The 134,953-nt window shown below is 38.8% G+C and overlaps 1 protein-coding gene across 1 annotated transcript; it reads right to left on the reverse strand.

The window, feature by feature from the left end:
- Positions 1–2,194: 2,194 nt before the first annotated feature.
- fat3a (FAT atypical cadherin 3a) lies at positions 2,195–121,577 on the reverse strand (the record flags this gene model as incomplete). Its single annotated transcript, XM_079823621.1, has 27 exons — positions 2,195–2,697; positions 14,908–15,018; positions 20,781–21,445; positions 27,197–27,350; positions 32,085–32,553; positions 35,457–35,614; positions 35,716–35,850; positions 39,183–39,759; positions 40,661–40,885; positions 41,378–41,575; positions 41,656–41,799; positions 43,395–43,532; positions 43,618–43,832; positions 46,409–46,798; positions 46,972–47,205; positions 47,286–47,439; positions 51,296–51,492; positions 57,551–61,660; positions 62,077–62,287; positions 63,982–64,257; positions 67,900–68,039; positions 77,823–78,036; positions 82,262–82,579; positions 83,541–83,602; positions 97,160–97,358; positions 98,651–98,769; positions 118,256–121,577. The coding sequence occupies 27 exons, from the start codon at positions 121,575–121,577 to the stop codon at positions 2,195–2,197; spliced, it is 13,638 nt and encodes a 4,545-aa protein (XP_079679747.1).
- Between the last annotated feature and the right edge of the window lie 13,376 nt (positions 121,578–134,953).

Here is a 134,953-nt window from a genome sequence, read left to right on the forward strand (position 1 = left end):
TTTCTGTTATTGCTTTCTCTCTCTCATTCCACTTCTTTCTCTGGTTTGGGTCGGTAAAGAACCGGAGGAGGTTTGGACTGCATGCTACTACAGGCATGTGTCATCCTTGCATTGTAAGTGCCTGTGAACACACAAACATTATTGGACACTGCGACGATATTCTGCTTATGGCTTTCTGATATGCAATCGTGATGTTTTCACAAGACAAAAAGGGGGAGACGTAACTTACAGAAGAGAGTTGCCCACGTGCCATTAAAACACTCACACGCATCGAAATGATCAGCTTGAAAAATAGTGCTATTCAGGATCCGATTAATGCTACCAGTCCAGGGACGCAAATGTGGCATCAGACAGGGCCGCTGTAAATCTGAACATACTGTATCATCCATCAGTTTAGTGCAAAAAAGTCAATGCATTTAAAAAAAAACAAAAAAAGTACATTTTGGGAAGATACAGAAACCGTGTGCTTTTTGTCCGTTTATAGAAAACGGATTCATATTCATGTTCCGTTCCAAAACCTAGTGAGCTGCCTTCCGAACTGAAATGGTCCCTCATAAGTGAGCGATTTGGAACGAAGAAAGCAATTCAACTGAATATTAATTTGCTGAAACAAAGTTGTATGTATCACACATAGATATTACCTAAGAGTCATTAAAAATTGAATGAAATATACGTTTATTTATAGTCAACACTTTGTATGCTCGACTTATCCGCCATCTTGGATTATTATAATATTTTTTGCAATCTATTCTGGGAAGTATATTCGTATAACGAATATAACGAGTTCACTGTTTTGTATTTTAATTTAGGTTGGGTATTACCATCAGTGTTGGGGGTAACGCATTACAAGTAACTTGAGTTGCCTAATCAGATTACTTTTTCAAGTAACTAGTAAAGTAACGCATTACTTTTCAAATTTACAACTAAAAATCCAAGTTACTTTTTCAAAAAAGTAACGCAAGTTACTTTTTCACATTTATTTGACAGCTCTCTTGACCCCATGTTGGGAAAAGTAATGTTGGGAGTAAGTGCAGAGGTGTTTTGTGTAAACATGATGGTTATTGTAGTTCAAGACTAAATGTGAGCATTTATTCATCTCACTAGCACAATAAAGATTCAAAATGAATAAAATCAGTCAAATGCAATATCAGAGTACAATGCAAACCTCAAATATATAAATGTTAAATAAAACAAATATTTGTTATGCATTTAATCTACCTTTATTGACCAATGTCTTTCTGCTGATCTTTGATTCAGTTAAACCACGAGCAAAAATTACTAGATTCTTTGTTTTTATTGGTAGATCTTTTCTTTCCTGCGTCCTATTCTTCCATTATCCAGAATGGCTGCACCGCACAGCAGAGCTGCGCTCTCTTTTGTTCATGCGTGAATGTGCATTTTTCCCTCAGCCTGAGGCTCATTATTAAAATTTTTGTATGAAGAGGTCTTTACATTTGCACATAATACAGCTTTTTTGTAATAAAAAAAACAAAAAAAAAACAAAAAGCAAGCCTAGCCCAGGTGAGAAAAAGTAAAGCAAAAGTAATGTAACGCATTACTTTTCTTAAAAAGTAACTAAGTAACTAAATTAGTTACTTTTTAAGGGAGTAACGCAATATTGTAATGCATTACTTTTCAAAGTAACTTTCCCCAACACTGATTACTATTATATTGTTGATTTTCATTATTTTATGTAATTGTAAGTTTTGTCTTAAAAAAGTGCAATTACAAAGGATTTCATTTTTGTGGAATTCCAAAAGAAGCGAGGTATCTTAAAAGGCAGCATAAAGCTGTCTACACTGCTCACTAGGTTTTGTAGAACAGATCCAGACTTTAAACTCACAAAGGGCAGCGCCAAACAAACAAGGAACTAGAAAGAACAATGAAATGCACCAGGCGATTTCTGACAACACGTCTACAGATCAATGGTCTCCGTTTGCTATTTAGTTTCTTGTTGGTCTCCGCGCATGACATCACTTTCGCCACTTCCTGTGCTTTTATAAGTGGGCTGCTCATGCAGAGGGCAGCGCTGAGTCAGTCTGTCTGTGGCGTCGGCAGTCCTCAGACCGTGTCTGCTGCATCCGTCTCGCTTTATTCTTACCAGCACTGACAGACGCAAGAGTTTAGTGTCTTTTGTGTCTGAAAACACGTCCTGCTAACGTCAGTAACTGCGTCTTTAGTTCCCGGTGGTGTGTCAGACCTCGGTCTGCTGTGTATGCATGTGCGTGTCCTCCAAACTATCCAAGCTACCTCCCGTCTCAGAGTCTTCGAACCCACAGGGCGCAGAGGAAACGTCTGAGGCAGAGGAGGCGTTGACGGACAGGCGCTCCTCCCTGCCTGTAAAAGTGCTAAACTCCTCCCCCGCGGAGCCGAGTGGCAGCTGATGCGGGGGCAGGTATTGGCTGGGGTGGAAGTGCGGGCGGGGCTTGCGGTCCCCGCTCAGCGTGCTCTCTCTGGAGGCGTGTTGATTGGCGGGCGAGGTGTCGTATTCCTCGGTGGGAAGGGGCGGGGGAAGCTGGTCCTGCAACATAAACTCCTCCTCCTGAGGAGGCGGGTAGTCGCTGTCGATATCGAATCCGCCGAGGTAATAGTCCGATTCTAAAGTCACGCCCACTTCACCCGTCTCATAGGTGGGAACTTCCTCAATGTCAGGTAGGCGTGTGTTCGGCAGCCAATCGGAAGTGTCCCAGTGGTATGCTGGAGAAACAGGAAACGGGAAGTTAGTAAACATCGAGTGAACAAACAACTGAAGGGGTCCCTCGGTAGGTACAGAATCGCGTAGGGCTGCATGCTCGACCATTCTGAAGGGAGGTTAACAGGTTAGATCTCGGTCCTGTCCCAAATGAAGCATTTGTCCCATTTGCAACCTACGCTCATTGGAAATACGTGCGTCAATCTACAATTTAGCCAAATTTTAAAAACTTACCTATACATAATATTCACTGCAGTTTCTAGCAGTAATGAACACTATTCCTGTTCACACAAATTATGATAACAGGGGCAGATTATCGATTAATAAAGACTCATTTTTGTGAGTTCCTTGGACAATACACTCTAAGAAAGAAAATGGTTCTATATGGCACCAAAAATGGTTCTTGGCTCGTAATCATAGGGGAACCTTTTTAAAGCAGCACTAGGTAGTTTTTGCTCTCGGGGTCCCCCTACAGTCGGGAAACAGTATTGTCCTCTACTACTGTCGTGAACTGTCATTCTACATCAGGGGATGCATCGCACGTGCATTTATTGACATGACATCTATGATAGCCCTGAACACTGCAGGAGGAGTTCACCTGTCTATGGAGTTCACATGCAGGTGTTCTGCTTGCGTCGCGTGTGAAACGTCTTCATCCCAGGTACAGTGGCATATGTTTCAGCATGTCATATGAATATCATTTCATGGGTTTTATTTTTTTCAAACGCCAAATGATCGCGATGCTCACGTTTATAAGCCAGCGTCATTATAGTGGCCTAGTCTATTGGGTCCCGTTTTACAGAATCTATGATACTTCAATTCAATGTTTGAGTGGTAGGAATCACCATACATTGTCAATATTATAATATCAAGCTACTATAGATGAATCTGCAAATGTGAAAAATCGATTTGCATTATAGCTTGAGGCAAGACAAATAAACCAATATCACAGACATGTTAGGTATCCTAAAATCTGATTTTGTACGTCTTATCATATGTATTTACTTGCAAGAATGTAGCCCCTCCTCCTTCAGCTCACGCCAACGAGCAAACGCTGCCCAATGTTGATCCTCGTCCTGCCTTTAATCCCATCACTTTCTCGTTTCCTCTTTTTGCTTTCCTCCGACAAAACCTTTGCTTTCTTATTTTTCTGTGCTGCTTCGGCCATGACTATAACATTCGGCAAACAAATAATAGTTTGGCTCGCACGTCCGAATTTAAGGAAGTGGGGGTGGTGGTGGAAGTGACGTATATGCTGTAAAGCAGTCGAATTTTGTAGTTCTTTTTTTTCTCGGGTTACTACCCGAAACCCGAAGTTTAAAAGTACGATTAAAAACGATACAGACTCTGTCAGGCTGAGGCAGACGTGTCATTCAACCTATTGTAAGTCGATGTATCATCACAAGAGGTTTGAAAATATATTATAAAGGTTGAAAAGTTACCTAGTGCTGCTTTAAGTGCTGTATAGCACCACTTTTGGTGCTTCAGTGATTCTTCAGTGGTTCTTCACCGGTTCTTTGACTAAGGTGATATAGCACCGCTAACTTACTACACTCTTAAAAAAAAAGATTCTATATGGCACCAAAAATGGTTCTTCGTCGTAATCATAGAGGAACCACTTTTGGTGCTATATAGCACCATATCTTAACATGTTCTGTATATGGTAGCGGTGCTATACACTCTAAAAAAAAGGGTTCTATATGGCACCAAAAATGGTTCTTGGCTCGTAATCATAGGGGAACCTTTTTTAGTGCTATATAGCACCAATTTTGGTGCTTCAGTGGTTCTTCAGAGGTTCTTCACCGGTTCTTTGACTAAGGTGCTATATAGCACCTCCGAAGAACCACTGAAGAACCACTGAAGCACCAAAATTGGTGCTATATAGCAATAACAAAATGTTCCCCTATGATTACGAGCCTTTTTTTTAGAGTGTATATAGCACCTCTGAAGAACCGCTGAAGAACCACTGAAGCACCCAAAATTGGTGCTATATAGCACTTAAAAAGTTTCCCCTATGATTACCAGCCTTTTTTTTAGAGTGTATAGCACCTTAGTTAGCGGTGCTATATAGCACCCTAGTAAAAGAACAGGTGAATAACCTCTGAAGAACCGCTGAAGAACCACTGAAGCAGCAAAATTGGTGCTATACAGCACTTAAAAAGGTTCCCCTATGATTACGAGCCAAGAACTATTTTTGGTGCCATATAGAACCTTTTTTTTTAGAGTGTATCACGTAACTTTTTTTTTAGAGTGTACCGCAAGGGGTATGTTTCTCAAGTAAATGCTACTTCATTCTTTCTAAAATGTCATGTTTAACTCAATGTCACTTGCCGTTTCTTCGTAATTATTTGTGAAATGTCCTAGCCGTTCCTCAAATCTGTGAAAAATTGCCTGGAAATGTCACCACAGGCACGTTTTTCCAGTGAGTCTGGATGCTCATTTGTAATGCGTTTTTGGGTGATTTGGGACAGGAACATTATACTGAACATCTCCACATGCAGGTCTTGCTGGAGTGAGTGGGCATGCCTGCAAGGTGATCGAAGACTCAGCCAGGACAAGAGGTCAAAGGTCAGAGGACGTGTTGTTGACAAGCAAAACGCATTCATCAAAAATACAAACCAAATTAAATGAGGGTGAGGATTGCATGCAGCGATGCATGAAACACAGAAGCGCAGGGACGCACACAAACACACGCGCACACACACACACACACACACACACACACACACACACACACTGTACACGACCTAATCCTCGCTATCAGAAAACATCAATATCAAACAAAAGAAAAACACAAAGTCAGCAATGGAAGCACTGCGGGGGAAGAGACAGACGAAAAAGAGAGGAAAGGGGTGACGGAGGACTGCAGGTACTCTGATGTGTGCGTGTATGTGTGTCGACAAAGAGCATCTCGCTGCTGGATGATGTGACACTTCCCAGAATGCAACAGCTCAGTTTGTCAGCAATACGGAAAGGGAGAGCGAGAGAGGGAGCAATAGACAGAGAACAAAGTCTGAAAAGGAAGGAGGGCAAGAACTCCGGGAGATTTAGCTGAACAAAGCAGGAGGAAAGAGAGAATGTGAATCACCTCTGTTGAAGTTTTGACCTTGATCCATAACGGACACTGGCAGGCAGAAAAGAAGCAGAAAGACAGAGAGAAAGACAAATTTGTGGGTCAGCAACAAACCCATCCTACACCCTGAACTGTGTTTATGTACAAACACCATATTCAAATACATTAACATTGCATTGTAGGTGTGTGTGGTTTGGAAATCATTCCTGACATTTTTGCTTGAGATATATGTGCATGTGTTTCTGTGTGTTTTGTGATATTCTGGTGCATGTGACACTTCATTTGAATTGTAGCGATTCAGATTATGCTTATCGATTCCAATTAGTTTTTTATTACACTGCACTGGTTTATTAATTAAATATAGATGAATCCTTATTAAAGTTACAGAAATTATTCAGACAGGATCAGTGAGTGATTTTCTTTTGATGTTTGATTAACATTAATGACACAGACAGCAGCAGATTTATTAGGCTTCTGTCACTTTAAGAGCTGCACAGATCCAATACACACATGTGTTTTCTTTCTCAACTGAACTCAAAAGAGAACTAAATTCAGACACTACATGAGAGGCTTTTTGACATGTTTACTACATGACATGCTTTTTGTGCGCAGCAAATAAAACTTCTATTTCGCGTTTTCCTGCACTTAAACGCTTTAAAATCACATTAAAATGCGCACACAGGAATAAATACGCTGAATCGAAATGCATGGTTCTTGGAAATTTGGAACCGGTTCTTGACATGGTTTCAGTTTCATTCTACTAAAACTGGGTTAACATCTTTGAAGTAAACAAAACTAGACTATTACCTTTTCTGAAGTAAATATGCATTGCCACAAATGATTCCAAGGTGTTGCTCTGCAGGGTTTTTTTTTTAGCCTGTTACTATGCAGTCACTAGGATGTTCTGGGTGGTTGCTTTTAGCTGAAAAGCTGATCGCTTAATATGAGATTTAAGTAGCACAAACAAGGACCAAAAAAAAAAAAAAAAAATTTTCTGAAGAAAATATGAAATGCCACAAATGATTCCAATGTGTTGCCAGGGTGTTGCTATGCAGTTGCTTTTTAGCCTGTTACTATGCGGTCACTAGGATGTTCTGGGTGGTTGCTTTTAGCTGAAAAGCTGATCGCTTAATATGAGATTTAAGTAGCACAAACAAGGACCAAAAAAAAAAAAAAAAAAATTTCTGAAGAAAATATGAAATGCCACAAATGATTCCAATGTGTTGCCAGGGTGTTGCTATGCAGTTGCTTTTTAGCGTGTTACTATGCGGTTTCTAGGGTGTTCTGGGTGGTTGCTTTTAGCTGAAAAGCTGATAGCTTAAAGGGTTAGTTCACCCAAAAATGAAATTTCTTCCATTAATGACTCACCCCAATGTTGTTCCACACCCGTAAGACCTCCGTTCATCCTCGGAACACAGTTTAAATATTTTAGATTTAGTCCGAGGGCTTTCAGTCCTTTGAATGTAAGTGTATGCACACTTTGCTGTCCACGTCCAGAAAGGTAATGAAAACATCATCAAAATAGTCCATATGTGACATCATTTGGTTAGTTAGACTCTTTTGAAGCGTCGACAATACATTTTGGTCCAAAAATAACAAAAACTAAGACTTTATTGAGCATTGTCTTCTCTTCCGGTTTAGTTTGAATCCGCGCTCACGCGCCACAGTGACGCTGCAGACGTAAGACGCTGTGATGGGTTATCTGGTGCGATAGCAGGGGTGCGATAGCAGATACCAGATAACACGTCACAGCGTCTTACGTCAGCAGCGTCACTGTGGCACTGTGTTTTCATTACCTTTCTGGACGTGGACAGCAAAGTGTGCTTAGACTTACATTCAAAGGACTGAAAGCCCTCGGACTAAATCTAAAATATCTTAAACTGTGTTCCGAGGATGAACGGAGGTCTTACGGGTGTGGAACAACATTGGGGTGAGTCATTAATGGAAGAAATTTCATTTTTGGGTGAACTAACCCTTTAATATAAGACTAAACTAACATAAACAAGGACCAAAAAAAAAATTAATTGCTATTTTTTTCTGAAGTAAATATGCAATGCCACAATTGTTTCTGAGGTGTTGCCAAGGTGTTGCTATGCAGTTGTTTTTTAGCGTGTTACTATGCGGTTACTAGGGTGTTCTGGGTGGTTGCTTTTAGCTGAAAAGCTGATCGCTTAATATAAGACTAAACTAGCATAAACAAGGACTAAAAAAAAAATGTATTAATATTTTTTTCTGAAGAAAATATGCAATGCCACAATTGATTCCGAGGGGTTGCCAAGGTGTTGCTATGCAGTTTTTTTTTTTTTTGCCTGTTACTATGCGGTTACTAGGGTGTTCTGGGTGGTTGCTTTTAGCTGAAAAGCTGATCGCTTAATATGATATTTAAGTAGCACAAACAAGGACCAAAAAAAATTTAATACAATTTTTTTTCTGAAGAAAATATGCAATGCCACAATTGATTCCGAGGTGTTGCCAGGGTGTTGCTATGCAGTTGTTTTTTAGCCTGTTACTATGCAGTTTTATTTTTGGACTGTATTTCATTTAATTATCTTATTTCCATTACATTTATTATCTTATTTCTATATGTGTATGTATGTTTTTTTTCTTCTCTGCGTATTTCTATTTCTTATTTTTCAAACGCCCATTTTTATATTTCTTATTGTTGTTGTGAAATAAACTGAATTATTTAATAGTAACATTAACTAGTAGGCTATATTAGAGAAATTATAATGGCCAAAGAAAACAGAAAGCAATAGAGACTAAAAACAGAGAGAGAATGGTGCAGTAAAAATGTGCGCATTCCTTCCCAGCTTATTAAAGTGCTTATGTTTGATCTTCATCGGTGTGTGTTTGATTGAACGTGATTAAGTTAGGGCTGAAATGTCATTTAAATGTGTAAGTCATTTAAAATTAAGTGCGGGTCTGTAGAAGAGCCGTGCAATATTGACAAAAATAATATCTCGATATTTTCTGGCATTTCGTCGATAATGATGACCAGACAATATTTTGCTGAGTGTGTTATTGTGCTGGTATCTTGGCAGGTTTAGGACTGCCATTGACAGCTGACCCCTAAAGTTTTTGTTATTCTTAAAATTTTATCTGGATTTTTACTAGGGCTGCCAAGCAATTAACATTTTTAATGTTTATCGCAAATTAATCGCACATCAAATTTGGCTGAGAAATTACTCCCAAAAGCTCATTTAAAGTCATTATTGTGTAAAAAAAAAAATCAAATAGTGATTACAAAAAGTAGCTTCAGAAAGATATATTTTTGGGTGAACTATACATTTAATGTGTGTTTTTATTAATATGGAAATATGAAATAATTTTTTATGAAATTATACTCTAAATAAGGAACTAAAACTGCCAGTAGGTGGCGGTAAATGTCTAATGGAGTAAGTCAATGAGTCATTCGTTCATTCGATTCGTTCTTTTAGGAGTGAAGTAAATGGCTCTCTTTATAAAAATGGTAAGCGTAAATGGTTCTCTTTATGCTCCATTGAATCATCGGTTCACCCGATTCGTCCAAAACGCAGATTCAGAAATGAAACGCCACTATGTATTGCTCGGAGTCTGAGACGAACAATTCTGCTTTGTCTTTATAGTCTACTTTAAATGCAAGGGCGTTTTCACACTGGCAGTTTAGTTCGAAACGGCGCACGGTTCGCATGAAAAATTGGTAATGTGAAAGCTGTCATGCGGACCCGGGTGAGCTGAGCTCAGGGGTACCGAATTCGAGACTACCTGAAGGAAGTGGTCTGAGATCGGTTGCGCAACTTGCGCTCGAAATGTGCCGTGATTCACGTGAATGTGAAAGCAACACGGACTCGGGTGCGCAAGAAAAGTAACCTGCGCATGCGTATTATCAGATGACAATGTATTTAGTTCAATAAAACACTGTAAGGGATGATAGTGTTGATGATTTACTTTGGATACGAGCGAGAGTGAGCCTGCATTTTATTCGCGCATAGCACCGACGGGAACAATCGCGCTCTGACCACAACAAATGTGCCCAGTGTAAGAAACTAAAACATTCATTTTAGGGACATTCTAACTGCAACCCATAGGCTCCATCACACAGTGAGTTGTTGCCCCGCATCATATTCTACTCTAATTTTTACAGACAGGGCTTAGATTAAGCCAGGCCTTAGTTAAATTAGGACGTTTAAGTAGCTTATTTAAAGTGCCTTTAAAAACATTACCGATGTGCATCTTGAGACAAAACAATGGCTCTGACATATTTTAAGATGTGCCAGTGCAAGTCGTTTTCAGTTCACAGCTCAAACATGCATTTTAGTCTAGGCTCAAGCCTCGTCTGCATTTTTAGGGCAATGTTTAGGGCATTCCCTAATTAAATGTAGCCTACGCATAATTTATTATGTCAAATTATAACATTATTTATCAGTAAATTAAATTAGAACAAGACACAACAGGGCTGTTACCAATCAAATGAAACCAGTATCGACAAAATCCGTCTTTGCCATGCAGAGGAGACACAGAAGCTGCATCTAAAGTGCATGGCATTTAGATGTATTTACACAGACTGTTTAATGCAGCTCAGAGGGGACATAAATGCAGCATAAATTTAACCTGCAGTTACAAATATGAAATGACTTTAAAAATGAAAAGATACTTTACATACGAAACTAAAACCACCAGTAGGTGGCGGGAAGTCAATGTTAATAAGCAAATCATGGAGTCTTTAATTCAACCGATTCGTTCACACAGGTCATTGAATCACACCAATTCGTTCGGATTCATTCGGTAACGAAACACTGTTGTTCGTAGCCCAGAGACGCAAAGCGGTTCTGCTGTGGCTTTGTTTGGAACTATTTTCGTTGACAATATCGTGTCTAAAATGTAAATCACTTAATTGTTTATTAAACCGTTGTATAAAACCAATATCGCATTTGTGTCTACTCTGCCTCAAGTTGCTCCAAACCTGTACGAGTTTCTTACTTATGCTAAACACAAAAGATGATGTTTTGAAAATGTTGGTAACCAAAGAGTTGATGGGCCTCATTGACTTCCATTATATATTTTTTTCCATACTATGGAAGTCAATGGTGCCCATCAACTGGTTACGCATATTCTTCTTTTGTGTTCAGCAGAAGAAATAAATTCATACAGGTTTGGAACAACTTGAGGGTGAGTAAATGATGACCAATTTTTACATTTTTGGGTGAACTATCCCTTAACTAATACAAAAGACATCACAGACCTCAGACATAAAAAATAAGATAGTTAGCTACTACTAATAAAATAAGTCAATCAGGCCTTGATGGATAATTTGTCATTGTGTGCTGGTTTTAAATGTGCAGTAAGTAGTTTTGTCCACTTTAAAGCAAAGTTGTAATTGTTAACTCAATTTCAAACTATAAAACAGTTTGAAATAAAATATAAATATTAGACAAATAACTGAAATACGTTTAAGTTGAATCACAAAAATGACTAAAACTAAATTATATATATATAATATTAAACATAATATATATATATATATATACATATATATATATATATATATATATATATATATATATATATATATATATATATTAAACATAAGTTAATAAAAAAGCACAAAATTATAAAAACTAGAATGAAAACTGAAAATATAAAGAAAGCCCAATTCAAAATATGAATAAATAGTAAAATAGTATATAAATGATACTAAAAGTACATTACATCTCGTTTGTATCGGCCAATGAAACAAAAGATTTAGACCATGAACCCTTTAAACATCCAGCTGAAGGATTACTCTGACAATATTAAGGAATGCCTTTAAAATATGTAAATATGAACTAGTTTTGAAATGTCCTGGTGTGAACTAGTTTCAAGATTCAGAAGTTTGTTAGATTTACAACCTCAAAATCAAAGGACAAGTGAAAAAACTCGAACAAGCTCATCAGCCTACATTACTTTAGCATGTCTAGCTTTGAAGATACACTTGAAAAGATTTTTTGTTTTTTACAACTTCAAACGTGTGTGTGTGTGTGTGTGTGTGTGTGTGTGTGTGTGAGAGTGTGTGTGTGTTTGCAAGACTTGCACTCTTCCGTTTTGGGTAATGTATGATCTGGGGATGTGTCTGTAGGTTTGTGTTCGTCAGAGATCATATTTGAGCAGGGCCGTGTGTGTGTGTGTGTGTGTATATATGTGTGTGTGTTTGCTGTATCATCTTGATGACTGGGATGACACTTCTCCTCATGAGTAATGCTGTCTCATTCACACACACACTACAATATTAATACAAGTGTAACAAGCTTAACCTGACAAAAACCCTTTGAGGATGTCCTCAACTGAAGAAAAAATGCTTAAATTATATTAAATTATAATGACTAAAAGTAAAAAAAATATATATATATATTTTAAGGGATAAGGTTTGGGTTAGTTTGTAGTCATTATATATTGAAATGAGGGCTGTCAATTAAAAACTAACTGTGGATGATTATAAAAACAATTGTGATAAATCCATTAATTATTTAATTGACTGACAGCCCTAATAAAAGTCTATGGTCCACATGTAGAGTGCTAAGTAAATGTGCATGTGTGTAAACAACAAAAAAAAAGAGAGAAAGAAAGAGTGTGTGTTTGTTTGGAGTGTGAGGACAAGTTTAAAGCTTTGTGCATGTGTCTCCAAGCGCTTTTAAGGAAGATGCTTCAGAATCCAGGGTTGGGAAAGAGTACCTTCATTCTCAATCGTGTCGACTGCATCATTGACCAGCCGAATTACCGTCACTATGGAAGCTTGGAAAGAGAAAGCAATGAAGACCAGTCAGAAACGTTCACACACCCACACGCACACACGCACAGGAGAACCAAACGGACCCACAGACTAATCAAACCGAAGGATCAACTCCACAGTATCTGTAACACTGTTGGTCCACTGCAGAAGCTTCTGTGCCCTGATTGGCTGATGATGAATTTAGCTGTGACCAATGAAAGGCAAGCATGGCATCATTCCAGCGAATCTGAGGAGAGATGGTGGTGAGGTGACCAACACACAAATTCACATCCACACCTGCTGCATTCAAATCAGATCAGAATAATCATATTTACAGGATTAGAGTAAATTAGAGGCACTACAATGTCGAATTTAACCGCGAGAGACTGTAGATTTCTTGATACAATAACTGTGCTGTCAATTAAAGACTCATGCTGGGAAAAGATTGGTAGAGACAGATAAAAAAACAGTCTGAACAATATTTTTGTGGTAAACATAACTTGATGATACTTGAATGTTTCGTTCTACTAGGGCCCTATGATTTCCGCAATGCTGGAAACACGGACGGAATCGCGGAATCCATTCATAAAAATGGAATTTACTGTATAATGCTGTATAATAATATTCACAGAATTTGTCAGATCTTGGATGAATAAATCAAGACTATGTCAGTACATTTAGATCAACTCGTGAAATAGACTATTGTCTGTGAATATTAAACTGCAAAAAGACCATTTTAATATGAATCCGGCATGTTCTGCTTGTCTCTGTGTGAATGATTGGTGCAGACGCGCGGCTTTGTTTCCCACACACACACTGAAGCGTGTGACGCTCGCTGTGTTTTCAGCCTCTGCCGCCACACTATACGAGGACATGAATAGATGAACTTCACCTCCAGAGCCACTTCATCAGCATTTTACCACATCGTCATATCATAAACACATAAACTCAAAGGTTTTCACGGCAACCTGTCAAAATAAAAGTTCAGTTTAACATGAAGAAATTATGACAGAAATATATTACTGTTGTACAGTAGAAATAAGCTATGTCAAAATGTAATAATAATACTAATACTACTACTACTACTACTACTACTACTACTACTACTACTACTACTACTACTACTACTACTACTAATAATAATTATTATTAAAACTTTATTTTTTAAGGAATAATCAAATTTTTTCTTTCATGTTAAAATTTTTTTTGTGCAGCACTTTGCTTGACAAAAGCATTTTTATTTTATATTATTAAAAGATAAATTAAATTAATGTTTTGTGACTTAATTTGATTGCCAGAAAATTTTAAATACACAACACAGGATTTCTGGCAAAATAATTTCATAGAATTGTTTGTTAAATCACTGATTATTCAAATTGTATTAAAACAGAAAACACAGAATTTGGTAAAAAAAAAAAAAAAAAAGGAATTTGAAAGAGAGAGAGAGAAAACATTTTAATAGGGCCAGTAACATGTAATAATAATAATAATAATAAAATATTTTTGATTACTAAAACTTGCATTCTTACTAAATAACTAGGTAAAGAACTAGAGTTTGGGCTGTGAGTGTGTGCAGTTTAAGTATCGTCAAGTTATGTTTACCACAGACCTTATTTTACTCATAACTTGAAAAACCCCAATTATAAAAACCCATAGGAAAGTCTCGAAAGGAAACCAGCAGCGAATTAGTCTTCCGGGTTTTGACATCAAGAAAAAAAATAAAAATAATATAAATATATTATATATATATACTACTTTAAACATACTACTTTTACTGATTTATGAGGCAGCAGGTCTTTGTGACAAAACTATATTTCCCATCATTCTCTGCTGCAGATTTGAGTGTGGGCGAATTACGCGGAGTAAATTCAATACTAAGGTATTAAATGGTAAATAATAGATGAGCAAACAAACAGATGAAGGATCAATTGCAAACCGTACGCATATATTTTGCTCTTCAAAAAACAAAACAAAAAAAAACTTGCAAAAAAAGAGAGTGAAAAATATGAAATTGACTGCCATAACCAAAACAAATTGAAATAGTATCAGGTTGTAATTACGATTTCTGACGTTTCCAGGCTGACTTGAGAGCAGCAACACACACACACACACAGACAGACACACACACACACACACACACACACACACACACACACACACACACACACACACACACACACACACACACACACACACACACACACACACACACACACACACACACACACACACACACACACACACACACACACACACACACACACACACACACACACACACCTCTAACAACCAATCTGACTTAAAATATTTACAGAATGACGGTGAAGATGACTGTACAGTATGAAGAGTCCTGAAGAAAGACGCATGTCTTATCCTTTCATGATGACTAGGAACGACACACACACACACATAACATACCGTTATCATCACAGGAATCCGACTGAAAGGAGCTCAGCGAATGGACCTCGGAGTTGCTGCCCTTGTTACTGCCAGAGAAACATGTGACCTCCTCCAGTAAATCCACTTTACCTAAACACAAAGATCAGGATGTCAACCAATCACAACTTCCGTAACTTTCAATAAACACACACACGCTTTGTCACAGCTGTGGGCGAATCTCCACGCCATTCCAAGTCCCTTCTCTGATGTTTGCCTTTTAATTTCTTTCTTTTCCCGGACATTTCCCCCTTTGATCTTTCCTTTAATGGTGTCATGGAAACGGCTGCTTATAACAGCTGCATATAATTGTCTCACTTTGCATTTCACAGGTGGAGATTTTGAAGACCTAAGAGGGTTTGAATGGAGGACACCACAAACCTCAAGGAAATGAAAAATGAAGTAATTATATGCGGTAAAAAGCCTCGGAGGATTCAGATGGGGGAAGAATTTAATGCCAGAGGGAGAATGGCTTTGCCATCAGCTTCTCCGCTAAATGGACCCCATATACATACATCCATAACTGCTTTCTTTTCAGTATTTATCGACGTGAAGATTTATATCAAGTCTTTTAAGGGAAATCTTTTTTTTTTTTTACTGAGACTTTTCTATGAGGCGTTGAGCCGTTCGCCTGATGAATAATGAACATAAAAACAGCAACAAATGGATAAAAACGCCAGTTACAATCTGATTATTGGTCCTACAGGAAATAAAGTTATGTTTTTTTTTAATGTAATTAATATTTTAATGCAGCAAGGATGCGTTAAATTGATCAAAATTGGAAGTAAAGACATTACAATGTTTCAAATGATTTCTATTTCTAATAAATGCTGTTCTTTGGAACTTTCTATGTATCAAACACACTCAAATCAGACACTGACGACTGGAGTAATGATGCTGAAAATTCAGCTTTGATCACAGGAATAAATTACATTCACAATATATTCAAATAGAAAACAGTTATTGAAATTGTAATTTTTCATAACATCACTGTATTTTTGCAGCCTTGCAAAATAAATGCAGCCTTGGTGAATATAAGAAACTAATTTCAAAAGCATCTTCGAAATAATTGTACAGAGCCCAAACTTTTGAACGGTAGTGTGTGTTTAAGAGTTTAGTTTGAGATGGTTTGGAGTATTATTAATAACGGTTTCAGCTTAGATAAAAGTTGAGTTCATTCCTAATGAAGAAATGGAACAGGAGAGATACACAGTCTCACTCTGGAGAGTAACAAGCTTGATCTCAGAGAAATATTCACCAAACACATCTGTTGTAAGTCACCTTGGATAAGAAAACATAAAAACAAAACAAAAAAGAATATATACACACACACACACATACAATGACCCGTGCTGGACACAGATCCGACGCGCGATCCCGATATACATACACAGAATTACAATATTTCAAAATATCTGTCTTGGCGAGTATTCATGCAAACATTACCTGTTATGTCTTAAATATGTCTTAAATTAACGTTGGGCTAACTGATGATGAAAAAAATATGTGTAACATATTAGATCCGTGCATTGCTGTCTGTCCAAACAATTATGGTATCATGGGAAAAAAGTTATATTTGTCCTGTAGATATTTGGTTTTGACTTGGTGTGTGTCAAATTTGGTGTTATTACCAGGGATTTTTAAGGTATGGTTGCTAGGTGATTCTGTTTTGGAACCTGCAGAAATTTCACAAATTAAAAAAACAAGCAAAACAAAATGCAAATTGAAATGAAAACACGAAAAAACCTACACCCAACAAAACACAAAAGCAAACAATGAGTTTAGGCAGGCCTAGACAAAAAAGAAAAAGGATTTTATAGAGTAGATTTAAATGGGTTATGACAAAATGGGTTAAACAGAGCTGAGAATACAACTTTTATTGGTAGCAGAAAGCATAGAATAATTAGGGTTGGGTCTTGAGAACCGGTTCCAAATTTCCAAGAACCATGGATTCAATAAGACGCTCGTTTGGATGCGTGCCCATTTTAATGTGATTTTAAAGCGTTCAAGCATAGAAAGACGTGAAGAAGAAAACTTCTCCTTCATGTCTTCTTGCACTTGAATGGGCAAATACACACACAATTAAAGCTGCAAGCAGCAATGAAAGAGCCCTCGCACACATGTCACCGGCCCCGGTGGATTAAGGAAAATAGAGCATGGTGGGCAATCTGCATTTAAGTATAAGGAGGACTACGTCAGTCATTTGCATTTGCCACACTTCCTGCTACCAGCTGGTGGCGCTATGACTATAACTACATTTTGGCATGTAGTTGTCTTCAGGCCAGGACTATTATAAAAACATGTGAAGTTTGAGGCAGATTGGACATTGTATGCTTGAGTTACAACAACTTCCTGTTTTGTGGCATTAATCGCAAACATTAGAACTTCGCCGAGTGTTGAATGTTTAAATGTGTTTCTAGCATGTTTGGGATTTCATGGCATATTTAAATGTGTTTCAGGGAGTGAATTACAGTGTAAAGCATGCCATTTCCTGTTGCCAACAGGTGGCGCTATGATTGTAACTGAATATCGGCATGTAGATGTCTTCAGGCCAGGGCACTTAACAAACATGGGAAGTTTGAGGCAGATCGGACATTGTATGCTTGAGTTACAACAATTTCCTGTTTCATGACGGCTACCACAGACACACGCTTCAGCAAAGCGTGAACTCAAGATCTTCACAATATAACATCGCAAAGGCCTTTAGGTTAGACTGACAAAATATGATATTTATCTGATCAAATCTCTAGGAGGAGTTTGTTAAAATACAATGTCTGGAAATGGCAAAAATGTTGCAGAAAAAATTCAAAATATCTCACTTCCTGTTGGGTTTTTCGATTTTGCTGCTAGTGACTTTTTTGTAGGTATTGGGCTGTTACATGTGTCTATCGAATTTTATACTTGTATGTTAAACATAGCGCAAACAACGCGTAATTGAAATTTTGTAGGTGCCGCCATCGAGCCATTTTGCCACACCTAATTCTGAAACCCATATCAGACAAAAATTTTCGCCACTTTTGACGCGTGAGCAAAGTTTCATGAGTTTTCAAGAATGTTTAGGCCCTCAAGAATGCAATTTGTTTCGGAGTAGAAGAATAATAGACCGAGCAATTCCAATAGGGTCCTCACACCATCGGTGCTCGGGCCCTAATTATATCAAAATATCCAAATTACACAGTCGGTTTTTTGTCTTAAGTGAACATAAACAGTCGAGGAAGAAAACGCATGTGTAACAGTATATTGGATCCGTGCAGCTCTTAAAGTGACAGAAGCCTAATACATCTACTGCTGTCTGTGTCATTAATCTTAAACAAACATTAAAAGAAAATCACTCACTGATCCTGAATAACTTCTGTAACTTTAATAAGGATTCATCTATATTTAATTAATAAAAAGAAAACTATGCAGTGTTATTTTACATTTGTTTTCAATTCCTGTACCTGAAATTTATTCAGTTGTATTTATTTGAGCTATTGCTAATTCATTTATTTGTTCTTATTTTATTACTGATGGTTTACTTGTATTTAATAATGTTTTCTTTATGCTGCGTTCACACCAAACGCGAATAGAGCGCCAGGAACGAGTGATTTCAATGTTAAGTCAATGGAAAGGCGCGTAGACGTGCGTCTGGAGGTCCTGCCAAATCGTTTTGACTGAGGGCAAAGAGAAGTTTCATAACTTAATTTTTTAAGGATATATAAATATACATGCAGTGAAGATAATGTAGGAGGACCACATTTGTGTGGCTATTAATGATTAATATATAGTTTTAATGAAAATGAAAAGAGGCAGAGTGGTGTTTTATGACATCTTTCAATTATAGCGCCTTGAACGTGCGTCTATTTAGCTTCAAACGCTCGATTTATACGCGCAACGCGATTTTGACGCTCTATTCACGTTTGGTGTGAACGCAGCATTAGGCTGCTGATTTTTGTTTATGGTATTCAGCTGCAACCGAATGTTGAAATTGCTAAAGATCAAACGATACCCACTCCTAAATATAATTAGCTAAACTGTTTAATAAATGGATAAACTACAGGGATGAGTACAACTTTAACAACAGACATTTGAATTCTGCAGAGTTCTGTTGATACCGCATGGGCCTAGTTATCGGATTACTGCTCTACTTCCATGTCATTTTCAAATCATGTGACTTTTGATTTGGTTTAGCAACATTAAATGGACCATAAATTGAAAGCTTTTACTCCTTAAAACTGTTTCCACCTGCAGCTAGGCTTTCCAATTTTTGCTGTAACCTTCATATGAAAGTGTATTTAGATTTTATTTACAGAAAACATCATTAACAAAGTAGAACTTAGCTAGTGGGAAGCTGCAGGTGGAAACAGTTTCGACAAATACAAGCTTTTTCTCCTGTACGCTTCTGCCTAAACTGTCACAGCAGGGAACGGAGCTGAGTTTAAGAAGATAAAAGTGCGGAGCTCCGCCATTACATATACAGATAACAGGAAATCTGGCAGCAGGTTGTTATCTACGCTGAAAACAGTCATAGGTCGCCTTCCCATTGATGCATAGGCATACAGTTTGAATGCTGTGGCTTTCTTAGTGTTGGCGTATAGGGTTCATTAAGAGTCTGAACACAAAAATGTGCATGCCAAAAAGCTCAGGGAGGTTACTGAGATACGAGCATGTGTGTGTGGAACGGCAGCGATCTCAGCCAATCTTCGAGTTGCGTGAGGTTAAATGCAGTTAAATGCGAAAATTAAATTAAACATGTTCTGGGAACGATGGATTTTTCATAGCTGGCAGGCATGAACTGATCAAAGCCGGCTGACAAATTCACACTGGCAAACACATAAACATGCATAAACATATGCGTAATATCACACCAGACTACTGTGCGTGAGAGATGGACGATTTTGCCTGGAGCGAGAAACTTATGCTTTTTTAATCAGAGGGTCAGCGCATCATCAATTATAATACAATTTAACATCCCATAGTGCAAGTGATGTCAGCAATAATCCTCACTCTCTTTGAAACAGAATATTAGCAAATAAATATTAATATTTTGTGTAAATAAAAGATGGAATTTGTGCAATATTATTGGAAAGAAAACAATCAAATATACAAAATGTGTAGTAAAAATTAATGATGAATGAGCAATTTGAAACAGCAATATGTTTGAATATTTTAAATTTGGGGTTCTTTAAAGTAAAAAAATATATGCAAAGAATGAATATTTATACATACTCCATTCCTATCATTCTATTAATATTGCAATCTTTTAATATAAATATATTCTCATAAAACAAGAGAATTTGGGAAATATACTATTGGAAAGATAACCATCAAAAATACAAATTGCTTAGTGAATATAAATAATAAAAGAATGGGTGAATTAAAATAATTTATTTTATTGATACATATATTAAATTTAATAAAAAATTTTTTGAATTTGGGTTAACTATTACTGGAAAGAAAACAATAAAAAAAATAAGAAGTTTTGTGAAAATTGATGATAATTAATGATGAATTATGACAAAGTACTGATTTAAAATGAACAAATAAAAAAAATAAAAATAAAGTTGGGGTTCTTTTTTTTAATTGATATGTTTTTTTTGCTACATTAAGTTTGAATATACATACAACATTAATACCAATATTCTTTTAATAATATGCCAATCATATAATATATTACATTAAAATTATATTTATGAACATATTTTTATTTAGTAAATATTAAAATTATACTTTCAAAGAGCAGGAAGCAGCTGCAAATGTAAATCCCAGAGTGGAGATGGAGCGGAGAGACGAATTATGGTAAATTATGGTAAATGATCAAATACTCTGATAAGCACACAAATACAACACGAATATTACGGATATCTCTCTCTCACCATCCTCTTCCCAGGGGCTCTTCCGTAGCGAATCACAGTCGGACCGGCACGGCGAGACAGGTGGCAAATTGGGCGCTACGCTGCACACGACCACGCCCCTCCGGTTGGTTCCGCCCAGTATCCGTGGCGACTCCGACGGATGGAAAGTGCTCATCTCGGTCAGCTCCAGGCCTCGGCCGTCCCCTGACCTCTTCTCCAGAGTTCCCCGAGGGTCTCCGGGGAAACACGGCGTGTATGCCATCGGCCTGACGGGGACCTGAGGCGGGCCGCCTTCTGTGTACAGGCTGATGGGCTCTCCGATGGCGCAGCGCAGCGGCGGGTAGTGCCCACCGTTGGCTTTGTGCAGCAGGGCGGCAGTAGCCGGATCCTGAACCATGGAGAGGTTATTCCGGGAATAGCTCTTCTGGAACACCTTCTTTCGGAAGGCGATGAAGAGAAGGATGAGGGTGAGGATGAGGAACAGCACGACGGCGATGCCAATAAGCTCCTCCTTCCCGACGTAGGCGTGGCCGGCCTGCATGTCCGGAACTAGCACCGGACGAACAGAACACGCGCTGCCCACGAAACCCGGCGTGCAGTTGCAGTAGAAGGAGCCGAAAGTGTTGACGCACACGCCGCCGTTCTCGCACAGCTCGCGTTCACACTCGTTCACGTCCTCTTCACACCTGCAGAGGAGACATAAACACTCATTCTGTCAGGACCACTATTGTCAAAGATGATAGATAATTAGCATATAGTTTAGATTGGCGGTATGGTTCGGTATGGCAAGAACTCCCTGTGCAGCCTAGCATGCATAAGAGCAGGGAGAGCAGTGATAAACCCCCCTTATGCTGCGTTCACACCAAATGCGAATAGGTCAGGAGCGAGTGATTCATGTTAAGTAAATGGAAAGGCACGTTAACGCGCGTCTGGAGGTCCTGCGGCCCGATAGACGTGTTTCGCGCGGCGCGATGGACGCGATTACGCCTCTTGATGACGCAAATTGAGCATCTTGCGCGATACGTGCGTTACAGCGAGTGGTGCTTTTGTGCATTCACGTGTTTGAAGCGAATTCATGTCTGACGCCCGAGTTGAAAATTTGTAACTTTGGCGTCAATTAGTGCCGCGTTAACCAATCAGAAGCCTGCTCGCTGCTGTCAGGTGGTAAAGTGACGTGATGACAAACCCTGCATAATTTAAAAACACTACTATTGTGTCACGAAATGAGGTTTTAAGACTTTTTCAGGTGAGAATGTAGTTCTTTAAATATCAAATCTGTGGTTTATTTATAAAGAGAGCGCCTATTTATTTTATCTTGCGTTTTTGGAGTTGAGAGATCCAGGCGATCACCGGGCGCTCAGCGCTCATTAACCCCGGCGAGAGCAGCCTTTCCTCGGCCAGTCCTTCTGCCGTCTGCCGCTGGCTCTGATGTCCTGTAGTGGTTCGTCTTGTGTGGATCTAACGGGCGATCTTTGCTCTCATGAATCTATAATTTGTTGTCTGCCTAATCATTTTGACTGAGGGCAACGAGAAGTTTCATAACTTTATTTTTTTAAGGATATTTAAATATACATGCAGTGAAGATAATGTAGGAGTTGCCTGGACCACATTTGTGTGGCTATTAATGCTTAATATATATTTTTAATGAAAATGAAAAGAGGAAATATGTTTTATGACATTTCTCCGATAGCGCATTGAACGCACGTCTATTTCGCTTCAAAGGCTCAATTTATACACGCGTCCAATTCACTGTAGACACGCAAATGGATTCAAAATGTTCAAGCATCCAACTAGACGCGGTAGACACGATTTTGACGCTCTATTCGCGCTTGGTGTGAACGCAGCATTAGGGTAAACAGAACAGAACCAACAATGTATTGCAGATAGCATTCATGTCAATATTAAAATGTACAACCTAATTTGGGAATTTAGTCTGATTCAGGGGGAATCAGAATGCCAACTGACGAGAGGGGGAGCTGGGGATGGAGGAGGGTAATTAGCGCCGGAGAAACGTGATTATAATACTGAAGGAGCTTATATATGCGTGCTGTGACAGGCATCGTATTCCTATAGGTAGACGTATATCAGCTGACAGTAAGCTGGTGCGAGCTTGACTAACGTGACCTGCCAGAAACTGACGCTACGCTTGATGTGGTTATAGTGGGCCTCTGGGTTTTTACTGCATCAGTTTAATGTCCTTGGCCTGCTTTAAAATGTATTGTGACTCTGCAGAAATGCATCAGTCTATAAAAAAACTGACAGTGTAAAAAACTGACAGTGTGTCCAAAAGCAGGCATGATGGGATTAGTTTACAGCCTAAAGTAATCCGTCTGTCTACACTGAAAGTGGAAATGCTGCACGACTCCACACAATAACAGCCAATCAGGACTTATTGTTGTTACACATTTGGAGCTGGATTTTGGACCAGTGAGATTTCATTGTGGGCGGTTAGAAAGTAAGCAAACTGTCACAGCTGGTTAGGACAAAAAAAAAACAACGAAAAAAAAAATACTTTTGTTCCCACGCATTTTCTGGCGCTAATCATCATGTTTCAAAGACTGATTAAAGACAATGTGAAATCAAATGTGACCTTATTTACTTCCCTAATAAATATGGCTGGTCTTTTCATCAAATATTCATCAAAATGCAACTTTCACTGCTTTATAAACAAGTTGAGGCAATCAAGGCCACTCAGATGAGAAAACAATTATAATAATCCAGCATAAGTAAAATAATGTATATAACATGATATATAGAGGCAATTATTACTGTATACTATACTAATGATACACTATAATACACTGCCCGTCCAAAAAAAAGTATATTATTAATTATATTACTATATATATATATATATATATATATACATACACACATTATACACTTGACTCGCCCAAAGACATGCTGCAGGTGCATGAAAGGCAGTGTTTAAAGTTTTCTAATGTCTGTTTGTACTGGCGTCAATAATGCTAAACGACCGAATAAAAGTGTCTGTGGTCAGTAATGATGTAATGAACTACATTAGCATAAGCCGAGAGAGACTGCAGCAGTATAATCTCCTCTATGCAGAGAGAGGCATGAAATGATCTTTTAAAAAAGACTAATGCTACTCAAACACTAATAGATTGATGGCACCATCTTGTGGCGACAAATTGCGCAACAGTCCCCCAACTCCTCAGTGAAAAAATTCAGAAGCGCATTACACCGACTGCATAAAAATGTGCACGGAGGAAATGAAAGTATGAATATGTATGCGAACATGGCAAGCGAGTCAGTGCTAAGCCTGAGCCAGTTTTTCACGGTGCGGTGCCAACAGAAACAGACGTGTGTATGTGTTTTAGAAAGCAACAGATGCTGGTTATTAAATTCTGTTGGTAGCTTTTGACTTTGGGAATTAAAAGTTCATCAATCTAATTCACTACGTTCGACACAGCGTCATCGTTTACGGCTACACGAAAAAAGAAAATCACACACAATATTTGGATGCTTGTTGACAAATCTATAAAAATACTGGTAAAGGTGCAATGGTCCCTAGTTTACCTCAGATTAGACAGATTTAAAAATGGTTTGTTAATATTGTTATATATTGAAAGACTGAAAACTTGCATAACTCCAGATTGTCTGGAGAAAGACAATTACTTACGGAGAGGACTCTTTTTGCAGACGAAGTCCCACTGAGTGAATCAACTGAAAATGGCCTTAATTTGCATGTATTTACCTTGCCCCGAATTTCCCCCATCTTATTCCAATCCCTGCTGAGATATCACTTAGAATTCACCCAAAATCTATTGGATTTAATGTCAATTCTATACAGTATTAAATGTGTTTGATATCGTTTGAAATGTCTCAGTGCGACTGATACAACAATCTTATAACCACAGAAATATACAAGAAGTTAAGAGTTTTTAGAGCTTAGAGATATTTTACTCATGACGGTGGGTGTGGCTTTTGGAGCCATTTGGTCTCTCTTTCAATCCAGGCAAATGGGACATCGATTCAATTTAAATTCCCCTTGTTATCAGATGTTGCCATTTGAAAGAGGTTTCGGTCTGGTCTGAGTTACTTAAAGCGATGGAGTTCGGGGCGCACAGAATGGTTAAAGGTGTGACTAATTATTAAATATAAATGACCAAACCAGTCAGATAAAGAATATTATAATCAAATCCAGTTTGCCCAGCTGAAACACTGAACGCGCAGCGACCTTCAACCGCAGTCGTTACCTTCCTTGGAACAAGATTTTAGCGGGCCTTACAATATATACTAATACAATAATAAAATAATAATATTAATAATACGTTTAAATGTAAATAGAATAATTTAAAAGATGCATAAACTAAAATTATTAATAAGTTGTTATATATACACTAATACACTAATAATATTAATAATAAGTTTAAATGTAAATAGAATAATAAAAAAAGGGCATAAACTAAAATTATTAATATTTTAAATGTGAAGATACGTGGGCCAATCCCTGCTGCAGTGTGTGCAAACCTGGTCAAGAACTACAGGAAAAGTATAATCTCTGTAATTGCAAACAAAGGTTTCTGTACCAAACATTAAGTTCTGCTTTTCTGATGTATCAAATACTTATGTCATGAAATAAAATGCAAATTAATTACTTAAAAATCATACAATGTGATTTTCTGGAGTTTTGTTTTAGATTCTGTCTCTCACAGTTGAAGAGTACCTATGATACAAATTACAGACTTCTACATGCTTTGTAAGTGGGCAAACCTGCAAAATCAGCAGTGTATCATATACTTGTTCTCCCCACTGTATATCAGTAACAATTATCAACATTAAAGGTGGGGTAGGTAAGAATGATCTAAAACACTTTTGTCCAAATTTGTTTAAACTTTCTTTATATGTCAATACATAATTAAAATTTAAGTACTCTGAAAAAGAGAGTATAAAAATCGAGTGACTCTAGACTTTTTAATCTGCAATAAACACCGCTCATTATTTTCGTTCGGGCCGAAACAAGTGATTGGCTTGGGCGCCTGTCACTCTCTCTCGCTACCATGGCTACCGCCGCTTTTGCTCCAGGATCTGCCCACATGCACCCCAGTGTTGCCAAGTCGGGCTACTTCAACACTGTTGCCGCGGGCTGTTTTTCATGTCCGCGGGTTGAAGCGACCCCAATTATGTGATATTTTGCCCCGGGATTTGCAAATTTTAGCAGGCAGCCCTACCAAAAAGACACATATTTTACCCCCCAAACGCGGGTTTTTACCGGAGAAACACGTTTGGGCTTGTTTTGGGCTAGTTTTGAGTAGCAATTGGGCGGATTTTGTTGTGAAAACCTGGCAACCCTGGCGCACCCGTTTGATTTGAGTTCAAGAGGCTGTATTTCTGCTGGACAGGTAATCTTTCATTTTGATTATACATTTTTTTGGTTTATGTTTTCATGAAGCATGTCTCACTAGCACACGTAGCTGCCTAATATAGCTAACATAACATTACTTAGCATAAAGTTACAATGTTATACACTTAGCGAACCATTAGTAGACTCAATATGCTTAGCTCAAGTTGATCGCTGTCGTGTTGAATTTCGCAAAATGTAACTTTAGATAACAAAATGCATGTGTAAAAGCTAGTACACCGCATCCAGGAACTTTTTTTAGAACTAAGTTAGCTTTAGCTACTACCCTCTGTCTAAACTCTTTTACCATGTTCACCGGGAACTTTACCTGCACGTTTATTTCGGCCCTTGGTTTGTTTTTATATACTCTACCAATGTTTATGTTGATGTTTTTATCTTGTATCTGTGTGTGTCGTATACACTGTGTTGTGTGTGTATTTTAAACTTTACCAGTATCGTTATTCTAGCTTGATAGTGAGTACTAAAAGACATCTTATTTGTTTATATTCATAATGATAAAGTTAGATTTTTTATTACATGTGATTCTGACATGATGTCACTACATGCACTTCTCCGGTCGCCTCAGGTAAATAATGCGTCAGCTGAGCTGATCGTGGTCGGCGTAGCGCGTTCATGTGTTTTGGGGGCGTGGCTTTGGAAAGAGCCCAGAAGGTGGAGTGAATGGAAATAATGAGCTGTCTTTAAAACAGTCGTGAGAGGTCTACAGACACTCAATTTTTATACTTTCTTTTTCTGAGTACTTACATTTTAATTATGTATTGATATATAAAGAAAGTTTAAACAAATTTGGAAAAAAAGTTTTTTAACCAAATCCTACCTACCCTACCTTTAATTATTAATATTATACACATTTATAGTATATATATATATATATATATATATATATATATATATATATATATATATATATATATATATATATATATATATATATATATATATATATATATATATATATATTCTGGTTTAGTTTAGAATTCAATACATTTTCAAACATCATGTAGGCTAATGTTTAACTAAAATTACATAGTTGAAATGTTGGTAAACTGACGTTACGCCGGTGTATCCTCTCTTGCAGCTGCAGATGAAGGCGTTTCCAATGGGTTTACAAACACCGCCATTCTGACATGGGTTTGGCGTGCACACGCTGATCTCTGTCTCACAGCGCCCTCCAGTGTACAGAGCACTGCAACTGCAGGAATAACCTGAGAGAGACACACAAGAGAGATTGTTGGTTCATGGAATTGCAAAACAATCGCACAGACACCCGCTCACACACCGGTGGGAAATCGTGTGGAAAATGTCAGTGAGTAAACAGTGCGCTGGTTTTATCAGGTCTACCCACAAAAACAAACAAACAAGCAGACACACGCACACACGTCTGGCAGACACTCCTGCACAAACGACCTTTTCAAAGAGGATGCATATGGCACAACACCGCAACTCCCACAACGCACTGCTGCATTCATCAGAGCCAGTGAACGAGTGAAAGAGAGAGAGAGAGAGAGAGAGAGAGAGAGAGAGAGGACTACAGTCAGGCAGGAGAGATGAGAAGGTAAACAAGATGAGAGAAATTGAGAAAAAAAAGTAAATAGAAAAGTGGTGAGAAAAGAGATGAGAAGCGAAGAGAAAAAATTTGACTAAAGGGAGAAAATCATAGACGAGAAGGGACAAAGAGAAGAGGAGAAAAAAAGATTAGATAAGATGAAAAGAATAGACGAGATGAGAAAAGAAGAGATGAGATGAGAAGAGATGAACAGAAACTAAATGAGAAGAGAAGTGAAGAGATGAGACAAGACAAGACAAGAGGAGAAGAAACGATAAGAGGAAAAATAAGAGACAACATGAGACAAAAAGAAAAGTGAGAAGAGAAGAAAGGACTAGAAAAACGAGACTTAAGTACAATTAATCTATGAGAAGAGACAAAGAGAGGAGAAAAGATGACATTAAATAGATATAGATGAGACAAGAAGAGAAGAGACTAGACAAAAACAGATGAGCAAAGAAGTACTATGTGAAAATAAAACGGGAAAGAGAAGGGAAGAGACTAATAGAGGAGCGGAGGGAGACAAGATGAGATGAGACGCGAAGAGAGTATACGAGAGAAGAAGAGACGAGAGGAGATGAGAGGTATTGAGACAAGATGAGAGGAGACGACACGAGACGAGAGAAGATGAGAGGAAAGGAAAGGAGAAGAGACGGAAAGATGAGATGAGAGAAAAGGAAAGGAGAAGAGAGGAGACAAGATGAGAGGAGAAGAGAGGAGATGAGCCGAGATGGGAGGATAAGAGACAAGACGAGAGGGTACAAGAGGAGCAGAGACAAAACGAGAGGAAAGGAGAAAAGAGCAGACGACACGAGAGAAGATGAGAGGAGAAGAGACGAGACAAGAGGATACGAGAGGAGACAACACGAGAGGAGATGAAGAGAGGATACAAGAGGAGTGGAAAGGAAAGGAGAAAAGACGAGAGGAGAGGAGAAGAGAGGAGAAGAGAGGAGATGAGCCAAGATGAGAGGAAAAGAGAAGAGAGGAGACGACACGAGAGGAGAAGAGAAAAGACGAGACAAGAGGATACGAGAGGAGAGGAGACAACACAAGAGGAGATGAAGAGAGGATACAAGAGGAGAGGATACGAGAAGAGAGGAGACGACACGAGAGGAGATGAGAGGAGACAACACAAAGGAGATGAAGAGACGAGACAAGAGGAGAGGAGACGAGAAGAGAGGAGACGACACGAGAGGAGATGAGAGGAGACAACACAAAGGAGATGAAGAGACGAGACAAGAGGAAAGGAGAAGAGGAGACGAGATGAGACTAGAGCATTCAAGAGGAGAGGAGGAGAGACTAAAGGAGCTAAGACAAGAAGAGACAAGAGGAGATGAGATGAGACTAGATGAGACAAGAGAAGAGAAGAGAGGAGAGGAGAGAAGATGAGTCAATACGAGATGTGAGGAGAGGAGACGAGATGAGAGGAGATGACACGAGAGGAGAGGAGAAGAGCCGAGATAAGAGGAAAAGAGAAGAGACGAGAGGAGATGAGACAAGAGAAGGGAAAAGATGAGAGGGGACGACATAAGACAAGATGCGAGAAGAGGAGACGGGATGAGACAACAAGAGAGAAAAGGAGCCGAAACGAGAGGAAAAGAGAAGAGAGGAGAAGAGACGAGACAAAACAAGAGAAGAGAAAATATGAGGAGATGACACAAGATGAGAGGAGAAAAGGTGAGACAAGATGAGACACAAGGAAAAGAGAGGAGACGAGAGAGGAAAGAAGAGAGGAGAGGATACCAGAGGAGACGACATGAGAGGAGACTACACAAGAGAAGATGAGAGGAAAGGAGAAGAGACAAGAGAAAACGAGATGAGAGGAGAAGAGAGGAGATGAGCCGAGAGCATACGAGAGGAGAGGAGATGACACGAGAGGAGATGAGAGGAGAAGAGACGAGACAGGAGGAAAAGAGAAGATAGGAAAAGAGACGAGACGAGATGAGAGGAGACTAGAGCATACAAGAGGAGAGGAGAAGAGACGAGAGGAGAAGAGAGGAGATGAGAGGAGACGACACGAGAGGAGAAAAGGGAAAGGAGACGAGATGAGAGGAGAGGAGCTGAGACAAGAGGAGATGAGATGAGACAAGAGAAGAGAAAAGATGAAAGGGGATGACATAGGACAAAAGGAGAAGAGGCGAGATGAGAGGAAAGAAAAGGAGAAGAGAGGAGATGATTCAAGACAAGACAAGACATGAGGAGAAGAGATGACAAGAGAGGAGATGAGAGGAGAGGAGCCGAGACAGGAGGAAAGGAGAAGAGAGGAAAGGAGACAAGACGAGATGAGAGGAGACTAGAGCACACAAGAGGAGAGGAGAAGAGACGAGAGGAGAAGAGAGGAGACGACACGAGAGGAGAAAAGGGAAAGGAGACAAGATGAGAGGAGAAGAGAGGAGATGAGAGGAGAAAAGAGGAGAGGAGACAAGATGAGAGGAGAGGAGCTGAGACAAGAAGAGACAAGAGGAGATGAGATGAGATGAGACAAGAGAAGAGAAAGGATGAAATGGGATGACATAAGACGAAAGGAGAAGAGGCGAGATGAGAGGAAAGGAAAGGAGAAGAGAGGAGATGATTCAAGACAAGACAAGACAAGACATGAGGAGAAGAGATGACAAGGGAGGAGATGAGAGGAGAGGAGCCGAGACAGGAGGAAAGGAGAAGAGAGGAAAGGAGACAAGACGAGATGAGAGGAGACTAGAGCACACAAGAGGAGAGGAGAAGAGACGAGAGGAGAAGAGAGGAGACGACACGAGAGGAGAAAAGGGAAAGGAGACAAGATGAGAGGAGAAGAGAGGAGATGAGAGGAGAAAAGAGGAGAGGAGACAAGATGAGAGGAGAGGAGCTGAGACAAGAAGAGACAAGAGGAGATGAGATGAGACAAGAGAAGAGAAAGGATGAAATGGGAGGACATAAGACGAAAGGAGAAGAGGCGAGATGAGAGGAAAGGAAAGGAGAAGAGAGAAGATGATTCAAGACAAGACGAGACATGAGGAGGAGCCGAGACAAGAGAGGAGATGAGAGGAGAGGAGCCAAGACAAGAGGAAAGGAGAAGAGAGAAGATGAGTCAAGACAAGACGAGACATGAGGAGAGGAGATGACAAGAGAGGAGATGAGAGGAGCCGAGACAAGAGGAAAGGAGAAGAGAGGAGATGATTCAAGACAAGACGAGACATGAGGAGAAGAGATGACAAGAGAGGAGATGAGAGGAGAGGAGCCGAGACAGGAGGAAAGGAGAAGAGAGAAGATGAGTCAAGACAAGACGAGATGCGAGGAGAGGAGCAGAGACAAGAGGAAAAGAGAAGAGACGAGAGGAGATGAGACAAAAAGAGACAAGAGGAGATGAGAGGAGCTGAGACAAGAGAAGAGAATAGATGAGAGGGGACAACATAAGACGAAAGGAGAAGAGGCGAGACGAGAGGAAAGGAAAGGAGAAGAGAGATGATTTAAGACGAGACGCGAGGAGAGGAGCCGAGACAAGAGGAAAAGAGAAGAGACAAGACAATACGAGAGAAGAGAAAATATGAGGAGATGACACAAGATGAGAGGAGAAAAGGTGAGACAAGATGAGACACAAGGAAAAGAAAGGAGACAAGAGAGGAAAGAAGAGAGGAGAGGATACCAGAGGAGACGACACGAGAGGAGAAGAGACGAGAAAAAAATGAGAGGAGAAGAGAGGAGATGAGCCGAGATTAGATGATAAGAGACGAGAGGAGATGAGATGACACGAGAAGAGAAGAAAAGATGAGAGGAGCTGAGACAAGAAGAGACAAGAGGAGATGAGACGAGAAAAGACTAGACGAGATGAGACGCAGGGAAAAGAGAGGAGACGAGAGAGGAGAGGAGAAGAGGCGAGATGAGAGGAAAGGAAAGGAAAGGAGAAGAGAAGAGAGGAGAGGAGATGAGCCGAGGCGAGACGAGACATGAGGAGAAGAGAGGAGATGAGAGGAAAGTAGAAGAGATGAGTCAAGAGGAGAAGAGATGAGAGGAGAATAAATGAGATGAGAGGAGACAATATTATAAGGGGAAAGATGAAAGGGGATGGAACAAGACTAGAAGAAATGCAAAGAGAAAAGACAAGGAGAGAACAGAAGATGAGAAGTGACGAGATTTACTATAGAGCATGTGGAAAGCAGGAGCTGATTGAATCATCATAATTGGTCATTTGGTCTCCATCAGACTCAGTAGATGTGAATTAAAGCTTCACTCAGCAGACAGAAGCTAAGCTGATTTGACTGAAGCCAAAACTGAGTAAAGCTTATTAACCAGACTAATTACATCATAGAAGCAGATTAACTGGAGAGTAATTGAAGCAACCAGGAGGATTAATTATAACATTATATGAATCACATCGCAATCCTAAAACCAGACATTTCACACACACACACACACTCACCTCCAGACGGTAGGCTGATGCAGGTGGCACCGTTGAGGCAGGGCTGGGCGGCACACGCATCCGGATAGAGAACGCATCCCAACTTGAGGTCCGTCAGTCCCACCACCTCCGCGTATGGGCTGCGTTTGTTCTGCAGCGGGAGTTCGTTGTCGTTCAGAACCACAGAATCTAGACAGCCCTGAAAGCCATTGGTAACCCGCGGACCTTTCCTTTCCGTCAAGCTGCGGGCGTCCGGAGGCGAAACCTGCGCTCCGAAATAAATAGACAAATCGGCTCCTAAAGGACGGTATTTGGCCGGGGCCAGCCGCCGTTCCACATACATGTCGTCTAGCGAGAGGCTGCTGTAGTTTCCACGCAACTCCAGGACCACGTGATGCCAGTTCCCGTCGTTAACCGGTCGGCCGGAGATCCCGATACTCCTGGGACTGTTGCTGCAGTCCAACTGGAACCACAACTTTCCCTCTTCGATCTGTCAATCAAATGCAGACACAGTCAGTCTATGTTGAATGTGATGCATTAACATCTCCAAAATGTTCATGGTGTGAAAAAACGTCAAGTAAAATAAAACTAAATGTGACAAGTGTAGCACGATTCCCTTAACCAGTGATTCTCAAAATCCTTTTTACCCAAAATATTTAATTGAAGTTAATAATTCAATAATTTAACACATTAGAATGTTCACGGTTAATGATATTGATGTTGGTGAATGGTCACATGACATGTAGGTAAACAATTAAATTGTCATCTTTGTAAGTGTTTTATTTTAAAATGACTGTAATTTTTATGATTTAAAGGTGCAGTGTGTAGTATTTATGAGGATCTATTGACAAATGCAATATAATATACATAATTATGTTTTCAGTGGTGTATAAGTACCTTACATAATTAACTGTTATGTTTTTATTACCTTAAAAAGTAACCCCCCCCCCCATTTTATAAATAATATGAAACAGGCTACCGCTCAAAAGTTTGGGATCAACACATTGTTTTTAATCAAATAAATGAATATATTTATTCAGCAATAATACATAAAATTGATCAAAATTTGACAGTAAAGACGCTCATAATGTTACAAAAGATGCTGTTATTTTGAACTTTCTATTCAACAAAGAATCTTGAAAAATATTAAGCAGCAAAAACTGTTTTCAACACTGATAATAATAAGAAATGATTCTTGAGCAGCAAATCATCATATTTAGAATGATTTGTGACACTGAAGACATATAAGGAATGATGCTGAATATTCAGGAACAGATTACATAAAAAAAAAAAAATTATTTTAAATTGCAATATTTCACAATATGACTGTATTTTTGATCAGCCTGTTGTTTGTTAACAAGCATTAACATAAAAAAAATCATACCACCCTCAACGGTTTGAACAGTAGTGTACATGCCTGTTAACCTCTCAAAAATGGGCTTTCATACTAGGGCTGGGCGATATGTATCGCGATAGACACGTAATCGATATCAATAAAAAATGCGTTCGATAAAACGTAAAAAAAAAAATTCTTTGTCGGAAGAGAGAAGTAAGTTTGGTTGCATGAACAAAGGCACTCACTCTCTGGTAACCTAACAACGTAGGGAGTGACACGCTAACAGCCAATCATGTAACAGTGTCTATTTGGTTGCGCCATATCGTTGTCTCGTGTTGGATTCTTCAGTAACAAAACCGGCGTGGAGTGACAAGTGGAAAATTGTTGATAAATGAGGAAAACAAGTCAGCTCGCCAGTATGGCAGTTTTCCCCACCAAGACTGGTAATACCACAAACTTGTTTTACCACCTTAAGCCTTTTTTATACTTTCGTCTTGCTCCGCAGCGCGAGCCTCGTCTGTTTGGGGACGTGTTTTTACTCGACGCGCTTGCCATTGTACTGGGCGACGGAGTAATTGTTCTATAAACCATCAGGAAACAGCAGTGAGAAGACGTAAGGTACACACGTGACAATGTTTACTTAAGTAAACAAAAGAATAGTGTAAAACCCAGTAAACCCAGCATTACTTGTGACATTAGAACAGAATATATGGATGGGAGAACATGTAGGCCTATACAACTAAATTAATGATCTCTTAAACATTTTCTCATTCCTCCTATTTTTATTAAACATGGATCTTTATTTTCATTAAAAGGGCTTATTTCTTCTATTGTTGGCTCATTTAGTAAATATAAGCAACTGATTTAGATGCGCAAACTGGGTGCTGGTGTGTTGAGACATCATGCTCGGCCAGATTCGCCTCGAACTGTGGAGTTGTGGAGCCGCGCGGAAAGTTCACCGCCAAGCAAAATGGGGGGTGTGTCTCAATCAGCTCCCTCGTTCAGTAGTCAGGGCACTGATCAGCCCATTGACTTATGTCATTATCAGTGCCCTGACTACTAAACTAGGGAGCTGATTGAGACGCAAGCGGGGTCTTGCACTCTCAATGCGCACGACCGACCGCCGCTCCGCGTTGACGTCCTTTTTGACGCGCGCACCCTCGCGCTTGTGCGGACGCCGAGTATAAACATGTTTACATTATTTGAGTGTTTTCCATGGTTGTGTTGACATTTCTGACTTTGTAACTGAGGGGATTTTAATCAGAGGAAGGTTAAGTTTAAAATAATAATGTTTAAATGTAACATATTTTTCTCCTGGTCCTTATTTTAAATAGTCATAAAAAATATCAATAATTATTGATATCGACCGATATATGAAAAACTTATATCGTGATACAGTTTTCAGCCATATTTCATACCTCTTTAACATCACCCTGATTTCCATGTTAAACAGTAATTAGAACAAAGGAAATAAATGATATGAGCATGTAAGTGTGCGTTTGCATCAAGCGGGAACCTCCCGCAGTTTCTCTTGAAGCCAATACGGAAGTGCCTTAAACTGCAATTCATCGACTGGCCGCTAGGGACAGGATCCAGAAGGGAGCAGAATCTCATTGAGCCCCATGTTAAAATGCCCAACTTTCCAGCAGAATAAAGCATATTTACAACCTGGTACAAATTGTGGTTTTGGTCTATACGGCTAATTTTGCCCTTCATGACAACTGTGAGGGGGGTGAATTTTTTTATAACTCATTCGTTTACATTATATAAAGCATTAAAGTTCTGCATAATTAAGGGCGTGGCCATTTCGAGTGACAGGTGGATAGTCATTTATCTGCTGTCTGTTAGTCATCGCGTCACTTAAGCTCCGCCCACGTCCCGCCTTTTTGCCCATTTTCTGTTATCCGGGAGTGACGCGCAATGACACGCTGCCAAAATGGCAACGGCCATGTCGTCCATACTTTGCCCTTCAGAATGGCTCATCAGAATCCTATGGGTGACGTCACGGACACTACGTCCATATTTTTTTACAGTGGTTTGCATGTTTTATCGAGCACCTTCAGCACGCTGCACGGATCTGCACGCGTGTACATGATGATTCCCTTGGTCTGCAGCGTTCTGATCCGGAGGGCCAACTTCATCTCTCCGCTTCTCTCCCCATCCGTCACTCTGTACTTGATATAACTGTTCCCGGAGAAGCTCAGAGAGGTGTGTCCTGAAGAACACACAGAGAGAGAAAGAAACCGCAAGTATTTCCAGAAGGTGCCGCATTACATATGACATATAAAGAGGCTCCACACAGGGGTCAAAGGTTACCCGCACACTCTCCCAGTTTCCCCGGCGGACACTGGCAGGCGTACGCCCCCCTGCTGCTGTCCGTTCCAACACACTGCATGTCACCGGGACATCTCATATCCGCACACACCTCTGACGCAGCAGAACAACTCCCATCTGAGAGAAAGAGAAGAGATGTAGTGGTGTACCTGAATTATATGAGATATTATTGACAACAAACATTTTGAATAACTAGCCTAATTTAAATGACCACACCTCTAAAAACGTGCTCCTGCGGTTTTTGAGTGCAAGGACATTGGCCCGTGTTCGAGAGTGTAAATTTGTGCATGTTTAATAGGTGAGTTAGTTCGGTTTTTCACACACTGCGCTTCACCCTGGATTAACGTCTTTTAAACTCAGGGTTAAGATCACTTTTAACCTTGTGTTAAGGGATATTTTACATGTGTAATTTTGACATAGGTTAGCACTGCTTTTATATAGAGTGTGAGGGTACGCTAGGTTAGCACTGCTTTTATATAGAGTGTGAGGGTACGCTAACATGACAATGTACTAAAAACATGTACAGTTTTCACGTACAGACTACTGCTCTACTGTCTGTCAAAACAATCCCCATTCACACGGAATGGAGGAAATTACTAAAACTGCTGTATTATTCATGCCAGGCCAGTAGGTGGCGATGTCACTTTGTAAAGAAACACGGTTGGTTGAAATGTTTTACAATTTTACCCCTCAGTTGGTTTACATTTTCTACATATTTAAACACATTTGGTTTATTTTATTTTATATTTTTAAAGGTTTACATTTTTAAAAATATTTTTAACCCAATGGCTTGTTTAATATTTTTTACTTTTTTAAACCCAATGGTTGGTTTACATTTGTTACATTTTTAAACACAACGGTTGGCTTAATTTTTTACATTTTTAAACGCAACGATTGGTCTTTTTTTTTTTTTTTACATTTTTAAAACCAACAGTTGGTTTACATTTGTTACATTTTTAAACACAACGGTTGGTTTAAATTTTTTTTTTTACATTTTTAAACCCATCAATTGGTTTACATTTTTTTTACATTTTTAAACCCAAAGGTTGGTTTAATTTGTTAAATTTTTAAACCCAACAGTTGGTTTATATTTTTTTACATTTTTAAACCCAAAGGTTGGTTTAATTTGTTTAATTTTTAAACCCAACAGTTGGTTTATATTTTTTTACATTTTTAAACCCAAAGGTTGGTTTAATTTTTTACATTTTTAAACCAAACGATTGGTTAGATTTTTTTTTTGTTGCATTTTTAAACCCATCAGTTGGTTTAATTTTTTTTTACATTTTTAAACCCAAAGGTTGGTTTCATTTTTTACATTTTTAAACCCAACGATTGGTTAATTTTTTTTTTTACATTTTTAAACCCAACAGTTGGTTTAATTTTTTTACATTTTTAAACCTAACGGTTGGTTTACATTTTTTTTTAATTTTTAAACCCAACAGTTGGTTTACAATTTTTAAATTTTTAAACCTAACGGTTGGTTTACATTTGTTACATTTTTAAACCTAACAGTTGGTTTAATTTTTTTTTACATTTTAAAACCCAAAAGTTGGTTTAAATTTGTTACATTTTTAAACCCAACGGTTGGTTTAATTTTTTACATTTTTAAATCCAACGATTGGTTATTTATTTATTTATTTTTTAACATTTTTAAACTCAACGTTTGGTTTAATTTTTTATATTTTTAAACCCAACAGTTGGTTTACATTTTTTTTAATTTTTTTTTTTAAACCCAACAGTTAGTTTTCATGTTTAAACCTAACAGTTGGTTTAATTTTTTTTTTTTTAACATTTTAAAACCCAAAGGTTGGTTTAAATTAGTTACATTTTTAAACCCAACGGTTGGTTTAATTTTTTTGTACATTTTTAACCCAATGGCTGTTTTAATATTTTTTTACCTTTTTAAACCCAATGTTTGGTTTAAATTTGTAACATTTTTAAACTTAACTATTGGTTTATTTTTTTTTACATTTTTAAACACAACGGTTGGGTTTGTCCATATTTGACCAAAACATGGTTTGAAACAACCCAGTATTCTGGTAAAAAGACGGTACGAACAGCAAATTTGTGAATTTACCGGAAAAGTCATTCTGGTAATCTAAAGGCCTGTTCACACCGGGACGATTTTCGCACGCGTTTATCGCCGACGTTTAACGCCTCGGGACTAAACAATGGGCGCCAATGTGAGTGTTCACACCGACGCGCAAAACGCCAGGCGTAAAAGCGTCATTTTTAAAAAAACGCATCGGGTTCGTTTTTTTATTTTGACGCGGCGCGTAAAAAACTGTCCGACCAATGAGATCGGCGCTTTTGTTCACGTGCCTGGAGCTGCTGAAGTGACAGTAAAACACGACTTGGTGGCGCTCAAGCACAAAACGGTCTTGCCGAGCACACATTGATACGACGAAGAAGTAGTAAGTAGACAAAGAAGAAAATGAACTGCTAATGCTGCTTGCCAGTTAGCAAAAAGTGTGTGAATGGTTTTGTCCATATACATAATATGTCTATGGTTTTGGCAAGCACGTAAATACTGTCTCTCTTCTCCTTCTGTGTGACAAGCGAGTGTCAGAGGCTTAAAGTGCCGCAGCACCATCTTGTGTACCGGGAGCGCATCGACTGAATGTGCATGTTCACTCGGCGCAGCGCCAGTGAAAATCGCTTGGGTGTGAACACTCAAGACGCGCCGAAAAACGGCACGAAAAACGCTGGCGATAAGCGCGCGCGATATTCGTCCCGGTGTGTACAGGCCTTTAAGGCCTGTTCACACCGGGACGATTTTCGCATGCGTTTATCGCCGACGTTTAACGCCTCGGGACTAAACAATGGGCGCCAATGTGAGTGTTCACACCGACGCGCAAAACGCCAGGCGTAAAAGCGTCATTTTTAAAAAAACGCCTCGGGTTCATTTTTTTATTTTGACGCGGCGCGTAAAAAACTGTCCGACCAATGAGATCAGCGCTTTTGTTCACGTGCCTGGAGCTGCTGAAGTGACAGTAAAACACGACTTGGTGGCGCTCAAGCACAAAACAGTCTTGCCGTGCACACATTGATACGACGAAGAAGTAGTAAGTAGACAAAGAAGAAGATGAACTGCTAATGCTGCTTGCCAGTTAGCAAAAAGTGTGTGAATGGTTTTGTCCATATACATAATATGTCTATGGTTTTGGCAAGCACGTAAATACTGTCTCTCTTCTCCTTCTGTGTGACAAGCGAGTGTCAGAGGCTTAAAGTGCCGCAGCACCACCTTGTGTACCGGGAGCGCATCTACTGAATGTGCACGTTCACTCGGCGCAGCACCAGTGAAAATCGCTTGGGTGTGAACACTCAAGACGCGCCGAAAAACGGCACGAAAAACGCTGGCGATAAGCGCGCGCGATATTCGTCCCGGTGTGTACAGGCCTTTACGCTAATTTACCGGGATTGCAGTGTGAAAGGGGCTGCACACTCACCGCTACACACGCATCGTGTATTCCTGTGAAACTTGGGCGACACAAAGCTGGTTTTGGTGGAGCTGTATGTGAGCAGACTGTGGGAGTCCAGTATGATGGTTTGTTCGCACTGGGCCTCCCTGCAGTCCAGACCCGAGCAGTTCTTATCCAGAACCGCAGACACCCTCAGAACCTGGTCCAGCTGGCGTCGTGCAGAGCTCAGCTTCTGTGTCACGAACGCCGCCTTGTAGAACCCGCCGCCTTCAGCTGTCTCCACGGCCACCAGCAGGTCCAGCTGCCCCGTGGACTCCACGGGCTGCACACTGAGCACATGCAGAGCGTCGGGGCGGGGCGTCGCCATAACACTGGACAGGACGCGTTTGACCGAAGGGAGGTGACGAGACACAAAGTCGTGAGGGGAGACGCGGTCGAAACGGACCGTCACAGCGTCATGGAGCATCTCGACCGAGGCCTGCTCCACGTGAACGCTCACGGGCACGGTCACAGTAAAGCGGCCATCGGTTACAGTCGCGTTGAAGGTGTAGCGGCCCGCGTCCAACCCGCTCAGTGCGATGATTCGACCATCTCGAGGGCTGACCTGAGAGAGAAAAACAGAGACACGTCAAAAACACATAAGGTAACACTTTATTTACAGTCCTTGTTACACGCTAAAAGTTGTACCTGTAGTAGTAACTATAAATGATGCATAATTACATGTAACTAACCCAAAATACAAACCCTAATACAAATCCTATAGTAATTACTTGTAGTTAATTATTATTACTCAGATATACACTTAGATGTACAATTACACTGAACGGACACCTTAAAATAAAGTGTAACCACATAACAATACGAGAAATAGATTTACAAATGACCCCTTGAAATCAAAAGTACAATGGGTAAAATTACATTTTAGTAAATATACACATAAGAAGACTTTTCTTATGGAAAAATGGACTAAAAATATTGACGACTCATGCCAAAAAAAAAAAAAAAAAAATGTTTTACGTACGTAACTGCATCAATGATTCTCATAATTATAAAAACATTTAATCTAGAAGTTTGTACTTGCTAAATATATTTTTATTTATATTTTATATAGACATTTTGCGAATACAAATTTCTTTACAAAAACAAAACTAAAATAATTTTTTTAGGCATGAATCTGAAGAAGCTACATTTGAATTTTGAATTTTTCCATATTATTTTTATAGATTTAATGACATTATTGTCGTTCTAAAATGTAAATTTTCTTTTGTAAAAATGACTATTTTTGATTTGTACTCAATTCAACTATAACACTTTGAGTTTATAAAAATGGCATTATTAATTACATTTATTTGAATCTCAGTGTCTCAAAGTGAACAATTTGAGTTGTAGGGGTTTTGGAGACTACATTTTGGGAACACCTAATCTAAAAGATGTAAAACTGTCAAAATACAAATATGACGAGTGCATAAAGAAAAGGCAAACCAATGGAACACACACTCAAATACCTTGAAAAGGCTGCTCTGCTGGTGTGTGTGTCCGTAGGTCAGTATATCAAATGCATCCTGGTCTGTCGCGTGTATCTGACCGATTACACCTCCTGGAAACTCGTCCTCCATGGTTACAATGTGCACATGTAAAGGTGACGCCACTGGCTTGTGAACGCTCTCCTCGATCACACGCACCAACACGCTCGCCGTCGACGACAGGGGCGGCCTACCCGAATCACTGGCCTATAGTGTGAAATGGCAAACAGTGATTGGCTGAATCAAGCGTCAATCAAACCACAGAACAATTAGAGGATACGGAAACATTATTTGTATTGAATATTTTGAGATGCAGCTTGTTTTAAAATATAATAACTCTCCATGTCATTTGCATAAATCATATAATGATAAAAGGAAGTGTATCATGGTTTCCAAAAAAGAAGAATTATTAAGAAATTAATAAGAAATTTTCTTTTATTAGAGTGATTTCTGAAGGATCATGTGACACTGAAGACTGGAGTAATGATGCTGAAAATTCACAGGAATACATTACATTTTATAATATATTTAAATAGCAAACACTTACTTTAAATTGTAATAATATTTCACAATATTGATGTTTTTACAAAAAGACAAGAGACTTCCTTCAAAAAATCTATAAAAAATGTTACCAATTATAAACGTTTGAACGGTAGTGTATAATCAAGATTGAAATAACTTTCCAGCATTTCTCATTACCTGCACGTGAATGACGTATTCTGTGCCTTCTGACCTACGAAACACCTGATTGGACGTCAACAGCCCCTCTCTATCCAGTTTAAACCACGCCCCCTCATTTCCTGATAGGATATGGAAATGGAAAGGGGGGCCGTTGTGGCTGGCGTCCTTATCGACGACGGACAGCTGCAGGACACTCGTCCCCAAAGGCTTGTTCTCCTGTTGAGATAAAGCTTGTGTTAAACTGATGAATTTACTCGGACGTGATTGGCTGATTTACCCATCGCTCATTATCATACCTGTATAACCGCAGTGTGATTGGCTGGGGTGAAGGTGGGCGGGTTGTCGTTGACGTCAGAGATGTCGATGGTGACCTGAACAGTTGAGGACATGGCTGGTGTCCCGCTGTCAAGAGCTCTGATGGACAACGAGTAACCAGCCATCTACAGATACAGAGAGAGAGAGAGAGAGAGAGAGAGAGAGGGGTATAAAACGTACAGAATAAGAGATGAAAAGAGAGTTCAAAGTAAAGAGAGATGAACACACATCTATATATTCTCTTTCACAGTGTCATAAAAAGTCCATGAGAAGCTGGCAGATCATCTGAGGCTCTATACATACAGACACAGTTCGTAACTCATTTTTTAAACTTGCTCTCAGTCTCTCTTCTTTTTACTATTTAGGGCCCAAGGATCAATGGTGCGAGGACACTCTCGGAATTGCTATCTTTCTTCTTCTTCTTTTTCCTCTCCAAAATGATGGTCTCACATTTTTGAGGGCCTATACATGCCTATCATTAAAAACTACATTGACTACATTCTAACATGATCAAGTTAATCAGCTCATGGGTTGGAGACATTAAGTATTTTGTCTTTATGCACTTCCTGACCATTTAGCATAACAAGCTCATTGGTGATACTCTGTCTGGGCAGGTTTCCCAAAACCTGTATTTTCCAGGCCTGTTCCTGTTCTCTTCATTGTTTCTAAAATGAGCACCATTTGTCTTTAATGACTTTTGGAGCCCCTGAGTGGTAGGATGATTGAATCTATGCATTTGAGTGACACTGTTACGCTGACTGATTGGATTAATAATAAGGATTTTGGATTTTGTAATAAGGCCACTGTAAGTCGCTTTGGATAAAAGTGTCTGCCAAATGCATAAATGTAAATGTGTGTGAAATTCGGTACATACATTTAATGTCACAAAACCTACAAAAAGGTCTCTTGGAGCGAAGCCACAAAACGCAACAGGAAGTCAGCCATTTTGAATGAATTAATTCTCGACCGAATTTTAGACATTTGTGGCATTTTATTTTCTCCTAAAATTCCACTTATAAAGTTAAACACTATTCAGAGGGGATTCTTTTCCTAAATTAATCATTATATTTTCTCTCTTTTTTTTTGCAGCTTCGTTACAATAAATGGACTTACAGAGGATTTACACTGAACGTTATAATAGAGTATGTCTACATCATACATCAAAGTCATATTTCAAAAGAGCCAGGAAATGATCTGACCCCCTTTAACCATCTATAATTGAACAGACTCAGTAAGCTGAAAGCAACAATGACTTCATTAGGCTAATTGACATGAGCCTAAAAAGGAAACTTTGCATTTAATTTAAAGAAGCTTTAGCCCCATCTAGTGGTCACAGTGATATAACATTATGTTCCACTTGGAAAAAAACAAAACACATTTTCACTCATGTAAATACAAATGAAGTTTGTAACAAAACCAGGGACAAATTTGTGTTAAAAATGTAGCAGAATCTGTCTCAGTCACTCGACCAATGATCAAACTCCAGGCTTTGTTTTAATCTGTTATGTAAGGGTTTTACAGGTGTAATAACATTATCATAATCTCAGACACAAGGACAATTTTTCATAATAAATGAATCCCTAGAACCATGTCTGTTATTAAAGGCTTTCATGTGCGGATATCTGCCGTGAAGGATTTGATTTCTTCTTGTCTTAGACTGTTCCCTGATCTGTGTCATTTAAAACAAAGTCTTTGTGGGATTTTGTCCCACGTTCCTCACCGTTTCTCGATCCAGCTGCTTGTTGACTTTGATCTGGCCTGTGATTGGCTCAATGAAGAACTGGTTCTCTCGGTCGCCACTGACGATGGAATACAGGATGTCACCATTCGCTTGGCTGTCGACGTCTTCCGCGGTAACCTAGGCAACCGGGACAAAAGGCCAAATTCTAATGCGGGTCTCAAAAGACAAAAATAAGACGGATGTGTATTTCAGGACCGGTTACCTTGACCACAGTGTCTCCTATGTTAGCGTCCTCACTAATAGACACACTGTAGGCGTCGCGGCTGAACATGGGGGCATTGTCATTGACATCTGTCAGGTTGATGTTCACCATGGTAACAGCATTGAGGGGCGGAGTCCCGCCATCCGTGGCCTCCACCGTCAGGAAATAATCCTTGCAGGACTCAAAGTCTAGCGGTCGAGATACAGAGATGGCACCTGTGTGCAGCACAAAAGTAAACATATAACTCAATACAGACTGAATATATCAGATATATAAATACATAAAAACTTTTTACATAAATATATTATATCAAAAAAATATATACAGTATATTATAGCCAACTTCAAATATTCGGCTATCTAATTTAAAGGTACACTATGTCACTTTTAGCCCTCTAGAGGTTAAAAAACAATGTATTTTGTAGAAGAACATTGTTTTGGTTGTGCTTCGGCCCTGCTGTGCGGATGCATATGGTTATCACACTGCTCATAAAACACTCTAGGCATAAGAGATTTAACCAGTTTAGATGGAAAGGCTCTCAGGCTGACTAGCTGAAGATGTTACGTTAGCTTTACCCATTAATAGACACGGTACTTCCTTGAACAAGCCATACAACAACCGTAATGAAATGACCCTTCACAATAGATAATGCTTGTTAGAGAGCTACATATGGCAATTTATCTATTTATCAAGTCCAATTAGTCTGCAAAAAGCACTCAGTTCAGATTTAGCGCAGATACTCAACTCGTGAGTCATCATGGTACAGCGTATTGTGCAGAATCTGCACATATCTGGCTTACTTGACCTCACGGCACTATGCAACAAATAACTGCGCGCTGAGTGAGATGAGATGAGATGAGATGATATTTTGTTCTGCGTGGTGTTTGATGTTCTTTGTACTGTATTGATCTGTCCACCTAAAATACATTTTTGGTGAAAAGGATGAGGATGAAAGAGGAAGGGAGGAGATGGCTGGATTATAGGATTCTGTTTGAATAAGAAATTAAATGTATGAAATTTTTATTTTAGGCCTATAAGCTGTGACGTATGTAGTAGTGTAGTAGCCAAATTGGCCAGTGAGTGGTTGTTCACCCAAAAACGAAAATTCTGTAATTAATTACTTACCTTCATGTCGTTCGACACCCGTAAGACCTCCGTTCATCTTCAGAACACAAATGAAGATATTTTAGTTGAAATCTGATGGCTCTGAAAGGCCTCCATTGGCACAATGCACTGTACAAACTATTCTCGTCGCTTCATAAAGTTATTTTAGAACCGCTGTAGTGAGATGGACTTTTTAACGACGTCTTTTGTACCTTTTATGGGTCTTGAGAGAGGAAATGTCATTGCTGCCAATGGAGGACTTTCTGAGCCATCGGATTTCCACTAAAATATCTTAATCTGTGTTCTGAAGATGAACGGGGGTCTTACGGGTGTCCAACGACATGAGGGTAAGTAATTAATGACAGAATTTTCATTTTTGGGTGAACTAACCCTTTAAAAACGCATGCAAACGATAAGCTTTCGGGACCGCACAGCACAGCAACGTCACATGAGCATAACAGTGATAGAGATGATAGTCCAAAAGCTCTACCAGTTGGAAAAAAGTTCTACCGGTTAATAAAGTCTAGAGTTTAGATTTTCTGCCCGAGCCCGAACGCTGGCCGGGTCGGGCCGATATTTCCCAGCACTGTCCTTGGGCCGGGCCCTTGATCAAGCGTTTGTGTTTTTTTAATCATTACTTTATTAGCCTAATTGGGTGGGCAAAAATCTATGCCATAATCAGAAATAATATATATATATATATATATATATATATATATATATATATATATATATATATATATATATATATATATATATATTATATACAATATAGTAAGAACTAAAACTACAACTAAGAAACAAATGTGTACAAAGTTGTACAAGTCAGGATTAGTCTAAAAATGCGTGTTAAACTCACAGCACAGGCAGTGATGGAGCGCAGCATTCTGAACAGAACCACTGAGACGCCAGTCAGGTGCTGCTGCGTGAACACTGCGCATTGCTGAACTAGCCTATTTCTTTACGTTTCGAATTGTTTTGTTTCAAAGTGGACATTTCAAGCTTTCTATACACATATTTCTCAGGTCTGTGAGGCAAATAGCCTGTTGAGTTTGGGTTTATTTATGAGACGCGCTCCAGTTCATGTGCAATGAAAGTGATCGCTCCCGCGCCTTCATGTCACGATTATAGTCTGCTATTTGCTTCTTATTGATCAAATCCAGGCAATTGGCTGACGAAACCTTGATTAAAATTAATATTAAAAAATATATAATAACCACCAAAATCATTTCTGACCGACTCGCATCTTTGCCCTTTTCATAATCAGATGAAATGTAAAAATAACATTATAATATTTAATCATAAATTTGAAACAAAATGCATTATTTAATGGCTACAACAAGTATAGTAGGCTACAGTACAGATAAATGTCATGTCTGAGCGGGATTTGAGTGAACGTTGTTTTACCGGTGAGGGTTCATGAGTGGAGCGCGCTGGCATTGAGTGGATTATTGAGCTGAGCATCACACCGCTCCGCTATATTCATTATTGTCAGAACGCCCACGTATTCAAAAATGGTTGGGTTTAAATCGGGCTGGAGCTCATAATTACAGTTAATGTGTCAGGCCGGGTCAGGCTCGGACACAACGTACACAGGCTCGGGCTTGATTTTTTAAGCCCGATCTAAGCTCAAATAGTGTCTACTTGTATATCGCCCACCCCTATACTCTTATGTAACGCATCTCACCTGTATTGATGTTAATGGTGAAATGGCCCTGTTGGTTTCCCGATCTGATGTTGTAGTATATATCAGCGTTGGTGCCGATATCTTTACTCGCAGCGTAAACTTGTACCACTTCCGTACCCACTGCGACATCTTCAGGAAGCGTTGCCAGATAGTCCCTCCTCTCAAACACGGGCGGGTTGTCGTTAATGTCCATAACCGTAATAGTGATGTTCGCGAGAGAGGAAAGGTGAACGGGAACGCCTTGATCTGATGCACGGACCGTTATGTGGTACGAAGACTGGACCTCGCGGTCCAACAAACGCTCCAAAACCACAATCCCGGATGATTTATCAATGGAGAAGAATCCATCAGCCGAATCAACAAGGGAATAAACCACTTTACGATTAACACCTGCGAAATAAAACACATGCAGGTTTTATATCTACAAAACTGCACCAAAAGGACTTAGATTAACTTTGGTAGAAGTTATAAGCTAGTTAACTCTTTTACTATAAACTGTTAACTAAAAGGGTACATTTTTCATGCTGTCGAAACTCAAATGCATCAAAATAGCATGCTCTTACCAAGATCAGGGTCTATGGCTTGTATTCGGGTCAGCAGAGCTTTAGTGGCGGTGTTCTCGTAGACGCTAGTGGTGTAATGGGGCATGCTAAACATCGGCGGACTGTCATTCACGTCCAAGAGAACCACCATCACCTCAGCTTCACACCACAAACCGCCGCCGTCCGTCGCACGGGCAACCAGAGAGTACCGCGCAACCTTTTCACGGTCCAGCGCCATGGCTGTCCTCAGCTCGCCTGCAAGTGTGAGAAAGACACTTTAAGCAAACAGCAGCACCATAAACAGGACGTCTCTTTGAACCCGACGACTCACAAACCTGTGTGCGGATGTATGATGAAGTCTTCTGCTCCAGAACCGAACAGGGAAAACTGGATCTGTGCGTTTGAGCCGGCGTCAGCGTCTGTGGCTTTGACCTGGAGGATTTGCTTATTCAGGGGGACGTCTTCCGACACGGACACCGAATACATGGCCTAAACACACAAAAACACTCATTACATCAGCGTAACAAAACGCTTCTGAACATTGTAGGCACATTTAAACATCTAATTTACTCGTTTCTGGACATCATAGGTGCATTCAAACATTTTTGGCCATTCAAACACTCAATTTGATCATTTTTGGCAATCATATGCATTTTTGAACATCTGATTTGAACGTTTTTAGGAGCATAAAAGGTACATTCAAATGTTCACTTCAATCACTTTGGCCATTATAAGCACGTAAGGCCTTTCAGTGTGCCCATCATTGGTACGTCTGAACGTCTGAATCTTGTAGGCACATTTAAACACTTGCTTTGAACGTTTTTGCCCATCGCGAGTACATTCAAACATTCATTTCAATCATTTTTAGCCATTATAGGCACATAGAAACCTTTGATTTGATTGTTTATGTCCCATCACAAGTGCATGCAAACGTTTTTGTCCATCATAGTCACTTTCAAATGTTCAAGTCAAACATTTCTGGCCATCATATACTCATCAAATATGCATGCAAGCGTTTTTGGACCATTGCAGGCACATTTCAAACCTTCAATTAGATCATTTTTGGTCATTATAGGCTCATATAGTTTTTGTACATGATAATCAAACATTTTTAGCCATAGTGGGTAGATTCAAACGTTCAAAATGATCATTTCTGACCATCATACGCATGTTTGAACATCTGATTTGAACGCTTTTGGTCATCATAGGCGCATCACAGGAACATTTACACGTTCAATTCAATATTTGTTGGTCATTTTAGGCACATAGAAACATCTGATTGAAATGTTTTGGCTATCACAAGTCAATTTCTGGCCATCATATATACATTTGACATTTTTGGCCATCATATGTGCGTGGAAATGTTTTTGGACCATTGCAGGTACATTCAAATGTTCAGTTGGATCATTTTGGCCATTACAGGCATGTATGAACATCTGATTCGAAAATGTTTGGCCATCATAGGTGGATGCAAACATGCTTGGCCATCATAAGCACATTCAATTAGATCATTGTTTGGGTCATTATAGTTGTTTTATCATTTTTGGACATGATAGGGGCATTCAAACGTTTTTTTTTGGCCATAGTATGTAGATTCAAACGTTCACTTAGATCATTTCTGGCCATCATTTGCAAATGATCGTTTCAATTGTTTGAATATCTGATTTGATCTTTTTTGGCCATTGTAGGAATATTGAAACGTTCAATTCAATAATTTTTGGTCATTATATGCATGCATAAACATCTGATTTAATAGTTTTGGGCTATCATATGTGCATTAAAATATATTTGGCTAATATAGGAAACATTCAAACTTTAAATTTGATAATTATTGACCATTATAGGCACGCGTGAAGACCTAATATAATTGTTTTGGGCCATCGTGGGCACATTTGAATATCTAATTTGAACGTTTTGGCGATTATAGGTGCACTTAATACTTTGATTAGAAGTTTTGGGCAAGTAGGCACATTATACTGTAGTTCAAATACAACTATATACAGTACAAAAAACGTTAAATGTTTCATTCAAGTATGAACATTTCATTATTGATTTGCCCAAAAATTATGCATCTATAATGTTCAAAAATACTGCGTAGCTAGGCACCTCACTACGTTTTGAGACTTAGAACCTAAATGTCCCCTGCTAAACAGACTGACCTAATTTTCAGCATGACCTCATTTGAACAAGGTCATGTTTTATGCTTATAGATCATTTCCACTGAACTTATTGGCTTGCGTATGGACTCATTGGCTCCAAAAAAATATTCCTGGCTTTGGCTTGTAATCATTCATGTTTACCATGTAGGTTTGAAACTGTCAAGTGAACATGCTCCAAAAATGCACTAATTCGTTTTTTAACCAAATAAAAACAGCAGGGAAACCAACTCTGATGACTGCTACATGCTGACCCCAATTAACTTTTACCATGTAAAGCCTGACATATACACTATATTGGCAAAAGTGGGACACCCCTCCAAATAATTGAATTCAGGTGTTTCAATCACTTCCAAGGCCACAGGAGTATAAAATCAAGCACTTAGGCATGCATGCAGACTACTAAATATTCCACGGTCAACTGTTAGTGGTATTATAACAAATGTGTTATCAATTGGGAACAACAGCAACTCAGCCACGAAGTGGTAGGCCACTTAAAACCAGAGAGCAGGGTCAGCACATGCTGAGTGCGCAGAAGTCGGCAACTTTCTGCAGAGTCAATAGCTACAGACCTCCAAGCTTTGAATGACCTTCAGATTAGCTCAAGAACAGTGTGTAGAGCTTCATGGAGAGGGTTTCCATGGCTGAGCAGCTCATCCAAGCCTTACATCACAAGTGCAATGCAAAGCGTGGGATGCAGTGGGGTAAAGCACGCCACCACTGGACTCTAGAGCAGTGGAGACGTGTTCTCTGGAGTGACCAATCACGCTTCTCTGTCTGGCAATCCGATGAATGAGTTTGGGTTTGGTGGTTCGGAGCCAATGAGTCCATACGCAAGCCAATAAGTTCAGTGGAAATGATCTATAAGCATAAAACATGACCTTGTTCAAATGAGGTCACGCTGAAAATTAGGAGAACAGGACTTGCGTGACTGCATTGTGCCAAGTGGAGGGTAAAGTTTGGTGGAGGGGGTTATGGTGTGGGGTTGTTTTTCAGGGGTTGGGCTTGGCCCCTTAGTTCCAGTGAAATGAACACTTAATGCTTCAGCATACCAAGACATTTTGGACAATTTCATGCTCCCAACTTTGTGGGAACAGTTTGGGGATGGCCCCTTCCTGTTCCAACATGACTTGCACCAGTGCACAAAGCGTCGGTCCATAAAGACGTGGATGAGCGAGTTTGGTGTGGAGGAACTTGACTGGCCTGCACAGAGTCCTGACCTCAACCCGACAGAACACGTTTGGGATGAATTAGAGCGGAGACTGAGAGCCAGGCCTTCTCGTCCAACATCAGTGCCTGACCTCACAAATGTGCTTCTAGAAGAATGGTCAAAAATTCCCATAAACACACTCCTAAACCTTGTGGAGAGCTTTCCCAAAAAAAAGGGTGAGCCAAATCCATATTAAACCCTACGGAATGTCATTAAAGTTTATAAAGGCAGGCGTCCCAAAACTTTTGCCAATAGATATATACATTTAAAAATGCCGTTTTCATTTCAAAATGCTCCCTGTCCACACTAGTGTTTTCCAAAAGTTTCTCATCCACATTGAAACATATGAAAATGCTTGAATCACCTTCCTGCGCATGCATAAAACATACTAAAACAAAACTTTTCAAACAAAAACATATAAAATGTAAGTTGGCATATGTTTTTTTTTTTAAATATTATATTTGATACATCCGGCTTTAATGGCTTATATAGTATGACATAGTGAGAATATCGAACTCATCCTCGAGGAGGAAAAAACACCTACATTTTCTCCAAAGGCTCAAACTGAGCAAAAATATGCAATTTGGCGCAGATGCTGATATTTAAATGGCCAGAAAGTAAGATGCAAAACAATCATTGAGAGATCAGATAAATGACCAAATAAACGTTCCTCAAAAGTCTGATGGATGATATTTGATACATTAAATAAATAAATAAATAAATACATGATTCTTCTAAAAAAGATAACCAAGTAAACATAAGCAGATTCAGTCCAGTAAGTGTTCATTTTGAAATATAATTTTATTAAGTTAATCACAGTAAAACACCATGTGACCATGACCTGATATTTGTATAAATTACACTAAACGGCATTTTACTTGTTAAAAAAAGTATAAACTAACAGACGACAGTTTTGATCATGTTAAGGGCATGTCAAATATGATACCGTATTCTTTGCAGGGTTAAATGTTTTACTCACCGGGTCACAGACGGGGCTGTTGTCGTTGGTGTCCATGACCATGACCTCTACGGTTGCCATGGAAACGTACAGTCCGTCTGTCGCCGTGACATTGATAAGGTACCGGTCTTGTTCCTCACGGTCTAACGGTCGCTTAACGTACAGCTTCCACTCTCCCTGAACCAGACCCAGAGCGAACACGCCGCCTCTGTTCCCACCTACACACACACACACACACACACACACAGAGAAGAGATTACACCGGACGGTTAATCTCTCAATAGTCTGTGACAATTTAAGCAGCAATAAAATCCACTACCGATTGTAACACAACACACGCTCACTTCCAGGATTATCTGCACGTCTTAATAACCTCCATTAGTCCTCTCAGTGATGGCACGCTCATTAGTATGAATTGTAATAATCAGTTCTTTATATTCGCATTTAAATGATCAGCACTGCCATCAATTACATCCTCATAACAGCCTTCCTGATTTATCACACAGACTGCAGCCCTACCCGGCTCATTAGGACAGGTCATCTTTTAAACCTCAAGCAGACAGAGGTGGAAAGAGAGGAAAAACGAGAACGAGAGTTAAATGGAAACGACTCTATAATCAAAGCAGCCGCGTTGACAAGCATCCAATTACTGTACACTCATAGTACAAACACACGCTGCCTTATTCATCTAATAAAGAGTGTAATTTAACTCAGCTGGGGGCTGATAACGCAGAACAGCTTCTATCAAGAGATGCGTCAACAAAGGCCTGGACGCCTTCCGACTTCATTTCTCTCATCCCACGCTCTCGCTCACTGGGTTGAGGGACTGTTTAGCATGACTTCGACAAACTGCATGCTTTTTCTGTGCTTCATAAGCAATCGCTCGAAATCTTCTGCTGTGTGCAATGCAATATGGCGCAAATGTCACTGCATTATATGTCAAATATTAAAGTCTGCTCATGTTCACACACAGGTGTCCTACAGCAACCACAAGTGTCATTTATCATTTCACTGCAAAAAATGTTTTTCTTACTTCGTATTTTTTTACTTGTTTTCAGTCCATATATCTAAAATGTACTACAACCCCAAATCAGAAAAAGTTGGGACAGTATGGAAAACGCAAAAAAAAAAAAAAAAGAGGTGATTTCTCAATTTACTTTGACTTGTATTTCATTGCAGACAATATGAACACAAAATATTTCATGTTTTGTCTGGTCAACTTCATGTCATTTGTAAATATGCATCCTTTCCTGTCATTCAGACCTGCAACACATTTCAAAAAAAGTTGGGACAGTAAAGCATTTACCACTTTGTTATGTTGCCATTCCTTTTCACAACACTTAAAAGACGTTTAGGAACTGAAGACACCAAGTGATGAAGTGTTTCAGGTGTAATTTTGTCCCATTCTTCCTGCAAACAAGTCTTAAGGTGCATGGGCAACAGTACGGGGTCTTCGTTGGCTTCAAAATGCGCCACACATTCTCTTTTGGAGACAGGTCGGGACTGCAGGCAGGCCAGTCAAGTACCCGTACCCTCTTCCTCCGCAGCCAGGACTTTGTAATGTGTGCAGAATGTGGTTTTGCATTGTCTTGTTGAAATATGCATGGACGTCCCTGGAAAAGATGTCTTCTTGAAGGCAGCATATTATGCTCCAAAATCTCTATGTACTTTTCAGCATTAATGGTGCCTTCACAGAAGTGCAAGTTACATTTGCCAAGGGCACTGACACAACCCCATACCATGACAGACCCTGGCTTTTGGACTTGTTGCTGGTAACAGTCTGGATGAACAGCACTGAAATTCCTCCAGATTCCTTGAATCTTTTAATTATGTTATGCACTGTTGAATGTGAAATATCCAAATCTCTTCCTATCTTTCTTTGAGGAACATTGTTATTAAACATTTCTGTTTAGAACTTTTTCTGATTTGGGGTTGTAGATAAGTAAAATTACAAGATATTTTCTTTCTTGTTTTGTGGAAAAAAAAAAAATCTAAATGACTTGAGTTTTTGCTTAAAACAAGCGGTTTGGGACAGAAACAAGATTTCAATCAGAAACAAGAAAATTTTTCTTACCAAATTGGCAGATAATTTTGCTTGTTTTAAGTAAAAACTGACTAATTTTTTTTATTTTCCAGAAAACAAAAAAACTATCTAAATGTAATTTTACACCAATGAAAAACTGAACCTATGAACCACATTTGGAATTTTTAAAAATCACAGCTTCATCAGAATGATATGAAACTTGGTGACTTTTCTAGCATTAGGTATGTAAACACACAAACAAATTGAGGGCATGATTCGAGCATGCTAAGTGGTCGTAAAAAAATACTCCCACTTGTGCTCTTCGGTCAAAAATGACCACCATAGGAAATGAATGGGAAACGTGCAAAAACTCACAAAATTCACAGAAAAAAAATCTATATTTCTAACAAAAAAAAAATCTAAAAATTTAATATTCTCTAAATATATATTCAAATCCATCAACAAACAAAAAAATGATTAGATGTGTTCAAAACAGAAGTAGGGAATTCTCAAGCCTCTCCATAGAGACCTCTGATTTCTTAAATAATTCCCAAAGAGGGCGCTAATCTGCCTTAAATAAATATATATATTTTGAAGGCCTAGTCTCTTTTTTAACCTGAAATACTCCAATAATAATAATAATAATAATAATAAAAATGTGTATAATTTTCAATGGCAAAAATAGATCATAATTATTGCATAAATATTAAAAAATACCATCAAATCATCTCAAAATACAAAATTAAAAAGAAAAAATATTATTGAAGAAAAATAAATTGCATTGGTTTTACTGGGGTGGAGGAAGTTAAATTTTTAAGTGTCCGGTCACTTATGACCCGGAAGACAACCAATGCAACCCCTAAACGAAGAGCACCAGAGGGTTAAATAAGTTTGGTTTTAGTTAGTTATTTGATGCTAAAATAACTAAACACGGGGGTGTGACGTCATGATTGACAGCTAAGATTGACGCAAAGTAGTCACTGAGGCACCAACAGACTTTTTTCAGGAGGAGATTTGAGCTTTAGCTTTAATTTCTACATTTCCATAACTGTTTATTTCACACCGACATAATGAGTTGTTCTGCTGTAAACTGCGGGAGTGTGGGCGGGGTTTTGATATTGCGGCTCTACTTCCTGCTCTCTACTTTGCAGACTCAGGTCCCAAATCAGCACAAGATGTCAGTGGCAAATTTCTAGGGAACAGACACAGTCTTTATGGCAGGTTCGAAAATCAACTATATATAAATATATACACAAATGCATAAAATACTTCTCTAAAACAGCATATTTATAATTTCTTGCTAAGCAGTTCAATTGAACTGATGTGTTTAAAGTGTTTAACGTCAGTTCTGGTCGATTAGTGTTTCTGTAGTGAACTTTCACCTTTACCAGACAGCAAAATGAAGAGCTATTTAACGGCTGTTAAATCTTAGCTGTTACGGCGGGGATATTCTGCACTGCTGTTAAAATGAGATACACACTCTTGCTGGTCTAACACGGTTTAGGATATCCTTTATGAACCCTTAAACGACTTTCAGGAGATAATCTCTAAATAAAAGTTCAAATGATCTAATTAACAACCATAGAGTAACTGTTTAATGTTTAATTGCTCTGTGCTCTGTTGAACACAGCAGTAAAATACCCTGAGAGGTGAATTTACCCACAATGATCTCATTTCCTTAGGAGAGTAAAGAAGGGTAGCTCAAATCTGTTTGTATATTTGCCTCTTTCTTTCCCTCTGGTGTGTATCATGATACGGTGTGCAGTTCTTTGTACCAGTTTGTGCCGCTGGGCTGTGAGAAGTGTATTAGAGTCTGCTTGACCTTTGAGTTTGTCTCGAACTAGAGGATTTAAACGTTATGAAAGTGTGGACTGTAGGGAAGGAGACAGGCGAAGAGGGTCTGAGAGAGAAAGAGAGAGAGAAGGAAAGAGACCCATTCTCAGTAGAACACATACCAACTACACAATGGCTTGTGTCACAAAGTTTACTTTAGTTTACATGCTGTGGGCTATGATTTAATTAAAGGGATGGTTCACTTAAATATTTAAATCAAAACGTGTATGATTCACTCTGAAGGCTGAATTCTCTGCCATCCAAATACAATGAAAAGGGATCTTTTAGGCTTCAAAAATATATATAGTATTATGTGTGTGCGTTTACATAAATATATTTTTGACTTGTTATTATTTACTTACAGTTTTTTTCCAATTGCTAACACACTAAAATGACAGAGGGGGGTAGACCTGGAGTAGGACGTGGACAAAGAAGACGGGGACCAAGTTTATCAGATGCGATTCGCGCAACCTTGGTTGACCATGAGTACTGAGTACCCATGGGTTGACATTGAGAGAGGCTGGACAGAGAGTTCAGCACAACCTCAACAGATATAAAAATCTGATTGAAAAAAAACTGTAAACGAAGATATTGAAAAAAATATTGCACAACCACCAAATAAGTGGTGATGTGCACTTAGTAGGTTATGTAAATCACCATTAAACAGAAGAAGAAGGAGGAAGTAGATTGGTGTGCTTTTTCTTAGCGTCTGTTTCCATGGTGACTCGTCGATTCGTTGCTCTGTTGAGGATGCCTTGTCTGTTCACGGTTAACATACCAGTTGTCTGAACTTAATCGCGTTTTTGGAATCAGCATACCTCGTGTAAGCAGGGTTTGGGTTTGTTTGGTCAATATATTCATATACTTAACTTTACTATAACAAATCTCTGATTATATCAAACCCAGATTATATCATTAGAAAAGTAGAAATTTTACAAGTGTTTAAGATTGAGATGAGCAGTGTGTAAATGAATCAAACAGAATCAGATTGTATGAACCATGTGTGTGCCATACGGTGTCAAAATTGGATTTTGTTCAATTAAGTTTTGAAAGAAGTGTTTCATTTTGTAAAAGAACTGAGGAGTTCTGCTATTTGTGTGTGTGGATGTGTGAATTGTTTTTATATATATATATATATATATATATATATATATATATATATATATATATATATATATATATATATATATATATATATATATATATATATATATATATATATATATATATATATATATATATATATATATATAAAAATATATATATATATATATATAAAAAATATATATATATATATATATATATATATATATATATATATATATATATATATATATATAAAAAATATATATATATATATATAAAAAAAAATATATATATATATATATATATATATTTAGACATGACAGATAAGTCAATATTCAGTAAACAATGCATGGTACAACACAAACAACAGTTAGCCAAGAATTAGCAACTAAACTGCTTGTGCCACACACTTTAGTTTCAGTGCTGTGTGCAGCATTTTAGTTAAGAGTCAGAGCCTGTGTGTGTGTGTGTGTGTGTGTGTGTGTGTGTGTGTGTGTGTGTGTGTGTGTGTGTGTGTGTGTGTGTGTGTGTGTGTGGTGAGTGGTAAATCTAGTTTAAAATACTGCTCCTGCTGGTGGCAGCACAGTCTAAATCATGATCACAGCATAAAGGTTGAGCTTAATCGAAATTCTGTTCAGGCCAAGAAGTGTGTTTCTGTGTTTGTGTGCATGTGTGTGTGTATGTGAAAAAACATGAATTATAGAACAAGGCAGCTCCCTAATTCAATGTTATGAGTTTTTGAGCGCCTAATTTACAAGTGTGTGCTGCTTAGGAGCATGTGCAAGGTGTGTATGTGCGTGATTGTGTGCGCAATCTGTTTCTTGTCACCAAGCAAGGTGTTCTACACTGCCTGAATATAAAAGTATATTTAAAGCTGGCTGAGCTAGATGCTGATAAGGAGGAGGTTTATATTTGCCCTTTTGAAAGACGCTATCCACCTAAACTACTGCTTTCGGAAATGTCACTGTATTATGTTTTGTGAAGTGAAGTGATGCGCTTGCCTATCGCAAATCCGCACCAGTATAATTTGCATGCAGTTGCATCACAGCTTTAATAAAATCCTTATAAAACGAGTGTGGTTTTGCTCTCCAGCAAAAAGTATGTCTGCGTCCTCCCACGAAATCCAGCTCGTAGCCCTAGAGCGAATAATCCATTATCAGGGAAGGATGAATGAGGTGTAATTACTGCGGACTTCTGACATTCCATAATAGCGTTGTTCTACATTATGCTTACATGCAGAACAGGGCTTCAGAAAAATAGGTTTAGATTGAGAGCACGCACACGCACACACGCACGCATGCACATTAAGAACATGATTTTCCAAAAGTTCTTACCTGTAATATGATAGGTGACTTGTCTGTTTCCAGGTGAGCTGTCATTGTCCCGTGTGTTAAGTACTGCCACCACTTCACCAGGTGCATCACTCTCACGTACGCTTCCGAAGTAACGGGGCTGAAGAAACTGCGGTGTGTTGTCATTGGAGTCGCTCACTGCTATAGTTATAGTAGTTGAGGACGACTGGCTAGCAGGATCTCCTAGGTCAAATGCCCAGACTGTAAGACTGTGGGCTGGGCTCTGTTCATGGTCCAGCCCCTTCAGTGTTGATATCCAACCAGAGCTACTGTCAATTGTAAAGTAGGCACCATGTTCTTCAATGTCCTCACCGCCAGAGCCGCCGAGCAACCCAGGTGGAGCGAGACTATACGTCACCTGACCATTAGCTGCCCAATCAGGATCCAAAGCTCGCACTTGAAGAATCCTAGTTCCAGGAGAAAGACCCTCAGTGACTGATGCTTCATAGGTATCAGACTCAAATGCAGGTTTGTTATCATTGACATCTTGTACTTTGACCTCCACATCCACAGCCGAAACAGCGTCCAACCGTCCCTGCTGCAACATTGCAATCACTTTAAAATGATAGGCCTGTGTCAGCTCTCGGTCCAGTGCTTTGTCTAGTTTGATCATGCCATTTTCTTTGTCTACCACAAACACTCCATCACTGTTACTCTCTGGAGTCTGTCCGATCACCGCTGAGAAGCTTACTGGTAAGGAAGAGTGGCTAGTCGAGGTGTGTAGATGCACCGCTCCCAGCAAGGAACCAATGGGCATGTCCTCTGGCACAGTAAAGGAGAATTGTGGTTGGCTGAAGGAAGGTATGTGGGCATCGGCGGACAAAACATGTATGTAGACGGACACAAGGGAATGTCTAACAGGTGCACCTCCATCAGAGGCTTTAACGAAAAAGGACAGTACAGACCCACGCAAAGAGGCAAAGTTCCCTTTGGTGACAACCCAGCCACTGTCCGGGTCGATATCCAGAAGTTCAGTAACCTGCAGGCTGGCCTCACTGTACAGACTGTAGCTCACTTGTCCGTTGGCACCTTGATCTACATCCCAAGCTTGCACTTGCATCACAAGGGTACCTGGTTCAACCTCAGATCGCACGCTTGCGTGGTACTCTGAGGAGCCAAACAGTGGAGTGTTGTCGTTCTCGTCAAGTACAGTGACCCGGACACTGCAATATCCAGATCGGCCACCTGCATCCACAGCCGCAATGGACAGCACCATCTCACTTCTTTCTTCCCGGTCCAGACGTTCAAGAGTCGTAATTTGTCCACTGCCATCAATACTGAACAAGTCTCGAGCAGCATCTGAGAGCAGCACATACCTCACGTCCCCAAACGGCCCAGGATCAGCATCTTGCGCCCTGATCACGATGACCTTTGATCCCGCTGGCGCATTCTCCCGCACATCAGCCTCGTACATACCTTGGGTGAACTGGGGGGCGTGCAGATTAGCTCGCTCTACTCTAACATGCACTTGCGCCGTACTGGTGAAGACACCGTCTGAAACGCTTACGTTCAAGGTGATGGCGGAAGGTATGCGCTGCATGCGTCGCTGGCCACTCAGGGTGAGGACACCGGAGGCGGCATCTAGCTCAAACAGCATCCTTTCGTTTCCAGACACCAGGCCATACTGCAAGCGCTCTGCGTCTGAGCGGTCTGCGTCAGAGGCCTGTACGCATGTAACAAAGTGCCCTTTGGGTGCCAGCTCATTGATTGAGGCTTCATATAGCAGTTGGTTAAACACTGGAGCATTGTCGTTGGTGTCCGTGACATCAACTGTGACCCACACTTCGCTGCTCAATGGGGGAAAGCCATTATCTGTTGCCTTGACAAGAAACACATAACGCTCGATAGTCTCATGGTCCAGGGAGCGAGCGGTCAGAATTAAACCACTACTGCTGTCAATGTGGAAGTGGTCAGTGCTGTTGGTACGGTCTGGAATGATTTGGTACCGTATAGCTGCGTTTTTCTTGGAGTCGCTGTCTGTTGCGAGCACCTGCAAGGCTGCAGTGCCAATCATGGCAGATTCTGAAATGACGGCTTTGTACGAGGGCCGCTCAAACACTGGAGGGTTGTCATTGACATCCAAAACAGTAACTTCAACATCCACTTCTGCACGAGCACCTGTGAGGCAGTCCGTTGCTCTAACGATGAGTCTGTGGGCAGGGCTGGTCTCATAGTCCAGGGCAGCGATGACACTAATGACCCCTGTGTCAAATCCAATGGAGAAGAGCGTTCCAGGGTCACCGTGCTTGATTGTGTAAAGGACACTCTGGCCTTCAGGGCTGCTGGCGTTTATTCCCAGAATTGGAGTCCATACTGGTACATCTTCGCTCACTTTTACCGAGTAAAATGGTCGGTCGAAAACTGGCATTGCTCTGTTTACCACTGTAACAGGAAAGGTGACTGAAGAGGACAGAGGTGGTGTTCCCATGTCACGAGCGAACACCAGAACCTGATATTCCACACTGGAGAGATCAGCTTCGAAAGCTCTCCGTAAGCGGAGCTCGCCACTCACACGGTCCATCTCGAAATGTCCCAGTTCATCCTGTAGAAAGTAGCTGACCTCTCCATTTTGTCCTTTGTCCCGGTCCACTGCCTTCACTCGAAATATTGCCGTCCCAGGCCCCGCTTCTACTTGCACAGCAGCATAGTATGGCAATCCAACAAAAACGGGAGCATTGTCGTTGACGTCGGTGACTTGAACTCGGACCAGCGCCCGTGCAACACGGAGACGATCTTCCTCACGACCCGCTTGTACCAAAAGTCCATATTCCTCCTTCTCCTCCCTGTCCAACGGGACTCCAACAGTTTCAATGGCCCCGGAAGTTGGCCTGATGCGAAATTTCCCACCTGCATTCAGCAAAGTATAGCGCAGTGGTTCATTCAACTTGTTCCCTAGTGCCGTAACCACAGCAACTGTTGTTATGTTTCCATTGTTCTCCTCAATGTTTGAATTGTAGACATTTTGAGTAAAAGCCAGCCCACTGTCCAGAGCCTCATGTACCAGGACGGTAACCAGAGCAGTGCTAGAGAAGCGTCCGTCTGAAACACGGATGTTAAAGCGAAATCGTTCTTTGCTAAATGTACTGTTTCTCACAGTCAACAGTCCAGAGCTTGGCTCAATGCTGAAATGCTCTAAGCTGCCGTCTGTCAATGAGTAGGTGAGCTCTGATTGGCCATTACCATCAGGATCAGTCGCAAGAACTTGCAGGGCTTCTACACCTTCATAAGTTGGGAGCAGAAGGACAGCTTCATAGGAATCCTGGGAAAATTTAGGCGGACAGTCGTTAACATCTTGCACCTCAATAGTCACTTCTGCAGGCCGCTCAGCTGAGAGCTGAGGATGCCCACTGTCTCGGACGTTAACATGGAAACGGAATGTAGGTGTGGTTTCATGGTCAAGCTGAGCAATTGTCCTTATGGATCCAGTCCCGGCATCTACTGCAAAGAAGCGCCTGGCCGATTCTTCCATGATCTGGTACACTAACAGGGCATTATGGTTGCGGTCAGCGTCGGTTGCTCGTATAACCAGTGGTTGTCCATTGTCACTTTGCACAACACTGTTAAGCCCAGCACCTTCACTGATACTTCCATGGTAATGCAGCTGTTGGAACACTGGTGCGTTGTCGTTTTGATCGAGAACTGTAACTGTTATTGTAGCATTTGAGGCCTGTCCAGCCATGTTGCTTGCAGTGACTGTCAGCACGTAGGAAGAAATGGTCTCAAAGTCCAGTGATTTTTGTGTAGTGATCACTCCACTGTACTGGTTGATGCGGAATGTCCTATGACCATTGCCGTGGCGAATGTCGTAGGTAAGGGTGGACAGACTTAGAGCGTTCACTGTGATGACTGAAGCTCCTATGGCAACACCTTCTGAAATCTCCGCCTGATATTCACTTTGGGGAAACTTGGGACCAGCGTTATCGGACAAGGTGACTGCGATGCGGACGACAGCTGTTGATGATAATGCTGGAGAACCATTATCAGTTGCTTTGACAGACAAGACGTAGTGACCAATGTTTGACAGGTCCAGCTCCCGAGCCAATGAGATGATGCCCAAAACAGGATCAATCCGGAATGTGTTCCCTGTGTTCCCTAAATAAAAAAAAGAGAAAAAAAGAATATTAGAAAAATAAGATCTAACTCTAGAAAAATGGTAATATGGAAAATACGTTGTGACAAAAAACTAAAGAACTAAACAAAATCAAATCTATTTTTCAGCTTCTTCAAAAATTGATCCATGTATGCTGGCTTTTCTTTCACGGTCCAACTTTTTAGTTGGTAAAGAAATTCATACGTTTCATAAATCTATGCTTACTGGTCCAAGTCTTTATACTCTTGGGCACAGAATAATACAAGAAAAAAAAAAGATAATAGTAATTGGTAAAGTCATATGTAAACACAATTTACAATTATCCAATTTATCATGAGACACAAGACAAATTGAGTTAAGTGTGTCCGTTCAGTGAAGTGTGTCCAGACTTTGGTAGTGTATGCGTGCGTGTGCATACCTGAGTCGACGCTGTAACTAATTTGTGCATTCTGGCCCTTGTCCTTATCGAGTGCAGTCACAGTGAGGACAGCCGATCCCAGTGCAGCCGATTCATACACCTGTCCATCATACATCACCATGGTGAAAAGAGGGGCGTGGTCATTCACATCCTCTACACCAATCAGGACACGAGCAAGGCTACGTCTATATGGGAACTCTTGATCTTTCACCTAGTATGGAAAACAATGAAGAAGAAAGCAAAAAGAAATGAAGAGAGGTTTGAAACAAAAATGATTCCCTGTCTGAGACAGATAGCAATATCCAACACAAACAAAGAGCAGTACACACACACACACACACACACACACACACACACACACACACACACACAGAGGCAACTCAAACTCAAACTCGCTCACTGCCAGACGGAGTGGATAACATCTCTCTCTGGATTATAATAACAAATTTCATCTGTTTGCAGGCAGCAGGAATATCCATGTGCTTATTAGATATGACACTCACTGTCTCTCACCCTCGTCAGGGGAGTGTGGAAACAAGGAGTGATACAGATCAGATCAATAATTAGATCACAGTGGAGGAACGACACAGGTGCAGACGACATTAAACTAGTGACGGCTGCCAAAGCAAAAGGAGCAATCTCCTGTTCCTGTCATACCTGCACTCAAGCATGGAGAGCAGGAAAGAGAGAGAGAGAGGAGGGAGGCACACTAATCAAATACCTCTCCTGTTTTATCTATTGAGAGTTACATTGTTCTCTCTAAAATAAACAAAATAAATTAAATTAAATAAAAAATAAATTAAATTAAATTAAATAAGATGAAAAAATAATAATAAATAAAATAATAATAATAAACAAAAACTAAATTAAAAATAAATTCAATTCAATTAAATAAGATGAAAAAAAATCAAAATAAAAAAATAAATTAAATTAAAAATAAATTCAATTAAATAAGATGAAAAAATAATAATAAATTAAATAATAATAATAAACAAATAAACTACATAAAAAATAAATTAAATTAAATAAGATGAAAATAAAAATAAATAAATAAACAAATAAATTAAATTAAATAAGATGAAAAAATAATAATAAACAAAATAATAAAAAAAAAACAAATAAATTAAATTAAATAAATTTAAAATAAATTAAATTAAATTAAATTAAATAAGATGAATAAATAATAATAAATAAAATAATAATAATAAACAAACACTAAATTAAAAATAAATTCAATTCAATTAAATAAGATGAAAAAATAAAAAAATAAAAAAATAAATTAAATTAAAAATAAATTCAATTAAATAAGATGAAAAAATAATAATAAATTAAATAATAATAATAAACAAATAAACTAAATAAAAAATAAATTAAATTAAATTAAATAAGATGAAAAAATAAATAAATAAATAAACAAATAAATTTAATTAAATAAATTTAAAATAAATTTAATTAAATAAGATGAAAAAATAATAATAAACAAAATAATAAAAATAAACAAATAAATTAAATTAAATAAATTTAAAATAAATTAAATTAAATTAAATAAGATGAATAAATTAAAAAAAATAAAAAAATTAAATTAAATGGTTATATATATATATATATATATATATATATATATATATATATATATATATATATATATATATATATATATATATATATATATATATATATATATATATATATATATATATATATATATATATATATATATATATATATATATATATATATTATTATTATTTCATATATATATTATTTTATTAATCTATGAGGCTGCTTATTGGTCCAAGTCTTTATATTTTTTAAAACTGATTCATTAAAGAAAGTCATTAATGTCACCATAACTCTATATCTATAATATCTATGTGATTATGAAGAAAGCTTTGTCTGAATTACCATGATGGTGAGGATGTGCTGGGTCCGGCTCTCGTGGTCCAGTCTGCGAGCCGTGTAGATGATTCCGCTGTTAGAGTCGATGCGGAAGAGGCGCAGGCTGCTGGGGTCAACGCTGCTCTGGAGGCTAAAGGTCAAACGGTGACGCTCGTCGCGGTCAGACGCCAACACTTGAACCACCTCCGTATCCGGGGGCGTGTCCTCTGTGATTATGATGTCATAGGTGGGCTGGGAAAAAATGGGCGGGTTGTCGTTGTTGTCCAAAACAGTAATGTGGATCTGTAAAACAAAAAAAAGGAAGTCAACATGAAATATAGTGCAACAGCTGTAGGGAGGGAAGGAGCCACAATACCATATGAAGCACTGCGAACAGCATAATCAAAAACAATGGAAAAATATAAAACTACTCATTTATGAATGTTGATTATATGTATAAAAACAATATACTTTAAGTTTATTGCAAAATATCAAAATACACACAGACACAGACACACACATATTAGTGCCGTCAAAAGATTAATCGTGATTAATCGTATCTAAAATAAAAGTTTGAATAATATAAGTGTACTGTGTATAATTACTATGTATATTTGAATGCACACACATGTATATAATTAAGAAACATTTGTAGTATATATATTTTTCCACTCTCTGATTGGTGTAATTTTCTGTACAGCATCATGGGTAATGTAGTTTTTCACTAAGAATTCCGCTGTCAAACAAGATTATTATAAAAAAAATAAGCTGAAATAATGCGGACTATCAGCTCCAGCAGAATCAACTACACCTGAAAATAAATATGTCGAAAATAAATATGAAATACTACATCCAAATATGAATACTACAATAGTATAGAAATCATACTAAAATAACACTTCTACATACACATTCATGGTCATATTAAGAATGATTCACCAAAAAATCCTTTCATTTGAAAATGCCATATTGTGCAAGTTTGACCACATCTAAGCATTTTATATCAACTGATGAGTTTGCAAAATGTTTACATTATTTATTTTCTCTACAAGTCTGAAATGAACTTAATGAAAGTCACATGACTTGTACACGCACGCACCATAAGTGTCTGAACAAATCGAAGGTGAATGCTGAATGCTGAAATGGAAACAAATGGTCTGACGCAAGTACTGAGTTGTCGCTAACTTGTATTAATAGCCACAACAGTCGGCGGCGCACGCAGTTGTGTGTGTCTGTGATCGAATCGTATTGGCTGATCTAATTATAAAGTAATAACAGACGTGTACTTCCGTCTCACACTCGCCCTTGCGGAGACACGCTGAGATCCATCTGTGTGTGTGTTTCGCAGACCGTGAATGAACGTGTATTTGTGTATGAAAGTGAGTGAGAGATGGTGCTTTCTAAATAGAGAACAAGTCTTAGAAAAGAACACAATTGCTTTCATCTTTTCTTTTCCATTTGTCCCTTCTCTGACCCTCCGTCCGGCACTCTTTGTTGGTGTGTATTTTTAATTGAGGTTATTTGCATGTAACTGAGTGTGTGTCCGCAAAGTGTTGTTTAACACGCAGTTGACTGAATTGAAATGAGTAATCTTTTGTGTTTACGTTCTTGTGCATGAGTGTGTATATGTTAATTTACTTTGTATATATAGTGATTAAATAAACTGAATTAATGTGACAGCGCTTCCTGTCTCCCCCCCCAACCCCAAACACTGCGGCAGATTCTACTCTGGATCGATCATTCATTTTTCCTCACTCTCACACATTTTTCCTTTCGGGATGGATCGTGTCCTTTAAACTCTGACCTTCATGCACATATTACACCGCGAAGCCTCGTATCCATGGCAACGAAGCTATCAATCCGATGGGATTCAGAGATAGGCAATCTGAACGATGACAGACGCTATCAATCAAACCCTCACTATCAAACATCAGCATCAATCATGGACTAAACAGCTGCTGTCAAGCAGACAAACACTGCTTGACAAAACAAAAAAACTAAACCTAGTGAGCACATCAAAAGTGCCTAAAAGATAGGGAGAAACACGATGCTGCCTTTTGAGTATCTAGTGGAGAAATGTTGATTATATGTTAATGAATATAAATATGTTAATATTAATAAATATAAATAAAATTATTCATTATATCAACACAATATTAATATAAAATATTGGCATCTGAGTAGAGACCAATGCTGATTATAAATATTAATTATTATAAACATAAACATTAACATACATAAAATATTAATTATATTAATATATAATAATTATATCAAATATTGGTATATGAGCAGAGAGACTTGCTGACTATAAATACTAATTAATATAAATACATTAATATGAATTAAATAAAATATTAAATATATATTTACAATAGTAATATAACATATTTGTATGTGAGTAGAGATCAATGCTGATTATAGCTAAATATTAATATAAATACATTCATATTAATTATATGAAATATGAAATATATATTCACACTAGTAATATAACATATTGGTAAATGAGTAGATATCAATGCTGATTATAAATATTAATAATTCACATAAATAAAATATTAATTATATGAATATATAATAATATAAAATATTGGTGTATGAGCAGAGATACTTGCTGACTATATGAATTTAAATGCATTAATAGGAATTAAATTAAATATTAAATATATATATTCACAATAGTAATATAACATATTGGTGTATGAAAGGAGAGACATGCTGACTATAAATATTAATTAATATAAATATATTAATATTAATTATATAAATAAACTATTGCTTATATTAACACAATATTAATATAAAATATTGGCATATGAGTAGAGAGCAATTAATTAATTAATATAAAAAAACATTTATATAAATACAATACTAATTATATCATTATTATGCAATAATAATAATAATGTAAAATATTGGTGTATGAGAGGAGAGACATGCTGATTATAATTAATAATTAATATAAGTATATAAGTAGTAAGTAATATAAATATCTAAATATGAATTACATATAGAAATATGAATACAAAATATGAATATAAAATATTGGCACGACGAGAAATGCTGAATAGAAATATTAATTATTATAAACATGAATATAAATAAAATATTAAGTATATTTATGTATAATAATAATATAAAATATGGTGTATGAGCGACTGAGTGGAGAGACTTGCTGACTATAAATGTTGAATAATTGATAAATACATATGAGTAGACATCAATGTGGATTATAAATATTAATTCATATACATATATATTAACATTAATATAAATAAAATATAAATTACATTAATATAGAATACCGGTATATTATAATAATAATAATATAAAATATAGATGTATGAGAGGAGAGACATGCTCATTATAAATAATAATGAATACATTAATATTAATTATATAAATAAAGTATTACTTATATTAACACAATATGAATATAAAATATTGGCATATGAGTAGAGAGCAATGGTGATTATAAATATGAATTAATATAAATAAAATGAATTATATTATTATGCAACAAATAATAATATCAAATACTGGTGTATGAGAGGAGAGACATGCTGATTATAAATAATTAATATATACATAAGTAGTAATTAATATAAATACCTAAATATAAATTTTATATAGAAATATTAATACAAAATATGAATATAAAATATTGGCATAACGAGAAATGCTGATAATAAATATTATTTATAAGAATTTATAATATTACTATAAAATATTAGTGTATGAGTGGAGAGAAATGCTGATTATATGCTGATTATATATATATATATATTATATATATGATTATATATATTTATATAAATTAAACATACTAGTATCATGTTGTTGGAGCAGAGCTTTGTGAGTATCTTAAGTGTGTTTGTGTCTGTGAAAGTGTAATTGTTTTTATTTGTTTGTGTGTGTGTGTGTGTGTGTGTGTGTGTTTACCTGAGTGTACGCTATATTAGTCCCATCTGTCACCTCCACAGTGAGGTTGTAAAACGATCGCTGCTCGGCGTCCAGAGGTTTAGCGATGACGATAGTGCCCACACCTTTCTCAACGTCAAACATACTGTCCACGTCCCCTCCTTACACGAAAAGAGAAAACATGATTAAACACAAGAACTCTCCATATGTTACAGATACGTCCCCCACACACACACACAATACTGTACACATATATCACACACACAGGTTCAAATTCACACCGCTGCAATACTCATGTACACCAAATGGGGGCGCTACAGGGTTTTAAAGTGCAAAACATAAGTAGGATGGGATTTCCTCATTATACCTACACACACACGCACACTCACAGCAAACACACAACACACACGACACATATGCAATGCACACATAACACACACATCCCCATGTGTAAGGCGCACACATCAAAAATGCACACAACCCCCCACATATGCAATACACACGCACAATAGACAAACAAGATACAATACTGTAATTCACACACCTACATACGCAAAACACTCACACAATATATGCAGACATACACTCACATGTGAAATGTATGCATGTGTTTGTATGTGCTATACTTTAAAGTGACAAAAAGGATTCCTCCGTTTTCTAAGACTTTGTCTTTATATTATACAACCTCCACAAGTACAGTCACAACACATGCCGCCCATACACTCACAGAAGCGCTCTCAGAATCAGCTCTAACCAGACGCATATAGACCATTAAACACTAACAGAAGAGACAACACACATACAGATGGAAGAAACAGCTGTTTTCTCACAGCAAAAGTTGACTATGCATGATAGTTCACCCAGAAATGTAAAATCGGTGAATATTTACTCACCCTCATGTCCATGCAAACCGACTTACTTTCTTGTGTGAAACACAAAAGATAAATGTTGTCTACCGTTAGTCACTGCTCTTTTCCACATAAACCAGACCGGGGGATGTCAAGCTCCAAAATTCACCATATGATATGATAATTATGTGTGAAGAACAAACTAAATGTGTTATTATTCACTGTAAATCATAGCTCTAAAAAACTAACAAAAAACACCCAAATATTCAACTTTGCAATAACCAATGCTGTTTGCCATCACTGATTTCAATCCTGATGCCATGTGCCTTTTTGTGGCATTTTTAAAGGCAGGGATGCACAATATATATTACCAATATATGAGTGTCCATCTAATATAGTCAATTCTTTAAAATGTGACATTTTTATGTATCTAATTATTATGATATTTCATATTCATTGACCAATAATATGCATTTAATTCCCCCTGTTTTTCCATGTCTTTTTTGGCATATCTAAAGAAAGGGATGCACGATATTGTTCATCCAATATTGTCAATAGTTTTAAAATTAAACTTTTTATTTACATAATTATTCGTTCCAATTTATTTTAATTATCATCTGATATTCCATATTTATTGTCCAATAATATGCATTTAATTCCCCCTGTTTTATTATTACTTTTGCCTTTATCACCACACTCTAAAAAAAAAAAGGTTCTATATTGCACCAAAAATGGTTCTTGGCTCGTAATCATAGGGGAACCTTTTTTAGTGCTATATAGCACCAATTTTGGTGCTTCAGTGGTTCTTCAGCGGTTCTTCAGAGGTTCTTCAGCGGTTCTTCAGAGGTTCTTCACCGGTTCTTTGACTAAGGTGCTATATAGCACCTCTGAAGAACCACTGAAGCACCAAAATTGGTGCTATATAGCACTAAAAAAGGTTCCCCTATGATTACAAGCCTTTTTTTTTAGTGCACTTAAAATGACAATGATAGATTATGGCCATTAAAACTGAGAAAACTTAATGAGAAAGAGTGCCTTCTCATTAAGAGCACATCTTTTTTAATGTCAGCATGAAACAGAAGTTGCGATAGTCTTTTCTTCTCTATTGTGGAGTATATCAGAGTGAAAAGTACGGTGGCCCAGTAGTGCACAACACAACGAAATCAAGCCACAACACAATGAAAAAGCCACAACACAATGAAATCAAGCAACAACACCACAAAATCAAGCCACAACACAACGAAAAAGCTACAAAACAACAAAATTAAGCCACAACACCACAAAATCAAGCCACAACACAACGGAAAAGCCACAAAACAACACAATTTAGCCACAACACAATAAAAATCAAGCCACAACACAATGAAATCAAGCCACAACACAATAAAATCAAGCCACAACACAATGAAATCAAGCCACAACACAACAAAATCAAGCCACAACATAATGAAATCAAGCCACAACATAATGAAATCAAGCCACAACACAACAAAATCAAGCCACAACACAACGAAAAAGCTACAACACAATAAAATCAAGCCACAACACAATAAAAATCAATCCACAACACAACAGAAAAGCCACAACACAACGAAAAAGCCACAACACAACGAAAAAGCCACAACACAATGAAATCAAGCCACAGCATAACAAAATCAAGCCACAACACAATTAAATCAAGCAACAACACAACAAAATCAAGCCACAACACAACAAAATCAAGCCACAACACCACAAAATCAAGCCACAACACAACGGAAAAGCCACAAAACAACAAAATTAAGCCACAACACAATAAAAATCAAGCCACAACACAACAAAATCAAGCCACAACAAAATCAAGCCACAACACAACGAAAAAGCTACAACACAATAAAATCAAGCCACAACACAACGGAAAAGCCACAACACAACGAAAAAGCCACAACACAATGAAATCAAGCCACAACACAAGAAAAAAATCAAGCCACAACACAACAAAATTAAGCCACAACATAATGAAATCAAGCCACAACACAACAAAATCAAGCCACAACACAACAAAATCAAGCCACAACACAACAAAATCAAGCCACAACACAACGAAATCAAGCCACAACACAACGAAATCAAGCCACAACACAACAAAATTAAGCCACAACATAATGAAATCAAGCCACAACACAACAAAATCAAGCCACAACACAACGAAATCAAGCCACAACACAACAAAATCAAGCCACAACACAACGAAATCAAGCCACAACACAACAAAATCAAGCCACAACACAACGAAAAAGCTACAACACAATAAAATCAAGTCACAACACAATAAAAATCAAGCCACAACACAATGGAAAAGCCACAACACAACGAAAAAGCCACAAAACAATGAAATCAAGCCACAACACAACAAAATCAAGCCACAACACAACTAAATTAAGCCACAACACAATGAAATCAAACCACAACACAACGAAATCAAGCCACAACACAACAAAATCAAGCCACAACACAACGAAAAAGCTACAACACAATGAAATCAAGCCACAACACAATAAAAATCAAGCCACAACACAACGAAAAAGCCACAACACAACGAAATCAAGCCACAATACACAATACAACGAAAAAGTGTTGTTTTATGGCTTGATTTCGTTGCATTGTGGCTTTTTTGTTGGTTTGTGGCTTGATTTCATTGTGTTGTGGCTTGTTTTCATTGTGTTGTGGCTTTTTCGTTGTGTTATGACTTGATTGCGTTGTGTTATGGCTTGATTGCGCTGTGTTGTGGCTTGATTTCGTTGTGTTGTGGCTTTTTCATTGTGTTGTGGCTTGATTTCATGGTGTTGTGGCTTGTTTTCATTGTGTTGTGGCTTTTTCATTGTGTTATGGCTTTATTTCGTTGTGTTGTGGCTTGATTTCGTTGTGTTGTGGCTTGATTTCGTTGTGTTGTGGCTTTTTCATTGTGTTGTGGCTTCATTTTGTTGTGTTGTGGCTTTTTCGTTGCGTTGTGGCTTGATTTCGTTGTGTTGTGAACTTATGTTTGCTTTTTTAATTTCGTTGTGTTGTGCACTACTGGGCCACCGTAGAAATGGATTCTCAAACAAGAACAAATGTGGGGCGGGACTTGATTTTGTCCATTGCGAATTGATTGGATGGTTGTGGTTTGCTCTTGGTGGATCTCATGTGAGTGACAGGTTGCCCCCAAATTTGTATATTTGTGCATCCCTATGCGAACAAACAAATGAGACTTAAATTCCTGTCTGTCTCTCGCACACAACTTGGAATATATAGTGCACTATTTTCAGGTGCTTTTTTCACCATTTCTGATGCTTTTTGCTTTCATTTTATGACAGAAAGCAGCTCCACATTGTGAATAAAATCTTTTGTGCTCGACAGAAGAAAAAAGTTGCGCAGGTACAAGTCATGAGGCTGAGTAAATAATGGCAGAACTGTCATTTATAGGTGAAGTATCACTTTAAGATGTAGTTCAGGTTGTTGCATCAGTGTGTTTGAATGCCTGTGCGTGTGAACAGAGGAGAAAGTGTGTTTTGGCAAGGCGTTACGTTCCCTCTTCACACTCACACACACTCGTCTTACCCAGGGCGCATTAATCATCTCGTGCCGCCTGTTGCTGTAACACCTGGTGGAGATACACTTACACATGCAAACGCACACTTACACACCCTTTCATTCATCACCGTCCACCCTCGCTGTCCTCACACGCGCTCTCTCGTCTGGCAAGCTAACCCTGGGTTGACCCCTGACCTTTATCCACACTCGATTGGCTGTTTAATGACGCATTTAATCAGGCCGCAGATGATAAGGCTAGGTCAACGACCGCCAGAAGGGTTTTAGGTACCTCATAAACAAAACACACACTCACATACACACATGGATGGAAGCACGAATTAAATCATTATCGCCACTGCACGGTAAACGCTAAGCACACACACATGCATACAATTATATATCACACACACACATTTAAATCACATTTATATCAAGACGCATGTCTCCAAATTCACAATAATGTTTAAGCAATACAGCACAACACCAAGGGATGATGGGAAAGCAGAGCTAGCTGATGGCTAAACAGCAACAGAGCAACAGCAGTTCTGCTGAACTTGTATAAATATAGATATAAATATAGAGAGAGACAGACGGGAAGAGAAAGAGAGATAGACAGGAGGTGAAAGAGACAAATAGACAGACAGAAAGAGAGAAATAAACATGCAGAGACAAACAGATAGAGAAAGAGAGACAGGTAAAGAGAGAGAAAGACGGATAAAGAATCAGGGCTCAACAATAAGGGCTGACCCGACTGACGCTCAGGAAAGCTGATGGAATTGTCAACGCGTCGACATGAACGTTTATAATTCCCACATCTTTTTAAAGTAGACCTCTTATGCCCCTTTTCACAATTCTCAGGTGTCCCCAGAATGTGTCTGTGAAGTTTCCGCTCAAAATATATGCTAAAATCATTTATCATAGCTTGTCAAAGTTGTTCCTTTAACCTTTAAACGCATATACCTCGGGTCTTTAGTGACCCGGGACGTCATTCACTACCCTCCTCCTCATTCATTTTTTAAGGTTAGACCTCAACCTTCTTATTATTCCTCAATCAATTCATTATAAACAATTATAAGAAGAGGAAAAAATCATACAATTATAAAAGAATGCCTGATTTTTAAATATACTTTTTCCGCACAAGAATCTTTGATGACTGAATAAGTGCAGTTCTGCTTTATTCCACAAAGTGGCAATGTCTGACACACAATGATGAAGTGACGTTTCACTCATAGTCACCGCAGGCAGAAAACAAAAGAATAGGAAGAATCATCAGCAACACTTGAAATGGCTCAGAGATTTACAGCAGAACACAATCAAATATTACTGTCACTGTCACTTGATGGTGGATCTGGTGAAGAAGCTGTCAGCGATCAAAATATTGATTTTGAAGATTTTGAAAAGGATCGTTTTGAGAATATGTTTGAGATGGCGAATATGAGGCAGATGCTGAATTTACTGTGAAATGAGCTCTGACGAGGACAGTGATGATGGTATAAAACATCTGCTCAAACTGAATCCCTCCAAGCTCCAAAAGATAACAAAATATGCTTTATTTTATTCTTCTGTAATTGTTACTCTAATATCAGGAGAGTTTTAGATTATCACGACAGGTAGAGATCCATCCGTGTTCTGCTGCGTTCACACCAAACGCGAATAGAGCGTCAAAATCTCGTCTAGTTGGATGCTTGAACATTTTGAATCCATTCGCGCGTCCACAGCGAACTGGACGCGCGTATAAATTGAGCGTTTGAAGCGAAATAGACGCGAGTTCAAGATGCTCCAGGAGAAATGTGTCATTAAACACCACTCTGCCTCTTTTCATTTTCATTAAAACTATATAATAAACATTAATAGCCACACAAATGTGGTCCAGGCAACTCCTACATTATCTTCACTGCATGTATATTTAAATATCCTTAAAAAAATAAAGTTCTGAAACTTCGCTTTGCCCTCAGTCAAGACGATTTGGCAGACAACAAATGATAGATTCATGAGAGCAAAGATCGCCTGTTAGATCCACACAAGACAAACCACTACAGGACATCAGAGCCAGCGGCAAACGACAGAAGGACTGGCCGAGGAAAGGCTGCTCTCGCCGGGGTTAATGAGCGCTGAGTGCCCGGTGATCGCCTGGATCTCACAACTCCAAAAAAAAATTTTTTGTTGAGGCGCTCTCTTTATAAATAAAACACAGATTTGAGCTTTAAACAACTACATTCTCACCTGAAAAAGTCTTAAAACTACATTTTGTGACACAATAGTAGTATTTTTAAATTATGCGGGGTTTGTCATTACGTCACTTTACCACGTGACCGCAGCGAGCAGGCTCCTGATTGGTTATTGCGGCACGAATTGACGGCAAAGTTAAAATTTTTCAACTCGGTCGTCAGATGCGAATTCACTTCAAACGCGTGAATGCACAAAAAGCACCAATTGCGCAACAGCGTATCGTGCAAGACACTCAATTTGCGTCATTTGCGCGAACTGTACGCGTGAATGAGGCGGAATCGCGTCTATCACGTCGCGTGACACGCGTCTATCCCGCTGCAGGACCTCCAGACGCGCGTTAGCGCGCCTTTTCATTGACTTAACATTGAAATCACTCGCTCCTGACGCTCTATTCGCGTTTGGTGTGAACGCAGCATGAGATATAGATCCGGGTCACTAAAGACCCGAATATGTAAAACTTATTGGTAAAACATTCATGCATTTAAGGGTTAAATGCTGAGCTGCTGCTCCCGGCCCCCTTTCCAGAAAAGGGTGGAGCCTTTACAGCTTGTGCTTCAGATACTTCGGCAAGAACAACGGAGACTCTTATATTCGTTGGTACATCCAATTACAGAACATTTGTAATGACGTTTTGGGGCGCAGACGTATATCTCCATCTGCTACAACGAGGAAGCAGAAATGGCAGACTGGAGATTGAAATTGATAACTGTGATATTTCTCTGGCATCTAAAATATTGGTGTCGTGGCAACCTTATTTATTAGAACACAAGGTTACATGGGTCATAAACAATGAAATCTAGGACTATTTTTTCTTTGTTGTGGCAGGGAAAGTAACATTTTAATCAAAATATCCTTAGCGTCAAGCCCTGGACATGCAGAGAGAGAGAGAGAGAAAGAAAAGAAACCACAGAAAGAAAAACTGACAGAGAAAGAAGAGTTCCGAAAAAGAAAAGAGTTCGGCTGAACTGGTAAAGATACCTTCTGTAGAACAGTTCCTGCCGCAAGCGGTCTGGAGTATATAGAACATCTCACGGAAAGAGCGGGGACCTTCCCATACGAAGCATTTAGAAAAAGAGAGAGAGTGAGAGCGAGCGAGCGAGAGACAACCAGAGGAAGAGAGGATGGAAGAGAGAGAAAGAGAGAGAAGATAACAGAAGTAAAGAATGCAGTAAAGAGTCAAAGGATAAAAGAAAGCATGAGAAGGGAGAGAAAGTGAAGAAGAGGAGAAAAAGAGAGGCAGAGCAGCGAACGAGTGCAGAGCAGGTGCTGCTGAAGCAAACAGAAGGTATCTGAACACCAAACGACATGCGTGCTGCAATCTGACCCACTGTCTGCCATATCAACAACTGCACACGTCACATGACCGGTCAACATTACTGTGTTATTAGCCATTCAAGATAACTTAGCTTTATTAATATTATTGTAAAACATTATTAATATGAACACACTTTCTAATATTTTATGTATTATAATATACTTAATATAATATAATTAATATAATATAAATTGATATTAAATATAATATAAAATAATGCAATTAATATAAAAAATATAATATTTAATTAATTTTAATTGTTTTATTAAAAAAAATATTTTAAATAATTAACCCCCCCGCCCCGGGTAATTATTTACATGTTTATTCATTTGTTTGTGTGTATACAAACCTTACATCACCATAGATACAGACAGCGGCAAGCAATCGCCATGGTGACCGTGGGATGGCAAAATATAGCAGTACAACGCCACAAATCATGCAATGAACCACAAACATTCCCAGCAACTCTAACTCTAACTCTAACTAATATATAGCCTAATTTATCTATAAGTTAATCAACTTATCTAAATTAATCAAATACCAAATAATTATAAATGATGTACTTTATGATCAGATGTAAAAAAAAAAAAAAAATACAGTATACAGTGTATATATACTGTATTTTGTTTTTAAAAATCTGATCATAAAGTACAATTATTTCTAAAAACACACCATCTTAAATTTTAAAAGGTAATGCAATTTCAAACAATGTTAAAGGGATAGTTCACCCCAAAATGAAAACTATCCCATAATTTACTCACCCTCAATCTATCCTAAAAATGTCCTGTCTCTTCCAAGCATTATAATGGCAGTGAATGGCAGCCCAAAATTTGAAGCCCAAAAAAGTGCATCCATCCATTCGCTAGCTTTATAAAGTTTTAAATGTGGATATTTTTCTTACACAAAAGTATTGCTTTGCTTCAGAAGCCCTTTATTAACCCCGTATGGAGCACTTTAATAATGGATGGATGCACTTTTATGGACATCAAATTTTGGGCTGCCATTCACTGGCATTATAAAGCTTGGATTAGCCAGGACATTTTTAATATAACTCTGATTGTATTCGTCTTACACACCTAGGATGGCTTGAGGGTGAGTAAATCATGGGCTAATTTTCATTTTTGGGTGAACAATCCCTTTAAAACAAATCCCAATCCCTGACATTTACTTTGTTATAAACCTTATTTGTTTAAGGATTAAAGGGATAGTTCACCCTAAAATGAAAATTAAGTCATCATTTACTCACCCTGGTGTTCTTTCCTTTTCTAACCACTAAAGGAGATGTTTTTTTTTTTTTTATATCCACTCGTGCATCAAGCTATAAAAAAAAAAAAGCTAAAGTATCACAGAATGGTCCCATGTGACGTGTCGTACTGTATATTTCAAGTGTTCTGGGGGAATACGGTAGGGTTTGGTAAAAACACAAAGCGAAATGTAATGTATTTAATGAAAACTCTATTAGCACTGCAGTTCACTCCGACTCGCCCAGGAAAAAAAACACGTTGTGAGAAAGCAATATTAATAATCCCAGCCCCATTTTATAGTTTTTTTGGGTAAGTCGGAGAGAACTGAGGCGCTAATAGAGTGAACGTGCAGCCGTGCACAGAAGACCAACAGCCAAGGTCAGGATTTTTGTTAAATGATAAATTATATTTCGGTTTGTTTTTCACCAAACCCTATCGTATGCCCCGAGATCACTTGGAGTATAAAGCACATGTTGGATCATTCTGTGATACTTTTTTTAAAAACTTGATGCTGGTCGATCATTGCCATTACATGGACAAGCGCAAGAGGGACGTTTTTTAGAAATTCTCCTTTCGAGGTCCGAAAAAAGAAAGGACATACGGCATTAGAACAACACCAGGTTTAGTAAACAATTACTTAATTTTCATTTTAGGGTGAACTAACCATTTAACTTTACTAAATACTAAAAATCCACTTTCATAGCTATTCCATATCCTGTGATTAAAGTAATCTAAATGATCCATCCTACCACTCACCTGTGATGTCAAACCACAAGGAGGCGGAGCCTTGCTGTTGGGCGGACACCACTCCAACAATGTCCGCCACTTTGTCGGTTTCCATGACGGTGAAATTGTAAAGCTGCTCATCGAAAGCGAGAGGCACGGGGCTGGGCGGCGGACGGCGAATCCACTCGATGTGCAAACGAGCCGTGGCCCAGCGCTGAGGACGTCCATTATCCACAGCCTTCACCTGCATTCAGGGCCGAAAAGTGATCAGGAAGACGGGAACACGCGGCAAGTGAACATTAAAAGAACTGAACTGAAGTGGAAGACTGAACTAAAAATGGAAAAATGCATCCAGTATTGACCTTTGTATTGAATGCAAACAAAAGAACAAACCTGTTACAAGAATAAGAAATTGAAAATGTCAACTCCCTCATTAAGAGAATTGAGCTGCTATATGCGTCAAGGGAGTTTCACAAGACCTGGAAATTATTATCCAAGAGTTCGCATTTCAGTTTAAATGTGGTGAGACTATTTCTCGATCACTTATATAATTCCAGTTAAAGAAAAAAACATATACCATTTTAAGGTGATCAAGCTAGTTTATGGAGTTTGGTTCTGGTCTAACAGCTCTAACCAGCATGAACAAGATAGTCTACCAAGACAAAACCAAGCCCACCTGGTAGTCAAGCTGATCAATCATAATAAACTTCATAATAAATAATCGTATCGTATCATATCTTATCGTATTGTATCATATCTTATAATATCATATTGTATCCTATCGTATTGTATCTTATTTTTTTGTATCTCATTGTATTGTATCCTATCCTAGCTTATCGTATTGTATCGTATCATATATCATATCATATATTTTTTTTGTATCTTAACGTATTGTATCCTATCCTATCGTATTGTATCGTATCTTATCGTATTGTATCGTATCATATCACATATTTTTTGTATCTTATCGTATTGTATCCTATCCTATCGTATTGTATCCTATCCTATTGTTTCGTATCTTAGCGTATTGTATCGTATCGTATCATATCATATCTTTTTTGTATCTTATCGTATTGTATCTTATCTTATTGTATCGTATCTTATCGTATTGTATCGTATCATATCGTTTTGTATCATATCGTATCATATCATATCATATATTTTTTTTGTATCTTATCTTATCGTATTGTATCATATCTTATAATATCATATTGTATCCTATCGTATTGTATCTTATCCTATCGTATTGTATCGTATCGTATCGTATCTTAGCGTATTGTATCGTATTGTATCGTATCATATATCATATCATATATTTTTTTTGTATCTTAACGTATTGTATCCTATTCTATCGTATTGTATCCTATCCTAGCTTATCGTATTGTATCGTATCATATATCATATCATATATTTTTTTTGTATCTTAACGTATTGTATCCTATCCTATCGTATTGTATCTTATCATATTGTATCCTATCCTATCGTATTGTATCGTATCTTATCGTATTGTATCGTATCATATCACATATTTTTTGTATCTTATCGTATTGTATCCTATCCTATCGTATTGTATCCTATCCTATTGTTTCGTATCTTAGCGTATTGTATCGTATCGTATCATATCATATCTTTTTTGTATCTTATCGTATTGTATCTTATCTTATTGTATCGTATCTTATCGTATTGTATCGTATCATATCGTTTTGTATCATATCGTATCATATCATATCATATATTTTTTTTGTATCTTATCTTATCGTATTGTATCTTATCCTATCGTATTGTATCGTATCGTATCGTATCTTAGCGTATTGTATCGTATTGTATCGTATCATATATCATATCATATATTTTTTTTGTATCTTAACGTATTGTATCCTATCCTATCGTATTGTATCTTATCATATTGTATCCTATCCTATCGTATTGTATCGTATCTTATCGTATTGTATCGTATCATATCACATATTTTTTGTATCTTATCGTATTGTATCCTATCGTATTGTATCCTATCCTATTGTTTCGTATCTTAGCGTATTGTATCGTATCGTATCGTATCATATCATATCTTTTTTGTATCTTATCGTATTGTATCCTATCTTATCTTATTGTATCGTATCTTATCGTATTGTATCGTATCATATCGTTTTGTATCATATCGTATCATATCATATCATATCTTTTTTTTGTATCTTATCTTATCGTATTGTATCTTATCCTATCGTATTGTATCATATCGTACCGTATCGTATCTTAGCGTATTGTATCGTATCGTATCATATCATATCTTTTTTGTATCTTATCGTATTGTATCTTATCCTATCGTATCGTATCTTAGCGTATTGTATCATATCGTATCATATCATATCTTTTTTGTATCTTATCGTATTGTATCCTATTTTATCTTATCGTGTCTGATCGTATTGTATCGTATCTTATCGTATTGTATCGTATCATATTATATATATTTTTTTGCATCTTATCGTATTGTATCCTATCCTATCGTCTTGTATCGTATCTTATCATATTGTATCCTATGCTATCGTATCGTATCATATCATATCATATCATATCTTTTTGTATCTTAGCGTATTGTATCCTATCTTATCTTATCGTATTGTATCCTATCTTATCGTATTGTATAGAATCGTATCATATCATATATTTTTTGTATCTTATCATATTGTTTCCTATCCTATCGTATTGTATCGTTTCTTGTCATATTGTATCCTATCGTATTGTATCGTATCGTATCTTATCGTATTGTATCCTATCTTATCTTATCTTTTCGTATTGTATTGTATCGTATCTTATCGCATTGTATCGTATCTTATCGTATTGTATCGTATCATATCATATCATATCATATATTTTTTTGTATCTTATCGTATTGTATACTATCTTATCTTATCGTATTGTATCGTATCGTATCATGTCATATCATATCATATATTTTTTTGTATCTTATCGCATTGTATCCTATCTTATCTTATTGTATTGTATCGTATCATATATTATCGTATTGTATCATATCGTATCATATATCATATCATATCATATATTTTTTTATCTTATCATATTGTATCCTATCCTATCGTATTGTATTGTATCATATACATTTTTTTTGTATCTTATCGTATTGTATCCTATCTTATCTTATCGTATTGTATCATATCATATCATATCATATCATATCATATTTTTTTTGTTTCTTATCTTATCTTATCGTATTGTATCCAATCTTATCGTATTGTATCATATATATTTATTTGTATCTTGTCGTATTGTATACTATCTTATCTTATCGTATTGTATCGTATCGTATCGTATCATATCATATATATTTTTGTTTCTTATTGCATTGTATCCTATCTTATCTTATTGTATTGTATCATATCGTATCGTATCGTATCATATCACATCATATATTTTTTTGTATCTTATCTTATCGTATCGTATCATATCGTATCATATCATTTTTTTTGTATCTTATCTTATTGTATCTTATCTAATCGTATCCTATCGTGTCATATACTATAGTATTGTATCTTATCGTATCAGATCTTAAATTATCATATTTAATCTCATTGTATTGTATCTTATCGTATTGTATCTTATCTTTTTTTGTATCATATCTTACCGTATTGTATCGTATCGTATCATATCATATCTTTTTTTGTATCTTATTGTATCTAATCGTATCCTATCGTGTCATAAACTATCGTATTATATCTTATCATATCTTATTTTTTGTATCTTATTGTATCTTATCATATCCTATCATGTCATATGCAATAGTATTGTATCTTATCTTATCATATCGGATCTTATATTATCATATTATATCTCATTGTATTGTATCTTATCGTATCTATTTTTTGTATCTTATCGTATTGTATCCTATCCTATCTTATTGTATTTTATACTGTCCTATCGTATTGTATCATATTTCTTATCGAATCTTATCTTATTGTATCTTATCTAATCGTATACTATCATGTCATATGCTATCGTATTATATCTTATCGTATCTTATTTTTTTGTATCTTATTTTATCTTATCGTATCCTATCGTGTCATATGCAATAGTATTGTATCTTATCGTATTGTATGTTAAATGATCATATTGTATCTTATTGTATTGTATTGTATCTTATCTTATCGTATTTTATATTATCTTATCGTATTGTATCTTATTGTATCGTATCTTATCTTATCTTGTCGTATTGTATCTTATTGTAACATATCTTATATCGTATCCTATCATATCGTATCATATTGAATCGTAACGTTTTATCATATCGTCTTATCATATTGTCTAACCGTCTAATTGTTTATTTTATTTTTATTTATTTTTTGTACAAAATGTTTTTGTCACTTACTATAAAATTCTGCATTTTATATTATAGTCATATCCGTTACATACGAGTTTAACTTCTTTTATAAGGTCAAAGGTCAAAGGTGACTCACGGTAAGAATGTCATAGGTTCCGGCTGTGAACTGTTTCTTGGGTGATGAAACCACACCGGTTTTGGCGTCGATTACGAATTTCCCATCCTCGTTGCCATCAACGATGCTGTAGGAGAGGTCGGCGTTGGCGCCCTGGTCTTGGTCATAGGCAAAGACACGGTATATAGGAGCGCCCCGCTGCTTACGGGTGCGCTCAGGTAAACGGACCTGGTACATCTTTTCTGGAAACGTTGGTTTGTTGTCGTTAACATCCAACACCTGGATCACCACCCACACTGTGGTGTGCCTGGGAGAAGGACCGCCATCAGAGACAGTCACCTGGACCACACAAAACCACAGCCATGACCATAGAGACAAAACTCACATTTGCATTCAAAACTCTGCAATTGCACTACTGTTCAAAAGTTTGGAATCCATGGTAAAACAAAATTGATTATAGATGGACAGGAAAGTTGAAAAGAGATTCTTTATGCGTCTTTATGCGACAACATAATTTTTCTCTCTGTAGAGTGGAGTAATGAGTCATGTTCGGCTTTTCTCTCATTTCCTGTTTCTGACATTCTATCCATTTTTCTTTTTCATTAGCAAACATGCCCATCGCTCATCCACCAATCAGCACGGCTGCACATGGCTGCCGGCCAATCAGGAGACTGTGGCTAACTGTGAAGGAACATTTAAATGATATCATTAAAAACAAAAGACACGGTGTGCGCCATCCATCTCAGCAGCAACAACAGAACGATTAATTCAATTCACTTTATTCATTTCCTTTCACAGATACAGACGGCTATGCCACGCCTGTACAAATTCAATCTGTCTGTCTGAGAGAGAAAGAGAGTGAGCGAGTGAGCAATAAATGAGAAAAAAGAGGGGGGTTGTAATAAATTAAAGGGGCGTTTGGTCTGTGTAATGTTATGGGTGTCAAGGGATCACACGGTGAACGGGCAACAACGTGAGTGACAAGTTTGTTCTCAAAAGATCGACACAACAAAATCACATTTATTACTAACGCACACAACGCCCACTCGAAATTGTTCACACACTATTATGCAAATAGACCAACAGAGTGAAACATTTAGAATTTCAAACAGGCATCTATAGGATTTAGTCAGAACACGTTGATAATCTTGCGTTTATATGAAGTGAAAATTGTTGTTATTCTCCCGCCCCTCACAAAATTGATCTGCAATTTGGAGGTAGTGCAAATTAGCATGGATCGCAGCTCTCACACCTGATGTGTGTTTGTGTGAAAGAATATGTGTGCACGAGTGTGTCTCACCTCCAGTACGTGCTCAGCCTGTTGTTCGCGGTCCAGCTTCCGAGAGGTTGTGGTAATCAGACCTGCAAAACACAAAATCACACATTTTAGCAGGTGCTTTAGAAATATCCTTTGACCCAACCACTCGTACAGTCTGTAACTACAAATTTAAGTTTCACAACCTTCAAGCCAAATAGGTAGGAAAACTTCAGCACCCATAATGCAATGGGCATGTTGTTGTCCAAGGCCACTCCCACCAGTCTGATATGGATACTCTTGACCAGAGTCAAATACCGTCTTGCTTTAGTAGGAAATACTAGTTAGCAAACTTTTAGTCATAACAGTGTCGACTTTTTTGTTCCTGGGTGCAAGAATGCAAAGAGTACATTTATTGGGAGCAAGTTACTTTTGGTTTCCAGTGAAGGATCCAGCGTGTTGTAGGCAGTGACTAAAGACTACAAAGAATTGAAATACAGAGAGAACGTCACAATGGAAAAACTCAGTTTGTAGTCAACATTTCAAACAGAATGGTCACGAACACAGTGTTTTAAGCCAAACGGAGGGGAAAAACTGAAAGAAATTGCCAATCTGTCAGTTCCACCTGAAGCAAGACGCGTTGCGTACAGGTTAGAAAGCTGTTGCTATAGTCTTCCATTTTCACCAAAATGCCTTTTAATGATTAGACAAAGCACAAAACTATTTTCAGTGATAAATCTACCCTAACAATAACTGTTCTGTTAATAACCCTCAGTGGATCCATCTGTATTTGGGGATACAAAACTGTGGAAGTATAATCGGTAGTTTTCACAAAAGCCCCGGTGCTGTCAAAAGTCTTTTGCTGACAAATAAACATGAATTTCTCGGTCCAGGTAACATGGGAGAATGAGTAAATATTGTTCATATACTACCGACATTTTCACAATTCAAAGTGGGTTGAAAATCATTTGGGATTGGTAAGATGTTTAATGTTTTTACTGCATACCAATACTGCATTTATTTGATTAAAAATATTGTAAAATATTATCCTAATATATTGTAATTTGTAATGTATTCCTGTGATCAAAGCTGAATTTTCATAATCATAACTGCTCAATCTTCAGTGTCACATGATCCTTCAGGAAACATTTATGATTATTATCAATGTTGATAATGTTGATTCATCTTTGATGAATATAAAGTTTAAAAGAACAGTATTTATTTGAAATACAATCTTTTTAAACATTATACATTTTCTTTACTGTCACTTTTGGTCAATTTAATGCATCCTTGCTGTATAGAAGTATTAATTTCTTTCAAAAACATTTGAACAGTAGTGCATATTGTTACAAAGGCTTTCATTTAGGAAAAATGCTGTTCTTTTGAACTTTCTATTCATCAAAGAATCCTGAAAAAAATGGTACACAACTGTTTTCAACATAATCAGAAATGTTTCTTGAGCAGCAAATCATCATATTGAAATGATTTATGAAGGATCATGTGACATCGAAGACTGGAGTAGTGATGCTGAAAATTCAGCGTTGATCACAGGAATAAACTACATTTTACAATATATTCAAATAGAAAACAGTTATATTACTGTTTTTTGTGTATTTTAAATTAAATAAATGCAGCCTTGGTGAGAATAAGATACTTTTAAAAACATTACAAATCTTACAGATCCCAAACTTTTGAACGTCAGTATACACACGATATTACTTCCAGAGCCCTGCGGTTGTGCTCCTACAGTAATGCGCTCTGTGGCATGTCAAAGTGCCTGCGGGTCCTTAAATATGCCTTCTGATCAGGCACATCCCAGGGCGCCCCATCACTGACCCATATCAGAGATGAAGAGAGACACAAGGAGGAAGAGAAAGAGAGGGGGCGGTTGTGTTGAATCAAGTCACAGCGGTGCAGGGCACTCGTACTGTGAGAGAAAAAAACGGAAGGAGAAAACAAAAAAGGGGAGAAAGGGAGAGGAGGGGAACATGGGGGCCAACAAAAAGACCAGAGACAAAAGTTTGCTGATGACATCATGTCTGTAACACACACACACACACACTCCGATCGAGGCCCCATCAGATAACACAGCCCCGTATCTTGAAAAAAAAACAGCTGGGAAAAAAAGCCTAATATTACATAATTTGATGATGCAGAGTTAAAAAAATATAAATACAAACTTTCCAACATATTTAATTCACAAAAACAGCATGAAGAGTTCTCAAATGACTTAACAACAAAAGCAGTCAAATGTCAAGGGTTTCAGTTTGACAAGAAGAAGTCTTCAAAATGTATTATTTAACTACAAAGGAATCTACAAAGGAGTGGAAAAATGTGTTCAAATACTCCACTCAGTGTCAAAGAACTTTACATAAACACAAGTTTATGAGTAAATAAGCTTTTCCCCACAAAATCAGTTTTTTTCTGTCACTGTTTGGATATTGTAAAACACCCAGATGCAGCAGAAAACATCAAGACTTGTCCGCATTTCCTTCTGACACGCCATAATTCTAACTTAGAAATCAGAATTATGCATAAAATAATGTCTTAAATGTGAAAACCGGCTGAACATTTAACAAACATATCTAACCTGGCTCTGAGGAAGTCAGGAATCATGTATTTGTGGCACTTTTTCCTAGTGATTAAAGTCAAAATGAAACTTTTTTTTGGAATATTGCAGTATATATTAAACATGATTTATCTGTGCACATCATTATTATTATTTTTAAATTCATCTGCCCTTATAATCTTTGATCAAAAGAACTTCCCCTCCCTCTTGTATCTCTTCTCTTTTCTGACGACGTGAGGGCGGGGCAACCTGTCACTCACATCAGATCCACCAATAGCAAACCACAACCATCCAATCAATTGTAAATGGACAAAATCAAGTCCCGCCCCACATTTGTTCTTGTTTCACTCAAATACAAACCATAGAGAAAAAGACTACTTCCATTTCATGCTAACTTTAAAGGACAAGACGTCGACATATTTTGAGATAAAGTGTAACGTGCTAGAGCAAAAAGGCACTATGGAATCAGCACCACAAACTTATTAGGTAACAAGTATTGGATTTCATTCAGCAAATACGATGCAGAGTGGTGTAATTGGTGTACTTGAATGGGGATCTCTGGTTGTGGCGGGCAAAGGCCCGTCGACGGAGGGGGTCTTAACGTCTACAGACTTCTGAACTCATTGTCATGGCAACCAGAGGCTCAGTTACACAGCTACCGCTCTGGACCAGCGTGTGTGGGAAAGTAAGTCCGCATTCGGGGGGAAAATGGACGGATTAGAGCTCTAACGTTGGACGCAGAACACTCGCACACACCCACACATGCTTTCAATGCGACGTCTATGATATAGGCTACTCGCAAACAAATCCCCAGACACACATTTTTATAGTCGAAACTCTCTCTTAACCTACTTTTAACTAACAGCAATGGACTCGCTAATGAGGGTGTCTTTGTATAAGGATCCAATCAGTATGTGTGCGAGAGAGAGCGAGTGTGTGCGTAGCTGAAGAACAGCTGCATTCATTGGAATTAGCATATTAATTAGAGAGACGAGTGATTACAAGCAATTAACTAAAATAGCAATAGCATGAGCGGTATACAACAGCATACCTATACAGGCCAGTTATCTGTTGCGTTTAGAATATGCATGAGCTGTAGTTTCCTTTATTATAATTTTTTTGCATTACTTTATTAATCGCCACATGGTGGTGGAATTTATTTTGCGGTGCATTTGTCCTTGTTTACATGTATACGAACTACAGTCATTAAAGGTCCACATGGAGGCCTTGCGTTCCCAAGAAACTCATTGTGGATAAAAATAACGTCAAAACTGCCGGTGTTGCGTGTGTTTTGTGTGCGTCAAATGGCTGCAGGTGGGAAATTGGCCCATATGAGTGTTTCTGTGATTCATTGACGGAGTCCGTGTTTGTCGTCGTCATAAATTCCAAACACACGCGCACCAGAGGAACATAAACCGACCGCACACACGCTGAGATCACACTGTATCTATAAATCAACAGCCGTCTCTGAAGTAGACAAAGGACAGAGAGACTGACAGATTTCAGCAGAGAGGCAGAAACTGAGGAAAACGGAGAATGAGCAATTTATGCTGGATATTAAATTACAATTTTTTTTTTCTAAATGTCAAAATGGCATCTATAATTTAACCCTTAAAGTCCCTGTAAATGCAATTCTGAGATTTGTTTCTAAACACATTATAAATGTTAGAAATGTATTGCTGAAACACGTTACAAAGACTGTGAACTATGAAGTACTGAATTCAGAAGTTAGACCGTTAAACAGTTTTTCACCATTGCTGTATTGAGGATTTTCTGGGCGGGGCTCAAACAGTGGCTCGATAACGCACTGGACCTACTGAGCCTGGCTCCTCCCCTAACACGATCATAACTAGAGCACATTCGCATCAGTTCGCCCGCTCGATCGCGAGTTACTGTCAGTGCCGTTAGTTACTACAGCCTACAACTTACAAAACAAAAACGATGATCAAGAAGAGGTGGATTAATTTTGTGAACAGCTACCTTGATGGAGAGCTGGGGATCACCACTAACAACTGCCTCTGCAGTGACTTTAAACCAGATAGTTTTACAAAGTTTCATCGGAGACAACTGGGATTCACTTATAATCGGCTGCAGAATGGGGCCGAACCGACTATCCCCCGCCCCGGCCTTCATCCTCCCGTCCCGCCGACATCTGGTGCGTCGTGATCATAGACGGTCGTGATCAGTGAGTGTTGTCTTGTGTGCTACGGCAGCTTTCCCTCGAGTGGACGTGGTTTCGGCGCCGACTGCGGACACCCCCCCAGCGTTTGAGAGCAGAGAATGCTGCTCATTTTTTCAAGTTTTTGATAAGCTATTTTATGTACTTGGCTGATTTTTTTATGATTCAAATTTGGCATAATCAAATTAAAAACAATGGAGGAATGTAAAACTATTACGCATTTCCTGAACACGTACAACACGCCAGATCAAATCACAGGTAAATACAAAGCAGAAATGAGCCATCTTATATGCAAGCAGATGCATTTGAAAAATAATGCGATCATCAACAATAAACAGCATATAAATCAAAACTGCCCAATGTTCACAAAGTGAAATGTCGACCCAGGAAGTGCTATAAGACTGTAGCTATGTTTCCATCCAAAGTTGCGAATGTAACCTATGCGCAAAATTGCAATATCGGATAAAACATTTGCAAATAAAGCACCCTTTCCATCCAGTAAGTTCAAGAGAACATAATCGTCACTTCCTGATAAACTACCACTAAGAAATCACTAAGAAACATAGGAGAAGCCACCATATATAATCATTTTCGTTTATAATAAATTATTTGCGTCTCAGATAAACTTGTGCGTCTCAATAAAAACGTGTTGTTTTGCTTTCAGAGGCAGATGCTGCTGTTTGGGAACGCAGTCATGTAAGACAGTTCTAGGAGGGAAATATACAGAGCATCTTTGACAAAAGACAAAACAGCATTTCAGAAGCTTTGCAAACAATATTTCTGGTTAGTACATGTAACCCCTCCTGTTCAAACCACTCACTCCAAGAGGGACTCGAACCCGGGTCCGCCGGCATGAGAGTCGAATGCTCTAACAAGGAGGCTAAAGACTGCAACCCCTAGTGTCTGTCGCTAGAGCGTCTCTTGAGATCAGAGGAGTGAGGTTTACTCGCACAGCGACTACTAGCTGGCCTCCGTTACACTCACCCCCCTAAACCTCACTCCCATCCGGGTCACGGCACCAATGTAACCCCTCCTGTTCAAACCACCCACTCCAAGCAGGACTCGAACCCGGGTCCGCCGGCATGAGAGTCGAACGCTCTAACAAGGAGGCTAAAGACTGCAACCCCTAGTGTCAGTCGCTAGAGCATCTCTTGAGATCAGAGGAGTGAGGTTTACTCGCACAGCGACTACTAGCTGGCCTCCGTTACACTCACCCCCCTAAACCTCACTCCCATCCGGGTCACGGCACCAATGTAACCCCTCCTGTTCAAACCACCCACTCCAAGCGGGACTCGAACCCGGGTCCGCCGGCAATTTATGCGCATCTTGGCCTTTCCATTCAGCATTTTTTGATGCGATAACCCAAAATGCGCATAAAAATAGGCGGATGGACACATAGCTTGTGAAGCTTAAGGGCTGTTGATGGACTCGATGTACTCCATCTGTGTCTTGATCATCGTACCGAATCTGATCCAGATGTAGTCTTTGACAAAAATGTGATTTTCCGTCGGCCATTAATTTGTGAAAAGGGTCAAAAACGTTGGTGGTGGCTGGCAACTTATTTTTAAAACCGCTGGTGGGGAAAGAGGTTATGCAACCTTTTGGACCCCCTCAACCCTCTGGACCCCCGTTGTCCAACACAATATTTAAAGGCTATTTCTGCTTTATGACAAAGCTGCTTGATTATGAAAAGAAACTGGGAGTGTAGATATATTAAATAATTAAGCCATGATTAATTTTGTGATTCCAGAGTTTCAAGAAGTACTTTATATGTTCTTCAATTACAAAAACAATGATTTTGCTAGTTTACGCTAGTGTTCTCAAACTTTTAGAGCCCGACTTGCAATGCAATGGTCGTGCTTGCGCTCATATGTTTTCTTGAGTATATCTCTGGCCTAATTCTGTCAGTACATTACAGATAAAATGTAACATCACTAGTGAATTACTTTAAAGATATGGCTTATTACCGCTCTTCAGGCTATTCTATCGCAGAAATTACGAATGATGCTTTAGATTAAACTCTGGGAGACGTCTATTATTCCAAATGATCCATTATAGAGGATAATCAGAAAGATCTTAATCGTCATGAGGAGGGCAGAGCTGATCCAGGAGTAGTTGTGGGGAAACGTGGATCTCTGCACAACTGGACTGGTTCAGGAACAGTGGTGTTTACATGCTGTAGAAGATGCAGAGTGATTATCGGAGCCGCGGCACACATAGAGAGAGCTATTCTTAGAGTCTTTCATCATGAGGAGGAAGAGGGAGACGGAAGGATGTTAAAGAGTTGCAGGGTGACGGAATGGAAGAGTAAGAAACAGAGAAATAGACAAAAAGACACGTAAAGGCCTTGTGAACGTGAGAATGGGAGGGTGATACAGCGAGAGGGGGAGGAGAGGAGGGTGTTAAGAAAGGATAAGAGAGAGATGAGAGAGGATGAGACGGAGGGGGTGGAAAGACGAGGAGGAGAACTCGGGGTTGGAGGAGACGAACCCACGAATGTGTAAAACCTGCAGACAAGATTCAGAGAGACGCAAATTACTGCTGAGACAAGCAGAAGAGAGAAAGAGACAGATTTCACAGCACCTCGAAGCCTTTAAAAGCTGAAAACAAGCAATATTGTAAAACCGAGCGGCAGTCTGAACACTGTTAACAGTCGCTGTTGACCCTCCATCCGTCTACACAAGCATTCATCTGTCCAAATAGGCTGTGACGAGTGTAGAAAATCGAGTTAGGAACTGCTACATAATGCATCATTTGAAATCCTGGAACGACAGTCTGGCCGTGGATGTTTTTACCTGACTTGAGTGAATGAAATGAAAGACGTTCGTGCGCTCGACGGAAGCGACTGTCTAATAATGATGGGAGTGTTTGTGTTTAGTTCTCCTCCTCTGATCTTCCATACTCAGAGCTGCTGTCGCCTCGTCTATAGGAGAGTCTGTTTACTGACTCCAGAGCATCTTTTAACTTTTATATCAGTGGAAACCCACAGAAATTTGTTTCAAAATATTATTATTTTTTTCCGCTACAGAACTCCATACTGGGACATATGTGTGATCTGTTACATGCATATGTGTTGATGTTGTTATGAGAGGTAGCATTTCACAAATAGGATGGCTTAAATACAATAAAATGATTATGGGCCCTATCTTGCACCCAGCGCATGTGTCATTCCTATTTTGCACCCGCGCAAAGCGCGCTTTTCCCTCCACAAAAGCACGTCGCTAAACTAGTGAATGAACTTGCGCTCCCTGGGCGGTTCAGCGCAAAAAAGGAGGCGTGTTCCGGCGCAAACAATCCCTGGTGCTATTTTGCTGTTCCATTAAACAATTGCGCCACTGACCAGAAAAAACCTAGTCTAAAGTCAGTGGCGCGTTGCGCGTTGTTCATTATGCTATTTTAAGGGCGCATGCTTGACCATAATGTATAGAGTGCACAACGCGCATACACTTTGCTCATGTAATCTACACAGATGCAACAGTTATTTTTGCAAATCATAAATTGTTACACTAAAAAAATATTAACACATGAGATGACGGAAATCATTGTGGTGTGCCACGACGATGTGAAAAAATAGGCATAAATCTAGCTTACAAATTATTCAGGCTAATTGTAATAATTAAGGATCAGACCTGTTTGCCCAATAGTGGCAAGACATATATGTATATAAGGACATCTGACAAATTGGTTTGACCGTCAAGAACCAGGAAAAAAAATCGGTGAGGGTGGACGCAGCAATAATGTCCTCTGCTGGCGTCAGGTCCTGAGTAGAGGCAGATCCACCTCCCGTTACACGGCGTGCCCGATTGATGCTGGCAAGCTTGGACTTTCCCCGTCTTCTGATGTCATTGTAGCGCTTGCGGCACTGGTGCGACGTCCTGGGGATGCCAGCTGATGAAACAATTGTGGCTATTTCCTCCCACGCCTGTTTAACCAACGCTATTTTGGGTGGGTTTCTCCCATCCCCATACAACTTCACTTCTCTGTCTTTCACTGCTCTTACAAGAACATCAGTCTCCTCGGCTGTGAACTGCTCCTGGCGTGCGCCTGGTAAATACGCCATAATAATACCAATCCATAATGGAACTTGCGCACCTACTTTTAAAGGGAATGTTGGATGACGCTCTGATTGGTTTATTCACGTTACGCCCAAACCACACCTATGAATAATGAAGCTACTTCAGACCAACCCATTTTAGATTTGCGCCGGGCGCAAGAGCCATTTATCCCGCCGGGAAAATAGCAACAGCGCCGAGACCCGCCCACAAAGTTACTTGCGCTTCGCGCTTTGACACTTGCGTTTCAGATCGTTAAAATAGGGCCCTATATATGCAACTGAAAATATGCAAGAAAAAATTATTTATGTTCCCTGCTGTATACATACCAGATGGTCTACAAGTATTTGTCACTATACAAAAACCACAGACAGACAAACAGAAAGACAGACAGACAGACAGACAGACAGATAGTTAGAGACAGACAGACAGACAGACAGACAGACAGACAGACAGACAGACAGACAGACAGACAGACAGACAGACAGACAGACAGACAGACAGACAGACAGACAGACAGACAGACAGACAGACAGATAGATAGATAGATAGATAGATAGATAGATAGATAGATAGATAGATAGATAGATAGATAGATAGATAGATAGATAGATAGATAGATAGATAGATAGATAGATAGATAGATAGATAGATAGATAGACAAAGATAGATAGACAGACAAAGATAGATACAGATGGACGGACGGACGGACAGACAGAAAGACAGACAAAGATAGATACAGATGGACGGACAGACGGACAGACAGAAAGAAAGACAAAGATAGATACAGATGGACGGACGGACGGACGGACGGACGGACGGACAGACAGACAGACAGACAGACAGACAGACAGACAGACAGACAGACAGACAGACAGACAGACAGATGTATGCTGTCTAAGCTGTATGCTTAGGGAACATCGATAGATATTCATAGATAGATAGATAGATAGATAGATAGATAGATAGACAGACAGACAGACAGACAGACAGACAGACAGACAGACAGACAGACAGACAGACAGACAGACAGACAGACAGACAGACAGACAGACAGACTGACAGACAGACAGACAGACAGACAGACAGACAGACAGACAGACAGACAGACAGATGTATGCTGTCTAAGCTGTATGCTTAGGGAACATTGATGAGTAAAGGTAGGGTTACTAGATTTCTCATGGTGGAACTCGGGATGGGATGGACAGTTTATTTAACATGTATACATTTATTTAACATCTTTTGTTGTTTGATTAACATAAATGACACAGACAGGTATTTTAGGTATAAACCGGACATCTGGTCACCCTTAGTAAAGAGAGAAAACCGTGTCAGAAAAAACGTGACGGGAATGAACTATTATACAAGAGTTTTGTTTAGGGAGCGTGTGTAAACTGATCAGCTCTAAATTTCTTTATAGGTGCACTAGGGAGAACAGACTCTGAACTTAAATAAGCCTAAACATACCTAAATGTTTGATTTCTTCCCTTGCTGTAAACAAACCAGATGGTCTAAAAGTATTTGTCACTGTACATAACTGTGTTGTGGAATAGCAACCGTAGGGGATCAGTAAATAAATCATAATTTTATATAATTAGACCATTTAAGACAGTGCTTATTTTTTTTTTCTCACTGTAATATTTACTAAATGATTTCAAAACTACTACTACTAGAAATAAAAATTATATTAATTACACATTACTATTATTATTTTATGTGGGGTTGGTTAGGGCTATGTGACGGTTTCTTTGTTACACTTTTGAAAGGATGCAATAAAAATGTTTCATCCTTTTCATCTTTTGGCCTTTTATGTGTTAACTGGTATTATGGTACTAATCAAACCCTAGGGTGCACTGAATTGTTTAGGGTGCGTATGGAAATTCCTCGGTTACAAACACATCTGCAGATGCAGTAAAGTGTACAAGCAACGTCCCACATGACAGTAAAGACATCTTTCAGAAGCATGTGTGAACCATCATAAGAGACTTCCGATTTCTCAGCGCAGGGATCACTCTACGCAACGTGTGTAAGATACAATACAACTTTAAATGTTTTATCAGATGTGTTAAACCATCTAGGGAGTGTACAAACAAGAAGTGCAGCCTTGTCTAGGGAGTGTGTGCAAACTCCAGTCTTGTGAAAGAACTAAAGATGTTGTGTTTTGGAGTCACCTTCACAAAACGCTGCATTGCATCATCGAAATATACTCATTACATCTGCCGGCTACACACACACACACACACACTTTCAAAAAACACACACCCTGGCTCTGTTTTCTGAGAAATGTGTCAATAAATAAACATTTCCTTGCAGCGTGAAAAAACTCCTGTGACTCAAAGATGTCATTAATTAAACAAACACATGTATAACAAGGTCTGAATTTACAACGCTGGGCATTATGTTCCTCCTTTCAACAGCCTACGGTGTACGCTCGAGAAGAAACGCTACAAAAATATCAGGAACATCAATTTCAGCTCTGCTTTAAAGGAGGATAATAAAACGACCCTTGCGCTCACCTCTAAAGTCGTCTTTACTATATCGCTCAATACTTCTCCACAAGTTTCCTCTTCATATGTACTTTATTTAAATCTGGAATTGAATGAAGTTTCCTGAGAGCGGTAATTTCATCTCTCTCTCTCTTTGCGCTCGGCATATTTGACTCCGCATCAATAATTCATGTAATCTATATACATAAACAGACAAACAAGTCCCAAATAAAAGCCCAACAAATAGAGCTACAGTATGTGTCCCAGCTAGATGGTGATGAATAATTGTTTCTGTTACACACACGTATTTAAACAAGATGAGAGCCTTCCTCATGATGCCCAAAGCTGAGAGGGGAGGGGAGGCCTGGATCTGTTTGATTAACATTTAGACAGCTTTCACTACAACACACAAATACAACACTGAAATCAAGCAGTACACACCTCTGCACCAAAGAAAGAGAGAGACTAATGTGACAGACAGATGGATAGATAAACAGAGAACTGGATTGCTAAAAAAGTGAGGCCACTGCGCCGCCATATTGGTATGCCCTAGTAAGCTCACGTGTTCTATTGACTTAATAGGAAATTAACCTTGCCTAAGGAGACAATCCCTGTACATTCTTACAACACAAACGTCCTAAGCATGTAAATGGTTATTCGTTTAAAGGGGACATATTATGCCGCTGTTTACAAGATGTAAAAAGACATGTTTGATAGTGTGTCAAATTTGCCACTTTTTTGGGGTGAGCAAAAACACACCGTTTTTGTGTATGTCCCTTTAAATGCAAATGAGCTGCTGCTAGATAGATAGATAGATAGATAGATAGATAGATAGATAGATAGATAGATAGATAGATAGATAGATAGATAGATAGATAGATAGATAGATAGATAGATAGATAGATAGATAGATAGATAGATAGATAGATAGATAGATAGATAGATAGATAGATAGATAGATAGATAGATCACAGACAGACAGACAGACAGACAGACAGATAGATGACAGACAGAAGACAGACAGACAGACAGACAGACAGACAGACAGACAGACAGACAGACAGACAGACAGACAGACAGACAGACAGACAGACAGACAGACAGACAGACAGACAGACAGATAGATAGATAGATAGATAGATAGATAGATAGATAGATAGATAGATAGATAGATAGATAGATAGATAGATAGATAGATAGATAGATAGATAGATAGATAGATAGATCACAGACAGACAGACAGACAGACAGATAGATGACAGACAGACAGACAGACAGACAGACAGACAGACAGACAGACAGACAGACAGACAGACAGACAGACAGACAGACAGACAGACAGATAGATAGATAGATAGATAGATAGATAGATAGATAGATAGATAGATAGATAGATAGATAGATAGATAGATAGATAGATAGATAGATAGATAGATAGATAGATAGATAGATAGATAGATAGATAGATAGATAGATAGATAGATAGATAGATAGATAGATAGATAGATGACAGACAGACAGACAGACAGATAGATAGACAGACAGACAGACAGACAGACAGACAGACAGACAAATAGAATGTGTGTTGGTCAGGTATTGTGTTCGGTAATGTAACATGTAACTGGTCTCTTTTCCCAGAAGGATCCATAGATGGTGACCGGTGCTTTCACATTGATCTGTAACCAGCTCACAAAGATCGAACTTCTGCCACACACACACACACACACACACACAAATCTGCAGGAAATTGATGTGTTGTACATTTTCAAAAAACACAGTTTATGAAAACAGACTTATTGCATCAAACCCCACAAAACGCTCTGATCTTTTGCTCTGGCTGCTTTCCTTTTGCTCTTGCCTTCCGTCTTTCTGACAGCTTGACCTTTTGTGACCTTTACAAAGTTTTTAATTAGGACCGGCACTTCCTGCTGACATGCACTACGGGGCGTGTGGCTGGAGGGAAGGGCCTGTGGCTATGAAATGAATCTGTCAATCAAAAGCAAAACCGGAGCACCAGCCAATCAGGAGCCAGGATTTACAGTATGCTCAGACGATGATGTCATAATGCGGAGAACAGCGACGGACCTTGAGAACTCGCACACCCGGATGCACATACATATTTAAATAAGTGAATACTTAATGCATACCACAAACAATATGCTCACACAAAAGGTATGACCATGTTTTTTTCAGATATAGTACCATGGTAAAATGATGGGACCAGTGGCATATAAATATGATGATCACTGAGTAAAATGGTTTTGCCAGCTGATATCATCACTGTACCATGGTACACACACATAAACTCAACTTATCAGAACTGACATTCATTTATTCTATCCATCACGCGAATCCGGTTTGATTGACAGGACACTGACCGGTGCGTGGGTTGATGCTGAAGAAGTTCTGCGGGTTCCCGCTGGAGATCCGGAATGACAGGCGGGGCTCGTTCGCGGTGGCATCAGGGTCCTGTGCCTGGATCTGAATGACTGACTGGTCCTTCGGGGAATTTTCCGGAATGGTGGCGTGATACATCGGTTCAGACGTGAGGGGAGCGTTATCATTAACATCCTCAACCTGTTAAAGACACACATTATAAATAACAGAATTATATGCACTCACCTAAAGGATTATTAGGAACACCATACTAATACTGTGTTTGACCCCCTTTCGCCTTCAGAACTGCCTTAATTCTACGTGGCATTGATTCAACAAGGTGCTGAAAGCATTCTTTAGAAATGTTGGCCCATATTGATAGGATAGCATCTTGCAGTTGATGGAGATTTGTGGGATGCACATCCAGGGCATGAAGCTCCCGTTCCACCACATCCCAAAGATGCTCTATTGGGTTGAGATCTGGTGACTGTGGGGGCCATTTTAGTACAGTGAACTCATTGTCATGTTCAAGAAACCAATTTGAAATGATTCGAGCTTTGTGACATGGTGCATTATCCTGCTGGAAGTAGCCATCAGAGGATGGGTACATGGTGGTCATAAAGGGATGGACATGGTCAGAAACAATGCTCAGGTAGGCCGTGGCTTTTAAACAATGCCCAATTGGCACTAAGGGGCCTAAAGTGTGCCAAGAAAACATCCCCCACACCATTACACCACCACCACCAGCCTGCACAGTGGTAACAAGGCATGATGGATCCATGTTCTCATTCTGTTTATGCCAAATTCTGACTCTACCATCTGAATGTCTCAACAGAAATCGAGACTCATCAGACCAGGCAACATTTTTCCAGTCTTCAACTGTCCAATTTTGGTGAGCTCGTGCAAATTGTAGCCTCTTTTTCCTATTTTTAGTGGGGATGAGTGGTACCTGGTGGGGTCTTCTGCTGTTGTAGCACATCCGCCTCAAGGTTGTGCGTGTTGTGGCTTCACAAATGCTTTGCTGCAGACCTCGGTTGTAACGAGTGGTTATTTCAGTCAAAGTTGCTCTTCTATCAGCTTGAATCAGTCGGCCCATTCTCCTCTGACCTCTAGCATCAACAAGGCATTTTCGCCCCCAGGTCTGCCGCATACTGGATGTTTTTCCCTTTTCACACCATTCTTTGTAAACCCTAGAAATGGTTGTGCGTGAAAATCCCAGTAACTGAGCAGATTGTGAAATACTCAGACCGGCCCGTCTGGCACCAACAACCATGCCACGCTCAAAATTGCTTAAATCACCTTTCTTTCCCATTCTGACATTCAGTTTGGAGTTCAGGAGATTGTCTTGACCAGGACCACACCCCTAAATGCATTGAAGCAACTGCCATGTGATTGGTTGATTAGATAATTGCATCAATGAGAAATTGAATATATATTATACACATTTCGTACAAGACCACACAACCACTCAAATACGATGCCCACTAACTTACCTGTATGTACACTTGTAGTGCCGCTGACTGCGGTACCACTCCCAAATCAGTGGCGTACACCGTCAGCCAATAGGAGTCCTGCGTCTCTCGGTCCAACAGATCTGTAGTGTAGATGACACCTGCAAAATAAAGTGCACAATAATGTCAAAACGTCACAATCTGAGCATTTTAATTCCAGTGAAACAGTGGCAGAATTGATTTAGTTTCCCAGTTAATGCGTGCTACACTGAGAAAAACTCATATTAACTGTGATAGCAATTATTACTGTCAAAAAAGCAATCACTGAGTTGAAACATTAAAACGGAGGGTTGCAAATTGTTTCAATGCTAAAATACAGTCTCATATCCCAGATTAATATACTAAGCAGGCAATTTATCAGGTTATTTTCCTTGAAAAGAGTGCGTGATGGTATCAAAACATTGCTGTTCGAGTGTCCCTACACAGCAACAATGGCTCAACCAATGGCGTGGGTTTGGGGCGGGGCTACCCGTCTGGCTGGCCAATGGCGAGTGCTCTGCAAACCTGTCATAATTTATCACAGCAGTGCTGCGGTGATGCACCTTTAAAAAGAACTGTTCTGTGTGTGTGTATGTGGTAAAACAGCAGCACACAGGTTGTGGTAAATTTAGATCAATAAGGAGGTCGCTTCCATAAGTCATGTAACCGAAACGGAGCAGAAGAAAACACAACCCTCAGGCTAAAGACAAAATAAAACCTCAACCTCTAACCTCGACAAAAGGCCCGACATTTTCAAATGCTCCATGTAGCCGCGTAAACTGAGGCCTTCAGTCATGGGGTACAAAAATTTAATTATGTCCATAGACAGAGGGGAAAAAAACAGAACAAAACAAAAAGCAGTTCGTCTGGGGCACAGATTTGCCACAAAAAGCAGGACCTTGCTCTGGCAGGACGGTAGATCTAGGTACATACACACACACACACACTCACATATATATATACACATACATACATACATTTTGTCCTCAAAGTTGATGTGTTAAAAGCAGGAAAAATGGGCAAGCATAAGGATTTGAGCGACTTTTACATCACGTGGATGGGAACTACAACCAGGCTTCTAGAACGTGGTAAAGGAATCAGATCAGGTTTGGCTGTACTGAAAAACAGTCTGAGCTTTTGTGTTTGACTGTGTGTGTGTATGTGTGTGACATTAATAATTCAGTCTGTTAGCCTGTAGGATTCATAAAATCCTTTAGTTCATTGTGCTAGAGGGAGAGCGTGTGTAATATATTCGGAACACCAGCAGAACCGCCCGAGGAATATCAAAATGGGAGAAGACAACGAAAGAAAAGGGAGAAAGAGAGACAGAGAGTGTATTCTATTCTCTGAGGTAATAGAAACTCACTTTAGCCAATCAGAGACACAGATTGGAAGTCCAGCCCTGACAAACCAGACTCATCTCACACCATTTACTACAAACCAGTGCGGCTCATTCAACCAGATTACACACACACAGTCTGAAACGCACACACACACACACACACACACACACACATAAAACACAACCTCACAGTCTTCTAAATCAAGACACTCCATAGACATTTATTGTTTTATATAAAGCTAAATATAATTACTTATAGAAGAACCAAAACTCAAAGCCTACGATTTATTTTAATATATATATATATATATATATATATATATATATATATATATATATATATATATATATATATATATATATATATATATATATATATATGAAGAGTTCAGATGCAAAAACCTCTAAGTGCCATCTGAAATTTTCTTCTAGAATGATAATTTTTATAAAGCTTGTATATTTAACTTAAGTAATTTCACTTAAATGGCAATGCTAATTACCTATTATTTGTCATTTAAGTGAAATTACTTAAGTTAAATATACAAGCTTTATTAAAATTATCATTCTAGAAGAAAATTTCAGATGGCACTTAGAGGCTTTTGCATCTGAACTCTTCATATATTATATATATATGTATATATATATGTGTGTGTGTGTGTGTGTGTGTGTGTGTGTGTGTGTGTGTGTGTGTGTGTGTGTGTGTGTGTGTGTATACATAGACATGTATGTTTGTATGTCAACTAATAAAAAATAAATATATAAAGAACGCCAGGAGCTCTAAAAAACATTCCACAGACACATGTTGTATATAATATATGCTTTATAATATACAATATTTATTGTTGTATTTTTATAAAAACTGTTCATACACAAACACACACAACCACACAGACACATATACACACACATACACACAAACACAACCACAGACACATAGATACACACACACACAACCACCCGGACACATAGATAGACACAAACACACACAACCACACAGACACATATACACACAGACACACAAACACAACCACACACAGACACAAACACAACCACACAGACACATAGATAGACACAAACACACACAGACACACAACCACACAGACAGACACAAACACACACACACACACACACACACACACACAGAGACAGACACACACAAACAAACACAACCACACAGGCACATAGACACAAACACGCGCATACACACACACACGCGCACGCGCACATGCACACAAACACAACCACACACAGACACATACAGACACAAACACAACCACACACACACACATAGATAGACACACACACACACACACGTACTCACAATCACAAACAAACACAACCACACAGGCACATAGATAGACACAAACACACACGCACGCACGCACGCACACACACACACGCACACACACACACACGCACAACCACAACCACAACCAAAAACAAACACAATCACACAGGCACATAGATAGACACAAATACACACACAAACAAACACAACCACAGAGACACATAGATAGACACAAACACACACACACACACGCACACACACACACACACACACACACACACACACACACACACACACACACACACACACACACACACACACACACACACACACAAACAAACACAACCAAACAGACACATAGATAGACACGAACACACACACGCACAAACAAACACAACCACACAGACAAATGGATACAAATACAAACAAACACACACGCATACACACATAAACACACACAACGAAACACACACACACTGCAAACTGCTATTTCTGCCAGAGCTGAGTGAGCAGATAGGAAAGGTAGAGAGAGAGAGAGAGAAAGCGAGTGCAAATAAACGAGTGCAAATGGGGAGATTATTTCGCTTTTCGTCGGATGCTGTGTTCCTGCTGTCTGACCTAGATAAGAACGATATGAGTCAATTAAGGAAACACCGATCATGGTTTTTCATGGCTGATCCCGATTGCCGACTTTTAAACAAGCAAATGGACCGATTACGATACCAGTAGACTTTTTTTTTTTTTTTGTCTTTTTTTGTGTCTGTTTAAGCAAATGTATTTGTTGTTTATTTCTCTATCAATGAAAGAGTGCCAAACGGATGGTATGAGGCATCCAACATATGTGTGCAAATATGTGTGTTAGTAATGCAATTCATTGGCATAATCTCTGTGATCAATTATTAATAAGAGCCCAATTATCTACATCCTGCCTTCCCCAGCATCCTCTTACAGTAACTCGGGGTGTGTAAGTGAGATAGTCTGGTATGCTGCTCGCTCATTAAATATGCAGGCCTCATATAGATTCGTTAAGAGCGGAATACAAATCAGCTTCAAGTTAGTTTCACTGAAGGAGGGGAGAATCAAAAGCCATGTGAATTAGGATGAGAGGAAATGAGGGTTTTCTGTGTGTTTATGTAATCCATCTTCCAATCTTTGATCTTTGACTAATCTTTGGTTTAATAATTGATCCTGGTGCTTTCAAGATGTGGCACACGAGTTCGATGGCATTACAAATATGTGGGGTGTGAGTGTGTGTGTGTGTGTAAAGGCTCTGCTTTCCTGCACTTTTGTGATTACCGTAGTCATATATTAGTCTCGAAATTGTCTCTTAAAGGGACAGATCACCCAAAAATATCAATTCAATCCTTTATTCACCCTTGTGTCGTTCCAAATCTCTTTGTGGAACTGAAGTTTTGCTGAATTTTCTGGCTGTTTGCTCCAATACAATGAAAGTGGATGGGACTAGAGCTGTCGACTCCAAAAAGTGATGCACCATAAATTTAGCACTGCTTGTGCACTACATTCCCCTACAAGTCTTATCAAGCCATAAAATAGATCCATGAGGAACAGACTGAAATTTCGAGTCATATGGGCCAGTTTTATGCAGATTTTAGTTTTTCCCATTTTGTAGCCAGTCCCTATTCACTTTCATTGTTTGGACAAAGCAGCCTGGATATATTTGTGTTTCACAAAAAAGTAAGTAATTTAAGTTTGATATGACATGAGAGTGAGTGTACACTACCATTCAAACGTTTTGGACCAGTACGTTTTTTTTTAATTACCTTTTTGTTCAGCAAAAATGCATTAAATTGAAAAAAAAAAAAAGTGAAAATATAATATAACATATCAAATAAATGCTGTTTTTATCACTTTCTATTCATCAAAGAATCTTGTAAAACAAAATGTGTCAGTTTCCACAAAAATATGAATGTTTTGAACACTGATAAGAATCATAAATGTTTCTGGAGCATCAAATCATCATATTAGAGTGATTTCTGAAGGATCATGTGACACTGAAGGCTGGAGTAATGATGCTGAAAGTTCAGCTTTGAGCACAGGAATAAATTACACTTTACAATATATTCAAATACAATACATATATTTTAAATCGTAAGAATATTTCACAATATTACTGTTTTTTGTGTATGTTTAATAAAATAAATGCAGCCTTGGTGTCCAGAAGAGATTTTTTTTCATAAACATTAAAAAAAGGCACTAGTGCAACTGATAACAAAATGTTCATTTTTGGTTGAAAATGACCCTTTGGGCATTGTAAAGGGGCTTGTTTTTCAGACGCATGCATTAAATCATCCATTTTCATTGTACCACGAAGGAAAATAATCCAAACAAGCACTTTTGTAATCTCGGCAGTGTAATTACAAATAGTGATTAGATAAAGGGTGTTGAGCTATTGTGTGTGTGCCTTTAGTGGGACATCGTACTTCATTCAGGAATATTTTTCCAGGCCGTAACCTAGCAACCTGAACGAAGTACGTATAACAGATCCCGGAAACCTTCAAAAGTGGCTTTCCATCAAAAACACACAACAGCAAATGCACGAATCCATGCAATGCTGATGTACTAAATTAACAGCGTTTATTTAAAGCAAATTTAAATGAAGCCAATTAACACTTTAGCAGGATGTGTGTGTGTGTGTGTGTGTGTGTGTGTAGAAGGTGTTATCTCTCAATGTGTGTTAGACACTTGTGTAAGCTTGTGAGTGAGACACAAGCGTAGGAGGCACAATGACTGTCTGGGTAGAGCAGCTTGTGTGTGTGTGTGTGTGTGTGTGTGTGTGTGTGTGTGTGTGTGTGTGTGTGTGTGTGTGTGTGTGTGTGTGTGTGTGTGTGTGTGTGTGTGTGTGTGTGTGTGTGGCGTGTGCGTGTACGACAGAAAAGAAAATTCACAGATTCCGTCGTATCAAAATATCCCTGTGGTTTTCAAGGAGGGTGTTAAGAAAGTGATGACAGGGAGCAGACTTTACTATCTCCTAAACACCACCTCACGACACACTAAAAAAGCCGCACAGCTCTGGAGAAAACCGCACAACATCACTGCTGCCGAACACACCAACACAACATACCGACCACAGGCGCCAGAGAAACTCGAAACCACAGAATGCAATTACACAACATCACAATTACATAACACTTCCTACAGATCGCTCAAAACTCACAGTCACTTCAAACTTACAACCTCAAAAATTAGTGATGGTCCAATACACGTTTTAGTCTTTTATGCATTGTCTGTTTATGTTCGGCCATGCTTTTTCCACCAAATACAACACTAAATTAGACTTAAAAATTGTCTTTTTACTATGGTACCTTTAAGACTTACACTCACCTAAAGGATTATTAGGAACACCATACTAATACTGTGTTTGACCCCCTTTCGCCTTCAGAACTGCCTTAATTCTACGTGGCATTGATTCAACAAGGTGCTGAAAGCATTCTTTAGAAATGTTGGCCCATATTGATAGGATAGCATCTTGCAGTTGATGGAGATTTTTGGGATGTACATCCAGGGCACGAAGCTCCCGTTCCACCACATCCCAAAGATGCTCTATTGGGTTGAGATCTGGTGACTGTGGGGGCCATTTTAGTACAGTGAACTCATTGTCATGTTCAAGAAACCAATTTGAAATGATTCGAGCTTTGTGACATGGTGCATTATCCTGCTGGAAGTAGCCATCAGAGGATGGGGACATGGTGGTCATAAAGGGATGGACATGGTCAGAAACAATGCTCAGGTAGGCCGTGGCATTTAAACGATGCCCAATTGGCACTAAGGGGCCTAAAGTGTGCCAAGAAAACATCCCCCACACCATTACACCACCACCACCAGCCTGCACAGTGGTAACAATGCATGATGGATCCATGTTCTCATTCTGTTTACGCCAAATTCTGACTCTACCATCTGAATGTCTCAACAGAAATAGAGACTCATCAGACCAGGCAACATTTTTCCAGTCTTCAACAGTCCAATTTTGGTGAGCTCGTGCAAATTGTAGCCTCTTTTTCCTATTTGTAGTGGAGATGAGTGGTACCCGGTGGGGTCTTCTGCTGTTGTAGCCCATCCGCCTCAAGGTTGTGCGTGTTGTGGCTTCACAAATGCTTTGCTGCATACCTCGGTTGTAACGAGTGGTTATTTCAGTCAAAGTTGCTCTTCTATCAGCTTGAATCAGTCGGCCCATTCTCCTCTGACCTCTAGCATCAACAAGGCATTTTCGCCCACAGGTCTGCCGCATACTGGATGTTTTTCCTTTTTCACACCATTCTTTGTAAACCCTAGAAATGGTTGTGCGTGAAAATCTCAGTAACTGAGCAGATTGTGAAATACTCAGACCGGCCCGGCCCGTCTGGCACCAACAACCATGCCACGCTCAAAATTGCTTAAATCACCTTTCTTTCCCATTCTGACATTCAGTTTGGAGTTCAGGAGATTGTCTTGACCAGGACCACACCCCTAAATGCATTGAAGCGACTGCCATGTGATTGGTTGATTAGATAATTGCATTAATGACAAATTGAACAGGTGTTCCTAATAATCCTTTAGGTGAGTGTATATACACTTCCATTCAAAAGATTGGGATCAGTAAAAAAAAACCTCACAAAAGCTGCATTTATTTGACCAAAAATACAGTAATATTGTGAAATATTATTAGAAATTTAAAGAACTGTTTTCTATTGGAATATATTTTAAAATGTAATTTATTTCTGTGATCAAAGCTGCTTTTTTTTAGCATTACTCCAGTCTTGAGTTGATGCTCAAGAAACATTTATGATTAATATCAATGTTGAATTTTTTTTTTCATGATTATTTGACGAATAGAACAGCTTTTATTTTAAATAGAATCTTTTGTAACATTGTAAATGCCTTCACTTTGTACAACGCTGCAAAAGCTTTCTGAACGTTCGATTAATGTTTTCAAGAATGAAAACAGTAGAGTAAAAAAACAAAAATCAAGTAAAAGGGCATAATAGGTCGCTCTTTAAGTGCAGTTCAAACGCTCTGAGCTTCCAAGACAGCAGCTTTGGGCAATACAGATGCATTCATTGTTCAAACCCATTTATGATGCTCTAGTTCAACAGTTCACAAGGTTTTGAAACGCAGCCCCCGTATCCGCCAGTCAAACTGTGCGGTCAAGTTCATGTCACGTCACATCTAATCAAACACTGAAATTACTCTGTCAGCCGCGTAAAATGTTACACAGGACATCTTCATACACCTGTCCCAGCTGGTTTCACTCTGATTCCCACCCTGTCTGTCTCGCGCAAAGGTTCACCGTTAGGGTCATGTAACCTGATGTGATTGGATGAAACTCTGCCTCGTGATCCCTATAACCCCGCAAGGCTTTGGCTCCTAAATATAGGTGCACAATAACAGAGGGAACTGGATGAGCACACCGAAATGACAGACTCAATAAAGGCCTTCTTCGTGTTTTGTTCTTCCGTGTCTCTCTTTCTTTTCATTCTGTCCGTCTTTTCTTTTTTCGTCTCTGTTGCAAAGTGTGCGTAGGAGTTTCTGAGATTTCTCAGCTGAAGAAGCACTGAGCACACGTCCTGCTTATGCAACGCATGTATTCGAGTGTTCGAAAAACAGTGCTTAAGTGCATGAGACATCTGATAGCGTAAAGTAAACGGTTTCCCATTTGCAAAAACATCTGTTCTGACTGCCATTAGGAAACGTTGTAGCAAAGTTTGGCACAAAAAAAGACAAATGAAAAGGTGCATTATATAGATGCTTTCAGCTCTTACAAAGACGCCTGGAATGGTGCTTAGGTGGCACGGCTCATATTTCGCTTTTGTCCGTACAATGTAAAACGCAGTGATTATTGTGCATGAATGCACCGGTAATCCCCTGAGAATATGTCTTCCAGTCTGATGCTACTTTTCAGAAATAGTGGGTCACTACACCTACAAACCGTCATTAAATCAACCAACAAAAAAAGGCCTAATTCCAGTCTATTTCTCAGGACTATCCAGATGTGAAATATTCTAATTATGTGTTTCTCCATCCTAAATAAACTATAATAGCCATGTCGCCGCTATATTAAATCATCAAAGTTGATTTTCAGAGAAGATGCCCCCCTCTTGTACAATACTGACTTCACCAGCTTGCTGAGTTTCTTTCCTTTTCTTCAATTTGTTCTCTGGTGGTAAGTGATTTTCTTCATATTACAGAGAATCGGAGACCTTTATGGAGTTCAGAAATAGCTGCCTGTCTTTCATTGCACAGAAGATAGTCTCATTTGCCCAGAACCAATGATGTGTTGCTGCAGTCAGAGGTTTTCTTTTAACATTTTTTCTTGTACCTCATCATGGCCTTTTATAATGCATTTAAAGTGGACATATCATGAAACACTTGATTTTTTTTCTTGCTATTTGCAGTTAATTGTAGTGATATTTTAACACCTAAAGCCAGTGTTGGGGGTAACGCATTACAAGTAACTTGAGTAACTTAATCAGATTACTTTTTTCAAGTAACTAGTAAAGTAACGCATTACTATTAAATTGACAACAAAATATCTAAGTTACTTTTTCAAATAAGTAACGCAAGTTACTTTGTTTTTCCATTTATTGACTGACAGCTCTCTGTGAGTAAATAGCGAGGCATTGTGTTTGTGTGAGTGTGTGTGAACATTATGGTTATTATTGTAGTTCTAGACTAAATGTGAGCAGGCATTTACTCATCTCACTTGCACAAAAAAAGATTCAGAATTCCTCAAAATGAATAAAATCAGTCAGATGCAAAATCTGAATACTACGTAAACCTCCAATAATTAAATAATTTTAAATAAAACAAATATTTGTATGCATTTAATCTCAATTTATTGACCAATGTACTTGCTGCTGATATTTCAGTTAACCCTCTCGAGTCGGCTGTCGCGCCGGTGCGATCGGCTCGCTTTTTTTCTTATCAGTGTCAAAGAGACTCAAATAAATGTCGTTTTTTATCATTCAGGCAAGTGTTATACATCATTATAATCTGTTAAGTTTTTTTTTTTTGTGTACAGTCACAATAAAAACAAATTGTTGTGCTTTTTGCAAAATAAAGAAAACACACATGATGCGCGATCTGCAGCCTCTCTCTCAAAGACGTTCATTCAGATAGTCTTCAGAAAATGACCTCTAGCTTAGTGAATACTTGTCTCACAAACATGAGACATATGTCTAAAGAAACACTGAAATGTCAGGTTTTAAACACTGTAAACCAAATCAAAAACAAATATTCTGTGTTTATGTAATCTGTTTGAAAGCAGAGATATGTCAGTCATTATACACTAATGCGACCACGCCCACGCAAAACTTCTAAAGGGCCCCAAACGAGCGCACACTCCTAGGGGTTAAACCTTAGGCAAAAATTACTTTAGATTTATTTATTTTTATTGGTGAAGTGTTAAACTTTCTTCTCCAGCTTCCGATTCTTGCAATCCAGAATGGAAGCACAGCTGAAAGGTTTGTTTGAGCGGCACCATCTACTATACCGGCGTGAATTTGCATTTCCTCCGCCTTATTATTTCAATGTTGATGTGAAAGGGTATTTTCATTTCCCCAAAAGTCTATTTTTTTGTTACAAAAAAACAAGCCAAGCACAGTTGAGAAAAAGTAACTCAAAAGTATGTAATGCATTACTTTTCTTAAAAAGTAACTACGCATCGCGATTGACCTATCGGTAAGCCCCGCCCCTCAAATGCAGATGAGCCAATTGCAGTTGAGTACCAGTCGCGCTGAGACCGGAACTCGGACATCTTTAGGCTTCAGCGCCATAGAGAGACAATGGAAAATCCAAAGCTCTCATCGGTTTGATGGTGTGTATGCTACAAAAATGGTCAAATGATGTGTCTGGGGTACTTAACACAGATTCCAGGTATCCTGAGAGGACTTTATGGTTGTCATACTCTCATTAAGTTACGATTAAAGTTAGTGAGTCCCTGCGAATGAGACGTTAGTGCGCACTTCTGCTTTGTTTGTTCAACTATTACAGTGAATTTTTTTTCCATCAGTAAAGTTTGGCTATCATTCAGATGGGGTCCGCTACATTCTGTGTCCAAAAACATCTTGGGGAAAGGTTTTCACACTGACAGCTGTCATTGTAAGACTGTTAGCAACTCTGTTTGTTTGTCCAAGTTAGAAACAATAACTAAGGGGGGCGGGGCTAACTGATAGGAAAATGAGTTACTTATTAAGGGAGTAACGCAATATTGTAATGCATTACTTTTCAAAGTAACTTTCCCAAACACTGCCTAAAGCTTAACCAAAGCTCCTCCCTAGAACTGTAAAAACAAGTCATTTGGAAGTTGTGTTCCTGATGTCCCAGCCATGCAACGTACAAGGCCTCGATTGTAGTACAAGTTTTCTTCCGGGAACGAACACTTTACAATATTCCTCATTTAAATAATTTCCACCCAAGACATACGCAAAAAAAAAAAAAACACGGACAAGGCCTGGTTGAGTTGAGTTAGTAAACTCGTGGTTATGGTAACCAGGACAGCACCATAGTGTCGGCCCAGATCCGGCCCACATCTGGTACATGTGGATTCAACGCGTACCAGATGTGGGCCAGATCTGGGGTGACAGTATATTGCTGTCTGGGAAGAGCCGTGACATTTCTGAAACGTATTTGAAGTGGTTGACAACACACTGATCTAGCCAACCAATCAGAGCAGTGAGAGCACATTATGCTTTTGCAACATATGTTCGCCCATATTTAAATATAGTTTACATAATTGTATGATGACTGTTCAGTGTTTAGCATTTGCATTATTAAGTGTCTTTTATTTGCGGATGGTGTAGTTGTGCCATGCAAACCAGGCATCCTTTGGGTTGGTTAGTCCTAACGGAGTTCATTTTGAAAAAAAAAAAATTAAATAGTTTTATTCAGCAAAGAAGCATAAAATTGAGCAAAAGTGACAGTAAAGTCATAAAAACATTATTTTCCACATATTATGAATTATTATTAAGAAATTATCCTCATTATTTAAATGAGGAATATTGTGAAGTGTTCATTCCCGAAAGAAAACTCAAGACTACAATGGAGGCGTTTCAGGGAGCTCAGAAACAGTGATTACTGATATAGAGAATAACTCCCTTTGGAGTGACTTTGTGCTTTGATACTTTGAAGACTTTTTCATGCTCAAACAACAACATTACACACTATGGGAAGTTGAAAAATGAAAAACCCTTCTTACGAGATTCATTAGCACTGCTTGACTAATAAGCATCCATAGTAAGTGCATTACTGTAAATTGTAAGGGGATTTTTTTTTACAAAACGAGAATAAAATTTGCAATTACAATACTTCCTGAAATCAACAGCGTGTCATATTCCGAAGACCTTAAGGTTTCTGCAAGCAATTTTTTTATGAAATGGCACTGAGAGATAAAAAAAATACCTGACAGATATCACTGAATTAGGTGGCCTGAAATATCACACCTGTTCCTCTGACAGCCCTGGGCTCTGTAAAGTGACAAAAAAATTTAATATGTCATTGTGAGCCATGGACAGATTATATGTCTAGCCAATAGGAAGACTATAAGGAACTTCTTCTCACAAAGCAGCCCATATATGGAAAGCAGAAAGCCGAGAGATACATTTTGTCCTGTGAAAATTCTATTTTGCTACCGATACTGAGGACAATTTTGACAAAACTGAGATGGCTTTTGCGCAGTGCAGTTATGGAAAAGTGCTGTGTCTGAATGAGTGGCCAAGTCTGGTTTTAGAATTTAGGAAGTTTCGCCCATAGCATGTTTAAAGGTAGAGTTCAGAGAAAAGCCATACAATGGCAGGGATTTTCACCAAATGACTTAAAGCTCTATTTGTGAGGATCAAAAATGATTGTGGTGATTTTGATGAGAGAGCATCTGCATAGAAAATAAGATTAAGTATAAAAAGCTCAAAAAAGACTTTTACTTTGAAGCCTTTGGGTGTTAACCATACTTTTAGGGAGAAGTTCACAATTTGGTATATGCTTTCCAAAACAACTCAAACCTCATTCAGTAAAAATAAGGTGAACAGAGTAAAACATTTTTTTTTTTTTAAATACTATTTTTTACAGTACTAAAATGTTTGACCTATTGATTATGTCTATAAAATAATATGATTTTTATTGTGAACATTATTACAGAAATAATTAAATTAAGAAATAGATTGCAATAATTATATCGTAATTTAGTATTTTATTAAATAAAATAAATAATTGCATTTTATAGTACTCTCTAAAATTACAATAATACAATTAAATGGCAACAATCATATTAACATTTATGTTTAAATTTCAACATTTTATAATGTTAAATCGACACATTTAACAAAAAAATGTTGCTGCAAAATATATGTGTTGTGTGTTTCAGAGTGAACCTCGGCACTGTGTTCATTTACATGCGAGCAGCTCATGATACAGTGTTTTTTAGTGTCTCAGAGTGGCTTGATTCACAGAAAATGAACCCAAGCCACTCTGAGGCATTGAAAAACAAAGGATCATGAGCTACATGCGTATTCATGAGCTACACACATATACACTGATGCGGTTCACTCGGAAACTGCATTTATTTTATTGAATAGCAGCCTTTACAAATTAATTTCCTTTGCAGGGTTTTTTGGAAAAAACTTGTCTAATTGAGTGGATAAGCCTGGTGTAGTCTTGCATAGCCAGACCTTCAGACTGACAGCAGAAGGTCTGGACTCCATCGCAGCTTTCATTTGCCAAGGACTGCCCAGAGGCCGTCTGGCTGACATGTAAAGCCACCAATCACAGTTTGTTTTGTTCCGGGATCATGTTTAGGGGCACGGAAATGTAAAGTCGATGTCCCTACAATAACAAACTGGTGTGCCAGGCTTGGCGTCAACGGGGGGCTTGGGGGACCTGCCTTGATGCCATGACTCCCGTTGTGTTTCCCATTTTGTGTGGCTTATACATCATACCACATGACCGTATGCTTTCAGTCCGTGGGTGTGATGTCTTAGGCTGAGAATAAGTCTGGTGAAAGTTTTCAAGTGGTTAACAACGGACATTAGTGTCCTGGGATGTCATTCATTAACCTCCTCCTCATTCATTCTTTTAAGGTTAGACCTTCTTCAACCTTCTTAGTATTCCTCAATCAATTCATTATAAACAATATATAAAGAAAAAAAAACATAAAATTGTAAAAAGAATGCCTGATTTTAAAATGTGCTTTTCAGCACAAAAATAATTGAATGTTTGATGACTGAATAAGTGCAGTACACCTTTATGTCTGAAACACAATGATGAAGTGCCGTTTCACTCATAGTCACAGCAGGCAGAAAACAAAAGAATAGGAAGAATCACTTGAAATGGCTCGATTTACAGCAGAGCAAGAACTGAACGCAGTCAAATATTACTGTCACTTTCACTTGATGGTGGATTTGGTGAAGAAACTGTCAGCGATCAAAATTTTGACTTTGAAGACGTTGAAAATGATAGTTTTGAGAATATGTTTGAGATGGCGAATATGAGGCAGATGCTGAATGTACTGTGAAAGAGCTCTGACGAGGACAGTGATGATGGCATAAAACATCTGCTCAAACTGAATCCCTCCAAGCTCCAAAAGATAACAAAATATGCTTTATTTTATTCTTCTGTAATTCTTACTCTAATATCAGGAGAGTTTTATATTATCACGACAGGTAGAGATCCATCCGTGTTGGATATAGAGCCGGGTCGCTAAAGACCCGAATGATTGGCGATGCATTCATGCATTTAAGGGTTAAAACAATAATAATACATTTGATTAGAGTTGGTTAGATCCATCAAAAATGTATTGGATCATGGAAAATGACTGTTACATACTAAAAAAAAGAGTGAGGAGTGAGGAGGGGAGAAACAAGAAGAGGGCTTGGTGATGTAATTTGAAAAGGAAAGTCATCTCAGCATATTTTTCATTGATGAAATCATGCACGATTACGAGTTGTAAATAACGAAGACTATTCCCTTAATTACACACCTGTACTCAAGTACGACACCAGCAGTCTAATAGTAAAGGATCCGGGAGTCTAAGCGCGAGCCGGGGCTCTTTCAGCAGTGCGCAAAGCACTTAACCCCAGGATGCTCTGCGGGGACCGTCAGTGCAATTAGTGCACTGTAAGTCCCCGTAGATGAAAAGCGTCTGCTCAGCGGTGGCTGTAATGAGCATGGTCTTTTTTCACACTTTGTGTTTGACATTTGTGATGCAGCCTCGAATTGCTGTTTGTGCCGTGCAAACAATAGAAGCTTCCAAGCTCAAATGAGAATGCACAGAGAGAGTCTTGGCTATAAGTGCACAGAAAATCCCTCGGCTATAGTGCGCGTGTTTGTCAGAACATGCCTTATGGTTCCAGACTGAGTCTCCTTATGTGTACGTGTTCGGGAAAATTGCTTTCCAAGTCGTGATTGCATGTACAAAGACACGTGTGAAGTGTTTCCTTTCAATTTGTGTGTGTGTGTGTGTGTGTGCATGTGCTCTTTAAGCTGTAATTGCGTCTGTAGAGTTGCGCTCCATCCCCGGGTGATTTATGGCTGATGCCAGCACAGAGCTAACAAGGGCAATAAATTCCCCCACTTGCTAGTGCTACTGCAAAATGTGTGTGCTCGTGTGTGTGTGTGTGTGTATGTGCACACATTTACAAACATTCAATTATGTCATGCAGCGTACATGCAAACTGCCTTTTTGTGTTCTTGCACTTCTCGCAGAGTCCCTGTTCTGTCCTCATTCTATCCATCAAATCTACACAGACACACGACAGCTGTATGCAAACAGTCGGATAGACTCTTCATTGTAATAGTGACAGGTGAAGGACGCAGAGTGCATGACCTTTGACACTGGTTCTTTACCCTTTGACCCCTTTGAGTGTCTACCCTCGGCCAGTTTGTGCGCAAGCATGCAATTGGGTAAAACTTGGAAAAAGTGGAAGAGGAAAAGGTGAATAGAAAAACGAAGATGTACGTGTTGATCATTTATGGTTGCAACCATAGAAACAGGCTATCAAAGATCCTTTAAATGTAAATGTTTGATGCTGAACCGTCAGGCATTGCCTTACACGGAAAATCTGCAGTACCAAACAGAATTGGAAACATAAAAATTGTGCATCAAACAGGATTTCAAACAGGATTTAAATCCATCTTTTATTTCAAAACAAACAGACAGATTTGACATACATAAACCTAAGCTTATAGGCTAAAGTCAAGGTAAACTATTTTATTCCATTGTTACTGAGAAACAGCCAATTGAAGTTATGCAAATATATATATCACAGCTGATTCCCATCTTGGAATTGTTCAGGTGTTGATGTTCTTTCAATCACATGACCTTATGGTATACAGTAAAAAAAGGGACATCTTTGGGCCTATCTTGTGTGAAAAAGGAACAACATGGAGCAACACAAAGAAAGTCAGAAAAATGCCTGCACGAGGGAGAGGAAGACGAGTACCAGGACAAGGGAGAGAAGTGGGATGAGGACAAGGTAGAGGATGAGGAGTTAGAATGCATGGTGGCACTCAAAGAAGGGCCATAATTAGAGTAACTGATGAAATAAGAGCTATCATAGACCATGTCATAAACCACAGGCTATCATACAGAGAGGCTGGTGAACGAGTACAGCCAAATCTCAGCCGGGACACAGCGGCATCCATTATCCAGATTTTTTCAGAAACCATCAGGTAAGATATTGTATAAGGGCTTCTCCTGCTGCAAAGTGTAAATCATTGTACCATGTATTTCAGTGACTGTATGCCTCTGGTCTCTAATATGTAACTGTATTTTGTCTATATAAGGATTCAACATCTACCTCCCTCAGGGGGCAGAGGAAAGCTCCTAAATGAAGAACAGGAGCTTGCTATTGTCAACATGGTGATTGCTGATAATGAATTAAAGCTGATGGGCATTCTATAAAGCTACTCTGAGATGGGGCATTCATTATTTGTATCGAATTTCCGCAGCAAAAGAAACAAAATGCATGCATTTACTAAACCCAACAAAACAAAAATGTGGAAAGACACTATGATCAATAAAATATATAGTGTCTATTGTATAAGGGTAGACCTGACACATAAAATAATGTAGTTTATGCAATTCATCTAGTGCTAGTGTCTTTTTGACATTGTGCTATGATTGACTAAATGTTCCTGTTGGAAGAGAACGTGTGTTAGGGTTTTGGCAGACATAGTGTATTATTTTATTTCGAAAATTAGTGTTGGATTTTAGTTTACAATGTGTGATTTTGAGCATGAAATTAACAGTTTTGCCAATTGTGTGTTGTAGGTGTGTTGGTGTGTTAAGAGTTTAGGAAATTTTTTAAAAGTATTGAAAAAAATTGGCATAGCGAATGTAAAAAACTGTAACAAGGGCCAAATTGTGATGGCTAGACGACTGGGTCAGAGCATCTCCAAAACTGCAGCTCTTGTGGGGTGTTCCCGGTCTGCAGTGGTCAGTGTCTATCAAAAGTGCTCCAAGGAAAAAACTGTGGTGAACTGGCAACGCATGGGTGGTCAAGGCTCAATGATGCACATGGGGAGCGAAGGCTGGCCCATTTGATCCGATCAAACAGACGAGCTACTGTAGCTCAAACTGCTCAAGAAGTTAATGCTGGTTCTGATAGAAAGGTGTCAGAATACACAGCGCATTGCAGTTTTGTTGCGTATGGGACTGCAGAGCCGAAGACCAGTCAGGGTTCCCATGCTGACCCGTGTCCACCGCCGAAAGCGCCAACATGAGCATCACAACTGGACCACGGAGCAATGGAAGAAGGTGGCCTGGTCTGATTAATCACATTTTCTTTTACATCACGTGGATGGCTGGGTGTGTGTGCGTTACTTACCTGAGGAACACATGGCACCAGGATGCTAGGCTGTTTTGGCAGCAAAAGGGAGACTAACACAACATTAGGTCATAATGTTATGTCTGATCGGTGTGTGTTGTGTGTGTGTGTGTGTATGTGTGTGAAAATGAGTTTAAAGCACTACAATGCATCACATTTTTTTAATAATATATATTCAAATAATATAAGGATTTTATTCCTACTAACAATATACTATTAATGTCACACCTCAAAGAAGCTATATAGTTGATATATATACACACACATATATTTTGTAAATTTATACATATTAATCTCATGCTTCATTAATTTTTCTGCACTGAAAAATGCTGGTCTCAGAGTTCTTTGGATGACCTGCTTCATTAATTAAAGCACATGAAATATTACTGCACAAACTAATAAAGAAAATATATGTATAAAGCTATTAAATATTCAATACCTTTAGAAAAAAATAGCAATATACATTTGCTAGCCACTGCTGGAATTCTCAGTGCTCCTAAATCAAAACAAACATACATTTGTTGAGTTTTTTTTGCCTCAAAACGAGACTTGCACCTCAAAATCACAACTTAAAATGACACCTGAAAAAGCTACAGCCTTTAAAAAATAATGAAATAAATAAAAATCACGCCTCAAGGCAGGTGTGATATCCTCAAAGGCTCAAAGTCGACTCTTGACAGACACTGATCCACTTGCAGCCAGGACACAAATCTCACAAAACCACGTTTTTAAACCACTCTTACCGCAGTACTAAAGTAGAGAGCTGGAGATACTTTGCTTTGTTGCTGTCAGTGAGTTGTAGCAGGGTTTAAAAAGTAGAAGGTGACTGTTCTGCACCATTGTGTGTGAATCATGCCCTTTAAAGGCCATGGTGAACCCTCTCTTTCAGTCTTAAAAGAAATGAACAGAAATTCATGGCTTTTCCCTCCATTTTCTTATTCCCTCATTCCAAGGAGAGGTGAAAGACCACAGGAGATCTGAGGGTCGTTTTGAAACCTCCAGATCATTTTCAGGCAGCTTGCGGGTGAGTAGACACACAAACACGCACACCATTCTGGCCTCTGAACCACAAACTCTTTCATCCGATTTCATGTTTTTTTTTTCCTCTGTCTCTCAGAAGTCTCATCGACCTCATCTGCACATACACACTTTTTTAAGTCTTAAACATACCTGAATGTTGGTATTGCCAAATGTTATTTTATTTCGGGTTTATCAATAAAAACTCATTGTTAGGAATTTGTTCAAATCCCTTGCCCTAAGTATGAGTGATAGTAATATTGATGCTTGCCTTAAGAAGCAACACTAATAAAACCCCAGATACTATCGGTCTAGCTGACGGAAAACGCACTGTCTAGGGGAAAGAGAGAATGACAGAGTGAGAGAAAAGGGGAGAAGGAAAAAATTGAAGGTTAAAGCTAAGTGTCTGGGTCATACAGAATGACATGACAACTGCAATAAATGTAAATAAAAGAGCTCTGTGTGGTAATTCAGTCCACTCGACGGAGGCACAACGCATAAATCAACCTCTCTCACACACACACATTTCGACACATATTTCTTTTTGCAGAAATCATTATTCACCGTAACACACACGTACATGTACCCACTTTGTCTAACATAAAAACTGGACAAAAACAAATGATACTATCAAAACAGTGCACATGAACTGCATGCAGTGTGTGAAACATTAACCATAACACTATAAAAATTTCCATCATACTTCAATTGTTCCCCCTCCATCTAAACTGTCAAAACTCGACCTAAATAAAATGTAGGCCAATGCAGTGTTTAACTGGCCTGAGGTGACAGACAAACTACTGAAGCCTGTTCACTCTTCATTTGTGTCCCAGGAAGTCACCGTGAGTGGCATATATCAGTGTTTTTTTTCATATTAGCATCACCATACAGGCTCCATCTACAATATATTAAGCTCTATTCAATTTCTTGTGATTACACCAGGCAAAGTTAGCTAGTTAAAGCAACACAATAATATGACTCATAAAAAAACCCTGTGTGGATTTGCTACCTTACAGAGGTAGCCCTTTACCTCATACTGAATGAAAGACCGCAGCGAACTGTACAAGGAAGCCACAACATATTCAACATAATTGGCAGAACTTATGAGCGTTGAATGAAATTGAACATTAAACATATAAATCAACACATACCTGTTTCTTCGTCAATGGTGAATCTTCCAAGACCACTGCCGTCACGTATGGAATACTGCACCTCGCCGTCCCTGCCTGTGTCTTCATCCCGTGCAGAGACCTGGAGCACAGAAGTCCCGATCCGAACACTTTCTTTTACCGATCCATTCATGGCGAAATTTGAGAAATATGGTGGATACAGGTTTTCGTTGACATCCACAACCTCCAGTTCAACGAAGCTAACCGACAGGAGCGAAACAGGTCGGCCTTTGTCCTTCGCTCGAACTGTTAGGTTGAAGAACTGTTGAGTTTCGTAATCCAGCTCCTTGGTAAGGCGAATGGCACCGCTAGTCTTGTCGACATCGAAACGGCCATCGTAGTCATTAGCGAGTGAGTATCGCACCTGCCCTCCAAGTCCCAGGTCAGGGTCTTGTGTGTCCAACCAGGCAATGACAGTGCCCACTGGTAGGTCTTCTAGTGCACGGGCACTGACGACACTTGGGATAAAGGCAGGTGGACAATCATTAACATCCTCGAGTGAGATTTTAAGTGTTGTTACAGAAAACTGTTGGGATGCTCGCTCTGCTCGATCTCGTGCTTCCACTTTTAATATGAAGAAGGGGACTAACTCTCGGTCCAGCTGACCTGCAACATACACAATCCCACTGGAGCTGTTAATGCCAAACTGTGATGTGCTGGTGAGTAGCGAATACTGAATCTCGCCATTGAGACCTTGATCTTTGTCAGTAGCTTCCACTTGAATGACTTCGGTACCAATAGGGGTGTTTTCGGGAATGCGGGCCTGGTAGCCACCATCTTGAAGAAATTGAGGTGCATTGTCATTTGCGTCTACTATGTAAACTGTAAGAAGCCGCCAGGTGGATTTCTGCGGTTGGCCTAAATCGTACAGTGTGATGTTCAGAAGGTAGCGGTCAGTCTTCTCACGGTCAAGAGGAAGGAAAATGCTTATTATACCATTCAGAACTCCAATAGTAAAACAACTGTCTGTGTTGCCATCAGCTATGGCGTATAAGATTTGTCCATTGAACCCCGTGTCTCCATCATAGGCTTTTACCTGAAACACACTCATACCAACTTCTACATCCTCACGCACAGTGATGTCCGTTGGGAAGGATTTGTCAAATTGAGGTGATTGACGGTTTACAGAGAACAGGTCGATAAAGCCCTCTTCTATTTTGGGTTTACTGCTAGCTTTGGATTTCTTTAGAAGTTTCTCGGCTAGTCGTTGGGCTACTTTTGTTTCAGTACAACTAAAGCTCTTGGGCGGTGTCTTCCCTTGCACTACTGATATGTTTACAAACATAGGATCAGAGAAGTGTTCCCCATCTGTGGCAGTAATTTTTAGACTGAAGGAGTTTTTGGGTGCCACAGTGTTGAGTGAGTGGTGTAAGGTCATGACACCAGAATCAGGATTTAAGTCAAAGTACCCTCGCTCATTCCCTGAGAGGATCTTGTATTTGACTAGCTCTAGCTCATCAATGTCTATGGCAGACATTGTGGCAATGACCTCACCTACCGGAAGGTCTCGAGAGATTACACCAACACAGGCCACTTTCTCAAATAGGGGTTTGTTATCATTAACATTCTCTAGGTGCACAGTGACGTTGACTTCACTTTCACGCCTATATGGGGAACCCCAGTCAGAAGCACGAACCACAAAACTAAAACTCTCTAGAGATGATTCAAAGTCCAGCTCCTGTGTTGTCGTGACTGCTCCGGTGAATTGCTGCACACTGAAAGGTAATGGTGTCAAGCTAGCCATGCTGTATGTAATGTACCCGTTTTCCCCATGGTCACCATCAGAAGCAGTCACCACAACAACAGTAGTGCCTACGGCGACACTCTCATTGACAAATACCTCGTAAGACTGTTGGGCAAATAAAGGTGCATTGTCATTGGCATCCTCAAGAATGACTCTAACCTTGACCCTAAGGTCACTGTCTACTTCTAAGACCTCTAGCACAAATACTTCCTGTTGGAGTTGGGTGAGCCAACGTGCCGTGCTGATGACGCCTGTTATGGTGTTGATACTGAAGAACCCTGAATCAGCAGATGGGGTCAGGATGTATTCAGCATCATCTGGCTCTGGCTGGAGTTTCACAGCCTCCACAACAGTTCCAGGAGGGGCAACTTCACTCAAGAGAACCTCGTATTCATCCTTTTGAAATTTGACTTCCATCGGGGCTGGTTGTGACAGTCGTAAGTGCACCATGTGCACAGCAGAGAACTTCTGAGGTGTTCCACGGTCCCGTGCCTGCAAGCTGATGTTTAGTCCAAATGGATAGCGGTCCCAGTCAAACTGCTCTGTTGCACGAAGGACAAACTCATTAGATCCTGTCTGACTAACTTCCTCATCCATCATTTCTTCACTTGGCATCTCTGTCCTTTCAATGCTGAAGAGCTCAAGAAGGTCCCCAGCCACAATGCTCACCGTCTCAATTTTTCCATTTGCCCCTTCGTCAAGATCCTCTACGGTGACCACAGCTATGACAGGGGACTTTTCAGTCCATACAGGTGATAATGTAACAACGCTAAGTGTGGGCACATGCTCATTAATCCGTTCTACATGAACAAACAGTTTGGCTGTACTGCTTACACCGTTATTCCCATAGAGCTTCATACCCCGGTCCACAGCCTGGATCTCAAGATCATAGCGGCTTTGAGTGTCAACATCCAGCTTCCCACTTAGAGAAACAACTCCACTTGTTGGGTGCACAGCGAACAGCTCCATTCGCTCCTTGAAAAAGTAATAGAATTCTCCATTTGATCCTATGTCTGCATCCGTGGCAGTGACCTGAGCTATGCTGGTGCGTAGGGGTGTGCTTTCTGCAATGGTAACCGAATATGTGGTAGGGGAGAAAAGTGGCCGAAGATCATTCATATCCAACACCTGCACACTAACTTTAGTCCAGGACTCTAGTGTATCCCCCTTAATGGAAGCTTTCACTGTCAACAAGTAGTTGTCCTGAACTTCACGGTTCAAGATGGCAGCATTCCCCCCTTTGGTTCGTATCCGCAGGAAGCAGAAATCACCCAGAGTGTATTCCTCGGCCTTGAAAAATCCTTCCTCGTCCCCAGAGGTGATGCGGTACCTCACCTCCCAGGAGTGATGCTGGAGAGGGACGCCCATGCGCACCTTGCTGGCGGCGTAGGTACGGGCAGCTGAGTTCTCGTAGACCGACGCATGGTACAGTGGTTGAGTAAACTGTAGGCGGGACCTTTCACCTTGGCAGTGGCCTGGAGGCAGAGAGAAGAACAGCCAGAGGGCCAATTGTAGGAGAATGGCCCATATGCCTGCCCAAAGGGCCATGCTCACTGCCATCCCATCACCAAACCCATCCTGAAGACAGAGGGAAAAAAAGAAAGAAAGGCATTAGGCAGAGCAGATGACATGGGAATACACAAGCTGACCTTTCATATCTAAAGTTCAGAGGTCACTAGGGATCAGTCAAAAAGATCAAACACAAGTAAAGGAAGTTGTGTAACGTAGAAAGGCTGGTGAAACCGCAAGCCAAATGACATCACTACCCAGGTCTGAAAATGGACACTGACACACAATTACATACTACAGAAAAACCAGGAGGATGCAATTCAGGAAAATTCACTTATACACACACACACTGCACAGAAGAGAGAAAAAAACAGCAGGAGAATGCAAGTCAGGAACAAAATAATTATAGAGAACGAAAAATCAAAAATACAACTCGTGACACACACACACACATTCATTATATGACATGGTTTTAAAAAAGCTCTTGAGAAAGGACAAAATGTTGTGGATTCAGCAATATACTGGTTATGATAAAGTGCTGCTGGAGAGGAAGTCTGTGTGTGTGTGGGTTTACTTAGCTATACTTATCTAACAAACTAGTCCCAAGAAGTTAGCTGAATCTGAAAGCCTTTTGGGACCTAAATTGGAAAAATGTAAATCAAATAAACACAATTTTTTGAATTCTAAAAATGTTAATGTTTTGGTTTAGGGTTAGTAAGTTATAATTAACTGAATACAATACCAAAACAATAACCGTCTAAGGTATGTTCTCGATTTGTATTGTTTGCGAGTTTGTGTTTGCAAGTAAGGCGTTTTGCATGCATGTATGTGTGTGTTGGTATGGTACATCAACTCTTGTTTTAGACACCGTTTGTTTAGTGTGTGCCCTGTGGGACAGTTAGGATGTGTTCCAGTCTACAAAAGTGCAACACTGACCTTACCATGCACACACATAGTGTCCAACTTTTGCCCACATAAAAACACACATGCACACACAAAATATACACACAAAGAATGGAGTTGCTGTGGTCAGCCCACACATGACTCAGCACACACACACACACACACACACACACACACACACACACACACACACACACACACACACACACATCCCTTTCCACCTCTAATGATATCTTACAGCACACTCACCAACTCAGTCCCACAAATTGGAAAAGACACACACACACACACACACACACACACACACACACACACACACACACACACACACACACACACACACACACACACACACACACACACACACACAGTACTCAAAATGCAGAGATCAGCTTATTTTATTTCTCTCGGTTTCTCTCTCTGTCACACTCTTTTTCTCTCTCTTTGTGTCCATATACACTGACAGACAGGCTGTCAGATTAAAACCAGCAGCCATTTTGGAGCAGTCAAGGTTCAGTACGCAAACATCATCTTGTCTCTCCTAAAGCCTTGTTTAGACTGACCAAATCTCAGGCTCAGCTGGCCGGAGACTTAACACAACACGATAAAAATGCATATCATAATCCCAACACAAACACCGCAGTGTATACTGTACACTTACACACTATCAAAACTACATGGCTAAAATAAAAAGTTATATACATTACTTTGATCATTTGTCGATAAATATTATTAATTATATTATTATAATTGTCATAACAATCATTAATATAACAATACAAATTTACAATGGCTTTTTAGCAGTAGCACTCAGAACTCCAATATGAACCTGAGAACTTTAATCAAACAATAAATGACATCATTAGAACTTTTATCAATATTTTACACAACCTTTATGTAACATTAGCTAAAAAGTTTAGAATGTTGCTACAACTAGGTGGGACAAGAACAAAAAACATTGCCAGCTGTTCTATCAGTACATGATATTGATCATCCACACACACACACACACACACACGCACGAAAACATACACTAATTAAATACAAAAAACACCACACATTATCAATAAAAGGCCATTATCCACATAAGCATAAAACATTATCAATACATAAAGCCATTATGACAACCATTGTCAATACAATTGCACACTAAAATAACTACATGACACATATTTCACGCAGTCACGCAAACACAACCAAAACATATGCACTGCGAGCCACGCTTTGCAAAATGCAGTGTTGAAACATTGATGAACTTGAGACCCATGTATGGCTCCTTCACATATGACAAATACATACTCTAAAGTAAAACAGCATTGGAAAGGCCATGCTTTGTGTTTTCTTTTCTAATGGAAAATGTTTGTAAGTGTGTTTATCTGCTGATATTTTGTTATCTGTAAACTGCACTATAATCCATTCACTGACAGCTCTGCATTTAAGAAAAGCCGCAGTGCTCCACTGCATCTGAATGTGTGTGCGTTACGTGACGACCAATCCAATATTCCGAGAAACAGAGGAAGTGATGTAGAGCAAAGCGCATTTCCATAACAGAGAGAATTCTAAATGACAAGTGTGTGTGTGTGTGTGTGTGTGTGTGTGTGTGAGATGTTCTGATATCTATAGGCCGAGGCATGATCCTTTCACTTCAGTTATGCGTTTAAGAAAAGCCGGACTGACGCACTCCTTCTAAATGCCTGTATGTGTATAAGTGCTGTCACAATACCAAAATTTCAGTAGTTGATACCAATGCCAGAAAAATTATATGACGTTTGGCCAATTCAAAATTTCAAATGATCATCATCCAAAAGGGTGTTTGTTTGTGTATACCGTGCATGTAACCGGTCCTACTCAACCCGCTCCGAGACACGCACAGCTTTTACATGCCTACATCCGTTACACTCACCCCCCTTAGCCTCACTCCCATCCGGGTCAACGGCACAAAATGTAAACCAAACGCTCTGAGTGGGATTCGAACCAGGGTCTCCAGTGTGGGAGGCAGGTGCTAACAAGGACGTTAAAGACAGCAGGCGCTAGTGCCAGTAGCTAACGTGCCTCGAGGCCAGGGGAGTGAGGTTTGGACAAACAGCTCTTACTGGCCTACGCCCATTACACTCATCCCCCCTAAACCTCACTCCCATCCGGGTCATGGCACCAAATGTAAACGGTGCCATTGCACCAGATGTATAATGTATATAGTGCTATAAAGGGCCAGTTAGCTCAGAGGCTAACCATACTAGATTTGCATTTTGACATTTTGAATAAAATACAAACATTACAATTCCAACAACAAAATCTGTTTGCTTAACTATAACAAGTCATCAGAAAAACGCAGGTAACATGAATGCCCACCTCTTGGGGTCCAAAAACACAGGATAGATGGTATGTTTAGCATGGAGTACTTATTAAAACCTTGTGTGTTAAAGGGCTTAGTCAGTCAATGACTTTATAGACAGTGTTTCTGCATGAAGATACGGACTCTGGTTTCAGACAGGCCTCTAAGGCACGATAACGTCACATTTAATGATCTAGATGATCTACAAATTCAAGTGAATTCAAATGATCTACAAATTCAAGTGAGCTTTAGATATAACCAAGTAAATATTTTATGACTATACAGTAATGCTTGTTTCTCAGTAGAAATGGAATCTGAAAAATAATGGACATTTATAAATGTATTTACTCTCAACTACGCCATTACACATTATTATTCTCTCCACCAACCCCCACTCTGAACACACGCAAAGGACGCATATGCTGCCTTCAAAAACTGACCAGATGAGGCCATATCTATAAAAAACGTTAAACATTAAGGCTGATATTACAGTCGGAGAGAACTCATTAGTACAGATAGCGCAGAAAGATATACAAGATCTAAAAAATATAAATTTAGCATCAACTTTGTTTCTAAATAATGGTGTTTTTGACATCCCTAGTGTATATTAGTGGTTTTGTGCTACTGTTTGTGTTGCTTTCATCTATATATGACAACAAATCCAATATTCTGTCACAGGGAGAGCAAATGGCCATTTCCATAACAGAGAGTTCTGATGAACTATGTGTGTGTGTGTGTGTGTGTGTGTGTGTGTGTGTGTGTGTGTGTGTGTGTGTGTGTGTGTGTGTGTGTGTGTGTGTGTGTGTGTGTGTGTGTGTGTGTGTGTGTGTGTGTGTGTGTGTGTGTGTGTGTGTGTGTGTGTGTGTGGTTGTTTTGGTGTCATTAATTGGAGCAGGATCTTTATTGCTGCTGGCATTGGTTTCTGTAAGCGTCCTGTCAGTCTGAGCCAAAGACCTCTGAACACACACATTCCCGCTTTCTTCGCACATGCTGTGGCTAAACGGACAGCACTAACAAGCACAGTGTGTGTGTGTGTGTGTGTGTGTGTGTGTGTGTGTGCGTGTGTGTGTGTGTGTGTGTTTGAGGGGACGTTTGTGATTTGAGGGGTCCCTCATGCAATCATGCGACCTGCAGAAGCAGAGCTAAACCCCTCAGAGAAAAAGTAAGCGAGAGAGAGAAGGACAGTGAGTTCAAAGCTACCAGTGAAGAGTGAATGTATTATGCATAAGACAAAGAAAGGCAGAACAAGTGTGCGTTTGTGCGAGAGAAAAGTTGTGCGATTCCCTCTTGTCCAGTCCGTTATTATGCATCACTGCAGAATGCAGAGTTAAGCTTGTGCTGTTTTGTGTTGTGAAATGTGTTGCATTCACTTCATGGTCATCCTTATTATCACTTTCCCTGGCATTGACAATCTGTTCCATCATTTGGGACACATCGCTTCCCTGTCATTGAGGAGGTTTTCGGGCAATCCGTGTTTTCACTGTTATACGGAAGGAGGGCGATGTCACACATCTTCTGAAATGGTACAGAATCTCCGGATCCAAAAACAAATGAGAAAGATGATCTGCGTAGACCAGAAGGAGCGGATAGAATACTGTTTACGCACAAGCTAACATGATTATCAAACATTAAACAGTATCAAAATGAGCACTGAGATCAGAAGAGTGTCGAGGCCGAGGCAAGGCCGAGACCAGAAGTGTTGAGTCCGAATTAGGACCAAGACCAGAAGAGAGTCGAGTCTGAGGCAAGACCGAGACCAGAAGTGTTGAGTCTGATTCAAGACCGAGACCAGAAGTGTTGAGCCCGAGTCAAGACCGAGACCGAGACCAGAAGAGTGTCGAGTCCGTGGCAAGACCGAGACCAGAAGTGTTGAGTCCGAATTAGGACGGAGACCATAAGAGAGTCGAGTCTGAGGCAAGACCAAGACCAGAAGTGTCGAGTCCGATTCAAGACCGAGACCAGAAGTGTTGAGCCCGAGTCAAGGCCGAGGCCGAGACCAGAAGAGTGTCGAGTCCGTGGCAAGACCGAGACCAGAAGTGTTGAGTCCGAATTAGGACGGAGACCATAAGAGAGTAGAGTCTGAGGCAAGACCGAGACCAGAAGTGTTGAGTCCGAATTAGGACGGAGACCATAAGAGAGTCGAGTCTGAGGTAAGACCAAGACCAGAAGTGTCGAGTCCGATTCAAGACCGAGACCAGAAGTGTTGAGTCCGAATTAGGACCGAGACCATAAGAGAGTCGAGTCTGAGGCAAGACCAAGACCAGAAGTGTTGAGTCCGAATTAGGACGGAGACCATAAGAAAGTCGAGTCTGAGGCAAGACCGAGACCAGAAGTGTTGAGTCCGAATTAGGACCGAGACCATAAGAGTGTCGAGTCTGAGGCAAGACCAAGACCAGAAGTGTTGAGTCCGAATTAGGACGGAGACCATAAGAGAGTCGAGTCTGAGGCAAGACCGAGACCAGAAGTGTTGAGTCCGATTCAAGACAGAGACTAGAATAGTATCGAGTCCAAGTCAAGACTAAGTCCACATGCTCCCAAGTCCATAGGACCACGGTCTTGGACATGGCCTTGAGTTCTTGTCGATCATTGAGTCTTTTCATGATCTTGGACTCTGGAGAATGTTGTTGTGTGGTGTTGTTTTCACTCGAACTCAACCCTCTTCTGGTCTCAGTCTTAACTTAGACTTGAATGAGCTGGTCTTGACAACAACACTGCATTGTGGTAAACACTTCACACTAGAAACTACAAATTCTCAAAGCATATGAAAACAACAACCTTCAAATGTGACCTGCTCTGAAACTACTTGCAGATTTTTTTCCACATAAACTCCAGAATCATACCCAATTTATCTACAAGATTCTCTTCAATTCAGCTTTTCAATTCAGCTTTCCAATTTGCAGTCTCGTAAAAAGGCCCTGCTATCTAGTATTAAACAATTAGCGGGACAGTGACTATCATTAGTTACAGGGTGTACATTGTTGCCTGTATGAATGAGCTTATGTCAAAACTCCTTTACTCCAGCATGAATTAATTGCCATTCGACTTTAATAACAGATGAGCCATGCAAATGTTCCTTCACACAGTTTTAAAAGTCTGCCCAAGTCAACATCTTTCACAATAACCTTTCTTTTCCTTTATAACTTGAGGTAAAAGTACTCTGAATAAGTCAATTTCCCAAGACCTTTTCTCAGTATAATGGCCGTCTCCGCTTCATGTTCTAAATGTATGTACAAATAAAGCTAAATAAAATAGCATCCATTACAAACAGACACTGAGATGGAAATATCAAAATGAAACCGGTGTGATACAAAATCTTCATGCTGTCTGAATCGCTTTTGTGCTACAGTTTTCAAAACGACACAGTTCCTGTCATCTGTATCTCTGTGTGAATAATAGGCACAGTGTGAACCAAACCCTGCTGACACTGAGGTGCGTGTGTGAACGCTCAAGGTTATATTAAACATCAATCAAGCCGAAGCATGCCGACACCACGTTTCTGTGTTCTAGTCCAGCGGTTATGTGTGTCACAGACACACCACTCCTAGTTAGCATGTAAAGCACCCTCGGTCCTTTAATATTTTACTTTGTGCCAACGATAAGATAGGGCCATTCTGTCACAGACACGAAAAACCTGCTTCAAATCAAAACACACAAGCCCAATAAAAAAAGATTTCAGAGTACAAATCTGCACTTCACAGAAACATGATTCCTGGTATAACTAGTATTTATTAATGAAGAGTAGGAGGATTAATATATTAAAGTTGTAAGACGCTAGTAAATATAGAACCTTAATGGAAGCCGTCAAGATTTCAAATTGAGTTGTGGATGAAAAACTTGCACTAATCAAATGAAACGCAGACAAGTTTTCAAGCTCTGTTGGTTGGAAATATAATGATATAGACATAGATGCACTCCGGGAGTTGTTATGGGTAGAAATGCGAAGTGCAGCTGGTACTGTATCATTGTTAGTGTTGAGGTACTCTATGCTGAAGTACAGAGCGTAATGCTGACACCAGCTCTGTGATTGCTTTTAAAAGTGTTGGTTGACTTGAGGAATACCTTTATCATTGAGCTTTTATTAGAACTTGTGTTTGGTTGTGTTGTGTTATTGTAGGCCTGTGACGATTGTGAATTTTGGATAAGGATTAGCTGTCATAGAAGTGATTGTGAATAACGATTTAGTGGTCTGTTTTGTAAAAAAAAAGAAAGAAAGCATAATACACAGTCATTTAAAGGGTTAGTTCACCCAAAAATGAAAATTCTGTCATCATTTACTCACCCTCAAGTTGTTCCAAACCTGTATGAGTTTCTTTGTTCTTCTGAACACAAAGCAAGATATTTGGAAAAATGTTTGTAACCAAGCAGAGAGAGCAACCATTGACTACCATTGTAGGAAAAAAAAATACTATGGTTGTCAATGGTTGCTCTCTCTGCTTTGTTACACACATTCTTCAAAATATCTTCTTTTGTGTTCAGCAGAACAAATAAACTCATACAGGTTTGGAACATCATGAGGGTGAGTAAATGATGACAGAATTTTCATTTTTGGGTGAACTAACCCTTTAAGTCATTTAATCATGTTTAACTTGGATTCATAATAAAAGATTTTAAAATCTTGCGCAAAATTTTGCAATAGTAGTAGTGGAAGTAGTAAATATTTAAAATATTAAAATGTTTTGGTAAAATTCAATCATGGTCTATACTTCCCATTTACCCTGGTGAAAATAAAATAATACAATAAAATAATAAAATAAAATAAATAAATAAAATAATAAAAAATATATAAAAAATAAAATAATATAAATAATTATGTATGACAGGCCTATGTTGAGTTGATCTGAGCTTTGTTGTGTGTTGTGAACAGTAGTAGTAGTAGTAGTAATAATAATAATAATAATAAAATATTATAATTTAAAATATTTTAATTTTTTGGTAAAATTCAATCTTGGTCTATACTTCCCATTTACCCTGGTGAAAAATAAAATAAAAAAATAAAATAAAATAATATAAAATAAAATAAAAAAATAAAATAAATAATATAATATAATATAAATAATTACGTATGGCAGGCCTATGTTGAGTTGATCTGAGCTTTGTTGTGTGTTGTGAACAGTAGTAGTAGTAGTAGTAATAATAATAATAATAATAATAATAATAATAATAATAATAATAATAATAATAATAATAATAAAATATATTTTAAAACATTTAAATTTTTTGGTAAAATTCAAACTTGGTCTATACTTCCCATTTACCCTGGTGAAAATAAAATAATAAATAAAATAAAAATAATATAATATATAAAATAAAATAATATATGAAATAAAATATATAAAATAAAATATAAACAATTAAATAAAATAAAAAATAAAAATAAAGCAATAATAAAAATAAAATAAAAATATAAACAAATAAAATAACATATATAATATAATATAAAAAATAAGATAACCTACACAATAATAAACAAAAAATAAAATATACACATTAACTTAAAATAAAATAACTTTTATTTAAATAATAATTATGTATGACAGGCCTATGTTGAGTTGATCTGAGCTTTGTTGTGTGTTGTGAACAGTGAGATTCTGTTGGATGTGATTAGATCTCTGTGTTGTTGTGAGTAGAAATCTGAGATTCAGTCACAAAGACAGTCCTCTACACACACACACACTCACACGTATGCATGAACCGACACCATAAATCTCTGTCTTACACGCCTGTACATCTTTCCTCTCCAGGAGTCAGCAAGTCCTTACACACTACTGTGGCTTACACCTGCACAAAAACCTCAGCGTGCCGCAGGAATAACAATACGTTCACTATCACACACTCGCACATAAACACACTTCACTTCTCCTGAGGTGAGACGACCTACTTCTCTCCTTTACAGCGCTGAGGCGATTGAGAGAGAGAGAGAGAACTGACAGAGAATCTTCCTTCTGACCAGAAATCCTCTGAGACGTGATCCTGAGGCGGTCAGGAGAGTTAGTTCATCACACACACACACACAGGGAAGGATAGCTCATATGCCGAACCCCCAGAGAGCATGTCAGCTCTGTAATGGAAGAACCGAGAGCGAAAAGACAGAGATGAGGAAAAAAGAGCATAATATAAAAGACAGAGAGAGAGAGAGAGAGAGAGAGAGAGAGAGAGAGATCCTGAACAGCTGCCAGGAACCGTCCAAACCGTCTTCCACTGTCCCAACAACAGAGTGACCACAGAAAGTTGTGTTGTGCATTATGGTGTTGGTCTGTTTTCTATTCTACCAAGTCCTCTATAATGTATCACTATTGTGTTTATTGTATGGAGCTGTTCTATTGTATTAAGTATGCTGTGCCGTTTTCCACTGTATTAATGCTCCATTTTGGTATTTTTAACAAAAACTATAACTATTAAAACATCTATTAAAACTATTTTTGTTTTTTAAACTAATGAAAAAAATAAAAAAATAAAAATGAAAATGAGAAAAGGCGCCTTGACAACTAAATGGAAATAAAATAAGTGAAAGCTGAAGTACTAAATCCAAGTTAAACATGAATATAGTGTTATATTTTACCAGTATATGTTTTTTATTATTTTATTTCATTTATTAATTTATGTGATTTTGGATTTTTGTATTGCTTATAATGTTCTTATTTTTTCTATCTTATATATTGTATATTTTATTTTATTAGTTTATATAATTTGTTTTTAATATTTTATTTCATTTAATTTGTTTTTTATTATTGCTTATTGTGATTTTTAATACATTTGTATAATTTACTTGACATTTTTTATTTAATATTGTTTTATTTTATTGTCACTAGTGTGAATGAAAAGTAGACCAAGACTTAAGTTGACCAAATACATTTTAAAATCACAATATTTTACCTGTAAATATGTGTAATATTAATATTATTATTTTTATTATTTTTATGCACGCCAAATATGTTAAAGCCCGTCACTATGAATACAAATTAAATTAGAATAAATGACTAAGATGACTGTGTGTACGCTAAAACAAAAATTTAATTAAAGCTAAAAAGATATATAAAAAACAAATAAAATGACAAAACGCACATAAAATGGATGGACATAAAATTATTAAGACTTTATCTAACATTGAATTGAAAACTGAAAATATAAAAATAAAAGATAATTAAAAATATTAAATACAACAATAGACGCCATTATTGCATTGTGGTTTCTTTTTGGTTGTTTTCCGTTATGTTGTACTAAGAGAGATAGTGGGATTGGTTTGAAGAAAAGAGTGAGAAGAGCACAGGGAACGAGGGAGCTGGTAAAGGAGGGGAGAAATGGTGTGGTGAGAGAAAATGAGAGCACAGGAAGGATCAGAATGTGACAATGAAAGAAAAAAAAAAAGAGCGAGAGATGACCGAGAATGAGAGCAGAGAAACCACAGAAGAGGGATCCAGAAAAAGAAAGCGGTACTATTTCTCTAAGCAGAAGCCGTATTTCTTTTTAATTTGCCCTGCTGTAAAGAAATATTACAGAATATATATTGCAGAAATCTCTGCTGCTGGAAAGAGGGAGAGAGAGAGAGAGAGAGAGAGAGAGAGAGAGAGAGAGAGAGAGAGAGAGAGAGAGAGACATGGAACAGTGTTTGACTGCATAAGCACGCTCAAACTCTCACTGGAGGAATTCTCCTTTTGTGTTTTTAATTGTGGTCACCAGAGGCCTCATTGGCTGTTATCACAGCTCTGCTTATTGGCTGACAAAACACTGTTGTGATTTGATTGGCCCCTTGAGAGACCCCGGCAACAGACCACGCCCACTTTCCGTTAGGAGCTTGTTATTATGCAGAATCTTCATGCTGTGAGATCAAAGTTGGCCTGCACATAAATTCCCAAGCAAATTTACCTTCCACACTTGTGTTTGTGTGCAATATTTACATCTTATATGCATTTCATTAGCATTTGCTTTTCGGAGCGCTGCCTTAAAATCAAGGATTTGCGTCTGGAAATTTGCCTAAAATGTGTCTGCGTTATAATGAGGTTAAAAAAAGCAGACTGTAATTTTCGTAATTAATAACTGCAAGCTGTTCTGTTTTTCCAGTTTCTCTCTACTTCTGCCTGTCAAATTATTCCACTCTATTTCTTAAAGAAAAATATTAATTTGGTGTAAAAATCATGCAAAAACATACTTAATATACAGCAGGTGTGGAACATTTGCGCCACTGTAGATGAAGAAAATACAATAATCAAGGTTTGAACTTGATTAATGTCATTCACCACTGCAGAGAGGGAACAAAAACTAGATATAAAGGTTTGTCAAGACAAACTTTGATGTTGGCTTGAGAAAGTTTAAAGAGGTTTTAAGGTCATGCAGTCCATCAAAAGGAAGGATAGACGGACGAACGGACAGATGGATGGATGGATAGATGGATGGAAGGATACACTGGATGGATGGAACAATGGACGGATGGATGGATGGATGAAAGGATAGCCAAAACAATGGATGGATGGAAGAATAGACAGATGGATGGATAGACAGAATAATGGATGGATGGAAGAATAGACAGATGGATGGATAGACAAAATAATGGATGGATGGAAGAATAGACAGATGGATGGATAGACAGAATAATGGATGGATGGAAGAATAGACAGATGGATGGATAGACAGAATAATGGATGGATGGAAGGATGGAAGGATAGACAGAGCAATGGATGGATGGAAGGATGGATGGATAGACAGAACAATGGATGGATGGATGAAAGGATAGACAAAACAAGGATGGATGGATGGATGAAAGGATAGACAAAACAATGGATGGATAGACAGAATAATGGATGCATGGATGGATGGACAATGGATGGATGGATGGATAAAAAGATAGACAGGTCAATGGATGGATGGATGGACAGATGGAAGGATAGACAGAACAATGGATGGATGGAAGGATAGACAGAATAATGGATGGATGGAATGATGGATAGACTGAACAATGGATGGATGGATGGATGGATGGACAATGGATGGATGGATGAAAGGATAGACAAAACAATGGATGGATGGATGGATGGATGGATGGAAGGATAGACAGAATAATGGATGGATGAAAGGACAGACAAAACAATGGATGGATGAAAGGATAGACAAAACAATGGATGGATGGAAGAATGGATGGATGGATGGATAGACAGAATAATGGATAGATGGATAGACAGGACAATGGATGGATGGATGAAAGGATATAAAAAACAATGGATGGATGGAAGGATATAAAGAATAATGGATGGATGGATGGACAATGGATGGATGGATAAAAGGATAGACAGGTCAATGTATGGATGGAGAGATGGAAGAATAGACGGAACAATGGATGGATGGAAGGATAGACCGAATAATGGATGGATGGAAGGAAGGATGGATAGACAGAATAATGGATGGATGGAATGATGGATAGGCTGAACAATGGATGGATGGATGGATGGATGGATGGATGGATGGATGGACAATGGATGGATGGATGAAAGGATAGACAAAACAATGGATGGATGGATGGATGGAAGGATAGACAGAATAATGGATGGATGGAAGGACAGACAAAACAATGGATGGATGAAAGGATAGACAAAACAATGGATGGATGGAAGAATGGATGGATGGATAGACAGAATAATGGATGGATGGATAGACAGGACAATGGATGGATGGATGAAAGGATAGAAAAAACAATGGATGGATGGAAGGATATACAGAATAATGGATGGATGGATGGACAATGGATGGATGGATAAAAGGATAGACAGGTCAATGGATGGATGGATGGATGGAACAATGGATGGATGGACAGATGGAAGAATAGACAGAACAATGGATGGATGGAAGGATAGACAGAATAATGGATGGATGGAAGGAAGGATGGATAGACAGAACAATGGATGGATGGATGAAAGGATAGACAAAACAATGGATGGATGGAAGGACAGACAGAACAATGGATGGATGGGTGGATTGATGGAAGGATAGACAAAACAATGGATGGATGGAAGGTAGGATAGACAGACAGATGGATCGATGGAACGGCAGATGGATGGATGATAGACAGATAGACAGATGGAAAGAAGGATAGACAAATGGATGGAAGGATGGATGGAACGGCAAATGGATGGAAGGATGGATGGAACGACAGATGGATGGATGGATGTAGTTCTCAATATGACTAGTTGCAAAGTTCCTAAAT

The sequence above is a fragment of the Gobio gobio genome, assembly GCF_949357685.1.
Source record: "Gobio gobio genome assembly, chromosome: 8".
Lineage (NCBI taxonomy): Eukaryota > Metazoa > Chordata > Actinopteri > Cypriniformes > Gobionidae > Gobio > Gobio gobio.